General features: G+C 50.3%; 2 protein-coding genes across 6 annotated transcripts; one reads left to right on the top strand and one right to left on the bottom strand.

Moving 5' to 3' along the window:
* Nucleotides 1-14,201: 14,201 nt before the first annotated feature.
* VWA2 (von Willebrand factor A domain containing 2) lies at nucleotides 14,202-39,640 on the top strand (the record flags this gene model as incomplete). The annotated part of the gene is made up of 13 exons (XM_084244548.1): nucleotides 14,202-14,247; nucleotides 15,191-15,265; nucleotides 16,495-16,628; nucleotides 21,116-21,225; nucleotides 27,770-27,961; nucleotides 29,238-29,371; nucleotides 29,973-30,105; nucleotides 33,202-33,257; nucleotides 34,590-34,697; nucleotides 36,408-36,980; nucleotides 37,817-38,368; nucleotides 38,984-39,109; nucleotides 39,537-39,640. The coding sequence occupies 13 exons, from the start codon at nucleotides 14,202-14,204 to the stop codon at nucleotides 39,638-39,640; spliced, it is 2,343 nt and encodes a 780-aa protein (XP_084100674.1).
* A 3,188-nt stretch (nucleotides 39,641-42,828) lies between these two features.
* On the bottom strand, nucleotides 42,829-128,400 carry AFAP1L2 (actin filament associated protein 1 like 2; the record flags this gene model as incomplete). 5 transcript variants are annotated; one of them, XM_084245627.1, is made up of 21 exons in its annotated part: nucleotides 42,829-42,855; nucleotides 43,623-43,739; nucleotides 43,855-44,048; nucleotides 45,468-45,623; nucleotides 45,884-46,055; nucleotides 46,135-46,368; nucleotides 46,869-46,980; nucleotides 47,603-47,748; nucleotides 49,716-49,927; nucleotides 50,697-50,801; nucleotides 51,177-51,261; nucleotides 52,547-52,636; nucleotides 55,382-55,561; nucleotides 56,710-56,915; nucleotides 59,800-59,883; nucleotides 61,880-61,970; nucleotides 67,387-67,481; nucleotides 68,835-68,909; nucleotides 74,979-75,107; nucleotides 122,375-122,428; nucleotides 128,385-128,400. In XM_084245627.1, 21 exons carry the CDS (start codon nucleotides 128,398-128,400, stop codon nucleotides 42,829-42,831), a joined length of 2,580 nt encoding a protein of 859 aa, XP_084101753.1. The 5 variants fall into 5 exon arrangements, with proteins under 5 accessions (XP_084101753.1, XP_084101754.1, XP_084101755.1 ...); XM_084245628.1 differs by lacking the exon at nucleotides 59,800-59,883; XM_084245629.1 differs by lacking the exon at nucleotides 59,800-59,883 and having other exon boundaries at nucleotides 46,144-46,368.
* Nucleotides 128,401-133,438: the final 5,038 nt, after the last annotated feature.

Below are 133,438 nucleotides of genomic sequence, written 5' to 3'. Positions count from 1 at the left end.
ATAGATAAAAATTCATGCTGTTTTGCCCTGTAATAATCTTTCATTTTGCAACCAGATTTCCTTTGTGTTCTTATTGTCAGCAGTTTGTTAACTTCCTTTTCTTTTTTTTTTTTTTAAGATTGATTTATTTTCATACAAGAGCTGGGGTACAGGCCAGAGGCGCAGGAGGGTGAGAGGATTCACCAGAGACAGTGCGGGGAACAGAATAAGCAGATGGACTGAAATACACTGCTGAGGGGAGCAGCAGGTGTGACAGGAGAGGTCTGCCTCGCCATGTGGGATTCTCGCCGGCTGGCAGGATTGAGCCAGCGCTGCAGAGGCTGCAGACAGCTTCACAGGGCTGCGCTCAACCTGCTGCGCTGGCAGGGAGGCCCTTGTTAACTTCCTTTTCTTACAGGAGCACTGGGTGTTTAGTTTCTTCCTACTCTCTTCAACTCCAGCTATAATGAAAATGCAAATGAAAACTAGGGCATTGCAAAATTGACCTCTTTATTAAGGAAAATTAGGGAAACAAATCAAAAAGCAAAAAAAATCTCAGTTCAGAGTTCATCACACTCCAAAGTTTTCTGTGGTGCTAACAACTTGAATAGAGATTTGTTTAAATGGAGTTTAATATTACTCAGGTGATGCAGTTTAAGTGTCTCTGGATTAATTTGACATATTACTACGAACTGGGCCACCAGTTCTTATTTCTGAGGAGATTTAAGAAGATTCCTATTTTAATTAACATTAATTCAACAAATACTTAATTTTTTAAAGATTTATTTATGCATACAAGAACTATGAGCCAGATGTTGGGGTGGGGGAGAGGATTCACCAGAGAGAGTGGGGAGCAGAACAGGAAGACTACTGAAATACACTGCTGAGGGGAGTAGCGGGCAAGCCAGGAGAGGTCTGCTGTGCCATGTGGGTCAGCTCCCTGGCCAGCTGGGAATTGAACTCTTGCAGCAGTGGCTGGAGCTAGCTTGATAGAGCTGTCTTTAACCCCTGCGCCACAAGGGAGGCCCCATATTCGACATACACTTACTGAGTGCCAGCTGTATGCCTGGCATTGTGACAGGGGTTGTGTTGTTCAGTAGGGCCACATGGGATCAATCACACCTGCCAGTCCCTGTCTTCAGGTTCCCTCACGACACCTAGTTGAGTCAGATAAGTACACTAGAGCTGAGCACCTGTATCCGATACACATGGTATTTATTCCTTGGCAAAGGCCGTGTCAATATTGAGACATGTCAGGTCCGTATTGCCAGGGAAGAGATTTCTATCATGGATTATGTACTGAACAGGGGTTGACAGGGAGAAAAAAGGGCATATATGATACGCGTTTTCTTTTGCTGGGTGGCTAGAAATATTAAAAGGCTCAAACTTGTGAATGAGGGCGATTAATCTGAATTTGAGTTCTTGCTATATAATTAACACTCCAGAAAATCATTGAATTAGACTCCTTAGCTGCTAGATTCCGGGAGAGGAATTAAGCCCTTGTGAGCACTGCCAGCCCTGAGCAGGAGACCAGTAGTTCTGCTGGTGGGTGCGTCACCTGCACAGCTACCCCCTGAATTTGGCAAATTGAACTTTCAGGAATTAGCCATGGTGACACCTGGGAACTCACCAGATTCTGTACCAGGCAGTCATTCCTCATTAACGACGGTCTCAAGGGCAGGTTTTTGTTTTCCAGATAAAAGGAATTGCAGTGCAGGCAGGCAGTTAAAAGAGTTGCAGGGCTGGCTGCTTGCTGGGACTAACCTAGCCCCTGGTACGGTAAGACTACTGCTCCCCCACACCAGTGAGGGTGCAAAAGGCTCACCCAGAAAATTTTCTATTGCCCTGAACATTGTACAAGTTAGCACTCGGGCACTGCAGTTTTAACTTTCCTAGGAAGTTTCTCAAATGCTATCTTGTCTCGGCTTTACTTAAAGCTTTAGCTGTCTGGCCTCAGCCATTTTCCTGTGCTTTCCTTGATTTTACCTTAAGACCCTGGGATAATGCCATTTTTTTAAAACCTTGTGATAAATTCAATGAGTCCTGGCCCATGTCTGGGACATGAGCCGGCCAGGAGTAAGAGGAACTGGGAGGCTTGTAACTCAGGCAGGAGCCTGCTCTTCCTTCTCCAAGGGTACATCCAGGTTCCTCTCAGATTGCAGTCAACAAATACTAGGTTATGGCACACGTGTATGCATGTGACAAGGATATTGGATTTGCATGTCTTGACAGTTTGGAGCAGAGTGCGTCCACATTGTCAGTGTCTCCCAAATGACTGACACTACCGAAGCCTTTGCCTTTGCAGACATTGTGTTTACTTGCTTGAGCCAGAAGTCACTTCTGTGAACAAAAATCTAGTAAAATGAGCATAATTCTTTTAAGGAGTTGGGATGTAAATTTAACCCTTAGAACAGCCCATGCCTACCCCAAACCTAAGGGGCTTTAGCTTTGAGTGGGCAGTACTCCTGTTCCTTTGTCCAGGCTAATTCATGATCAACCCAGTTTTAAAAGACCACTTTGCAGAGTTAGCAGGCACTGGGGATGTAAAGATGAACAAGGTGAGGCCTGGGGAGCAAGAGCTTATAATTCCTTTGGGATTTGCTCCTTGATGGTGATTTTGCTTTTTAAATTTCCACAAACCTTCACAAAGGAGGGGTTGTGATGGATGACAAAAGCAGCTGCCTAGCATCTCTGTATAAAAAGCCTCCAGCCTTGCCAGGCTCCCCTTACTACTCTCCAGAGCACAAGCCACTCGCCTTGCGCTGCTCCCCACTTCACGTCTAAAAGACCTGAGAGGGATCTGGAGTGGACTCATTGTGCATCGATGGAAATGTGTTTGAAAGAGTTGGTATCTCTAGCATGTATAGTTTCAGACTGTAGGGTCAGGTAAAAAGTGTCAGGCTTTTCTGCCCTCCCACCATTAGGATGGATGACGGATCCCTGCGGTCCTAAATGCATGCCTGATGGCGGGTACCTGGAGTAGGGTGTGGGCATAGGTAGATGGGATTCACCTGGGCTGAGACTGGGCTTTTTGGGGGGGGTGTCGCAGGGACGCCAGCAAAAGCAGAACGAGAAACAGAAGAGAAGCAGAGAAGCAACGCAGAAGAACCAGAGAAGGCCAGAGAACCCAGACAGAGAAGACTTGCTGGGGGCTGAGAGGCCTGCCAGCCTCCTGGCCTCCCAGCACCCCTGCCTACTATGTACCTGGTAATCCCAGTTAAAGCCTGCAAAAGCCACTGAGGACTCGGACTCCTCCTTTACCCCGGTCTGCTGGATCAGAGAACCTGCTCAGTGCCCATTCCTGCCCTTACACAGACTTAACCATGGAATGAGTATGTGGGGTAGATTAAACTCAGCACACCCCGAATTGAAATTTGCTTCTCGAAGGCGAACCCAATTAGGCAAAGGTGTGCTGGTTTATGTTAACTATATGAACGTGGGGGGAGAGGCCATCAGCTGTGAAATTTCCACCTCTACCAGGACTTGGGGTCAGCCTTCCCCCACCCCTGCTGCTCTCTCTGCAGGGGCACAGGCCACGGGTGGTCACTGAACAGTTAGTATTTGGCTAGTCCAAATTGAGATGTGCTGTAAATGTAAAATACAATTTTTGAAGACAGTATAAAATGTGTTGGCTATGTGTTGAGACTTCAGGATCTACTAGGTAACACTAAGTTCACCTGTCTCCTTTTACCTATTTAATGTGGCTACTATGACATCTGAAGTCACCATTTAACTGGGATAGTGCTGATCTAAAAGTGCAGAACACCCAGGCCCTCAAGCTTCAGGCCTGCAGACACGCTCCCTGCACAGGTGAAGCGCTCATGCCTTGCTGAAGCTGCTCCCCTGGGCTGTTTTGCTATTTGGTTGCCAGGGTTACTGGCAGGCACAAGTGAAGTGAAAACAGAGTCCTCCGCCCCCTCTTCAGTGGGTTCATGTCATGTAGGTTACCACATGCGTTTCCACTGGAAGCTGTCAGATTGACATTTGCAAGAGAAATGGGGTGGTGGGAGGTCATGGAAAAGCAGAGCCAGTTTTCCTGGAGGGCAATTTGATGGCACCCATCAAAACCTTCAATTGCATCTACTTTATAGCCTAGAGATTTACCTTCTTGCAGCTTATTCCAAGGAAGTAATTGGGCAGTATCACAAACACCTAATAGATGGATTAAAATGAAAAGTTAGGGCCTCCCTGGTGGCGCAAGTGGTTGAGCACTACACTGTGGAGCAATCCGCAGCCTCTGCAGCATGAGTTCCATCCTGGGCGAGCCTGGGAGAAATCCACATGGCCCAGCCGACCTCTCCTGACTCGCGCGCTGCTCCCCTCAGCAGTGTATTTCGGTCAGTCTGCCTGTCCTGTTCCCTGCTCTGTCTCTGGTGGAGCCTCTCGCCCCCTAGCATCTCTGGCCTGTGCCCCAGCTCTTGTATCATAAATAAATAAATCCTTGAAAAAATGAAAAGTTAATATCTGTAAGGTCAGGACTGGATACAGTGCAGGTTTTCTGATCCCATGCAGACCGGGTAAAGGAGGAGTCAGAGTCCTCAGTGGTTTTTTGCAGGTCTTTTATTGGGGTTCACCAGGCATATGGCAGGCAGGGGTGCTGGCTGGGAGGCTGGCAGGCCTCCCAGCCCCCAGCAAGTCTTCACTCTATCTGGGCTCTCTGGCATTCGTTCTGCTGCTTCTTGGCTTCTGCTTCGGCTTTTGCTACTGCTGCTGCTGCGGCTGGCGCTGGTGCTGCTGGCCTCCCCGTGACGCCGCCCTTAAAAGCACAGTCTTAGCTCAGCTGAATCCCATCTACCTATGCCCACACCCTATTCCAGGTGCCCGCCATCAGGCATGCATTCAGGACAAGGATCCATCATCTATCCTGATGGCGGAAGGGCAGAAAAGCCTGATATTTTCTTTACCCTACAATATCCAACAACAGCGGGCAGGTTAAGTGCATGGGAACATTAAGTGGTGGCCCCCAAACTTAAAGATGTTCAAAAAGGGAAGAGAAAAGCTGGTTATGATAGTGAATCTGTGGAACAGGTAAAAGGAAGGTAGCTTTTCTCCTGGAACCGCACCAGAATAGCATACACCACGACGGCAACTGATGACCTCATGTGGACTGGGGGTAGAATGAGTGGTTGTAGGGTAAAGAAAATGTCAGGCTTTTCTGCCCTTCCGCCATCAGGATAGATGATGGATCCTTGTCCTGAATGCATGCCTGATGGCGGACACCTGGAGTAGGGTGTGGGCATAGGTAGATGGGATTCACCTGGGCTGAGACTGTGCTTTTTAAGGGCGGCGTCACGGGGACGCCTGTAGCAGCAGTAGCAGCTGCAGCAGAAGCCGAAAGAGAAGCCGAGAAGCAGCAGAACGAACGCTAGAGAGCCCAGATAGAGTGAAGACTTGCTGGGGGCTGGGAGGCCTGCCAGCCTCCCAGCACCCCTGCCTGCCATATGCCTGGTGAACCCCAATAAAAAACCTGCAAAACCACTGAGGACTCTGACTCCTCCTTTACCCGGTCTGCATGGGATCAGAAAACCTGCACTGTGGCCAGTCCTGCCTTTACAGTGGTTTTTCAACTTTCTAGAATGTTTTTTTGCGATGAGCCCCCATTATAGAGTGATGAAGTATGAAACTGTAGGTTATGCAACAGGAGCCAGCGCTTCCTGAGTCCTTACTATGCGCAGGGGAGCATGCAGCAGGCACTGAGCTGTTTCACTTTGTGGCATTTGAGTTTCTAAAACACCAGGCACTTTCTAGTCTTGGGTGAGGATGCTGGCCAGAAGGCCCGCTGATGAACGCCGGCTGCAATAAAGGAGCACGTAAGTAAACAAAAGGCAGTTGCCATGACAAACAGAAACGCCGCCAAAGTCAACATTTTCCCATAGTTCAGAGCAGTAAACCCTGCGGAGCCAACAGCAGGTGATCGCGCTCCCTGCGCACCCCCGGGCCGGGGCCGGCGCAGCCGCTCGCACCTTTGCTCATTTACCCCCTGGGCGTCCGCCCGGCTGGAGACGGCGAGGGGCGCGGCCGCAGGCACCCCCCGGGGCGCGCGCCTCCAGCCTCGCGGGCGGCCTCCCCACGGAGAGAGACGCGGGTGTCCCACGTGGCGCGCCCTCCCGGCGCCCCTCCTGCGAGCCCGCAGCGCCCCCTGGTCCCCCCGAGCCCGCCCCGGCCCGCGGAGCCGCCTGGGCGCCCGGTCGCGCGGGGCGCTCCTCGCCGCCCGGTCCCGGTGAGTTTCGGCGCGGACGGCTGCGCGCGCCCCGGGCCCCCGGCGCCCCGGGACTGGGCTGCGCTTGCTCCTCGCCTTCCCGGGAGGGGGCCTGCTCGGCCCAGGGCGCCCCACTCCGCGCGTGGACGCCTCGGCTGGCGGGCTTTGTTCGCTTTGTCTGCGCCCCACCTGAGCGCAGCGCCGGGGCCGCGCGGAGCTCCGGGGAGTCTGCGCCCCGGGAAGAGCGCGCCGGGGTGCGCCTCCCTGCCCGCTGCCTGCCGGCGGCGCGGCGAGACCGCGGGGTCCTGGTCGGGGTCACGCGGCGTACCCCAGGCTCCCGAGCGCCGAGGGAGAGGCGCCGGCCGCAGGTAAGGGCACGGGCGCGCGGTCTGCGGGTGGAGGAGGGGACCTCGTGGTACCCTCCAGCTGCTTGGCACGGTCGGAGCTACCCTGGCGGACGCAGAAGACGCCTTTGAACACTTTGGGGACAAGCCCGAACACCCTCTCCCCACTTTTACAAACACACAGGTGTGAAGGTGACTCTACTCCCAGCGAAGTCCCTGCAAGCAGATCCCGAAAGGGGTCTTCTGCGGCGGGAGACTCGCCCTTGGGCGCTGGGAAGGGTCTGCCCTGGGCGCCCGTGGGCACTGGGAAGGCCGGGGATCTGCCCTCCATGGTGATTCCACATTTTGGGAGCCACACCTCTGGCCACTTGGCCCAGCCAGCTTCCAGCACTTGCCAGCCAAGGGCGTAGGCCACCTGCTGGGACGCACCTGGCAGGGTCTCTGACTTGGGTCTTGCAAACTTGCCAGGAGTCATCGATTTAAAAAGGTGGTGGGCACCTGGGCAGAGAGGGGAAGTGGGCCCTTCGCTGGCCTTCCACTGTGGCTTTAAGGCTCTCCAATCCAGAGAGGACACTGTGCAGTGGGCTGGTGTCAGACCTGAGTAATTCCAACCTGTACAATTTTCAGAATATGGGCCCTTTAACTCTCAACATTTTGAAAGGACAGGTTCATTTGAGCAAGGAAAGAGGGCGCTTGCACAGACACAAGTGGGCAGGAAAGAAAGCTGCCTTTTTAAAAGAGCAAGCAAACCCCCTAGAACTTCTAAGGTTTGTAAATCCAGATTTAGAAAGTCAAGGACTGTTGGCTCTCAGTGTGACAGTTTATTTAAAAATGTGCACCTGTTGAGGAAAGAGAAGGCACAAATCAGGGGGGGAAGCCAGAGGGTCTCACTGCGGTTGGCAGAGGCCCTGGCGTTGGTTTGTAAAAGCTGGCCCTTCTCGCACTGAAGAGGGTGTGGAGCTCACCAAACCCTTGGTCACGGGGGTGATGGCCCTTCCTCTTCTGCACAAGTCCAGCTCAGAGCCACCTCTGGGTGACACAGGAATTCCCCTGACTAGGCCCCCCTGCAAATCCTGGGGAGAAAGTGGAGTTCATGCCTTCTTCATCCCTGTCTGTCTGAAATGACTTTGCTTTAAATCTGGTTTTGATCTACCATTCAGAACTGAGAGTAACTTTTTCCCTTCCGCTGAATAGACTAGGGTGCCCGGAGTGAACTATAGTCAGAAACCCAGGTTTTTACCCATGAGGAAACAGACGACTGCTGGAGGGTGGGCCGTGGCCGAGCCTATGGGGAGCCTGGACTCCTGGGTTGTCATGACTGCATGGACGGCGCAGTGGTTGCTTGGCAAGTGGTTATGCTGAGGATGAACCTGTGAAAATGGAAAAGCCTCTTGTTAAGAATGCTCCCCACCCCCCACATGTATATCTTAAATCACTTTCATGGCATCCCCAGCACCTGGACAGGTACTGGGCACTGGGCAGATGCTTAATGGTGTTACTGACTACGTGAAATTGCTTACAGTTGTGTCATCAGACAGGTCCACAAAATAGTGGCCCACAAACTTTTATAATTTACAGATTTGTTCAAAAATGGTTTTGATCAGGACTGTAACAGAATTGCTAATTGCTAATTTCCCACATATGGATACTTTTGAAAAATAAAATAGTTTCCTCCCATCATCTACCAGGCAATTGGAGGTGTCTTGTGGATACTACACTGGCATGGGTGTCTCCTGTGCGGTGCCCCTGCTTCAGCCTCTACCCACACCAGCCCCCCTGCAACTGAGGACACTCGCAGGTCCCCTTTTAATGCAGAAGGCGCCTCTTCCTCTTCCATCCATAAAGTCGCCTGCGGGGCTTCTTGCGTGCGGTTGCCCTGCTCCATCTTTCACTTCATGTCCTGGTCTCCAGCCTCTCTCTTAAACTGGACTCCCCCTTATATGCATTTAGGAAACATTGTTCTTGCACAGGGGACTTTTGCACTGAGGTCTCATGTGATCCTGGCAACAGCCTTCTGGGTAAAGAGGATGCCTAATTTCACCCCCACTTTTGAAAGAAGGAAGTCAAGTGATGTGGGGAGATGGACAGGGCCACACTGCCATCTCCTTGCACCCACAGTGGGAGTCTTTCTCAGCCGAGCCACCCATCAAACCTGGCCTCCGCTCCAAGTTGTAGTTTCCTAAGCCCGTGCCCTGCTTCTCCAAGGCCATTTCTTCATGAATAAAAATGGAAATGGTCTCCGGCCATAGCATCCTGAACGCGCCCCATCTTGTCTGATCTCGTAAAAATGGAAATGATCACGTGTAGCTACAGGGTAATGAGTATTGTTAAACTTCTAAATGTAGTACTTTTTAACACTCATCTAGAAAATGTTTTCCCAGTAGGAGGGCCTTTTACACGCGCCTTCACTGAGTAACGCTGTGTTTGTGAAACATCCTCCCTGTGTGGCAGATGGATGAGCTGCAGCAGGGATGGTGGCTGGTGGAAGCAGAGCTGGACTGGGTTCTGTCTCTGGACTTGTGCTCTGGTTGTGTCCTCTCCCCGCTTCCCAGAGTCCCATGGCATGAATTTGGGTCTCGTACAACTTAAAGGATTTTCAAATATCAAAACATCAAAACCTCCTCTGGATTAAAAATATCTTTTAGTGGGAGTGCTGGGTTTGGGGGAACCTTCCCTCTGTGTCTCCCCTGCTCAGCCTTCTCGCCCACCGTCCAGGATGCCCACTGTCTTTCACCCCTTGGTGCCAACTTCTGGTTCAGACTGCTGGGTTCTGGACATTGGTAATTCCTTTAGGGGAGCAGGACTCCCCTGTTGTATCAAACCAGAAACATTTCCTTGAATCTCTGGGCCAAGTCAAAGGGACAAGGAAGATGATTGTTACAACGAAAGTCACCAAGGGCTTCCTGGGAGTTTAAAGTCTTCCTGGTCAGGTGTTGACTGATCTTATAAAGGGCTCAGATTTCTAGCCTGTTGCTTGAGAGTAGGCTGTGGAGAGCTAATATTTGGAGCTGCAGGGGCCTTTTATAAAGAGGTGGAAGTGGTTTCCTTTTTCACCCTGCACTCATTTCGTCCTACAGGAGAAGGCAGGCATTGTCCTGCAAAAATGCCTTTAGCTGTTGCCAGAGAGCCCTTCTTTTCAAAAGCAGCCTTGTTCTGTTTGGTTTCTTCCTCTGGGATGGGAACTTGAATCCTGGGTACTTCAGCCTGTATGTTTTGCAGCATCTGACTGCAAACCTCCCTCACCTGCTGCCCCCAAAGCGGCCAGTGCCCTGCACGGAACCAGGATTTAAAGACAACACTCAGATGAGAAGATTGGGGAGTGGGGGGGCACCTAACTCCACGTGAGAGAGCCCCAGAAGCCAGGAATGAGTGGGGGAGTAGCATGAGTAATGGGACAGAAAGGAACAAATGTGCTGAGTGAGATGTTTTGTAATGGAAACTGCCTGCCAGGTGCACCTGGGAAGGACCATCTTTCTGGGTGGGTTGCAGACCACTCCCGACTGCTTTGCACAGGAATGCAGAAGGTTCTAGAAATCTCTGCTTGGGTGCTGGAGTGTGGGAGTGGCTGCAGGTATTAGCTGGTGGAAAACTGCCAAAGGGCATGATTCTGGGTGGCTTATTTTTAATTATGCTTCTGTTTCTCTTTCCTGATCCTCCCGAATCAGGAAGGTGACAGATTGAACAGGTTGCGGGGAAGCCTGAATGGCGTCTGATCCACTTCTTAGTGGTGTAACCTGGGGCAGCACATTTCCCTTCTGTGTGCCTCAGTTTTCTGATCTGTAAAATGGCGATAATGTGCTTTCACTGGCAGACCCTGAGGATTAGGAGGGAGAAGACACTGCAGTCTGGAGCCTGGCACCAGACACCCAGCAAATGCTCACTTGGTGGTCGTAGTTGGTGACTTTTACTGTGGAATCTGTCCTTTAAAAAGTTTTTCAGTGTAGGATTGTATTTAGAATGTTGAATTAGTATTGCAAGAAAGTTTTGGTGTGTGAGGAGGGGGCGCACACGGAATATTTGAGGTGACTGGATGGGACTAGTAAAGATGCTGTTAATACTTTACCAGGATTAAAATAGCATCTGGTTCATTTAGTTGGTCTAAAAAAGAAAGCAGTGAACACAAAGATTCCTTTGGAAGTAGCCCTCTCACCCATCTGCAGTAGGTAATTGGTGCTTCCTGTATCCAGCAAGCACCTACTGTGTGCCAGGCACACACGGCATCCGCAGAGATAGGGTTCAGGGGAGACTACGACACAGACCCTAGCCCCAGAGGCATTTGCCCCCCCGGCAGACGAGACAAACACACCAGCAAGCAGTTTCTGTGTGGGTTGTGTGATGTCGGGGCACGGGGGAAAATCCCCCACTTCTGTGTTCTTCTCAGGCTGGCTGAGCCATTGAAACAGCATCAGCTAGTTTGGCGGAATGATGAAAAATGATAACTTAATCATTGGAATTCATCCTTCTGGGTGTACGTGGGGATCTCTGTTTTCAGTTGGGGGGAGCAGGGCCTAAATCTCAACTGAGGCGTGGGGTAGGGGCCTGGCTGCCCCACGGAGAGGGGATGTGGCTTCCCAGGATGAGGAGGGGGTGACTTCATGTTTGCAGAGATGGGTTTCTCAGGACATTTCTCCAGATCATTCTACACCTGAATAATGCCCCCCAATCTTCGTTCTGCAGAGTGGGAGCGGCTTTCACTGCCTCTTCTATTAGGGGAAGGGCGAGAGCTTCTTAGCCTCTGGGACTTCAAAGTAATCTGAACGTTGGAGCAGGAAGCCCTGAGTGGACCAGCTCTGAGAATTTGCTGGTGGGCTGAGCTGGGCACCTTCAGTAACAACAGGGACAGGGAAGGGAGGGGCTGTGTGGTCCCAGCAGCAGCACCAACTGATCTGGAGGCTCATGAGGTAGCATTTGATTTCTTGCATCTTAATGAGCAGAAACTTAGAAGCGCGGAAGACATTCACCTGGGCAAGCAGAGGCACATACAGCAACGAGGCAGTTGCTTGGCTTCGTTTCCAGGTGCAGGGAGGGGGCTGTGTTTACTGAGCCCAGATACCTATGCTGCTTCCCACCTGGTTCCCTAGGCAGGCTGCTAGGGTTCTGGTTTTATAAAATGTTAGCAGGCCCGAGCCTTTGAGTTCTGCGCATGCCCAGGTTCTGTGCTGGGGCCTCAGAAACCCCCCTGAGCTAAGAACTGCACAGCATCAAGAAGCCCTTTATCTTTCCCCTGCGTGGTCCCTCATCCCCATGCCTTGTCCTGGCTCCAAGGCAACAGGCGGGGACTTGTCCTCCATCTGTTTTGTGGGGTAAGAGGAAAGAAAGCATTTGCTGGGTTGAGGAATCTCTTTTGCTGGCATGTGCCAGGTGGAAGCTAGCAGGGCAGGAAGCAGCCCCCTACTGCCCAGTTCCTACCTGTCCACCTCTCTCCCTTTGACCCCTCTTGCTTCTGTGACATTGAATCTCACCATTTTCTCTTCGACTCAGTGGAGATGTAAGCCTCATAGTCACTGGGAGCATAAAGATTATGCTGATTATTGGGGCATTTAATTTTTTTTAAGATTTATTTATTTATTTATTTATTTATTTATACAAGCACTGGGTACAGTCGGAAGTGCGGGAGGGTGAGAGAATTCACCAGAGCGGGAGACAACAGGCAGACTGACGAAGTACACTGCTGAGGGGAGCGGTGGGCACAGCAGGAAAGGTCTATGCACCATGTGGGACCCTCGCCAGTGGCCAGGGATCGAACAGGCACTGCAGAGGCTGCGGGCAGCTTCGCAGCCCAGAGCTCAACCGCTGCGCTACCAGGGGAAGCCCTGATTTAATTTCTTTCAAAATGTTTTGAAATTCAGAGAGCTGACTGTACAGTGGCATGAGAGCTGACCCTCCTAGGTGGTGGTGGAGGGCAGTTCAAGGTATTTGCAGCTGGAAGGCGCACTAGCAGTATCTGGCCCAGCCAGTGGCCCCCAGGTGCTGGATGCAGGCTCTCTGCCTCCCAGGGGCAGGCTGGCCCTTACCTGTCAGGTGGTCACTTACAGGTGTGCCATCTCAGTTTGGATGGGGTTCTGAGCAATGATGGGGCGCTTCCCAAAGAGGTTAAAGGCACTTTCTGACTGAGGCACTTTGAGTTGGTGTCAGTTTTCTGGCCTACCCTGTGAAACTCACGCTAAACAAGTGTCTCCTGAACCTGGGATTCCCCCAGAATCCTGCAGTGTTTCCTTTCCCACTTCTCTGCTCGGGATTTTATTTTTGGAATCTGCTGTTAAATGAGTGTCAGTGTCATTTGCTCAGTGAAAGGAAACTTTAGGAAGATCTGCATTTAGCCAGCTTTGCTTTTCCAAGTCTTTTCCTTAGGAGGCAAATTTAAAGTGAGAAATGCATGTTTCATGTAGGGTGGCCCTTGTATGTTTGGGATTCCAAAGGGCAATTATAGAATTTCTAGAATCCATAGTTAAAATAATATTGGATGTTTTCTTGCTAAATTATCCTGGGGGAAGGTCCCCATTTCATCCTGTATGACCCCTTCAGTTTGTATACTGCGTAAGACTGGATTCTGCATCATAAGACTGCATAAGACTAGTATACCTAAGTCATATATACTACATAAGACTGGATTCTGCATCATTTTTTTGTGATTGAAATGATGATGCCTTTGTTGGACCTCACAACTAAAATTAGAAGCGGGCCTTTCTGGTGGCACAAGGGGTTTAGCCTCAGCACTATGAAGCTATTGGGCAGCCACTGCAGCAATGAGTTCAATCCCCAGCATCCTTGGCCAGGGAGCTGACCCACATGGCGCAGCAGACCCCTCCTGTGTTGCCCACTGCTCCCCTCAGCAGTGTATTTCAGTCAGTCCAGCTGTTCTGCTCCCCACTCTGTCTCTGGTGAATCATCTCACCCCACCCGCTGCACCTCTGGCCTGTACCCCAGGTCTTTTATGCTATATACAAATACATAAATGCTATATAATAGCATTTATAATAATGTTATTTAAAATAAATGCTACATATATGCTATGTAATAAATAAATCTTAAAAAAATAAAATTAGAAGCAATCTCAGGTAGGTGCCCTATGGAATCCAAATTATAGCCTATAGTTTCTTATTCTAAACTATCTCTTGCCACCCTTAAAAGATAAGTAATAAGACTCTATGGAACTGAATTTTAGCCAAACTATGAGCATTATTAGGCAAGAAAAAAACAAAATACTCACCTTTCTCCTCAGCCACATTGCTGTTTATAGTTAACTTGGATCCTGTAGTCTTGGTGACCTTGCTAGAAGGTTTCAGATATAGACATTGAAAATAAAATCTTTACCCTGAGAAATGACTTTGTTCAAGGTCACATGGATAGTCAGGGCCCAGGCCCTGACTGGATAGTAGGACCCAGGTCTCCTAACTCTGGACAGAATGCACCTTGCCAGAACCCTTGAAGGATCTGGGGGACCATGGGTGTCTGAAGAAGGTGTCAGACTGTCCTTGAAAATCAAAGTCAGTAGAGTCAAGTCTTCCCAACTTTTGGGGAACTTAGATCTTTTCCAAGTTACTATAGTTATGGTAAGGATGGACCTTTTAGAAAAGGCTGATATTTGTTATTTTCTTTGAGGATGTCACTTGGGGAGCTCACAGAGCTAATTGCTGATGCTTTTTTTTTTCCTTGTCTGACCCTATAGTTTTCTCAACATGCCCGCTTTGCTGTTGCTGCAAGTCGTTTTCCTGTTTTCTGGAGGTAAGATTTTGCTGGTGGGGACAGGAGTAAGGTGTTGAGGCATGTGGTTTACTGCACATCTGTAGATTGTAACTTCTAAAGGGGCCACCTGCCTAGTCTAAGACCTGTCATCTTGTGCTTGGACCAGTGCAGCAGCCTCTTGAGAGGTCTTCCTGGGTCCACCTGCTCCCCTCCACATAGTAGCCATTTCAAAAAGCAAATCTGCTCATGTGTGGACACTCTCTATCCCTCCCCCTGCCTGAAAATTTGAAGTTCTGTCCCAGTGCATCACCTGGCTCAAGGAGGGCTCACCTGAGGCCCGACACCTGCCCTAATAGCTGAGCACAGCATGCAGAGGCACGTTGGCTCCCCTCTCTCCATCAGAGACACTTGGCAGAGTTGCTGTTGGGGCTTTTAAAAGGAGCAGTCTTTTCTGTTCTTTGATGATTCTGGTCTTGACAATGCTTCAAGTCTCTGGCCCTTTGCCAGTGACTCCTGAACACATCCAGGAAACCTTCGTGCCCACCTGCTGTGTGCAGGGGCTGGGCTTGGCTCCTCCGAGGACAGGTGGGAATGTACTGTGGGGAACCTCTGGGCTCCTGGCAGCGGCACTGTGTTAAGGGAAGGACTGCAGCAGGCCCACGAGTTGGCAAGTTCTAGTGATTTCCTTTCCGAGTGCCAGCTCTAGTTATTACATTCAACCAGGGAAGACTCATCAGCCTCTTTCTGTGTGTATTTTCAATTTTTCTCTTCAAAATACCCAAATTTGAATACAAACATGCCGATAAAAGTGGGGTAACTGGAAGTTTCTTTATGTTCTCCATCTGCTGAATTTTGTGAGCAGTGTCATCATACTCATGCCTGCTTTCTCTTCCCACCTGTGTGTTCTGGTCTCACACTGTGGAGGCTGAGCCCTCTTCCTTTGCTGTCTTGTAATGACTGCTTCTGGGGTTTTCTCTCCTAGTGCTCCCAGCCCTCCCTCTGCAGGAAGTCCACGTGAGCAGGGAGACCATTGGGAAGATCTCAACTGCCAGCAAAAGTAAGCTCATGTTTTAGTCACCCCTCCAAATACCCACTTTAGCCTCTTTGAAATGAACTCAAGGGACACCAGCTTCTCTGTACAATTTCGACTCTGCTCCCATCTTGCTGTCACACTGTAGTCAGTTAATTTCCCTAAAGAGGGGCCTGACCAAGTCCCTCTCCTGGGGAAGTCTGTGCTGCTGAATTTCTTGACTTGCATTTGGGGATTTTCTGCTGTGATGATGTCTCCCCAGGTAGCCCTGAATGCCTCTTATATTTCTCTCTGGAAGAATCCCCCTCATTTACTGCCTTCTGGGTGGTGCCATCTTGCTGCTGCTCCCCTGACCTTTGCCATCTTGTATCTTCATGATGAGGTGTGGGGCAGCCTTGGGAGCCAGACAGCCTGGGTCTGATTCCTGCCTCTGTCACTGATACTTTGGTCTTAAGAAAGTTACTGAATTCCAGGCCTCCCCTGGTGGTGCAGCGGTTGAGTGCTGGGCTGTGAGGCTGCCCGCAGCCTCTGCAGCGTGGGTTTGTTCCCCGGCCGCCGGCGAGGGTCCCACAAAAAAAAAAAATAAAGAAAGAAAGTTACTGAATTCCCCTGTGCCTTGCTTTCCTCTTTGCTTTGGTAGAAGTAAAAACCCTAAATCTACTTAGGGCTAGTAGTAGGGATGCGGGTCTAGGGAGCTGATACTAACGTGGATGGTGTTTCTTTTCAAGGGATAGAAAATGCTCTAAAATTGACTGTAGTGACAACAGGCTGTATCTGGGAATATACTAAAACCCACGGAATTGTATGTCATGTGGGTGGATTGTAGTCTATGTGAGTGATATCGCTACAAAACTGTTAAAAAGAAAACCTAGTGATTATGGAATTAAAATGAATGAATAAAACAAGCATTTCAAGCCATACTGGCTTGTACCTGGCATGTGGGACTTGCTGGCTCTTATAACTTGAACCCTTGGGTGATGCAACCCCAGATACTCGGGTGCCTGGCTGTGGCCTGCACTGACAGTGAAGCCCTGGGCTCCTCAGTGTCCTCACTGGCCCAGCAGCAACTCTCTCTAAGGCTCACTGCTGTTGAACTCGAGCCTCCCAATGGGCACAGAATGGCTGCCACCGGCAGCCAGTGGTTACCTCCCCCTTTGTGCTCAGAGAGGCAGCAGTTTGACCCACCTCAAGGTGGAAGTCTTGGGACCGGACTACTGGGGAAGCCGGTTGTCACCCATCCTGCCCCTCTCCCCTAGTGATGCGGTGCTCGGCGGCTCTGGACATCCTGTTTCTGTTGGACGGCTCTCACAGCATTGGGAAAGGCAGCTTTGAAAGATCCAAGCACTTCGCCATCACAATCTGTGATGCCCTGGACATCAGCCCCAGCAGGGTGAGTGCAAGCTTTGTCCTCCCTGCCAGCTGTCTCTGGTGGCAAGAGACAGAAATCCCGCCTTACACAAAAGGGTATTTGTGGGCTTGTGGGATTGGAAGGCAAAGGGGACAGGGTGATGCCAGCCATGGCGGGGTGCAAGGTCACAATCTGGCAGAAACTGTCAAAACTACAAACACTTGGACCCTTTGGCCCAGCCATTTATTCTGCAGACACTCCCACAGGTGCAAAATAATGCACATACACAGTTAACCTTCGCCATGTTGTTTTTACTCAAAAAAGATTTCAGACAACCCAAATGCCCATCCTAAGGCACAGGTAAATCCAGTGCCCTGTGCCTGCATGTACTGAGACCCCCAGCAGGTGAACAAGGACAGTATATGATCTGAAAAGACACCCAAACAAACCAAGTGTAAAAAGTAAGGTGTAAATGGTATTCTGCTTTTTACGAAAAATAGAGGGAGGTGAATAGAGTCAATATTTGTCTTGTGTATGCATGGAGAAACTCCAGAGGGATTTTCAGAGGCTAGGAGGAGCGCTTTCTTGTCGGGGGAGGGGGTGAACAGTGGGTAGAGGAGGAGACACCTTTTTTTATATATACTTCCTGCATTTTGAACCTCATGAACCTATTCAAAAATCAAAAAAAATGTTTAGGGTATTTGGGTCTGGAAAGCCATAATTATTGGAATTAGAGACTATTTGCCTACAGATTAAGGAAGGAAGAGGTTTTCTAAGATGACATTCCTGGTTAATCCTAGAAAAATCTCTAGGATCTAGGAGCAAAAGTGATTTTTCAGAAGGGCTAGGTTTTCTCCAGAATGTCATGTTATTTTGGACAAGTGAGCACATTGCCCTGGACCTCAGGCAGCCTTGCACCGCTATGTGAAGACACCGTGGCATTAATATTCCATCTAATCTTGAACATCCTGAAAATTCTGACCATGATGTCAACCCACTGAATGGGCCAGCACCGGGGAATGCTGATTCCATTCCCTTTGACCCAGGACTTGCTTTTTTTTTTTTTCAATGTTTATTTATAAAAGAACTGGGGTACAGGCCAGATGTGCAGAGGGTGAGAGGACTCACCAGAGACAGAGTGGGGAGCAGAACAGGCAGACTGACTGAAATACACTGCTGAGGGGAGCAGCGGGCAAGACAAGAGAGGTCTGCCGTGCCATGTGGGTAGCTCCGCAGCCAGCCGGGATCGAACCCCCATTGCAGAGGCTGCGGACAGCTTCACAGTGCTGCACTCAACCTCCTGCACCACCAGGGAGGCCCCAGGACTTGCTTTTAATAGGAAGTGAATCTCTATGAAGTTTCACTACTTATTCATGGAGGAGGAGCCATAAAGGTCAACACTGTTGACCTTGGCATTGATGTTGGGTGCCCTGAAATGGGCCTGTATGGCAAGTTGGGAGAGAAGAGCGCTATGGATTATTAGTGAATGTTTCGCAGATGCGAGGACAAGCTCAGAGAGGCTAAGTGATTGCTGAGGGTCACACAGTAGTCTCAGGAGAGAGCTGAGTGGAAGAGCTGGGGCTCTTGCATTTGTCGCTCTCAGTGGCTAGTTCAGAGCTCAGAGGAGGTGATGACACTCAGTTCTCAGAATTCACACCCTGCTATCACATAGCAAGTAGACAACTGGCAAAGTGACAGTGACAGAGTGGGGGCGGAGGGGGGCAGCACTAATGGACTTCAGCATCCTCAAAGACAGAGTTAGAAAATCATGACAAGATACTGCATGGCTGGTGCTTTGAGGACCAGCTGTTGACACCCTCAGGCCCTCAGATTTCAGAGGATTTAATCTCAGTGTCGCTAGACAGTGGGGAGAACATGGCATTGAGTTCTTGAGGCTGTTTTTCAGGTTAGAGGTTGACAAACCAGACAGTTCCCAGCTCAGGGAGTCAGGACTGTGAGAGGCCTAGAAGCTTTCACGGCAGGGAGGCTGGTGATCATTTTCATATAAGAGGATGCAGAGTCGCTATTTTATTGATTGGGCAGATCTTAGTGTTGGGAGCTCCATATTTGGGCTTAGCCTGAGAAAAGCAAGGCATGTTGCATGAAGGAACTGGGTGTCTATTCCAGGAAGCACGGGGGGACCCCCAAAGTTCTCAGACCTAGAGGGAATGCTGTTGAAGGGTTTTTGCTTTGAGGGCTATTTCCAGAGCTTCAGCCATTGGTGGCATCAGGTGTGACAATTTGGCTGCTGCATTTTGGTGTCTTCTTGTCTCCGTGCACAAAGGGGTTTGCCTTGCACCTTATTTTATTTCCTTTTTGAAAAAATTCTACTTTCTATAGCTTTAGTTTCCCGGGAAGAAATGTTCAAGTAGCTATAAATTAAGGCTTTTTATGGATGTGGTTGTTGAGGTAACTTGAAGGTGTTTGAAGTCTCTCAATACTTAAAAGCGGTGAGGTGGGAGTCCTGGCCCCAGCCAGAGCCAGGAGAGAACTGGGGGCTGGCTTCTGAGAATACTGTGAACTGCAGATAAAAGGCAACTGTTTTGCTCCAAAACCACCAATTAGATTAAATGCCTTAACAAGCTGTTTCCATTTTGTTTTGAAGTTGTATCCTTCCTGTTTAGCCCAAGTAAATACACCCAACTGTTGGTCTCAAGGAATTTTTTTTTCCTATTCACTAGGTAATTTGTTTCCATGTTTCAATAAAAAGACAATGAAAAGACCTCACACCCACACCCAGTCCCCCTACTGGCTCTCTTGAGCGTCCTTCCAAAATTGCTTCCCAAAAATACAGGCAGTTTGAATATAATTCTAATTTTCCTCCTCCTTATACAATGCTATACATACTGTTCTATTTATTATCTTTTTTCTCTTCACATTATCTTGTAGGTCTTTCTATACCTGTATATACTATATATTTCTTTTTTAAATAATATATGGTATAATTAAATCTGGTTAATATTCCTGTAAAGGCAGGAACGGGCACAGTGCAGGTTTTCTGATCCCATGCAGACCGGGTAAAGGAGGAGTCAGAGTCCTCAGTAGTTTTGCAGGTTTTTTATTTGGGGTTCACCAGGCATATGGCAGGCAGGGGTGCTGGTTGGGGGGCTGGGAGGCTGGCAGGCCTCCCAGCCCCCAGCAAGTCTTCACTCTATCTGGGCTCTCTGGCGTTCGTTCTGCTGCTTCTCGGCTTCTCTTTCGGCTTCTGCTGCTGCTGGCGTCCCCATGACGCCGCCCTTAAAAAGCACAGTCCAGCTCAGCTGAATCCCATCTACCCATGCCCACACCCTACTCCAGGTGCCCGCCATCAGGCATGCATTCAGGACAAGGATCCATCATCTATCCTGATGGCGGAAGGGCAGAAAAGCCTGATATTTTCTTTACCCTACAATTCCTTCATAAGGATTTACCAAGGTTTAATTAGCCAGCTTCTGTTTAAGCACAAGTGAGGGGCGGGGTGGACTGTGATCAGGGGACTAGGGTGTCCCTGTACCCTGGCTGCATCATGCCTGGTCATACGTCACATTCAAAAAGTGGCAGCCAGACTCCCCTAGGCAGGGACTTGAGTATGATAAGGAAGGTCTGGGTCATAGGGTGTTCTCCTTGGATCTGACTCACTCTGGCTTCAAGTGGGTTTATTTGTAGGGCGTTCTGTGATAGAAAAGGACCTCTATCTGTAGAGAATGCTTCCTTGGTCTTGGGGTCTTTGACTTTTTCATCTGTCTGCTCACTGGTTACAGCGACCGTGGTTAGCTTTGTGACACCCACCCTGACCCTGCTGGGCCAGGAGTCTAATGGCGCCCTGATAAGACGGAAGCACAAGGCCCAGTGGCCGGCTCCCTTTCTTACGAGGCCCGGGCTGCATGTGTATCCTCTCCACATTTTCGTTTCTCCAGCGGCCATGTGGGGATTAGGTGAAATGAGGTGTGAGATTGCTTAAAACTGCCTGCACCTGAGAGGCATTTGGCAAAGACAAGCAAAGACCCCGCCCCAAGGATGCCCAGGCTCAGCTGGGGTGGGGGGTGCTGCCAGAGTGTGGGCCAAGAAGGTAAACTTGGCGGCTGCCCATGAGCAGTACAGGCTGACTGTTTCCTTCCAGCCTCCCCCGGCCTCTGAAATCTTCTTTCAGGGAGACTGGGGAAATCTTCGGTTCTGGTTCACTCCTGTCCTGTCTTTCCTCTTGAGGGTGTTTTTTTTTTTTTTTTAAGATTGTCAGTTGTGGTTTTTTAAAAAGATTTATTTATACAAGAATTGGAGTATAGTCAGGGGCGCGGGAGGGTGAGAAGATTCACTAGAGATAGAGTGGGGAACAGAACAGGCAGATGGATGGAAGACACTGCTGAGGGGAGCAGCCAATGGGGCAGGAGAGGTCTGCCATGCCATGGGGGTTTCTCCCTGGCCAGCCAGGAATCGAACCCATGCTTCAGAGGCTGTGGACCGCTTCACAGAGGTGCGCTCAACCTGCTGCACCACCAGGGAGGCCCTGACTTGACCACACTCAGCCCTGGGCCCGCTCTCTCCTGCTGCAGGTCCGAGTGGGCGCATTCCAGTTCAGTTCCACCCCTCGTCTGGAGTTTGCTCTGGATTCGTCTTCAACCCAGCAGGAAGTGAAGACAAAAATCAAGAGGATGATTTTCAAGTACGTGCAGCAGAAACTGCCATGGTTTGGATTAGCTGGCTGTTCTTAAATTCGTTCCCTTGAAGCAGGTCATTGGCCCCAGTAAGGCTGTGGGCTGCTCTAGGACCCCAGCTGCATCGGTGGGTGATGAGACATCCCTTCTCCAGGCTGCCCCTTGTTAGAACATGATCATGTCTTTGGGGAATGCGAATTCAAGCTTTAAAAAAAGCTAAAGACTTGCTGGGGCCAATGACCTGTCCCAGTTCCCTGGGGCAATAGCTGCTAAAGGTCCAGACAGGTTGAGAACGTGGGGTGGTAGAAAGAACAGGGGGTCCTCCCAGTTCTGTACCTGGTGTCTAGTAGCTGGGACCATTTACCACACTTCTTGAGGCCTCCTTTCTGTCTTCTAAAAAGGTAAGTGCCCCCTTTTTGGAGAATGCTTTCTGTTTTTTGAAAATGCTTTAAAAATGATGATTAGCTTTTTATGTGCTCGTACATACATATACCCTATAAAGCATGTATGTAGTGGGGGTCATAGCATTGCAAATCAGCAGATGTGCGGGTACACATATATATGGGTATAGACATGTATTTTGGTTTAGATATTTTATGTGTATATTATATGTGTATGTCTAGGTTTTAAACACAAAAGATGATTAACTTGCTGCTGTAACCTCTGAACCCCTCTGGTCTTTGCTGCCCCTGCTTCTAGTGTCCACAGCAGTCTCCCTTAATTGATGGGAAAACCCTGAGTTTGGAGGTCCCTTTGCCACTCTCAGGCCTCCATAGGCCCACTACTACTTTAAAGAAGCTCAAGTCTCCCCACAGGGCATAGCAGGAGCTTCAGGGGCCCCAGGGACTTCCACTCAGCTTTTTATCCCAACTCTTTCCTCTGCCTATGGGTGCCCTGGGAAGAAGGAGGGGCAAGTCAAATACACAAAGGTACAAAGGGAACAAGCACATTAATGTTACACACATACTCTCTCTCTCTATATATATATAGATATAGATACATATATGTATAGATACATATATATGGCACACACACACGCATGCACACACCTCTCCTTATTCCCTAGGAGTCTCCCCACCAAGAATGGTTTCCTTTTAGAGAAGTCGCAGCCGTGAGTCCATCTTTGTCTTAGGCTCAGACGCACAGAGCAGCACGCATCAAAATGAGCTCTTTGGCCAGAAGATCTGGCTGGAAGTGCCTGAGAAGTATGCTGAAGAGGCAGGAACCCACGCCCTCCTGGGTATGCTGAATCACTCTGTGGGCAGTGATACTTAGTGTCTGCACTTTAAAAAGTTCTCTCCCCACTGCCTCCCTGCCCTGTGACTATTAGACACACTATTTTATAAAAGCTTTATTGAGAGAAAACTTACATATCATAAAGTTCACACATTTAACATGTACTAGTTAGTGGTTTTGAGTATATTTTCAGAGTTAGTCATTACCATAATCTTTTTTTAGATATTTCATGATCCCCCCCAAATCTTTTAAATAGATATTTCTCCAAAGAAGATAAACAAATTAAAAAAAGATATACAAATGGGGGGCCTCCCTGGTGGCGCTGGTGGTTGAGCGCAGCTCTGTGAAGCTGTCCGCAGCCTCTGCAGTGCCGGTTCGATCCCCACCAGCTTCGGAGCAACCCACATGGCAAGCAGACTTCTCCTGTCTCACCTGCTCCTCCCCTCAGCAGTGTGTTTCTTCAGTCTGCCTGTTCTGTTCCCCACTCTGTCTCTGGTGAATCCTCTCACCCTCCTGCTCATCTGGCCTGTACCCCAGCTCTTGTATAAATAATAAAAAAAAAAGATATACAAATGGCCTATAAGCACTGAAAAGATACTCAATATTATTAGTCATTAAGGAAGTACAGATGAAAATCTCAGCAAGATACCATTTTATACCCATTGAAAAGGTTAAAATAAAAGCTAATGTTGGTAAAAAAATGTTGAGGAATTGGAACCCTCACGTATTTCTGATAGGAATGTATCATGGTGCAGTCACTTTGGAAAGCTCTTTGGCAGTTTTCAATGTCAAACATATGATCCTGCCACTCCACTCCCAAGAGTATTAAAGACACAATTGCCACACAAAAGATTATATGCTAATGTTTATAGCTACACTATTTGTAGTAGCCAGAAAATGTAACAAAACAAAATGGATGAGCTGGTTAACAAATGTGGCCTAGCCTTACAATGGAATATTATTTAACCATAAAAAGGAATAATGTGATTCAGGCTGCAACATGGATGAACCTTGGACATCTTAAGTAAAAGAAGGCAGACACAAAAGGTCACATATTGTATGATTTTATTTATATGAAATATCTGGAATAGGCAAATCTATGGAGACAAAATAGATTATAGACATTGCCTAGGTTTCTGGGCCAAGGGGCTGGGGGTGAACATAATACTTTTTTTTTTTTAAGATTTATTTATTTATTTGTTTGTTTGTTTGTTTATTTATACAAGTACTGGGTACAGTCAGAAGCGCGGGAGGGTGAGAGAATTCACCAGAGCCAGAGCGGGGAGCAGAGCAGGCAGAAGGACCGAAGGACACTGCTGAGGGGAGCAGCGGGCGGCACGAGAGGTCTGCGCGCCATGTGGGACCCTCCTCCGGTGGCCGGGGAGCAGCCGGGGATCGAACCGGCGCTGCCGAGGCTGCAGGCAGCCTCACAACCCAGCGCTCAACCGCTGCACCACCAGGGAGGCCCCATAATGTTTCTTTTTAAAAGAGGGATGAAACTGTTTTGGATGTAGGTAGTGGTGATTATTGCACAACTCTGAATATACTACAGATCACTGGATTGTATCCTTTAAGAGGTGAACTTTATAATTTGTGAATTATATCATCATTGATATACATTACATACCCAAAAATATTTGCAGAAGAAAAAGCCTGCTGGCTGAAGTTTAGGATCAAAAGTCAAAAACCTTTTGGGTGGCTATGACTCAAATCACTCAGGCCTAGTCTCTCATGTGAAAAACTAAGCATTTTGAAGTGAATGCTATGAAAACACATTAGAGATCATCTAGTATCTGTTCCAGCCCATTTTATGGAGGGGGATTGTGGGGTTGAGAAGGAGCCAGTGATTTGGCCAGCACCGCAGGGTCTCAGGGCTAGTCCAGTAACACCCCACCCCCACCCAGCTGTCCTCTCCTGCCTCTACCCACCTCCTTCTCCTTCCCTCCCAGCCCCTAAATAAGTTGTTGACTCTCTTCAGCTGTGTTGAAAATTATAACTGAGGGTTTGAGAGCGTTATTCATGACATGACATCCAGAGATGCATCAAGAATGTGGCAGACGAGGCCAGGCATGGTGGGGGGGTAGGTAGAGAAAGAAGCCTTTTCATGTGTCTAAACAAGATCAGCTCTTCTTTGGGGGCTGTGTGACTAGCAGTTGTGTATCCTAGGACAACTCTAGTTGACAACAAACAAGGCAAGGAGGCAGTGACTGATTTTTGGCCACTGTTGTAGGGTCACCAAGGACACTAACCATTAAAATGCTATTATTAATCAGGGCAGCAGAACATGGGCCAAGTGGGAGTAATGGCCACTCCCAGGCCTTTTCACCCTTCTTTGTAGTGAAGTTTTTAATGCTGGTCTGATTAAGACATCTCTATCCAAAGCCCAGAACATTCGCCTCTCCAAACCAAGGTGATGGCCTAAAAGGGTGCTGTTTAATTGAAGTAACATCACATTATAACATTATGCAAGTTCAGGTGTGCACCACTGAGACTCACTCTGTGGGTCCACTACATTAAGTTCCCCATGGAAAGTCTAATTCCATGTTTCACCATTCAGTGGTCCCCTAACGGGGTGTTTGGTGATGCTGGAACACCACCCTGACAGCTAAATTACTGCTGCCTTGCAATAAGAAGTTTAAAAAATATTAGCAAAACTTCCAATTTTATACCCCATGATAACGTAAAATCAGATGAAGTGTGATAGTATTTGAGTCTCAAATTTTCCAGCCAGCTGGCTCTGCAGACTCGCGCGGTCACTTCATTAATCTCACTGTAACAGTCCTCTTAGATCTCGGCAATTGCATTTTTTGGATCCCATCTATGCTTTATCAGAGTTTTCCTATTTATAGATGTCTATAGCAGTAGCTCTCCCCACTTTACCTTAGCACAAAGCCTTTTATAGACTTTTCTGGTGTCCTTCAAACCACTGTGACATTTAAAAATGACTTTGGAATAGCTATAATTACAATGCATTTTGTTCACTCTTTTTTCCACTTAATATTATTTCGCCTAAGGTTGCATTAAATATTTTTGTGGTGATCCCTCTTAATGGTTTTCTAATAAGCCAGTGAACTGAGGCATCACAATGTATTTAAACATTCCCTTGAAAGGACACATTTAGGTTGACCCCAGGATTTTTGCCTCTTGCTTTAAAAAGAAAAAACCTGTAATCAACATCTGGCTTCCTGCAGTGAATTTTCTTGTTTTTCAAAGTCTGGTCCACCCTCTACCTGCATCAGAACCTCTGGGATCCAGCGGGAGGGAGCCCTGATTTAAAATGCAGCTTTTCAGGCCCAGGCACACCTGCGAGGGGTTTGGACTCTGAGAAGGGGATCAGTTTACATTAAGTCTCCTGGAGGATTTTGTCTGTTTTGGATCCAAACTGTGTTTATTGGGATGGTTTCCCGTTCATCTTGATTCAGGATGCTTTTGCTGCTGCTTCTGTCAGAAGGAGCCTCCTCCTGTGAGCCTCACTGTTCCTCCTGGAGGCTGGCAGAGGATGGTGGAGCTGCCAACACAGTGCCACCATGTTTGCGTAGCTAATGACAGCGACAGCGGTGATTTTATAGCCTCCTGCTCATTTCACACCCATGAAATAGGACCTGGTGCTTTGCTGCTTGTGTTTCCTCCAGTCCTCTTCTGGGGAGGGATGGAGATCTTTTTCCAGAGGCATATTCCTGTGCGGAGGTTGCCACCACCAGAGGTGCTGAGGGGTTTTCACACTCACTGGAATTTGAGACTGATCCAACAGATAGACATCTTGGAATAGTAAATAGTAGTTACGATGGCTGTTCCATGAGCAGGGATGTCCCATCTAGTAATTAATATTAGGTAATATTATTATTATTACTGCAGTTGTAAGGATGGCATTCAGGAACAGAGAGGTAGAGCAAACCAGGAAGAGATGTCTGGGCAGGAAGACCCATGTGAGATTAATAGGGAGACACATTCTTATTGTTTTTTTGTTGTTGTGATTTTTTTTTAGATTTATTTATTTATTTACACAAGCACTGGGTATAGTCAGAAGCGCAGGAGGGTGAGAGAATTCACCAGAGCCAGAGTGGGGAGCAGAACAGGCAGACTGACGAAGTACACTGCTGAGGGGAGCAGCGGGCGGCACGAGAGGTCTGCGCGCCATGTGGGACCCTCGCCTGGAGGCTGGGGATTGAACTGGCGCTGCAGAGGCTGCGGGCAGCTTTGCAACCCAGTGCTCAACCGCTGCACCACCGGGGAGGTCCCACATTCTTATTGTTAAAGTAAAACACACACGCACGTGTGTGCACACACACACACATACACACACACACCACCCCCAGCCTCTTGGTGGATGTGTTCACTCTACAGGCATGACTAGTGTCTTCCAGGAAGGCTGGGTCATAGGTAGACATTGCCTTAATTTGTACTCGGCGCTGGCTGGGTGTGAGTGTGCCCACCCCAGCTCTCGCGTGAGCAGTCAGTGTTTCTGAACCGTGATCTTGCGGGGCTTTCTCTCTGTGGGGTTCACATTGCAGTCATTCCATCGGCCTCACGTTGTAGCTCACATTTGTTTGTGTAACCGGTTGCCCACTGAAAGGTTTGCCTAAAACCCTTGTCATGAGTCATTGTTCCCTGCCTGCTGGCACCCAGCAGCCCTCCTCCCTCTGAGGCGGCCTGTGTAAGCCTCCCGACTCCCGACGGAGTGGAGATAGTGTGCTGGGATTCTGAGCTTGGTCCATGACCCATCTGACCGGGCTATGAGAGAACCGTCCGCCTACCGGTTAGAAGGCCGTTAGCATCCTGTCAAGAGGGGACCCCGTGACCTGCCCTGATCTGAAAGCAGCCCCATAGTTTGGCCTCCCTGCACCCAACCCTGAACTTGGAAGTGGACCAGAAAGGCCTGATCACAGACGTGAGCCTCATCAGGCCCTCACAGAAGAGCCCTGTGCTTCACTCTCCGGGAGCCTCAGTGAGCTCAGTTGTCTGCTTTCCCGCCCCAGGGAGGCGCTGAGTCATAACAAGGAGGGAATGATGTATAGGAAGGGGGTGAGCATTGCGTGATGAGAGTCGTCAGCCAGAGGCATCACTGGGGGGGAGAAAGCAAAACATGTGCGCGCACACGCACATGCACACACACAAAATGACATCATGACATGAGGTGCCTTAAGAGACATGCAGGTGCCTCTTAAGTCCACAGGAAACCCTCATCTCATTGTCTGGGAGCAGAGGTGGGAGGCGTGGCTCACACTGGAGTCGCCAAGGAGCTCTGCAGGGGCAACGTGCCTGTCCCAGCTTCCTCTCTGCATCACTGATGCTCTTTTCCTTTGTGGGTGTGTGCAGAGGAGGACGCACAGAGACAGGCCTGGCTCTGAAGCAGCTGCAGAAAGGGTTCCCCGGGGGCAGAAATGCCTCCGTGCCCCAGATCCTCGTCATCGTCACTGACGGGAGGTCCCAAGGACAGGTGGCACTGCCAGCCAAGCAGCTGAAGGAAAGAGGTGTCACCGTGTTTGCTGTGGGGGTCCGCTTTCCCAGGTAAGAACTCGGGGCAGCCCTCTGCGTCTGCTGGGAGGAGGAGAGGGGAGCTGGGAAACCCGCCTGGTCCTCCTGGGGCCATCATTTCTTCATTTTCTTCTTTATTGCTGGAGCCCAGGAAGATCCAAGTTTTTGGAAGCATGAGAGTTTGCATTATATTTAATTGGTTATAAATGCCAGAAACTCAATTCAAGTTTAGGAATGAAGTTTGTGGGTTCATCTAATTCCACCAGGTGGGTGAGGGGCCCTTCAGGGTGAGTAGAGGTCAGGATCTGCAGGGAGTCCCCTTGCTGGTGTCTTTCTTGCAGCCTGGTTCTTGGCAAGCTGGAGCTGTGACTGCAGCAGCACCCAGGTCACCTCTTCCCAGCTCCAGCTGGAGAGATAAGACTCCTGTCCCTGTTTTGAGCTGAGTTATCCCAGAAATGAGTCTGATTAATCTGAACCATTGACCTTCTCATGAGGGCAGAGGGTGGGGTCTGGCTGGTTCCCCCCCCCCCCAATAGCTACATTTCTTTAAATGCTGGAACATGCCTCCTAAGAAAAAAGGGGTACGCAGGTCCTCAGTGTTCCCAACCCCAAAGCTGGAGGGGACATCTGTGGGCCCCTACTTGTGGACATTAAGTGAAATGACTCTGGTCTGGGCATCGTGCCTAGAAACTTCTTTATAAATCTAGTATATTTATTGTCTCAATAAATACAGGTTGTTTCCCTAAAGCCACACACTATTCTAGGTTCTTGGGAGAGAGAAACAGCCACACATGGAGCTCAAGCCTGCCCTCAGGGAGATTCCATTCTAGGAGAGGAACTAGAAAAATCAACAAGGGAATGAATAAGTAACAGAATCACAGCTGAAAAGACAATGTAGGGTGAGAGGTTACAGAGTGATAGGGAATAGAGAGGATCACTCTTTGAGATAGGGAGGTCTGTCGTGGCTTCTTTGAGGAGCTGATTTTCAAGCAGATGAATAAGTGAGGAACCAACTTTTTGGAAATCAGAGAAAGGAGCAGGTAAGGCAAGCAGATGGCAGGTGCAAAGTCCCTGAGGCTGTAGGATGTTCTAGGAACATCAAGACAGCCAGGGAGTGGTTGCAGTCTGCCTATGGCTCACTTAGACCTTTCCTGCATCCTAGATAAATGAAGTTGCAACCTGGTGGCTTCTGATCATTGGGGTGGTGGAGCCATCCATAGGAGGCCATACCCAAGAGATGGGGGGGGCAGAAGGAGGGTGGCATGAGGCAATGAGCCATTGTAACTTCCCTGCTGGGGCCCCGGGGCAGGTGGGAGGAGCTGCAGATGCTGGCCAGCGAGCCCTGGGAGCAGCATGTGCTCATGGCTGAGCAGGTGGAGGATGCTGCCAATGGCTTCTTCAGTGCTCTTGCCAACTCTGCCCTCTGCACCACCGCCAGCCCAGGTAAGACCTTGGGACTTGGGAGGAGGGACCTTTCCCATGTGGAAGCGGGTGTGGGAATGGACAGTTTCCTGAGGTCAGGACTCAGGAGTCTCCCCAGGGAGGGAGGAGAGAGGATTGGAGGCCAGCAGCCTCCGCCCTGGGTTTGCTCTGCACTGCTCTGCCTCCCTGGGTCAGGCCCTGTGAGTGGCTCAACTGGGAGGGCTGAACTGGTCTGGGGGTGTGGAGGGGCTCAGGACTTGGGACCCAGGTCTAAGGGCCCTGCTCAGGAAGAAGCGCCAAGCCAGCTCCTCCACCTTGGTGTGCCCAGGGAGGCTTCGGCTTGGGGTGAGATCCTCAGTCCTCTTTGTCAGGGGTCCACCCATGAGCCAGGGTGATGTTCAGTGCTAACACATGCACGTGTGCACAGGACAAGGGGGTGGTGGAGGAGGGCAGGGCCTGTGCAGAGGGCCCGTGTGGCTGGCTGCCCTGCAGGGGCCAAAGCAGACACCTCCTGGTGTGGTCAGCCTTGAGCAGGGCAGGAGGGAGCAGGGCCGAGGGCGGCGGCACCGTGGTGGGGGAAAGTGCCTTAACCCCATCTTTGTTGGTCGTGCTGTGGACACAGCCTGCAGGGTCCAGCCTCATCCCTGTGAGCGCAAGACGCTAGAGACCATCAGGGAACATGCTGGCCACGCCCTGTGCTGGAGAGGATCCCGGGGGACCTACGCTGTGCTGACCACACTCTGCCCCTTCTCCAGGTTTGTCTGGAGTCAGAGCCTGGGTGGGGAAGAGGCCCTCAAGGCTGAGTGCTCATAAGCTGCAAAGAACAACTGTTAGAGACCTTAGCCAGGGACCAGGGAGGCCTGGGAGGCCCAGCGATCTGGGAGGGTGAGTCACATCGATATACTGTCCAGCGCTGCAGGGGAGCAGAGGTGGCAGGAAAGAGACCACAGCTGGAAGACGAGGAAGAGAGCCAGGCGCTAGCATTGTGGGGCAGCCACATGCTCGAGACAGTGGTCTGATCGTGAGTTCCTTTCATAACATTGACAATTTCCACATCTACAGGGGCTTTTGAGGCAAGAGGCCTCAAATCCTTCAGTGAATTCCAACTGTAGTGGCTGTGGCAGCCTCAGGCAGTTAAGGTCACCCGCTGCCCAGCTGGCAGCCACTCCCTCGAGACCCTGGGACCATCCCTCGGTGCTCTATCCAAAGCACCTCCTGTCCAGTGCCTCTGCTCAGCAACTGATGCTCCACTCTCGCTCCTTTCTGGATGCCTGGGTGGCATTTCACGAGCTGCGTCTTGGCCCCTTGGCCTGCCCTGACAGTGAGATCAGAGCAGGAGCACAGCAATGACATGGGCTGGCCAAGGAGCCATGAGGGTCGTGCTGGGCTGCCACAGGGTCAGAGGCCAGCTTGGCATCAAGGGTGTGCCCCCGCATAGGTCAGAGGAATGGGGCTTTGTACTATGTCAGAGGCCCCTGGGGGTTCTCTCCAGAACCTGAGCTTTCAAGTATGGAGGTACTTCTCTGTTCCCCAGGGAACAGTCCTAAGTGCCCAGGCAGTTGCTGCCCCCAAGGAGCTGGTGGTCTCGAGATGCCATTGGACAGGAAGCCCAGGTGCCAGGAGGGGCCTGTCCTCCCTGGGGTGTCCTAGAGAAGGGCCTGTTGGAGCAATCATGAGGTTACCTGGGAACCGGGTAGCAGGGGTGGAGAAGGCTTTGAGAGCCGGAAGCCCCAGGAGAGGCCGGTGGGTTCCACTCTGTGGCTTTGCTGAGACTGCAGGCCAGCTGCTGAACGTTGTTGCATCAGTGTCAGGCTGCACAGCTCGCCTGCCCACTGCCTGTTTTTACGGCCACACGGGACTTGAGTGTAGTAGCTGCCTCCACCCTCCCTGGGCTGTCAAGTTAACACACCCTAGTCTCAACTCTGAGAACTAGATCTGTGTCGATTCCCTCATTCTAGAGACACTCACTGAGGGTCGCCTGTGCTCTGGGCACGGACCCAGGTGCTGGGGCATCAGCAGGAACTTGTTAGTGCGGGGCGGGGGCAGCAGTGAGCACAGTGAATGCCTACAGCGAACCACCGGGTGGCGATAGTGCGGTGGAGAAGAAGAATGCAGGGCGGGCAGAACGGGGTGGGTGGCAGTTGGGGTGCGGCTGCAGTGGCAGAAAGGCCTTGCAGGGAATGGGGATCTGAGTCCAGATCTGAAGGAGGTGCTGGACGAGCCCAGTTCAGATCCAGGCCAACCCTTGGCCGGTGTCTGTGCCAGCAGGCAGGCCTGGGTGGGGAAGGGTGGGACCTGAGGAACTTTCTGGGCGAGGATTTGTGGTTTTATGAGGTCACTCAGAGTCAAATGGAGAGGTGGAAGATTTCTCTAATGACCTGGCAGTTTGGCAAACTTTGGATTTTAGCCACTCCTTGAGTTCTTAATTGACTTGGCTTTTATCCCAAGTGGATGTTTTTGCCCCTGACAAGACCCTGCCCTAGAGTGAGCCCCGTTAGCCTGCTCCCGGGATAGGCAGCCCCAGCCCCATAGGGCGGGAAGAAGTGCTCTTTGGAAAACTTGAGAACTTTTTTTGCAAGGCCCCAAGGGGGGAATCCTTAGGTGAGGCCATCCCTGGAGCTGCTGTCCCCTAGGGGAGGGTACTCTGCCCATGAGGAGGGGTGGGAGCTGCCCTTGCTGCAGCAGCACCCCGAGACCCGGAAAGCTCAAGATGAGGCCCAGAAAGGGGGTTGGCATTGGATGGGGGGCATCTGGATCCAGCTTTGCTCCGTTCTAGTAACCATGTGGCTTTGGGCAACACAATTCAGCCCTCTGAGCCATGTCCCTTCTGGAAGAGGGAGATAACTTCAGGGAGCGGTGGATTTGAGGGGATGGTGGAGACACCTGGCACCTGGCGCGCGGAAGCCACCGGGAGCAGAGGCGCCGTGCGCTCCCAGGATGTCAGTGCTCGGCAGGCCTCTGAGGTCATGGAGAGTGATTTGTGCTTCCTCTTGAGCTGCGAAGCCTCTTATGGATGCTTGTGTGTCCAACTGGGGTGAAAAGAAGAGGGGGTAGCATGAGGGGAGGCTTGATGCCCTCGCCACTCAGTCTCCTTTCTCTCCTTCGAGGCTCCAAGTTGTTTAAAATTACAGATGGGGGCCTCCCCGGTGGCGCAGCGGTTGAGCGCTGGGTTGCGAAGCTGCCCGCGGCCTCTGCGGCGCCAGTTCGATCCCCGGCTGCTCCCCGGCCACCGGAGGAGGGTCCCACATGGCGCACAGACCTCTCCTGCCGCCCGCTGCTCCCCTCAGCAGTGTACTTCGGTCCTTCTGCCTGCTCTGCTCCCCGCTCTGGCTCTGGTGAATTCTCTCACCCTCCCGCGCTTCTGACTGTACCCAGTGCTTGTATAAACAAAACAAACAAATAAATAAATAAAGCATGCCTCTATTAAAAAAAAAATAAAAAATAAAATTACAGATGGGCGCTCTTTAGAAAAGAGAACTGAGGGCCAGAGAAGGAACATGACTGCGGGATCACGCTCAGTGCCCAGCAGCACCCCCAAGCACTGCCCACGCCCACTGCATTGCTGCCCTCAGAGACTCACTCGTAATAGAAAGCCGTCCCCACCATGCAGACATGACACATGTCGCTGACTTCTGACAGGACGGCCAACTTACCTTATCTTTTCATTGCCTCTGGGTAGTCTGAAGCAATCCCTAGTGTGTGTGCACATGAAAGCTGGGAGAGAGTCAAGAAAAAACAGCTGGCATTTTCCTGGACCACTTCTGTACTGGAATCTTATTTCAGCTTTTAGTATTTTAAATAAACTTCCTGGTAAACCTTTGATCTCTACCATTTGTTTCCTTGGATTGTAGCTGGAAGAAAGTTTTCTTAACCCACCCTGCCACTTGCTACAGGACCACCTGCCCAGGTACAGTTGGCCTTGTGACCGCCCTGGCTCTTCCTGGGTTGTGGGATTAGGCTGGTTTCTAAAGGGCCTGGCACTCCTGGGGTGGGTACACCTCTAGGGCAGAGGGTGGTCAGGCCGTGCTCCTCTCTCACTTGCCCAGTGGATTGTTTTTACTGAGAATGGAGAGATGGTTTGGATCAGCAGCCTTAGCAGCGCCTCTTGCATTGATGAGAGGATGTGTGCTTGGAGCACCAGCCCTGCAGATGGAAAGCCTCGCATCCAGTGTAGAACTCAGGGCTGGATACCTGAGACTCATTTTCCTTCACAAAGTAGGGTGATGTTTGCCTCAGGTCTGGAACCCCCATTTTCCTGCTCCGTGGGATCGGCAGCATCATATGTGGCATCCTCCTGAAGATTCAGTGGATAATACCCATGGAAGGGCTTCACCAGCTACAAAGTCCCAAGCAAACGTGAAGCATCATTCAGCCCAGTTCCCCAGGGGGCCCTCGGTACCCCTCACCTAGGCCTCTGGTGCATTCCTCTGGCCTGGGAGCATCGAAATCACACTCGAGTGTTGGTGTCAGTCCTGTGGATTTGCTACTACTGGTGGGGTAAAGAGCCCTGAGCAGAGCAGGTGGCTTTATCTATACACAGAGTGGCCCTCCTAGCCAGAGCTGGGGTGGGGGGGCCTCTTGGCAGCCTGTTTTAAAACCCCAACTTTGCTGGCTTCTGCAGCACAGGAGAAACTGAAAGTGGACATGTTTCTGCCCAGGCATTAAGCCTGGGGACTTACAGTTTTGGAAACAGCGTGATCTAGCCTACAGAGTGGTCGACTTAAACCCAGAAACGCATTTCCTCACAGCTCTGGAGGCCACAAGCCAAGACATGACGTCAGCAGGACTGGTTTCCTCCGTAGCCTCTGTCCTGAACTTGCTGGTGGCTGCCTCTCCATGACCTGTCACCACAGCCCTCTCGCCTGTGGCCTCAGCGAAACTTAGAAGGCCCTGTCTCCAAATACAGCCACTTTCTAAGCTATTGGGGGTAGGACTTCTAATGGGAATTTGGGGTGCACACCGTTCAGCCCATCACATGTGTGTTCCCAGTGCCAAGCCAGGAGCCATGTCCCTCTGACGCCTCCGGGTGAGCCTGTGGTTCACACAGGCCTGACCAAGCACTACCACCACCACCAGCCCCTCCTCTGGCGGGTGCTTTCTGCTTGCTTTCTCTCATACAGGTGTGGTACCCAGTTTCCTGGTGGTGAAGGAAGGGACTGGCCCTGTGGGACAGGGTGTCCTGCCAGCCTCACACCTTTGGGCTGATGTACCCGACTGTTGACGGGCCTCTCTCTGCTAGGTCCTTGTGACTCACAGCCTTGCCAGAATGGAGGCACATGTGTTCCAGAAGGACTGGACAGGTACCACTGTCTCTGCCCACCAGCCTTCGGAGGGGAGGCCAACTGCGGTATGTAAGCTGGGAATGCCACCACCGGCTGTTGGGGAGCAGGAGCCGAGGCTCCCCTTCTCACCTCTGCCCTTCTAGCTACAAGGTAGAAACTGGCCCTTGAGTTTTAGAGCTGCCTACTTTGCAAGAACACCCCTAATGTGGCATCTCTCGTGGTCTAGTTGTGAATGTTCCCTGCACATGTGACTAAGGCGGTGAGGCCCTGGCTAGGACAGTGGCCCCTGGCTGTAGAGTGACCACTGCTTAATACTGCACCATGGCAGAGCCCAGCTGCAGGGGGCAGCCAGCTCTGGGTCCTGGTTCAGAACAGAGTCTCTTCTCGCCTCTTCCAGGGAGAGGAGAAAAGAGTCTTAATACTGTTTGCTTTTGAAGATAAGAAATAAAGATTTTTTTTTTTAAGTAGGAGAAAAGACCAAACTGAATGATGCATGTACAGACCATTTATGTTGCTGTAAATTTTAGACTAAATGGGACAGGCTGAGGGTTTCTATCCTGAGCTAAGGAATAGGATAGGGAGGGATCCGGAGGAGAGAAGGGATAACTTGAAATGATGATTCCAATTGGCTTTAGCTCCTGGGGTTATTGGGAGCTTGAAATAAGATTATGTATGTAAAGTACTTAGCTCAGTGCTGAAAAGGTAATAGGGGCTTGTTTAATAACTTTTTAAAAAGTATAGTGCTCTGGGGCCTCCCCGGTGGGGCAGCGGTTGAGCGCTGGGTTGCGAAGCTCCCCGCGGCCTCTGCGGCGCCGGTTCGATCCCCGGCTGCTCCCCGGCCACCGGAGGAGGGTCCTACATGGCGCACAGACCTCTCCTGCTGCCCGCTGCTCCCCTCAGCAGTGTCCTTCAGTCCTTCTGCCTGCTCTGCTCCCCGCTCTGGCTCTGGTGAATTCTCTCACCCTCCCGCGCTTCTGACTGTACCCAGTGCTTGTATAAACAAACAAACAAACAAATAAATAAATAAATAACATGCCTCTATTAAAAAAAAAAAAAAGTATAGTGCTCTGTCCACTGGGGTGTATGTAGAAGAAATCAAGCTTGACTCCCTGCCTCACAAGCTACATGAAAATCTATTCCAGGTGAATGTAAAAGGCAGAGCAGTGAAGCTTCTGGAAGTAAATGGTGTTTTGCCAAACAGGACATGAGAAGCACTAATCATAAGAAAAAAGAAGATAGATTTCATGGGGAGTTTTTTTACATTTATTTATGCATATAAGTACTGGGGTGTAGACCAGAGGTGCAGCGGAGTGAGAGGACTCACCAGAGACAGAGTAGGGAGCAGAACAGGAGGATCTAGTGAAATACACTGCTGAGGGGAGCAGCAGGCAAGACAGGAGAGGTCTGCTGCGCCACGTGGGTCAGCTCCCTGGCCAGGGATTGAACTTGTGCTGCAGTAGCTGGTGATAGCTTGATAGTGCTGAGACTTAATCCCTTGAGCCAATAGGGAGGCCCCAGATTTCATGTTTTTTACTGAGAAGAGGTTGGATGGAGACCCTAAGTGAGAGCAGGGAGGGAGCACGCCATGGCCAGCTCTGTCTGATTGTCCGCTCTGCTCACTAAATCCCTGAAGCCTCAGTTTCCCGGGCCTATCTCCCTTCTGGGGAGGTTTCTTCTGGGGAGGTTTCTCCTGGCCCCCGTCGTGGCTGGGTGTCCCAGGTGGTACCTGCACGCTCCAGGTAGCCACAGGGTGACCACTGCTGTGATTCTGGCAGCCCCGAAGCTGAGCCTGGAATGCAGAATCGACGTCCTTTTCCTGCTGGCCAGCTCGGCAGGCACGACTCTGGAGGGCTTCCTGCGGGCCAAGGCCTTCGTGAAGCGTTTCGTGCAGGCCACGCTGAGCGAGGACTCTCGGGCCCGCGTGGGTGTGGCTCGGTACAGCCGGGAGCTGGTCGTAGCAGTGCCCGTGGGTGAGTACCGGGATGTGCCAGACCTGGTCAGGAGCCTCGATGGCCTTCCCTACAGCGGCGGCCCCACCCTGACGGGCAGCGCCTTACAGCAGGCAGCGGAGCGAGGCTTCGGGAGCGCCACCAGGACAGGCGAGGACCGTCCACGCAGAGTGGTGGTCCTGCTCACCGAGTCACGCTCCCAGGACGAAGTGGCTGGCCCGGCGCATCATGTGAGGGCCCGAGAGCTGCTTCTGCTGGCTGTGGGCAGCGAGGCCGTGCGGGCAGAGCTGGAGGAGGTCACGGGCAGCCCAAAGCACGTGATGGCCTACACTGGCCCACAGGACCTGTTCAACAAAATCCCAGAGCTGCAGAGGAAGCTGTGCAGCCGACTGCGGCCAGGTGAGCTCCCCTGCCTGTACCAGCTGTGGACTAGCCTGCCATGGCCAGGGCAGTGGGCAGGCCTGCAGTGGGCAGGCCCGTCCTCCCCACCCAAGGCCTGCACTAGGGGCTGGAACCACGTGCCACGTAACTTCAGTGTAGTAGTCAATAAAATGAGACTAATTGTAGCACGTCCCCAAGGGCATTTGTGAGGCTTAAAACATGTACACTGTACAGAGTATGTACTCAGAAAATCATGGGTGTTGCTGTTGGTTGCGTTAATAATTCTTGTTAACAAGGAGCTCTGAGGGTACAGCATGCTCTAGAAAAGGTGCTTTCCAGCATCTTTTTGGCAGTCCACAGAAAGATGCATTCCCAGTGCATGCATGCATGTGTGCACACATTCACACGTGTGGAACATTTTATGAAAAACTTTTTTTTGCACCTGGGATGCATTCTGACTGCATTGTGACGTGTGCAACCATAAAATTGATCTCATGACCCACCACTGGAGGGTGCTTGGGAGAACACTGCCCCTGGGATTAGCCATTCCCATGGATGAGCAGGTGCCTGGCCTGTGGCCCGAGATGGCCTGGCATAGCTGAAGGGTCCCCATTTCTTCTCCATGGAGGTGGGTATCATATCTGGTGGAAATTCATGTCCATCCCAGCAGGGAGGCCAGGGGTGTGGTCAGCTGAGCATTTGTATGTCCTGTCAGTATTCTAGGGGCGGGGGAGTACTGGAGCTACAGCGGACAGACAGCAGATGAGCAGCTGTGGGCTCTTCCTAACTCAGAGTAGCCCCCACTTTGCTGTCTGGAGCTGCCCCCCCAAGGCCCACCCTCTTTGCTCCCACAGGCTGCAGGACACAGTCGCTGGACCTGGTCTTCATGTTGGACGCGTCGGCCTCAGTGGGCCCCGAAAACTTTGCACAGATGCAGAGCTTTGTGAGAAGCTGTGCCCTCCAGTTTGACGTGAACCCTGATGTGATGCAGATTGGCCTGGTGGTGTATGGCAGCCTGGTCCAGACGGCCTTTGGGCTGGACGCCCACCTGACCCGTGCAGCGGTGCTGCGGGCCATGAGCCAGGCCCCCTACCTGGGCGGGGCGGGCTCGGTGGGCACGGCCTTGCTGCACATCCACGACAAGGTGATGACTGTCCAGAGGGGTGCCCGGCCTGGGGTCCCAAAGGCCGTGGTGGTGCTCACAGGGGGGACAGGTGTGGAGGATGCAGCTGGCCCTGCCCAGAAGCTGAGGAACAACGGTGTCTCTCTCTTGGTGGTGGGTGTGGGGCCTGTCCTGAGGGGGGAGCTGCGGAGGCTTGCAGGCCCCCGAGATGCCCTGATCCACGTGGCTGCCTACGAGGACCTGCGGTTCCACCAGGACGCGCTCATCGAGTGGCTGTGTGCAGGTGCGTGGGGAATCCACACCCCCAGGGCTGCCTCCAGGGACCAGTGCCCGGGCCTCACATACATCAGGACAAGGACAGCAGCTCCTCCCAGCTGCTGGGGGTGCTTTCTACATGCCGGGTTCTGTGCCGACCCCCGCATGCATGGGAAACGCTGCAGGGCACACACTGTCTCCATTTGACATCCAGGGTGCAGAGAATATCAGGCACACAAATTTAAGAATTATGTGCTTTGTTTGAACAGACGCCACTGTTAGGACACCCATAGATCCCCAAGGGTCTGAGGACCCCAGGTTGGATTTCAGAGCTAGGAGCAGACACAGCCAGGCCAGTCTGACTCCCCGGCTCTTGCTGGTGACCTTTCTGCCTCTTAAAAGCATGTGGCTGTAATAACGTTAAATAGAGTACATCTAAGACTCCTCATACACCTTGGAGACCTGGGTGGAAGTTGGGTCCCCTTAACCTGCCCAAACCGTCTGAAGCAGCAGCCGTGTGCTGACCTACTGCCCGAGGGCCCAAGGAAGCCCTGCTCGTGGCTTCCCATCTGGCTGGGCTTCCTTGGAGGAGGCTCTTGAGGCTGGCTGTGGCGGGGCCTGGTGGACACATTCTCCCTCATAGAAGCCAAGCGGCCGGTGAGCCTCTGCAAGCCCAGCCCGTGCATGAACCAGGGCGCCTGCATCCTGCAGATGGGGAGCTACCGCTGCGAGTGCCGGGCGGGCTGGGAGGGCCCGCACTGTGAGAACCGTAAGTGGGGCTCTCGCTCGACTCGCGTTAGCGGGGGTGGTATTTGGAGCCTATCCAGCCATGGCCCTGGAGTGAAGCAGGTTCTAGGCCTGTGAGTGTTTCTATTTGTTCAGTGAATGGCAATCAGCGAGGGTGAGGAGACGGGGACCTGTCGAGGGGGGGAGGGAGTACACCGAGCCTGTAGCACAGTGCTGGGCACCTGCAGTCCTGTTCACAGTCTTAAAATTGGAACAGCCGGCCACCAGAAAACAGCTCCGACGCAGTTGGGTTTGCCCGCCCCACGGCAGAGGTGGACTTCCAGGGAGCAGGTCTGCAGGCTCTTCAGCGTGAGCTGTGGAGTCAGCGAGCCTGAAGGCCCCGTCCTGCTGGTGGGCTGCCAAGGGCACTTGCCCCCCACCCCAATCCTCAGAGTTCTCTTCTTTCCCAGGGTCCTTGAGAGGAGATGCCCCCAAGGTACATGGCTCCCACCAAGAGCCTGCAGATGGACAGCCACACCCCTCCCGGCATCTGCAGAGGCCACCTGGGCACTGAAGGGCCACTGCCCGCCGCCCGGTGTCTGCTTCCAGCTGGGTCCAGAGCCAGCCCACCCACTTCCCTCACCAGCGCTGCTCGGGGCACAGCAGCAGCTGACCTCACCCAGTAATGATGTTGAAAACGCTTGTAAGTAAATATCTACTCCCATACCTGGCTGTGCGCTACTGACTTGATGTCTCTCCACCTTCCTCCTGGGAGCGGCAAAGGGGCTAGAACCTTGTGTTGGCCACTTTGTGCACGACGTGTGCTGAAGAGTCTCGTTGGGATGGTAACGCTGCCCGAAGGCACTGATTAGAGTGTCATCTGGACCACTGAGCCATGGCATGAGGTGGACAAGTGGGGACTCAGATGTCCCGGATGTATTTGTTCTTAGTGTGAAATGGGCTTGAGCAGTGCCGGGAGCTTCTGGTGATGTGTGTGGGGGAGACTTGGAAAGGGCCCAGGCAGGAATGTTAACCAGCTGGTTTGCATACCCAGCCCCAGTCTCTGGGGACCTGGGAAGCTGGCCTGGGTCCTGGGTAACATTCCTCCTAGAGGGGCTTCCTTTTAAGTTGACTTAGGAGGGCCTACTTGGGAAGGTTTCTCGAGTGCTTTTTTTAATCTCCTCCTCATGTGGCAAGAGGAGTAGAATCTTAAAGTCAACAAATGAAGAATAAAGAACTTAGAGGGCTTTGCTGGTTTTAAGCACAGATGTAGCTGATGCTGTGTAGGGTTTTGCTTTTTACATAAAGCTTTTAAAGAGGTATTTCAAGAAATGTTGGCTATCTGTTTAACAGGAGTGCTTGTGTATGTGTGGCAAAGAGGTTTATTTGGAATCTTTTCTGGCAAACTAGGTCCTTACTCCCCACCTGCAGTTCTTAGGAATCAATTCGCCGCCGCGGTTTGTGCTGTTTCCAATTGGGATTTTCATTAGAACGTTTGTAGAATTTTGACCTAAATCCAGACTTTATCATTGCTTTTAATATAAAGAATGGGTTATATGCAAACCTTTAAATTTATTTTGATTTAAATACCAGTTTTAAGAACTGCAGGACTTCTAGGGGAAGTACTTGAAGAGGTTATCACCATGTGGTGTTCGATATTAAAAATATAAAGTCCATGTAAAAAAAATCACTATCATGTGCAAGGGCTATTTCTGAAATTCCTGTTGTGACACTGGCTGTGGCAGAGGCGACATTACCCCCCCAGCAGGAGGCAATAGGTGATGTGGGAGAACCTATATTAATTCATTATCTCTAATAGCAGTTTAATCATTTTATAATACACGATCTTGGGACATCCATTTCAGCAAATTGAATTGCTGGAACATTAAGGGGAAAAACTGTTTTTACCATGAAACTGTTTTTACCTTTTCTAGTCAAAGTGCTGCCAAATCAGCCATGCCTTTTTTTTTTAAACATAGAAGAATTATCTTCTCCTTTAAAAATTCAAACATCCCAGGTAGGTCATGAATCTTTCATTTTCTGTTTCTGATTCCAGATGACTTGCTGAATACTCTAGATTCTGTTGGCTTTTCTAGAAAGATTTTTCAAATTAAGTTTTATACTGCTTTTTCGGTAACAGCTCTAGACTTGTACTTTTTCATTATTATTTTATGGGGCGTACTCTAAGTTTTGTGGCATAATTTCCCATTTCCTTCAAGGCGTTGCTATGATAAATTATCCATTCGTATACTAGTATGTTTTCAGTTGTTGAACATCCTGGGACAAATGCTATCCAGTCATGATTCCTGAATCTAATTTGCCCATTTTTTGGAAACTGCATTTCTGTAGAGCACTTTGTCATTTAAAAATTCTGTTTTTGCCTAGGCAACCTTTCAAGTATCAGTATGTATTTTTCTTCACTTACAAATAAGAGCAGTTTATATAAATATTTCCTATGTATTTGATACACTGTTAACTATACTATTAATTTAAGAAACCTTAACTCAAGTAGCACAGGCAAGGCTGACATTCTTTTGCTAAAATGTCACCCTGTAGTTCTATCAGTTTTACTGCATGTCAGTGGTAAATAATCAAGATGTTGCTTCCCCCATGTATTTATGAAATACAAGGAAAACTCAAAATACAATTAACATTTTATTAAAAAATTAACTCACCATCAGGGGTTTATGACAAAGGAAATAAATGCCCTGGGATTAGACAATAAGAAAAAAATATCTTTAGTTCTCAGACCCAGTGTGAGGGAATGCTGAGAACCCCCAGAAATGGGGCAGAGATAGTAGATGAAATGTTTCAACCTGTGTTAAAAAACAATGCCATTAGAAGACAGGGGCAGAAGAAACAAAATTTGACCATTTTTGCTTAGAAGGGACCTAGACATTAAGCACAAGTTAAAAAAAAAAACAGAAACAGGGAATAAGAGCATTATATTAAATTGCTCTTTCCTTAAAAATGGTCTGGCCATAGGGCTGGATCTGTAAACATCGTGCTCTCCCCCCCCCCCCACCTCCCCAGGTAAGATACAAAGTCAGTTAAATCTAAAGATACTTTAAACTGTCCTAAATTACATGATTTTAAACACTTTAATATAATGTAACAACATCACTTAAAATTTTATTAAACAGTTGATTCACGCCTGCTTTCGGCTAAAAAAGTCCTTAACTTAGTGCCACTGCTTGGTCCCAAATATTTTCCTATGACCACTTTTCAAAACTTGTCATTGATGGCTTCACACAGGTGCCAGCAATGCTGTTGATGACCATGGAAGAGGAGTTGGTCCTCCGAACCTTGGGGAAAATTAAACTCGAAGGCTGAGTCGTAGACAAGAGATGAGTCAGGATTTTTAGTTCTCCTTGGCCACTAAAGCCTTGTGGCCAGTGGAATAGGGCCCTGCTATTGTTTTTTTTCCTCCAAAGTCTCAGCATCACAAGCTTGATAAAGCAATTGACAAAAACTTCAAAGATGAAAAACAACACCCCTAAGTACGGCAACGTCTTGTTTGCATTCAATAGATTTAGGTCTCCAAAGCAGCCTGCTTTTTTTGTTGTATCATTTCCTTTGGCTCTGAAAAGGACAGAGCCTCCTCTTAGCTGAAGGGCTTTATTCACTGTCCCCCAGTCACTGCTTTTTCCTCCAGATAGACTTACCCTCTCGCAAAGTTGCTGCTTTAACCAAGACGTTAATGAAGCAGGATTGTCACTGACATCCATATCCCCAGGAAAGTCTTTAGGTGAAGCTTGTTTCCTAACTTCCTCCTTTCTTCTCCCATTCCTAGGGTATCATTTCAAATGCCAACACCCCCCCAAAAGAAGAAAGTTAGTTGTCTTCAATGGCAACTGCTATATACTTAGAAAAATGTAAGGAAAAAATATGCATAGAAGCAATTGTTTCAGCCCTGTGTGCTCCAGGGAGGAGCACATTGATCCCATAGCCCAGGTCGTTGCTGGCAGGCTTTCAGCCAGCCAGCGCCAAATCTCTCCAGCAGGTGAGCAGAGTTTGCCAAAAACAAAGGCAGCTCTGGGCACTTAATCATGTACAGTAAAGATTTTCAGGGAAAGCATTTACCAAAAACGCCTGAAAGAATGAAGTGACAAGAGTGGATATCCTTGTTTTGATCCTGATCTCAGGAGGGAAAGCATTTACCAAAGACGCCTGAAAGATTTTTCTCTTTGCATTTAATCCTCGGGGGGTTGGGGGGAGGCTGAGTAACAGCATCATTCTCTCAGAATACTCACCACCAGGCTGGGGGGATTTAGGCTAACCCGTCACCTGTCGGCTTGAATGGCAGAAGGCCTTCAGATCACTGACTTTATTTATAATCTACCCAGTTATGTCAGTCTCTGAACTATAGTTTTCTCCCTGGACTCTACAGATAATCGAGAGGTGGGTAGTTGAAGGATTCTTATGTAGCATCACTAGGAACACCTGAACCAAGCGCAGTTCTGGTTGGTCAGTGCTAGATGGAGCCCCTGTCCCGCAGACATGGACAGCTCTGCTGTCCATGGTGGCACTGGAGGAAGCTGGCAGTGATGACTTACCTTGGCTTTCTGCAGGACGGTGCCTTTGCCGGTGACCATGACTGAAAGAGGCCTGTTCTTAAGGGCTGTTGCGGAGTTGACTGGCGTAGAGTCGGGGGCAGGGGTGGCAGCTTTGGGCTGTTGGTGACAGGAGAGAGCGAGGCCTGAGCAGTTGAAATGTGACCCACTCCCCCAACCCAGATGCAGGAGGTCCTGCAGGCCGCCCCAAGAAACTGTGGCTCCCGGCACTCACGCGGGGGCTTGCGGTCTCCAGGTGGGTGGTGTCCACTGTGGTGCCCAGGGTCACCGGCCCAGCCTCTGCCTTCTTCAGGTTGTCCTTCACCTCCACAATGTTGAGCTCAAGGTCCACACGCTTGCTCTCCTCCACCCGGCACTCCTCATCAATTTCTTTCAGCTTCTGTTCCAGGCCGGCCAGGATGCCCTTGTCTGCAGAAAGAACTAAGCCAGCTTCAGGGCAAGGTTTCAGCCAAGGTCAGGATATTCTGTTGCGTAAGGGCCCTGGCAGAACAGGCCCCAGAGTTGGGATGTCCCTCTGGGCGCAGGGGCAGCTCTGAAGCCCAGTCCTTTGTTAGCATGGTCCACAGGCTGGGGGAAGGCTCGAGTCCCTTCTGGTACATTCTTAGAGGCGCTCAGTTATTTTGCCATCTGCTATTGTAACAGCAACCCTAGAGGTTACAAGAATGACCCGAGAGGATGGAGGGGCTATTTCATCTGCCCTCAAAGTCCTCTCAAGCCTTTGTGCTTTCCGGGGTTCTCAGGTTGGTACTGTGGCACCAAGAATGACTCGTGGGGGCCTGTCCTAGTTGCTCACTGCTAGGGACTTGTCTCGAGTGCAAGTCATCAGCCACCATGATAACTAGCCATAATAATCAGCAGCAGCCCCAGGGGCCACACTCAGAAACAAAGCATGTTTGTGGTGGTTTAGGATTAGCATTTGTGACTTACCAGCCTAGAATACGCAGGGCTTATTTGCCAGGAGAATAAACTACAGTTGAGCCTTGACCAGTATGGGGGAGGGGACTAGAGGTGCAAATCCCTTCCCAGATGAAAACCTGCATAACTTTTGGTTTCCCCACACTCATCAGCAGGCCAGCCCTGAGGTCTGCAGGGTGGGAAGGAGCTTCTGTCTCGTTACCTCTGCACAGCGCCCAGGCCTCCAAGCCAGTGGGACACGTTTATAAAGACAGAAAGCAGGTGAGAGGTCGCCGAGGATAAGAAGGCTGGGGAGGATCTGTTAATGGGTCTGGCCTTGCTTTGGGAGTGATGAATATGCCAGAAGTAAGCGCTGAAAATGGGTCAAAATATCATCTGAATTACAGCGCAACAAAATTGCAATTTTTTAAAGCCCTCAAAGGGTTCTTAGGAGTCAGCTGGGTTTGTCCCCAAATCTGCTTATGCCAGCTGTGCTGTTGGGCAATTGGAATAGTGAATGAGCACGGAGAGGTGCCCTGGAGAAGGCAGTGCTTTGGGGAAGACTTGTAAGAGGCAAGTTGCCAGGGAACAGCCGATGGATGTGTGAGGATGATTTGGAAAAGAACCCAGAACCCAGAATTCTTTGCAAGCATCTTAGGATGCTGCATCACAGGCGTGGCACCTGCAAGAACATGAACAGTGACACAGGCTCAGTCCTGGCCACGAAGGGCCAAGAGGTGGACCGGGGAGTGCCCATTAGTTATTTTGAGTGAAAATTAAATGTCTAAATGTAGAAATTTGAGATTTCCAGCGACCTCTGTTTAGGTTAAGTGTCTCTGCATAGATAGGAGGGAGAGGAGCGTCTACCTCTGAGGCTGAAAGGGGAGTTGAAAGCCAAGTGCACAGGTCGTGTCTTTGCCTGAAAGGACCCACCTGTACATCTTGACAGAGTCTCCTTCAGCTCCCGCTTCTCTTTCCGAAGCTGGGCCAGGTGCCCCCGGATTTCTTCCTTCTGCTTCTCGAGCCGCTCCTTCTCCTCGGTGTACCGCTTTACCTCAGCCTCTGTCCGATTCTTGCCAAGTTTGATCTCTACAGGGAGGAGGGAACCCCAAGGTCAGCTGGGCTGGACTAGGAGAGAGTCTCCCTCCCACTGAGTGGCTTGGACAGAACCCAGGGCTCTGGCAGTGGAGCAGGCCTGGCCAGCCTGGCAGTGACAGCAAACGAGCCCTTCTGTGCTGTGTGATCTTGGGCAAGTCCCTTCACCTGTCTGAACCTCTGTTCCTTCATCTGAAAGCCAGGAATGGGACTAACATCTCTAAATGGTTGCAACTCTTGTCTAGCGCTGGTACCTGCAGAGGTGGTCTTCAACCTGTCTTTTACGGGTGAGCTGGGCCCGACTGGGGTGACAGCTACAGCATCAGGGCAGCTTGGTGAGAAGGAGATTTTCTGCTGTTCAGTCTGGATTTTGACTGCTGTGATTCTCAGGGAAGGCTCCCCAGGCTCGGGACTCAGCCCCTGCATCTGTTTTGGGAGAAAGCAAATATGCCTCAGCACAGCCCCTGGGAAGGCAGGGCTGGCTCACCTGGGGGACGACCTGTACCTGCTGTACCTGTAACTCGGGAGTCTCTGAAGACTTCACAAAAGCCTCATCTAAGCTAGGGCGGAAGAGGACATCAGCTGGGAGTTCCAGGAGAGGCAGCGTAGGGGAGGAGGCTCGGGCCTGGGCACCAACTGGGCTGTGCAGGAAGGACTTGACAGGTGTGAGGTCCAGGTACAATCGGTCGGCCTCGTTCTCAGCACCTGTTACAGGAGCGGCTTCCTCGGGGGGTTCCACCTGCTGAGGAAAGTTGGGTGCTTTCCCCACTGCCTCCCACCCCGGCCCTGCCTCATGCTGGTGGGGCCTTCCTCCTAGGGAAGCTCCTATTGAGCAAGGAGGCTGGGATCAAGGCCTAGATGCGGGACACCCTGTCCTGCATCTTACCGCATCTGTAAAGAAAACTGTAGTATATAAAGCGGTCAGGGTTAAATGAGCGCGTCCACGCCAGCCCTCAGCACAGAGGGTTCAGTGCCAGTGACAAACCTGCTGCCATGGGCGTCACAGCTCCTGACCCCGGCACCGTGGCCCACAAGGCAGGCACCAGCTGTTCTGTCCTTGACAAACCCCCGGCCAGGTGGAGGCACAGCCCAGGTACAGAAGACGAGCTGCCACACCTAAATCTTTGCCCTGTGGGTGACCTGGAACCCATGTGTGTGGTGATCTGACCCTCTCTATGGGGGCCGGGCATGACAGAAGGCGGCCTGGGTGACCCAGGCCACTCCCTGCAGCATCCTTACCACTGCCGTCAGCTCAGCCATCTCCACGTCGTCATACAGCAGCTCCTCGTGGGCCTGGCTGGGCAAGCCATCGATGTACATGTTCTGCTCCGAGAACTTTCTCTGCATCAGCCTGGAGACAGTGTGAGAGAGGGGTCAGCACAGGGCGGGGAGGGCCTCGGGCTGTGCAGACACCAAGCAGTGTGATCCTCACAAAACCAGCCCCATCCTGTTGGTGTGTCTCCTGCTCTGCCGGCGCCTTTCCTCTAGAACTCTCGGTTCCCAACTTCTCTCCCAGGAATACAAATTCCCTTGCCCTCCCTCATGGGATCCTTTTGCCATCTTCTTGCCCTGATTCCTCCCTTTGTGGATCTCCTTCCGATGACAAATGCCTTTCTCACACCATCTTCGCTGGATACTTGGGGTAAGACACCCGCCCTGCTTTGCACATAAACCAGCTCCATCTCGGGCGGGGCCAGCCCCCCCCCCCATCGCCACTTTCCCCTGCATGTTTCAGAATTGCTGGGGTCCCTGTGAAGGATGCAGGCAAAAGGGGGTGGCCAGAAAGGGCGGGGACTCTGGCACAGGATCTGGAGCACATCTGAACAAAGCCACAGAGGCCACGTGGGCTGGCTTCCAGCGGCGGCCCTGGGCCTTCTGCTGAGGAGTAGGCTGGGGCCACAGAGTCTTAGCCAAGTTCTCAGCCTCAGCCTGGGGGCCGGAAGCTGACATGGGAGGGTGTCCATAGTACTCACAGGAGAGAGTTTTTTGCCGCACTGACAATACAGGAAACCCTGTCCGCGTCCACGTAGTCGTAGGTGAAATCTTCCGGGTCTGTCTTGGAGCCCGACTCGGACAGCAGTAGGCCGAGCCAGTGGCCCATCTCTTCGGAAGACTTGGCCTGGAAGGAAGACAGGGAGGCTCTGAGCAGGTCTGGAGGATGCCTTCTCCCCAGTGGCACCCCCTGAGATGCCCACGTGGGCACTGCTTCTGAGAGCACCCCGGCCATGCTCCCTCATTTTACTGGCACCTACCACTCCCCACCCAGGATGCGGATACTTCCTGCCACTGGAAAATAAATTCCCTTCTGGGGCCCCACAGTGATAGTATGGACACCACATACTACAGTGATAGCATGGACACTTGTCCCACGTGATTATATGCAGGTATTTCCAGAAGGCTAAAATGGACCAGTGGAAATTGCTTCAGATCGGCACCTCTAATTTATGAACTATCATATCATTTTATCACCCTGGTCTAGTCCGTACATGGCCGACTGCTTGGATTCTAGCAGAAATAACAGCATTCAAATTTTTCTTGCTTGCTTCAATAAAGCCAAGCTGTCTTAAACACCCACACCAGGGCAGCTAGCTGTGATCATGAACTAATTCCCACTGAACTTGGTGCCTGACATTTTTCCAGGCCAACCAAATGCATTCTAATTGAGTATACTGGCTTTTTCTACTAAAATGCCAACATGATTTCTTCCCTCTATTACGAGAAACACAGAATCCTATATATGCTACAAGTTCACTTTCATCAGGAAAAGCATCACACAGCACAGCTCGACCCCTGGTGCTACGCTCCCCAACCAGGGGGGCTGCTCCGTGCCCAATCTGGCTTCCAGCGGTTTCCTTTGCACCCTTTATTCTCAGCATAGCTTTTCATGAACACCCTCTATTGCCGGCCACCTCATCTCTGCCCTGGGTGACTGTCACAGCCAATCTCGTTTCAGCACCCCACCTCCGGCAGCTGGAGAAACACCTTGAAATTCAATATGACCCCCTTATTTAGGTTTTCTAAATTCCTGCTACAAGTGAGACCATCCGGTATTTTTTTTTTTTTCTTTCTGGCTTATTTCGCTGAGCATGATCCCCAAATAAGGGACCAGGAAAAAGACTGACTACAATAAAGAAAAAATCAAAATCAACAAGCAACTATAAACCAGAGACACTATGGGGGAGGGAGGGAGAATGGGGAGAGGAAGGATTAGGCTCAAAATAAGGGGGGTGCAATTGTATCGGGAATATAACCAAAGTGAAAATGCATACATTGTGCCAATATGAAAAATGATGTAAGAATTATATAAAATATTAAAAAAAATTCAATCTAACCCCTTCAGGGGTGCCATACTCAGGATCACTCCCCCCACCTCTACCTGCACCTGCTCCACCATTATGACACCTATTGGGTAATTAATTGAATAACATCTAACTCTCACACCAGAACATAAGCTCCAAGCGGACAGGGACCTAGGGACAGACAAATACAGGCTTGTCCCTGGGAAGCAAGTGGGCTATGGATTTTCAGCCAGCAGAGGGCAGTCTTGCAGCAGAATTTGGATGTAGCCCCCTGGCTGGAGGGTGGAGAGATGAACAGAGAGGGTGTGCGCCTGGGTATTCATAGAGCTCTGACCGCCCTCCCAGCAGGGACACACATTATGTCACTTCTTGTTTTTGTAAATGTAGCATGACATCAAGCAGGAGAAACATCACTGCATTACAAACGTAATTCTTGAGATAAGCCCTAACGCCCGTTGTTATGTGCCGGACCACATCTGGTGACACACGAAGGAAATCAGCCCCACTCAGAGTCCATGGGTTTCTCCCGCAGCTCAGAGGTTATAAATACTCCTCCAGTCCTAAGACAGGAAGCAGCTCATTGTCCCGCTCCTATAACTCAACCACCCTGAGGTCAGAAAGCGAATGGAATTTTTTTTTTTCAAATGCAAACAATCTCAGGCAAAGAAAGTAAAAATAACATGGGACCAAGCTGAATCACCCCGTAGGATTACAGGTTGCAGGATGGCGGCAAAGCAGCTATGACCTCCACGCCCTGGCTGTGCCCACCTCCCCCTGCCAGCCATACCTCCAGCTTGGCCAGCTCTTCGCCGTGGTGGAGGATGCGGAAGGAGTAGAGGTGGTCGGGGCTCGGGTCTGGGACCACCTCGCAGCCCACCAGGCTGAGGGGCTGCTGGGCCACCTTGCTCCTGTTCCGGTCCTGGTAGAAGTGCAGGTGGCTGTCCCTGACGGAGCACCAGCGCGACTTCCACTGGCTGTTCACCAGCACGTTCAGGTAGCCTGCAGGGGGGGAACAGAGCTGCAGGAGGGGGTGGGCGGAGGTGGGGGCAGCTGCAGGAGGGGACGTGCTGTAGGTGGCCACGGCCGGGAACGGGGTGTCTAGGACTACCACTACTGCTGGTCCTCCTGAGTCCCCCAGAATCTCAGCTCCAACACTTAGCCTGACCTCCTAGAAGCTGTGACTCAGATTTCTTTCCTTCAGGTAAACATGAATCTTTTGAAGGTGGGCCACATGGCTCTGCTAGTTTTGGGGAAAAGGCTGTCCAGACGGAAGTGGTTGCGTCTTCCACTTCGGCCCCGATCCATCCTTCCAGGCACAGGCCCAGGAAGCCATCCCTGACCACAGAATGGGGAGGCTTCCTTCCGCCTCCGCGTCCCAACACCCATTGACGTCGCACAGCTGTGGTCATGGGTATGAGCCGGCATCCCTCCTGTCCTCTGCCCTCTGGGTTCCACTTCCCTAACACTGTCTGCCACGCTCCCCACGTATCGCTCCCCACGTATTGATCAAGTGCATGTATTTTAAAGACCCTGAGGAAGACAACCATCGGTCCACCTTCACTTCCACACAGCAGCCAGCATGGAGCGAGACAGACAGGTGAGGCACTAAGCATCACCTGCAGCAAATGTAAAGGAGACTGGGCTGCCAGCAACCCTGCCCTGGACAGGTTCGAAACCAGCCCTGAACAGCCCGCCTGAGTGGCCTTCCTGGAGACGGGCTCCGGCCTGGGGAGAGCCCTCTGCTCCTGCAGGTGGCCTGGAACCTTACTGGATGTCTCGAGGGACCTTTCCGGAGGCTCCAGCGAGGTGGATTTCTTCCTGCCCAGGTTCATGAGATTGCTCAGTTTGAGGCCAGCAGAAGACTTCTTCTTGACTGTCGAGGAGAAATGAAGAGCCATCAGCATTGCACATAGCTTGCTGCCCCCCTCTCCGCACCATCTGCCCCTTGCACACGCCCTCACAGACCAGCGAGGGGCCACCACGTCTCATAAAGTATGTCAGCCCTTGAGACTCTCTGTGGGCTATGTCAAAATAGGATGAGCAAACAAGAAGAGCTGAAAAGGACCTGCTCCCTCCAGCAATGCATGCAACTTAACTTCAATTTGATTTTATCTTTGTTCCTGGATCTGTCAGCTGCAGCATTTGCAGGGCAAATTAGAATCAGCTGTCAAAGCTGGCTGAGCCGGGTCTCCCACCTGGAATGCCGCCCCCCGCCCCCAACCTGGGCTGAGAGCCACGGGTGCGGTACCATCTTTGGTGTCTGGGACCTCTGGGGGGCCATCCACAGAGCTGCCGTACTCTGAGCCCGACAGGTACTTCTCCGGTATGTCTGCCTGCAGAGAAGAGAAAGTGGTGACCTCGCCTGACCCAGAGACCACAAGTTAAGGGATGTAAACGGAGGCCAGAGGTCACCCTGGAGTCCAGGTCCAGGCTTCCCTCTGGGGCTCTCGGAGGACCTGCCTTGTTAGGCTCTCTGCCCCATCCCAGAGTACCTTCCCCAGATGCAGGGGCCTTGCACGCAGAAAGGCAGCCAGTCCTGGGGTGGCATTAGAGATGGCATCTCCACTGCCGTTGATGGTTAAACTGGAACAATCCACACCCGGAGCGGCCTGAAGGCCCTGGGAGATAAGCCTTGTCTACACAGGGTTGGACCATGGCCCCAGTCATGGCTTGAACACGCTCCAGCCCCTCTGAGCCTTGCCCTGCGTGTGTGGACAGGGATACTAGCCCCGCTGCATCCCCAGGGAGTAGACCGTCACGGGAAGAGTCTGTTGGCTGCTGTGAGCATGAGGAGAACTGAACATGCCCGTCAAGCTGCTTCTAGAGAACTCCCACTCCAGAAACAAGTTGAGGGGCTCCCAGCCAACCGACCAGCCTGAGGCGGAGACCAGGATGGAGATGCCTGGCGGTCCTTAGGTAGAGCTGTTTCCCACCCGCATGGGAAGAGGCCCCAGTTTACGTGTCTTTTGTCTTGTTTGTGAGGAAAGAACAAAGAGACAATGAGAACCCCCTCTTCAGTCCTCCTGGAAGGCTGTGGGTGTTCCTTCATGGGGAATGGCCTATGCCTTTCCAAAAAACAGCCAGCCTCCCCCTGCTGTCCTGTCAGAGGCGGGGACCCCAAGGTGAGGAGCAGTGACCCTCTAGCTCTCGTGAGCTAGCCTAGGCCTCAGGGCACCCACCTGCTGATACTCGGGGATGTGAAATGTAACCGGGGGTGGGGGCCTGCCTCTCAGCCAGCACCCAGCCGCCTCGCTCGGCTTTGACCCTTAGGCAGTGCCCCACGGCCCCGCGCACATGAGCTCTCTAGGGTCGGGGCCAACACTGAGAAGCACTACGGTGAGAATTAGTGGACAGAAGCGACTCGACAAACAAATCTCCCTCTTTAAGTGGAGGACACTCTCTTCTGGCCCACTAAGGCTTCCCCCGAAGCAAGACTATCTTTAGGTCTGTATCGATTTCATCCATGTGCCAGCCAAGCTGCAGTGACTGCCCAGCCACCAGGCGGCATACTGCTTCACAATCTGGGCCAAAATGCAAAAACAAAGCCCCCAAATTTACACTTTTAATTTTTATGGGGAACAAATGGAAAAGTTCATTCTGGGCCAGGTGGAGACGTACCTTCTGGCAGTTCAGGCATGGGACGTCTGGGGTGTACTGGTTCCCCTCGCACGCTCCTTCTGAAGGCAGGCTACTCACCTCCTGGATGACCTGAGGGAAGAGGGAGGCCGTGAGCGGAAGCTCGAGGTCAGGAGGGAGTGGGTGGAGGTCAGAGAGAAGAGGCAGGGGTCCAGGGAATGGAGCCTCCCCCGCCTTCCCCATACATGTTGCCCCAGGACCCAGCTGGCAGGCCACAGTGGGATGGGGGGCTAGCTCCTTATGCCCTCCCTCCTGCCAGCTCCCACATCTCCTGGGGATGGGCCAGGGGATGGGGGGTTGGTAGAAAAGCCCAGAGACAGCCAGAGTAGCCATCCCTCAACTCTGAGAGCCCCTCTTTGCCACCCTGGTTGGGGGTCTCTGCTCTGTGGCTGTGATGGAGAGCTGCACCTGCCCACTGGCTTTCCAGCGGCTATGGGGTTTGTTGTGGAGCCCCCCCACGCTTGGGGAGTAGGCCCACCAGCTGCCGTGGCTCCACATGGCTCTGGATCTGTTCTCCAGACTGGCCCATCACAGGCTGCCCTACCTTCCTCAGCAAGGAACCTGTTTAGCTGGCACCCCAGAGCCTGGGCTGGGGGCACCGGGGTCAGGGGCAGCTCTGGCTATATTAAGCAGCACCCTGCTCTGAGCTAGGGGCCATGTGGGGAGTCCCAGAGGTAACAGCTAGGCCAGCTGTAACATGCTGCCCACCCAGAGGTCCCCTGCAGATACACTCAGGAAGAGACATGGCGACCACCAGTTTATGTAAATGCATTTGAAAATCAAAAAGTCACTGAGCAGTAGCTATGGGGACAGGACCCTTAAAGCCTTTCTTACTTCCTAAACTGCTTCCAGTTTGGGTTCTGGGTCTACATGGTGAACCAAGTATGTCCCAGGGTGCTGTGGTACAGAGCAGGCCCTGGAGCCAGCCATTAGTCACGTGACCATGGGCCTCAGTCCACACATCTGTAATTCGGGACACCAAATTACACCACAGGCAGCTGTGAGGACTCATGCTAAAAGTGCCCAGCTCATCTTTACTGGGGACTGGACCCAGGAACGCCCTGCCCAGGGCAAGTGCACTAACCAGGAGTCTGGGCTTCAGGGTGCCTCGCTTCTCTGGGGAGGTTCTGTCTTGTACCTTCCTTTTCTGGGAGCCTTGCATCCTATTCAGCAACTCCCCTTTCCTGGCATTTACCTGTCTTACCCTGTGGGCACAGGTGAGATAGAGAGTTGGACGCATAGGCCCAGGTAACACAGATTTGACTGAACAGATGCTGCTGCTTCAGAGTTCTTTATAGCCAGCATCAGCAGCCAGCAAGAGTGCACGGCCTCTGAGAGCCAGGACTTCCGGCCCGCACCCCTTCCGTGCTCATCTGAGTGGGTGGAAAGGGTTTGTGTGAAGTCTGAAAGGGGCTGTGCCTTCTGAAAGCATTTTTTGTCTTTGAAACCATCAGCAGGGCTGTGGGGGCCAGGAGTCTTTGGAAGAGGGTGTGAGAACTGGGGAGGAAGGCAGGGGTCTGGGGAAGGACAGGTGGGTTTGAGCAGCCCAGAGAACAGAGTTGGGAACTGGAGCAGGTGCAGCGTGTGTGTGCATGCACGCATGTGCACACATGCAGGTGTATGCATATGGGCAAGTATGTGTGTGTACACATGCACATAGTGGTGGAAGGGCTTGGGAGAGGGCTGAGTGGAGACAGGAAATTTGGGCAAGAGAAGAGAGTTAAACTAGGAGTGCAGAGCCCTGGTCAAAGCTTTAACTCTCTCTGCACCTGTTGCCTGTACTAGCCAAGGAATACTCAGTCTATGCTAGATACTCTGCTAAGTACCACATAGGCATGAACTGGCCCAAGATCACTCAGCTCAACGGGGTGAAGGCAAGACATGAACCCAGAAACCATGCTCTTAAATAGCCTAGCTCAACCTTCTGCAGCAACAGTCTCGCAGGAACCCCCATGGAGATTTGCAAAACTGAGCCACAAACCTCACTGGCCATGGTAACCCTTCAGCTATGTTTAAAGGAGGTGGTTCAGGTCTTTTCTGACAAGTTCACCAAAGTTATGTTCACTGGAGCCACATCCTGGGTGGAAGATGGAGATGATGCACCTGCACTGGAAATACATCCACACGGCGTGGCAGGAGGCAGGGGCAGAGGGCCGGAGGGCAGTGCTTCGCTCTCACTGGCTTCATCAGGCGTCTTGCTAGGTTGGGAGACCCCTTTGAACTATGGGCGCCTGCTTGGCACAGTCCTTCTACCCCCTGGAACTAGGAATCTCGTCTTTAACACTGAGCAGGCAAGTCCCTCCCAGAGGCCTCATCGTCATGGGCAGAACTCACAGGACTGTGGCCAGATGGCCCTGGCTGTGAAATCTAATCTGCCACTCCTTTGCCAGGTGACCTTGACTGCCACCTCCTCCCTCTGAGCCTTAATCCCCATTCCTGTAAATTGGGGATGCTGACATCACCCAGCTTTCCCCAGTGTGGTTGGGAGGGTCACATTTGCTCAACGTGCACAGTCCCAGCCCCTGAGCAAGGACAGCGAGGTCCACTGTTTAGTGGAGAGGCTGGTGATGTCTCACTAGAGGCAAATGGATTTCTCTGAGCCCCAGCCTAGGCCACCAAGCAGTGTTCAGACTTGCAGAGCCTGGGGATCCGCCTCCCTACAACTGCTGGCCCCCACTCAGACAGCCCAGGAACTTGAAGAATCAGATGCCCCTTCCCCTTGGCAAAATGTCCACGCCTCTTGGAAAAAGCTGGGGAGCAGAACTGCAGGAGCCCCTGGGAGCTCTAGAGGGGAGCAAACCTGGTCGCCTCACTCACCCTGAGCCACTGCTCAGCTTGGTCCTTGCTCTGGAGGCCCAGCACGATCACGTCTGCATTCATTGGCGTGATCTTCAACTTGTGTTCCTTCTTCCGCACTTGCTTCTCCTTGTGAACAACACTGCTGCCCAGCAAATTCACGTCCAGCTGCGGGCTGTGGTCCTTGGAGGATTTGTAACACTGCAGGAAGAAAGATGGCATGTTACTTTGCCAGCAGTGCCAGGCCTTGCCAGGTTCTGCAGAGGAAGGGCTGTGGGCTGCAGGGCCCACTCAGCATGGCTGTGCCCAGCAAACCTATCAGCTGCACTCCCTGGTGCAAGCCCATGACCTCGTTTCGTGCTCAGTATCACAGTGACCAGGCAGAAGGTCCCCTGGCCTTCCAGCCCCACCTCACCTGCCCTGGCCAGGAATGCCCCAGGATTATCCCAGCTGCTTCAACCTCAATGCAGGCCAAGGCTAGATCCTAAAACATGTCCTTCCTGGGCCACTCTCAGTAACCAGGGTGGAAAGCGATTTTCCTGTTTCTTGACCTCTCTGCATGTCTTGCTCAGCCTGACAGCAAGAGGTCCGGAAGGAACGCAGACGAAGCTCAGTAGGGAGATGATATGCAAGCAAAGAAAGGAAAGGACTTCTTTCCTCAAAGAGGGTAAAGGGACTTTGCCCCTCAGTTTGACATTTATAAAATGGGGGATCCTTTCAGGGCTGCTTAACACGATTACCTGAAAACATCAGCACAGATGTAGCCAGTGGAGATAGGGTGTTATAACAATTCCACGGGACTTCAAGTCAGGACACAAAATGGAATTTTAATTTATAGTAACAGAGACAGGGCTGTGGTTAGCGGTAGCACTTTCTGGGGCTTGTCTTCAATCAGCAACTCAAAAGATTGCAACCTCTGAGAAGATGCCTGTGATTCTCCTGCTCTACAGATGAGAGCTGTAGCCAGGGCTGGGGCAGAGGGGGGCAGCTGGGGTGGGCCCTGGCTGGACAGCGGGCTCTGCTCCAAACCCCCAGTGGTTGGATGTGAGGAGGGGGACTCAGAACAGGGGACAAAACGATCGGGGTGGGGGAGGTGCAGAATCTAGGCTGGGCCTGGGGGGAGTGGACAGTAATCCCAGCCAGCTGGGAGTCTGGTGGAAACTACTAGGCTTCTGGTTACGAGAAGGCACATTCACCCACGCACACAAGGTCTGCAAATACTCTCGGGTTAGGAAGAGACACGAAATCTGATATAAAACATTCCAACCACCTGGAGTCAAGGATCCTCTCCCCCAGCCCCCACCCTCATGCCAAAGAGAGGAGCCCCGACAGGACGCGAGGAGACTGACCAGGAGCCTGGTGTCCTTGATGACGCAGAGCTGCTTGGCCCACTGTCCCAGCCACTTCTTGCGCCACAGGAAGGCGCAGATGCGGGCATCACGCATCAGCTCGATGCTGGCCTCCGGCGAGGGCCACTGGTGCGGTGCCGACTTGCCCTTGCTGCTCTCCTCCTCGTCGTAGGACTCGTAGGAGCTGCTCACGGCCTCTCCGTCCTCTGCAAGGGAGACCCACTCAATCACAGCCCAACGGGCAGCTCCACAACGTGTGTGTCCAGGGGGTGTGGGGCTGTGGGCCCAGGTAGCCAGCGGCCCCCGGCCTCAGCCCACTGCCTCTGCAAGCCCTGGCGCCACACCCCATCCTCCAACGGAGGCCCCAGCAGACCTTCAGGCCCCCAAGCTGCCCAGTGATGTTTCTTGGATGCTGCCTCTGGCCAGACACAACTTGAACCCAGGATTCTGTCCCTTCTCCTTGCTTCACCTTAGGCTCCCCAGAAACCTCCAACAAGACGGTGCCCACAGACCGTAGCTGGCTCTCAGGAGCCAGGTCCCCTACTCCAGGCCTCCATTCCTCCCCCAGAGGATGAAGCAGTGGGGTGAGGAGCTTCCAGGCTCTTTGGGGCCTGGTGCTCTGTCATTCCAGAAGGAGGAGGAGCCACCTCTGGGCCCAGAGCTACACACAAGGCAGCTTCCATGAGCTGCCTGCACTGGGCCCAGCCTTCCCTGATTCTGTCCCTCAACAAGGGAGGAGGTGTGGCTCCAGAAAAGAAAGGGTGACAGAGCAGGAGACAGTGCCCCACCTTCCCAGCCCTAAACACCCACTCTGCACCCCCTCCCGCCCCAGACATGGGTCTCCTCTTCCCACTAGCACCTCCAGCGCGAACTTGCTTCTACTACCGCTTGCCAGCTCAGACCCCCCACCCTCTCCACCTCTGGCAGAAAGCCCCGCACACCTTTCTGTTTGGTTCTCAGAATCCCAATGCTCTCATGGCACAAACCACACCAGATCTATGCTTACTCCACACACCCCCACCTCTGCCCCTACCCTGCAAGAGCAGCTCTGTTCTCTGGCTTCCCTGCACTCTCCAGCCCCAACAAAAGCTATGTGAAGAAAAAAATCCATCAATAAACCCCCAAAAGCAGGACATGGAGGAGAGAGGGCCTGGGGACACTCCGTCCTAGGCCTGGCTCAGCACAGGCATCCTGTCCTGTCTGCCATAACCTGAGGGCTGCTCCAGCTGCTGCTTCAACTGGCCACGGGTGAGAAGCTCACTACTGCTGGATGGGGGGCTAGTCCTTCCCTTCTTGGGTAGCCCCAAACAGAATGTGGGGCCTCCATATACTTTCCTGTGACTTCCACAGACATGTTCTGTCCCATGTCAGGGAGTGATACCTCTGTCCTCCTGGTGACACTTCAGAAAAGCGACCGCCCAGCGGGAAGGCCCTCCTACCTACACAGCTTGCTCCCCGTGCACTAACAGCGACTCACGTCAGAATCAGAATTCAGGAAAACGTTACGAGACCACAGCACAGTTAATTCTAACCACAATAGCAGTGAAAAATGTGTTTTCATTTTTTAAAATAACACTTGGAATATTTTAATATCACTTTTCTTTAAAAGCAGAGTATTACTCACCTTCGTGGTTTAATTTAAAAAGTTGCAGAGGTCATCACTTTATACCTACTAAATAAGCCAAGGCTGACAATAGCAGGGCCACGCGGCAGGGGATCCTGAACTCTACGGCTCATGGAACGTGAATGAATGCAGGCTTCACAGAAGACAATCTGGCAGCCCGTTGTTTTAAGAGCCATAAAAACACCCAAGCCCTTTGACCCAAAAGTCCTAGCCCTGGGAGTTTATCCTCATAAAGCAGTTTTTTAAAAAAGGGGAGAGGGTTACATGCACTAGGATAGTCATTCAATTGCAACGAACACTCAGCAGGCAGAGGCTGGGAGAGGCGTGATTTCATCTCCCAAGGAGCAAACCATGCAAATATCACCAGCAAGAATGCTGCACTCATCTGCCCGTGATAGGATGCAAGAAAGCACAGTTGAAATTGTTTAGGGAGGCCTCCCCAGTGGTGCAGGGGGTTGAGCACAGTGCTGTGAAGCTGTCTGCAGCCTCTGCAGCACAGGTTCGATTCCCAGCCGGCCAGGGAGATGACCACATAGCGCGACAGACCTCTCCTGCCTTGCCCGCTGCTCCCTTCAGCAGTGTCTTCGGTCCGTCTGCCTGTTCTGCTGCCCGCTCTGTCTTTGGCGAATCCTCTCACCCTCCCGCACCTCTGGCCTATACCCCAGTTCTTGTATAAATAAATCTTAAAAAAATAAAAAATAAATACATTGTTTAGGGAAACAGATCAGCACTCAGACAACTAGAGCTGGCTGATTTGATCAGGGTTATTTTGAAAAAAAAAAAAAAAAAAAAGTCCTCATTTTATAGCATTATCTGTACAAGCGGGAGGAGGAGGTGAACAGGCCATGGGGATGTAACAAAAGTTAACAAGGGAGGCTACAGTGATCTTGTGTGCAGAACTTGGGCGAATCTCTTTGTGCCTCTGGGCTCCCCCTGTGTTTCATGGAGAACTGGAACATCTTGCTGACCTAGGGGGAAGCTAAAGGGGCTGGGGACATTAACTGTGATGCAGCAAATCACAGTACTTCAAGCTACCCTGAGTAGTGTAGAGGGAATTCCAGACAAACGTGTTGATTCACCCTAAGCGTAGCCACCGTACCACCATAAGCATCAAACAGATGCTTGGCCCCCAGAGGCTGCAGGGTGAGAAAGAGTAAGATGCTCAGATACTTCCATCCCCATTTGCCATCCCCAGGTGGGCTGCACCCCACTGCATCCTGCACGTCCTCAGGGACAGCAAGCAGAAACAGCACGCACCGCCCTGGGCCCTTCAGCCATGCATTTTGGATGCTGCAGGCAGGAGTCTGCGGACAGCAGGTTTAGTCTCCTCCTGGAAGCCTGGCACGTGGCATGCCCATGCAGGATGGAAAAAGGGCAGTGGCCGCCCCGGTGCGTGCACCCCATCTCTGACAGCCAGGCAGCAGGCACAGAATCACTGGCATTCCAGCAGTGGGGACGAGCAGTACCCAAGGTGATGGTGGCATAGATGACTCCTTCAGGAAGTTGCGCCCATCTGGGGACCCCGGTGGGGAGAAATGTGCCAGAGTGCCCTGTGTGGTGTCCAGAAGCACAGACAAAGGCAAGGTGGAGAGAGACAAGGTGAAGAGTGGGACAGACCCAAATTCAGGGACACAGAGAGGCCCAGGTGGGGCGACACGCTGCCTGTCCCCCAGAAGTTGGTGCTTTCCTATCAGAGGTGCGGGCAAGCAAGGAGAGACCCCATTTTGCCCAAGCACATCATTTCCCTGCTGCTCTACATCCAAGAAAGGACCACGTGGCTGCTTTCACCTATGGGATGTGGGCAGAAACTAGGGGGCTTACTTCCGGCTGGTGCTTTTAAGAAGCACACGGGGTGCTCTACTCACTCTGCAGAGGATTCGGTGGCTCTAGAGGCTGACCAAGTCCGAACAAAAAAGCAACATGGGTCCCCAAACTACTGCCTGACCTGTCACCCCACACTGAACTGTTCTGTGAGTAGGACATTTGTATGTATGACACCCCCCCATCCTGGCTAAAGTCAAAACAAAGTCGTTGAGAGAAACCAAGAGGCGTGGTCCTTCTCTGCACTTGTTTGTGTTGAGACGAAGTGTCTGCCCACAAACAGCATCCCCCCTCCCCGCCCCCGAGAGCATCTGGGAGGCAGGCCCCAGCTGGCACTGGCTACATCCCAGAGAGATGGGGCGAAGGTGCTCCCCGTGGTGAGTCACTGCTTCACCTTCCAGACGCATCCAGACGGCAGCACCACGCCCTGGGCTGTGGTCTAAAATCACAGCCCAGCCGGTGACTTGGCAACGCCTTACTCACTCAGGGGTTCAAGTTCAGTGACGTCTGCCCACCAAACCACCCTCTTAGAAGAAAATAACCTCAGCCCACACAGTTCCCGGGACTGGAGGCCTGAGGTAAAGTGTGAGGAAAGACGAGAAGAATCCAACGAGGCTCCAAATCTGGTTCCCACCTCATCCTGGCTCTGTTCTTTATGAAACCAACAATGCTCCTCTCGGCCAAGTTCATTCCAGGGACCAAGTTCATACCAGGGACCCTCCCCTTGGTATTTGCCAGTTGCTTTCTGCTTTCAAAGATCTTTCACTCACAGAGGAAGGGAAGAGGACCAGATGCCCAGCTGCCCAGGAGTATAGGGTCACAGTCATCTGTTCTAGATCCTTTCTGTGTGACAGAATTCCTACGCCAAGAGCATCTCTGATCTGACTTCTCAGGCTAAGACCCACTGGCTATGGACAAAAGGTTCCCCTGCTTCCACAGCATAGGAGATCTTTTTAACGCCAAGGTTAGGTCACTTCTAAGTACCCCTCCGAAGGCTGGGCATTTCATTTTGTGAAAAGCCACAGTCCATGTTCTCTTTCTCCCCTGCCCCACCTGATTTCCTTACCATTCCTCAAATGTACCAAGAGCTCTCCTGCCCCAGGGCCTTTGCATATACTTTACTCTATGTCTGGAAAGTTCTTCCTGCAGGTTTCTGTGCCACCTACTTTCCACTTCATTCAGGAATCAGCTCAAGGTCATGCTGTCAGAGAAGCCTTCCCCATCTAAAATACCCCCCCACCTTTGCTGCCCTCCATCCTAACACCTGACTAGTACCTGACACATCCTGTTTATTTGTGGTCTTTCTTCACAGAATCTCTGTGCCGTGACACTGGGCTCCCCTAAGCGCTGCTGAGTTCCCGCTCCTGGAAACTCAGCCCATGTGGAGAACAGTGGCTAGTGGTCCAACCGAAGAAATTGCATTCTGGCTCAGCCAGGCCACAAGAACTGAGTGTCCCTGGGCCAACACACCCTCCTCTGGCACATGTCAGTGCTGAATCCAGCAGGGCAGTGGGCACAGTAAACCCGTTCACTGTGCATCGTGCTGGCAGGCAGCCTAGGTGGGCTCCAGGCCTCCAGTCCCCAGCAGCAGCGAGGGACAGTGCTCTGTCCCTCCACACTGGTCACAGTGGCCCAGGCTGCCCTTCACCTCTAGTACTGGCATCTGTGCAGGACGCGATCGAACCCCCCACTCCCTGTCTCCCCCCGCCAGGCCCCAGGAGGTACCATTGAGGGACATGTCATATGGCTCAGCCTCTTCATAGTAACCCTCTGGAGACTCGATCTTTGGGATGGAGAACTGTTTCCGTTCTGGAATCTGTGGTATGAACAAATAAACATTTTCAGATATGATATACTGGGAACAACTTGGAATTAAGCCTTTGGGTAAAAGGAAGGGGTGGGGACTCAGAAAGAAAAAAAATACCCAACTGAACTTCAAAGCAAGTTAGGAAGAGACATGGAATACTGACCTCCCTTGGCCATACACACCCCTGAAGCATTTAATTTGCACTCAGATGAAGGAATATGGGCACATTGCTGAACCTCACCAAGCCTCAGCTTACACCTCTGCAAAATGAACCTCAACCATCCCTCACAATCGCGGTGTATGTGGCGTGCAACCAGACAAAGGTGCAGATGACGTGGCAGGTGTTAAGGCTCCTAAATAGCATATACTTCCTGAAAAGACAGGGCTGACCTAAGGCACACAGAGGAAGGTTACCAGGTTTTTAAGCACCAAATTTTTGCTGTAATAAGTTTAACTGTTCAGCAAACATAGGTCATCCTTCAGGAGTCAGCCTAAGGAAGAATCACTAGGTGACAAATGTCCTCAAATCAAGTGCATGGTGAATAGTGTAGAACACACCAGGTCAAAGGTCTGTGGGAACAGGACTGCTGGGACCCAGAGGGCAAGATCTTTGAACTGAATCTCAAAGGTGGCCCTGAACTTCTAGGAGGCATAGGGGAAAGTGCACAATTGGAGAATAAAGAACTTAGGCCGCTGTAAAGCATGGAGTCTGAGATCGTTCTGTTCCTCCATGACCCCACCTGTAAAATGGGCACTAAACTATGAGGTAGGCAACAGCAGAGGAGGAAAAAGAGGTCAGCTGCTGGTGAGCATGACTGTGTACCAGTCACCCCATGAGACTATGGTCTCTTTCCGATTCATGGAACCCCAAGGAGGGCCAAGAGAATATGCATAATAACTTGAGAGCAGAAATGGCAAAAACCCAAAAGCCTGCCCCTCCTGATTTTGAGAAGTCCTCATGCTGGGTGGTCCATGTGAGGGGCAGGCCTGGGCCTTTGGGACACTCTCAAATGAAAGCAGATGAGGGCTCTTATGGTAAAGGGGTATGGGATGAGATCTTAGCAAAAGCAGGACCCCAAGAGGACCTAAGCTCAGCGAGACCCCTTGGCCTTTGGAAGTCCCTGTTCTGCTGATGGGAGTGGGGGGGGGGCGGTAATCCAGACACCCTTGCCTTGGAAAATGAGCTTATTTGGGAAACCCATGATAGAGATAGGTTCCTTAATCCTGGCTCAGGAGATGGAGGGGAGAGCAGTGAGCCTGGGCTCAGGTCCTGGGGGACAGTACTATAAAACAGGGAGAGAAGAAATACCTGTTACATGGGTAGGGCCATGGTAAGGATTAAACTGGGCTCAGCACTATTAATAAATACTACTTTTTACTAACCTGAGAAATATAAAGATATCAAAGGGGGGAAAGTTCCAGGTATATGTATATATTCGCTACGGAGTGAACGGGCAGATGGAGGAATACAAAGTAGACTTTGACTTGACCTGGCTTGTACCGAGCTCCATCTTACTCAAGGATGCACAGGGCCTGCCGCCAGGCTGCTGAGCAAAATATCAGACCTGGGTCAAGTTAAAGGTGAAAGCATTTTGCATAACAATTAAGAAGTCAGTAATTACAAAGACGTAGAATCAAGCAGAAAGGACTATTATTTTAATTACCATCCTCACCATCGTGATGGAGATTGGGAACGTGAAGTGACACAGGAGAGATTTGACTTCAAAACCTGAACTAACTTTCTGAGGCTCACAGTAAGGGCCAGGGAGGAAAGCTGCCCGCTCAGCATGATCTGCCAGAAGCCAGAAAGTTTGCTCTGTGAAGGGCAAATAATCCACACCTCAAGGATCTGGGGCCACCCCAGGTCTCTGATCAGCTTCTCAACTCTGCTGTCGTAGTTCAAAAGCATCCAAAATAATACATATTGGGTTTTATCCCAATAAAACATTATTTACAAAAGCAGGTGGCTGTGGATTTAGCCAGATGGCAGCAGTTTGTCGATTCTGATTTAGATTCAACAGAGTAGAAGGTGAGGGGTGGCCCAGCTGACCTGAGGTATCTCTTTTGTACTAAGTGCACCATGGAAGGTTCTGGATGAAGGCAAGTAAATCTGCTGACCCCAGCTCCCTGAACCCCATATGGCAAAGTCTGTGGAGTGAGCTGTCTCCCTCCAGAGCAGCTCACCCAACACTGGCACCAATGAAGGTCAGGCCTCCAGGGGTGTGATGGGACGGCCTGGGCTCGCTGGGAGCATGAACAGGGCTAGCAAGCCTCTGGGAGTGAGTGTGGCTGTGTGGAGAGTGGCCTGGAAGGGTCACGGCTGCCTGAGTCACTGGCTAGTCCCTAAAGTTGCTCTGGACCCCTGGCTGCCCCTTCCACCAGCCCTGCTGGCCAGGGCTGCTGGCCACTGACGTCGCCAGGGTTGGAGGGGAATCCACAGCCCTGGAGGAGGAGCTGTGGCATCCTGAGCTGGAGACGGGCCGCACTCCTGGCCCGGCCACAGGCACTGAGTACCCCAGGCCAAAGCTCACCTTCTGCTGCAGTCACCAACAAACCCCTGGGGAGCTGGGCATTAGGACTGACCAACACCATGCCAACTTGAAGCTTGAGGGAAGGGGGGTTGAGAGTCACGGGTCACTCCAGGCTCTTGCTGCCTTGCTCCCTCCACCTCTCCCTCCCAAACTGCGGCTGTTGCTGAGTCTCCTCTTCCCTCAGAGCCAGAAGAGACAGCTGTTTCCCACTCCGCCCTGACCCACCCCTCTGGGAGCCTTGGACTAAGAGTTGTGGCCACTTCAGCCAAACGTGACCAGACAGGAGCCCGAGGGAGAGCAGTCGTGTGCGTGCGCGTGCAGGGATGGGGGAGTCTGGTTTATGCCCCATCCCTCTTCCTCACACCACAGCTGGAAGCCCCTTGGGGTGGGGATGGTGCTCAGGACTGAATGAGGAGAGACCCAGGTAAGGGACCTGCACTCAGGCCCCTGGTTCTCAGCAGAGAAATTCCATGAGGAGGGAAGACTGTGAAGTCAGCTAGTTTTGCTGAAAATCTCCCCAGAGCCTGGAGTTTGTCCACAGGAACAATTACCACGGTCTGAATGGCCGCCCTGGGATGGTGTTATTCTTGGGTGGTGCTATTTTCTCCCATTCCAGCACCAAGTTCCTCTCCTATGTGGACACAAGCCTCTCCTGGCCCGGAGCGGCCCCAGCTCCGGCTGGCACAGGACGACTGCTCTGGAGGCAGCTGGGAGCCTGCTGCTGGCTCGGAGGCCTGCATCCTCACATCCTGGAGCCTGCACGCCACAGGGGACAGGACCGTGAGCGTAAAGGCCAGCGCCAGAATGCCAGGGGCTGCTGGGACTCATGTGATCTGATGTGTTTACCACTGCATACCCTGGGCCCTCCAGCACATCTTGAAACACAGATTTCCAGAACAAGTCAGCACTCGCTCTCTGTCTGGTGACTGCCCCTCCCCCCAGGTGCTGACCCACTAGCAGCCGCAGAGGCCCGGGCAGCAACACCCCCTACTGTGCCAGAGCCGCACACAGCCCTGGGCTTGGGAGCAGATGCTGAGTTCAGGATGGAAAAATTTCAGTTCTGACTCAGAGTAGCCCCTTTCCTCCCTACAACCCAGCAGCAGGAACCCCCACCCCGTTCTGGATGTGAGTGAGGGGACGGACCCTTGACCACGTGCTGGGGCTGAAAGAGAGAGGAGCTTACCACTGTGATGACAGAATCTGGGCCTTTCTGTTGCTAAAAACCACGAGCTGGAGTCTGGAGGCGCAGAGTGGCCTGGAACCCAAGCACCTGCGTTCAGATCTGGGCCTGCTGCTGCCCAGCGCCGGGACCCTGCCCGGCAGTGGTAACTGAGGAGCCTGCTTTGTCATTGGAAACACAGTGACAAAAATCTGCCCCCAATGGCAGGTGGACCCTGTTCCATCACGTACGAGATGGGGATAGCAGCTACAGTGTGGGGGTCACCAGTGTCATCAGCATAGTGGGGGCAGCCAAGACCCAGATCAGTCCATTGAGTCTCACCTGGCCTGATGGTGAGTCCCTGTCAGGTGTCACCCAGCTTGAGGCACATCGTGGGAGCAGGGGCACTGTCCCAGGTGCTGTAGAACTGCCTGCCGGCAGAGGCCTCAGGAGGAGCCCAGACACCCTCAGCAAGGCATGAGCTTAGTCCCCAGATGCCACAGGAGGTGTCTACTGGCAGTCGCTGACCTTGGAATCATAGCCTCCAGTGGCTGCTGGCCCCCAAATTGCAGCTAGCCATATACATCCTTCCCCCACTGGCTCACACCCTCCAGGAAGCCACCCCCCTGCCCCACTCCCCCAGCCAACCCCTAGGGAGCGAAGAACTTGGATCCAAATTCTGGCTCTGCCACTTCAAGGCTATATAACATTTCAACTCTAAAAGCATGATTCTCGGTTTCCTTGTCCATGAGATATAAACACTGCTATTTAGCTCACCAAATACCCTGGAGGAGTCCACACCCAGCCTTAGCTCACTGAATAAGACAACCTTAGGAGATGGTCACATCCTTTTATTTAAATGCCAGACCTTAACTTACTTGCTCAAGGTCAAACAGCAGAGCTAGGCCCTGGAAACGGCTAGGTTCTGAATCCAAGTCTGTGTTTCTACACTTCCCTCTATGTCTGGGCAGATGCATGTGCTGTGTATGGACAGACACAGGACACCAAACACTGAGAGGCATGGTCTCTGTTTCAGGGAGATTACATCTTGTCTGGGAAGCAAATAATAAGCAAGGCCATATCAATGGAGGCAAGTGCCATGGAGGGGATAATTGGGACAGACAGTAACTGGGGCAGAGTGGTGGTGGGATGCCTTCTATAGGCAAGGCAGAGAAGTCTAAAAATGATTGATGATGAGGTGGCAGTCTTTAACAAGCCAGGACCCAGGAAGACAGGCCTGACCATGTAGTACAATCCAGGCCCAGAGGGAGAACAGGGAAAACAAATGTAATAAGGCTGGGATGTGGTTGGGCCTAGAGCCAAGTTAAGGACCATGGATGTTTTTTCCTACGGTCAGTAAGAGTCATGATGAGTTTCAAGCAGAAAGTATTGTATTGTAAGATTCACATTTGTAAGAGTTCACTGTGACCTGCTGTTAACTACAGGTATACACAGTCCTTCTGGAAAAGCCTCAGACACACAATGGCACTTGACAAAGGCAATCTCCCCCATCGCCCAGTTCCGTCACCCTGAGCATCTTGGGTAACGTAACCCTGAGCCCATGTCCTCTGAAGGCAGGCTTCCTTTTGCTGTCCATCCCAGTGCCTTGTCCCATGCTCTGCACAGAGTAGATGCTCAGAAAATGCACGACATAGGTGGACTGACACCTGGGAAAACAACTGGAAGCTCCTAAGACTCGAGTCAGGGAAAATTGGAGGGCTTGAATTACACTTACGATCTTGGGTGGTGGAAGGTCTGGAAGACTCTTCTGAGGAGGTGAGGAGTGTTGGCCAGGCTCCCCATTGGCCAGTGGCTTCTGCTCCTCAGGTGCTGTGTGAAGCAAGCAGGAGAGGGTGAGGGGAGGCCAGCCTCCCAGCAGGGTTTCATTATCCAGGCTGTCTGGTCACCAGGACCCCCCAGGGTCAGTTTGAGATGTTAATTACCAGGCCAGGCTCAGCCTGGAGCCAGTTTTGTTTTGCCTCCAAGAATAGGGTACAGTGGTGGCCCAGGTTTGGGGCAGATTCCTCAGCAGGAACTGGTTTGGGGTTTCTGGAAGGCTCTATCCTTTCTCCTCCACCTGCTTTGTGTCAAAAATGGCCTGGCCACAGAGCTCCAGCAAGCAGAGTTGCTGCCAGTGGTCACTATATTGAGACACGCATGGCACCGACCCTGTGATTAAGGTTCTTTCCATGGCACAGCTTAGCCGGAAGGCAATGACCCCAGGCAGTGACTGCTTTTACGCAGATGAGTTCTGCTGAGCCTCAGGCTTGGCAGTGGGGCAGGAAGTAGGTTGGGCCACATTTCTTGTGTGTTTTGAAGGAAAAGGCACCAAAGGCCCTCCTGAGTCTGTTGATTTCAAGGGGCAGCCCAGCCAGCCCCGGGACAGACTCAGCTATATTTGACCTCAGGGTTTTGACAGCTGATGTTTGAGGCCAAGCCTTAAACTTTGCTTGGTGCAAGGACTGAGTGTGCTGAGTGTATGGTCCCACCTCTCTGCACCTTTGTATTGCAACTTCAGGCTGGGAGTTGGAAGAGAGGCTTCTAATCTCTCTTCTCTCCAACTAGAGAGCTGGGCAAACCTCCGAGCCTTTCTAGGACCTGCCAGACCCCTCCGGAAGGTTTTCAGAGAAAAGCAGAGAGCAGAATAGAGCAGAAGACACCAAGGAAAATGCACTGTGTCCCTCTAATGGAAGAAAAAATGTTCTGCCCAAGAGGGCACCCTTGAACAAAACCTTTGACTATTAAGGCAGTTGCTGATGTCATTTCCTATCCCCAGGCCCTCAGACCTCACCACCATAAAATCCAGACTTCTATCAAAAGACATAAATCTGGAACCGTGGGATCAACACCATACACAGCTGGCTTCTTAGAACATTTGAATTATGACTTCCTATTTGTGGGATAATGCTGGGAAGTTGCGAGATTTTAGGGACAGATTCCTTATCCATGAAGGGAACGCCAGACCTTTACAAGGCAAGGAGGTGGTCCGATGAAATATCCCAAAATATACCAACCTAAAATACCATCCACCAAAATGGAACTTCCAAAAATAGTCGCACTAGGCCTGTCTGTGTTGCCGGATGGGAGAAGGAGGGGGTGAGACAAATGAGGTTTAACCCTCCCCCGCCCCGCCCCCTTATCCTGGGACACCTGGCCAGGCCATCGGCATGCCCAGCCCCATACCTTTGTCTTGGGACTCAGCATTTGGTTGCTTGTTGACAGTCACTTTGTTCATATAAATATACTCCTCATCAGAACCTGCCAAGGAAGAGTGGAAGACACGACATTCATGTGGTTTCATGAAGGAAAATCAGTCGGGAGAGAAATAGCATCTCCCCAGAGACATTGTCATCTGCTTGGGTTCCAGTAAAAGCACAGAACATTTTTTGAGTTGATTGAAAGAGTCCATTGTAGCATGAGTTGACAAATTTCAAAAAAAAAAAAAAAATAGAAAGAAAGAAATATCTACTTGAATGGTAGCTTTCTAGCAGAAGGGAGATGTGTGGGGTGGAGGCTAGCAGCTTCAGGAATGAAAGCCTTAAGTGGAAAGTGACCCATAACTCAGAGATGCGCATCGCACTCTGCAAAGCAGAGCTTTCTCTGGGTTTATAGCATTCATTTAAATTGTAAAACATTTTCATACAGTCACTCTCATCCTAGTCTGAATTACTTGTAGGGGCTAATCAGAGCAATGCCTACACAAGATAGATTATGTTGAAGGTTTGAAAATTTAGCCCCCAGAACTCTAGTTGGGGTACCACTGTGGAGGCCTAGATAGCCAAAACATGAACTTTGGGTTTGGAGGGGTAAGGATGCTAAAAATTAGAAGGGGCACCACCAGCCTCCTGCTGTTCCACATTGATTATACCCTGCACCTGAACAGAACAGCATCCTTTAATATCATTTCTGTGAGCAAAATCACCTTCTTAGTGCCCGGGCAGAGAGAGGCCAGTCTCCTCACGCTTGGTTTCTAATGTCCCAAAGACTTTTTCTTCAGAAGCCCGCAGAGGAAGTTCATCTTAGTGTTTCTCATCTTGGAAATCCTTCTGCATTTCTTTCTGAGGCCCTTAGTTTGCATTTCCTAGAAACTTGTGGCTGATAAATTCCAGTGGTTGCGGACTGAGTTACTAAGCCAAAGGAGCCAATTCTAACTCCTGGCAAAGGAGGCAGTGCAGCATCCATGCTCCTGACTGCTGGACCCCAGCCAATAGGCCTGGAAAAACAGCCCAGAACCCAGGGGAACAGGAGGCTGACTCATTGGATCTGTCCTCTGCCATCAGCTATGGGACTGCCACCTCAGCTCCCAGCCCTGCCAGGACTGATCGACAATGTCGCCCCTAGACCATGGCCTACTACAACTAATGGAAGGGAAGGATGAGGTCTAAACACAACCACAAATTACAAACTTCTACTGACTGAGACCCAGAGGGATTAGTGCCTTTGCCAGAACATGGTACAGGGGACAGATGGTCAACAGTGGGAGGTAGGATATGGGGGTGTTGGCCAAGCTCTGCCATAAACTGGGTCGTTCTGGGCAAAACACCTAACTTGTGTGCCTTGGCTTTTTTGCTATTAGAGTGTGGGAAACAGTTGTGATGAAATATTGTCTGTTTCCACCTAACCCTCAAGTTTTCAAGAGTACAAGATTCAAGTATTAGGGCATTTGAAAAACTGAAGTAATCATACAGCTATCAAAGATTTAAAATGACAGCCTAAAACACAAGGATTACTCATAGGCTAAATAACGGGAAATTGGTGAAATAAATCAGATGTAACAGCATGTCACCTTTAAAAACGGATCACTGGAGAATGTGTCAACTGGCACAACCATTTTGGAAATAATTTTGGAGGATAATTTAATGTGTTCATTTTCTTTGACCCAGCATGTCTACTGCCAAACATTTATCCAGAAGATCACTTTAGCTTGTAAACAAAATTTTGAGGATATTCACTGCAATGTTGAATGAGGAGTTTTTGTTTTTAAAAAACAAAAAAACAAAAAAACACATAGATGCCTACAGATGGGGCATTGGTTGAACATTCTTGTTCATCCATCAGTGGACAGGACCCAACTGTGAAAAAATGACAATGTAACTCTATGTCTGCCTTTACAGGGATATCTGAGACTGAAAACTAAAGGATCGGGCCTTGGAGTGCACGCGCACGCACACACACACACACACACACACAGAGAGAGAGAGACAATACTTGGAAATGTGCACAAGGAACAGTTCAAAATGTAAAGATAAAAGCAGAATAAGAGGCAAACCACAATTACAGAAGATACCAAGATGACACTGATCAAGATCAAAATGAATAGAGGCTTCCCCGGTGGTGCAAGGAGTTAAGACACAAGTTATGAAGCTGTCTGCAGCCTCTGCAGCATGAGTTCGATCCCCAACCGGCCCGGGAGTAACCCACATGGCATAGCAGACCGCTCCTGACTCGCCCGCTATCTAGTCAGTCAACCCACCTGTTCTGTTCCCCACTCTGTCTCTGGTGAATCCTCTCACCCGCCCCCCCCAACACCTCTGGCCTGTACCCCAGTTCTTGTATGCATAAATAAATAAATCTTAAAAAAAAAAAACAAAAAAAGATCAAAATGAATAGAAGGAAATCATGTTTAACATTCATTTTATGTTCATTTCTTTTTTCATATTGTTGACCAAGCCCACACTCTGATACAAAAAAAACAACAAAACCAAAAAACGAAAAAAAAACAGTAAGATATTGTTATTTTTTTACTGCCGGATGCTAAGCAAGTGCTTCCTCCACAAGATGGCCACTTGTAATTAACACAGAAGACTCCACCAGCCACCTTGCCAGGTGCTCTGCTGGCCATGACTGACCAGGTTTTGATTTCTAGAGGGTTGCTAATCCAGTTCTAGTCTAACGGCGTAAGATGTTCCAGAACCTTCTATAATGATGGAGAAGCCCTATGCACTTGGCCCTGAAAAGGGGAGGCTGCTAAGCAGTCCCATGGCTGGAGGGAGGTGACATTCCTAGGGTAGAGAACCTTCTTTCGTCCTCTCATCTTCAGAAGTGTACTAAACACCAGCACTATGCTGGGTGCTGGGGTGATAGCAGAAAACAGAAAGGCCTTCTTTGTAGAAGGTGTTCCTTCCATGAGAGCTGAGTAAGGGGTCGGGTAGAGGGACATGGTCCCCCTCTTTGGATGACAGAACATTTGAAACTATTGGCGGGGCAGCTCCAGAAACTTCCCCAGTTTCCAAGCAGGGCATTAGGGGCCCCACAGCTCATGGGTGACACAGCTCATAGGTGAAAGCAGGAACAGCAGGCCCTCTAAAACCCATGTCTGGATGTCACCATTTAGACAAAAAGCACAGAGAGTAGAAATTTCCAGTGACAGTATTAAAAGGTGAGAAAACCAAATGGACAATTCCATTTCAAAAAAGGCTCTTTTTCTCTCTTTCCCTTTCCCCCAAATGTATGGGAGTAAACAATAGGTTAGTCAGTGTAGACCATGGACTCTCATGGGATGATCAGCCTAACCTAATTTTCTGGAAGATACTAGAAGATACACAGTGAGGCAGGCCTGGAGAACTGACAGAGGAATTTGGATGCTTTAATTTAGGGGGTAGGGATTGGATTCAGTCCTCACAGCACAACCATCAATATGGGGCAGATCAATCAGGAATGTGGGGTATTCAGGACATTTCATGGTGAGGTTCCCCTGCCCTGCCCAGCCCTTGATCTGCTGCTCATGACCATGAGCCTCAAACAAGTGATTTTTGGTTCCCTGGTTGGTAAGATGGGGATAACAACAACTTCCTCAATGATTTGGGACGAAATTATATGACGTGATCACATCATTCCAGAAAACACAGCCCTGGGGCAGGGTCAACCAAACGGTAGCTGAAGTTACAGGTTTCCCCCACTCTCTGAAAGTAGAACTTCTTATTTGGTATGATTTGGTAGGTTACTTTTGGGGTCTGGAAATGCTATTCCCACTAATTTATATGGAATTTTTTTGCGCATTCCCAGGCCCCCCAAATTACCTACCAAATAGTAACATTCTCTTTTCGGATAGTGGGGGAAACCTGTTTAACTTCTCTGCTTATTGACGTGCCACAAGGAGGATCAGAAGGGAAGTTCTCTAACAGTGGCTATTTGTAAGTGGATATCAGAGCTGGGAATGGAAGTAGCAGCCATGGGTTTCATACAGCTGTACACATTTGTAGGGGTCTGGGTGGTGCTCTGGGGGAGATTCACACAGTTACAACTGGCTGCTGGCCAGTTCCCAACAGCCACCTGCAGGCTGCAAACACCAAGTTGGTACAGGCCTGACTTTATAAAAACAGAATATACCCAGATCCAGGGTGAAACAAAGATCATTCTACAGGAATGCTGCATTAAGCCAAAAAGGGAACACAATTCAGGGGGTTCAGACAGAGAGTTAGAGCTAGGAATCATGATCAGATACCATCACAGAGGGATTCTCCCAAAAGAGATATTTTTTATCACCAAACATTCTCAAGGGGTGCACAGCCAACTGGCATGGGGTGGGGGGTAATGCTTTTTAAAGAGTTCCACTGACAAATCCTTCCGGGAGTGACTCATCCCGCTCCAACTCACCTGCCTTGTAATGTGGATTTCCCACCTGCCATTCCCACGGAGGGCTTTCTTTGATGTGCTGCTGACCACACTCAGTGGCAGGCCAGCCAACGCTCACTACAAAGCCAGGAGGGGCCTGGGAACCACAGGCTGGCTCGGGGAGCTGCAAGGGCGACAGAGGGGCTCCAGAAAGTGTCTCTGATGAAAGGCTGAGAGGAGCCAGGATGATTCCACAGAAGGCAGGCTGCCAGGCATATAGCAACACGCTGCAGCTTTATGATTCTCTGTCACTCAGAGAACAGAAACTTGTTCCACTGGGAACAAAGAACAGGGCCTTCAGATGTAGCCTGGTGGATTCAGGCTGGCAGGAAGGGCAGATTTCCTGACTGAGGACTGGAGCACGGATTTCAGCTGTTCCTGTCTCGAGGATGGGTTAGATATCTACTCTTGGTCCCTCCCTTTCTGTCCTCAGACGTCACTTCTAATTCTCCAACATCCAATAGATAGATAAATTCAACTAAACCGCCTTGATTTCACAAGGTTTCCTTTGAAAAGTTTGTCTGAATATGCTAGAAACAAAACCATCTGTCCCCACGAGAAACCCTGAAAGTATGTTCAGAGCAGGCTTATTGTTCATAATAACCCAAATCTGTGAACAACCAAAGGCACATCCACAAGGAAATGCATAGACAGTCTGAGTCTCTTCACAGGATAAAAAACTACTCAGCAATGAAGGAACTACAGGCACATCCCACAGCATGGGTGGATCTCCTGAGTGAAAAGAACATAGACATAAAATCTATACTGTATGATTCTATTTATGTGAAGCTCCAGGGAAGGCCATGGTAATCTATGGAGAGAGAAATCAGGATGGCTGCCTTGGGGGGGTAAGGTGAGGAAGTGGCAACAAAGAACTTTTCTGGAATGTTCTGGAAGACATAGAAATGTTCTATTTCTTGACTTGGGTGATAGGTACACAGGTATATGCCACTGTCAAAACTCTGTAATTTGAATGCTTGAGATCCATGTACTTGGTTGTATCTAAAATTGATACTAATAAAAATACAGAAGAAATCATGAACTTGGGCTCTACGACACTGGGAAAGTTATTTAAACTCTCTGGGTCTCTGTTTTTTCATCTATAATAACACTGACCTCATAGCGGTGTCGGGAAGATGAAACAAGTTAATACGAGCACAGGTAGGAAGTATTCAATTAAGCCTTAGCTGTTATTATAAGAGCTTATTAGCCTTTCTCTACTCCCAACCAGCAGGGAGAGCGCATTAAAAACACTAACACCTCCCTCATGGGCACTGTGTCAATTGTTAGGGACTTCTGTGGCTCCCCCCTCCAGTTACATCATTCCTGCCCTATTGTTCTGGCCTGGGCAGTGTCCCCTCCAAATTATATGTCAAGTCCTAAGTCTCAAAACCTCAGAATGTGGTTGCATGTGGAGCAGGGTCTTGAAAGAGGTCGTCAACATTAAGAGAGGCCACTGGGTGGCCCTAACCCCAGGTGACTGGTGTCCTTGTAAGAAAAGGAGATTTTGATGCAAACACAGAGAGAGAAGCTGGTGTAAAGACCAGGGAGAAGACAGCCATCCACAACCCTGCCACACCCTGGGTTCAGACTGCTGGCCCCCAGAACTACAGGACTGAATGTTGGCCACGACGCCCAGTGTGTGGGCCGAGTGGACTAATGCAACCATCTTGTTTCTGCGGGATCCTCCCCGAGCCCCGGGACCACACTTACTGCTGCTCTTGGTGTAGAGCCGGAGGAGCTCGGCCAGGCCACACTTCTTCACCAGGGCTGTGCTACTCAGGTTCTCCTGGTCCAGGATCTTGAGAAAGTCCTCCAGCTCTGTCAGCAGCTGCTCCAGGGCTGGGACAGAAAACAGACAAGCCTTATAGCAGCTGCCTTTTCTCCAAAGGCCCAGTGCAGATACACTCCCAGCTCCTGGAGCTACCCACTGACCCTGATTCCCAAAGGAGGAGTTTGGGGGTAGTCTGGCAGCATGTAGGGGTGCCCAGCCAAAATGTGGATTCCCAGTGCAAGGAAAACATGGGTTTTGTGGAGGGACAGTGGAAGGCAGTCCAACTCAGTCTACCCAGTCAGAAAGAGTCTGGAAACTGAATTTTCTCCCTTGAGAAAGGTCACTCATAAACAGCTTGGGGTCTGGATAAAGTGAACCTGCAACCATCAGAAGAGACCTGATGGTTAATCCTTGCCCCAAAGATGGTGAATAGTCACTCCAAGGAGATGAAACAGGGATTATGTTTTCTCTGTAGAAATAGACACGACCCATCCAAAACCATGCTTGGGCAAACAAAAGCCTCCCATGATGGAGTCACTTCAACTGTCACCAAATCCCAAACTTATTAAGGGGTCCAGTGCCATAGATCCAGAGGTCAGATGATGGATAAGAGCCCTGGCTGAGGCATAGCCATCACAACTGCTGTTACTGCGAGTGACCAAGACCTCTACTCGAACATGGCACTGCTTTTGCCAATGGGGCCCTCCTCTGGCCCTCCCCACCTGGCTGGCTCTTCAGAATCTGCCCCTCAGGTAGCAGTTCCTTGGGGGTTGTAAACACCCCTTTCCAATCCTGGTTGCACTGGAATCATCTGGACAGCTTCTAAAACTCCTGATGCCCACACAGATGGTCCTGAATTTCTAGGAGTGAAACCCAGGAACCAGTCATCATTAAACCTTTTCAAGTGGTTCCAGTATGTGGCCAACACTAAGAACCAGTGGAAACCAGTAAGAGGCCACGCTGGAGACTGTGCCCACACAGCAGCCACGAGCTCCTGACAGAGCCTGTGTCACCTGCCATGGGAACCAGGGCAGCGATGCAAGCTCACCGGGCTGTTTCCTTATCTGTCAAGTGGAGAAGACCCAGCCCGTCTCCTGAGGTTGTTGCAAAGAATGAATCTGTGAAGCTCTTCTTGACTGAACTTATGAATCTCAACAGTAGCCAGAGTGTGGTGATCTTCTCATCCTGGTTGTTTAGGGTAGTTCTACTTTGAACCTTGAGACCACTATAGTGCTTTCTAGAGCGTCTGCACCAATTTCCTTTCCCTAGTGGAGTAGAAATAACACTTGTTATTTCTCATCTTTTTGAGGACAGCCATTCTAAAGAGGCGAGAGGGGGTACCTCACTGTCGTGTTGATTTGTATTTCCCTGATGAGTAGTGAGTCTGAGCACCTTTTCAAAGGCTAAGCAGAGCTTGCCAACTTTTAGCAAGGTCATCTAGCTGGATGTCTTCTTTAGAGAGATGTCTATGCAGATCTTTTGCCCATTTTTTAATCAGATTGTATTTCTGCTACAGAATTGCATGAGCCCTTTGTTTTAGATAAAACCCCCTATCAGATATGATTTCCAAATTAGTGTCTCCTATTCTGTAGGGTGCCTTTCACTCAGTGATGGTTTTCTTTGCTGTGTAAGACATCCTGATTTTTCGTCTCACCCTGTGGCATCATCAGTTATTTATTTCTCCACCAGTAGTATCCTCTTTTAGTTCCCCTTTACAGAAAAAAAAAAAAAAAAAAAAAGAAGGGAAAAAGGAGGGTCACGTCCTCAGAGTAGCCTTCCCTTGTCCAAAACACGTTTCTTTTTATTCTCTATCTCAACATTTAATTTCTGCCTTCATAGCCCTAATCACAATTTATTAATAACATTTTATAATAGGGTGGGAATTGTATGGGGAATATAACCAAAATGAAAATGCATACATTATGCAAAAATGAAAAATGATGTAAGAATTATATAATTCATAAAAAGAACATTTTAAAATAAAATCTATAAATGAGCAAATCAACAATGAAGAAAGAAATCGTTTTATTTATCCTGCTCATTTTTAAATTGTATGTTTGTCGCCCCCTTGTCTAGTCTGTTAGCTCAGCGAGTCAGGATTGTACCTAGCTTATATCTTTGGCTCTATGTGTTGGATGAATGTTTGTGGAATAAATGAGGGAATAAACTTGTTCAACATCTACTAGTTCGCAACCATTCTAAGCAGTAAGCATCATCATGCCCATTTTGCTGATGTGGGCCTGGTGGCTCGGCAAAGGCCCATAAGGTCCCCCCATGGCCCATGGCAAGGGGCTGGTTTCCTGTTTGCCTCCAAGGCTGAGCTCTTGGCAACACGCCACCAATACCTCTGCGTAGCCTTCATCCTGCATCCTCTGAAGGCCTGGCTCCCCAGCCCAACAGCCCTAACTCCCTCTTTAGAAGAAGCAGCCCTTGCGCGCTCCTGCTCCAAGAGAGAGAGCCCAGTAGCCTGTTTCTGTTCAAACACGCCTTGGATCTTTGTGGGCCAGTGGCCTCTGAGCTCCATTCCTGCAAACCCAGACTCCTTGGAATGAATGCAGCCATTGACTGGGAGGCCAGTGGAGGAAGAGGGGGGAGGCTAGGGTGTATCTGGGGAGAAAGTGGTAACAGCAGAGGGAGCGTGACTGTCAGATCAAACCCCAGGGACCGCCAGCTGGCTCAGGTGAATGGGCCACTCTCACAGGCTGGCCTGCTCGTGGAAGAATTGACCAAAGCTTAAAAAGCACAGAAACCTCCTCTCTCCGCATTCAGCGTCCTGGTAAAGGCTCAAGAGCCAAGCAGGTTCCACTGAGGTCAGTGCCAAGCGTGCTCTGCCTCTGGGAGCCAAGTGGGGGGTTGGGGGGGAAAAAGGGGGAGTCTAAGCAGTCTCGTGCCTCATCCCTGGGGATCGGGAAGAACACTGCCGGGGTTCCTAAGAGGCTCCGGCTTTCCCCCAATTTATTTAAATCCAGTTAGACTCTTAACGGAGTGGGTTTTGAAAGGGCACCACCAAGATCTCTCAGAACCCAAAAATCAGTTCGGGTGGGGCCTCCCAGTAAGTTTCCCTAAACTTACTGGGTAACTGGAAAGGAGAGTGGGGACTTGTGCCTGAGCTTTGCAAGCTCGCTGAGGGGGCCAGAGCAGCACAGGCGAAGCTGTTTACAGGGCGCAGCACCAAAAGGCCAGGGGGTGCACAGGTGCCCCCACCGCAGAGTGAGGAGGCCAGACAGGAGTCCTTGGCCGGCCCAGAAGGCTTCTGGGAAGAGGCGGCAGTAGGTCAAGGGCCTTAAGAGTTGTTTTTTGTTTTGTTATGAACAGCTGTTGATGAGTTTCCTGCTGGCTGCAGGAACCCAACTGGCTGAAGAGCAGTGAGCTTAAAGTCCAACCAGGAAAACAAAGGACGATCGTGAGAGAAGGACACTGGGCCTTGAACCGAGCTACAGTAAATAAGGAAAAATGAAGGGGCCTTGCCAGGCAATTAGATCCTGGAGCTGCCTTCCTCCTGACCCTCTGCTCTCTGCCAGGCTGTTACTGCTGCCACTTCTGAGCTAACCCAACAAAACAAAAAGAAAAAAAAGAGTAAAAACCGAAAGTGTCTCTTCACTTCCACATCCTCAGCTCTTCCCCAAAGCTCCCTGATTCCTGGAATCAGGCTTTGTGTTGTCACGTGAGCAACTATGTGCTAAGCCAAAGGGTAAAAGGAGGAGACAAAGGTGACCTAGTGGAGTCCCCAGGCTTCCTGGGGCCCACCAACTGGAAAAGGGGACTCGGTGTGTACACAGGGAAGAGAGAATTCAGGACTGTCTCCATGGATTGGGGAGGTACCCAGAAAACAGAGAAACTCGGAATTACCAGGGAAAGGAATTTATAAGCTGGCCCCTGAGGAGTGCACACGAGCTCACCAGGAAGAGGCAGAGGTGTTTTGGGTAAAGGGAGTGGGATGTTCTGAAGACGTAAGAGCTGAAAGCACACAGGGTGCTATCTGAAGACCCCAGTAGCTCTGTGCATCAGGGCACACAGCATGGGGTACAGGGGCGCGTGGCTGTGAAAGGGGAGAAGGTGGGCTCTGGGGCCAGACCTGTGGAATGAGATCATGGGGGGCAGATGATAAGGGCTATTATCTATTTCCCTAAGGAGTTAGCACCTAAGCCTGAAGGCTCCAGGTAATGCCATGGGGAAGGTCTCTAATACTGTTTTCAAGTGGGCTACAGAGTGGGGAGGAGACCAGGAAGGGAGGCCAGTTACTGCAGATGGGAATGACCACCTAATCACAATGGGGGGCACCCAGGAGACTGCAGCACCCCTGACCATTTCCAATTCTCCCCACCACCTGCAATGCAGTATGGAACTGGACTCCCGAGACTGAACTGCAACCCAGTTGGGTCACCCTGCAGCTAGGCGTGGCACTGGGCTCAGACACAGGCATGCCAGGTCCAGGGCACCAGCTGCCCACTGACCACAGTCACTCCCAACTGCCAGGGAGTGTCTCTGGACCACGGCCTTTGCTCTTTGTTCCGTCCAACTCCACAAGGCAGGGGGATGGGCCACGTGTCCCACGACAGGTAGAGGCTGTGGGACTTGTGCTGCGAACGTCAGATGTGCAGCCTTGAAGAGAAGATGCCCCTGGTGGCTGCAGCCTGGGGACGCCACGTGAGCCAGCAGGCCGTGGTCCCTGCCATCAGGGAACCAACGGGCCAGAAGGATGGAGAAAGCAGAGGTGCATCCCTTTCCTCTAAAGGGGCTCTGCTGGCTGAAGCGTAAGCACCAAGGCTGACAAGAGGCAGGGCTGGGAGCCAGATAGTCAAAACGCCCACATGTCACCCGCCTTCCCCAGGGGCCCCACCTCACCCTCCGAGTTCCATGCTGGTCCCTTCCTCACAAAGCTGCCCCCCGTCCAGGGGTTTTGGCAGCATTTGCCTCCCTGGGTGCCTCACTGTCAAAGCCAGTTACCCCAGTGGCCTCTGTGGGTGCCAAGTCCATCTCTGGGGTAGACCCTGGCCCATCTGGCCAAAGGTCAGCCTTCGTAGTTCGGGTCTCCCACACGGCCAAGGCCAGTGACTCCAGCCATCATCATGCCCCGAGTCCAGCTACAGACTTGGAGATAACAATCAACAAACGTCAGGCCCCAGCGCCCGCCAACCTTCCGAGCCCACGAGGCGGCGGTGCTGGGGAGGAATGTGGCCATTTCATTGAGACGCTGGAAGGCACTGGTCCCCCTTCCCTCTCCCCACCGCCCCCACTTCTCATGTTGGTGTCTTCCTCTGGTCCTCTCGTGGAGGGAGGGAAAAATAAGCGTGTTGTTCATTCTGGAAACTGTAAGCCCTTGTGTGGGCTTTCCATCCTGGCTCTGTTAAAAGTTCAGAGTTGTCTGCCCAGGCTCTGACAAATCATCAATAAGATTTTTGTTCCGACCCCAAAGGCCCACGCAGAGCAGGCCTGCTCAGCTGCCGATTCATTGCCCTGGGCGCTGGCGAAGCCGGCTGGGGTGACCGCCTCCCCTGGGGTTTCCTCATCGCCAGGAGCCTTGCTTTTTGGTGACTAGTTTCCCAACCATAAATGCCTTCCCGGCATGCTGGAAAAGCTGCTCTTCAGGCGGCCCCTGCTGTTTTATGCACATTTTTATTTATTCAGCTGTATTTGCTGGAGACCCAGGTTGAGCATGGTTTTCCTTCCGAACATGAAACTCGGCTGACCTAGTCCTTCAGCACGAAGACAGTTCTCCTCTTGCACTCCAACAGTCCCCAAGATCAAGACTTGCATCCACCCAACTGCTGGGACCAAGCAAAGTTACAAACCTGGCGGAAGTTTCTGTGATGAGCAACTGCATTTACTGGTGGCAGTGGAGGGGGGAAATACAGCACCCTCAAGTCCTCCCTTCATCCAAGAAGAGAGCCATCAGCCCCAACCCTCCTCCTTCGGCTGCCCCAAATACAGGCCGAGTGCTTACCAAGCACCTGCTGTGCACCTGGCAGGCAAAGAGCATGTGGGCCTTTTTGTTGTTTCTTATGGGGTTAATGGCATTAAGTGCATCCCCAATGTCAGGCAACTATCACTGCCACTAATTCCAGAACTTTCGAATCATCTGAAACAAACTCACTAGGCAGTAGCTCTCCACTTCTTCCTCTCCCTAATTTGTGGCAACCACCAATTTTGTTGTGTGTCTGCATGAAATTGCCAATTCTGGATATTTCATGCTAAATGGGATCACACAGTATGAGGACCTTTGTGACCAGGTTCTGTCACTATGTGCAAGGCCCCCCGGCTCACCCACGTGGCCACCTGTGTTAGAGCTGTATCCTTCCTGTGGTTGGAAAATGTTTCATGAAGTACACAGCCCCCATTTTGTTTATTTGCATTAATGAGGAAGTGAGTTTTTCTTAAACAAAAAAGGGTATAATTTACATAGTTTGATTTTATTGTCTAGTTTGATGTTTTGACAAATGCACTCAAGTTGTGAGTGGTGAGTGGTGACTAATACTGAGATACAGAAATTTTCATCACCCAGAAATGTTCCTTTGGGCCCCTGTGTGGCTGATCCCATCTCTCCTCCCAGGTTCTGGCAACCTGCACAGGTCTTGGAGTCTGACTTATTTAATGTAAGGCACTGGAGACTCATGCAATGCTGTTGCTTGTTTGAGAAGGTGTTTCTTTCCATGACTGTTATGTCGTGTTGTGTTATTGTAAGAATGCAGGCTGTCCCTACGCACTTCCCCTGCCAGCTGATTCTGCACAGACACAGCAGGGACCTGTGTCACGCACTTCCTGCGGTCTTGAAAGGGCTGGCCATGCCTGCTCTCAGCACTCTGAGCCACGGCCACTCGGGGCATGTTTACAAAAGGCAAAGCAGCAGGGCCTCCCTGGTGGCGCAAGAGGTTAAGCGTAGCACTGTGAAGCTATCCTCAGCGATTACCAGCACAAGTTTGTGTTCGATTTCGGGCCAGGGAGCTGACCCACATGGCGCAGCAGACCTCTCCTGTCTCATCCGCTGCTCCCCTCAGCAGTGTAGCAGTGTATTTCAGTCAGTCTGCCTCTTCTGTTCCCCACTCTGTCTCTGGTGAATCTTCTCACTGCCCACACCTCTGGCCTATACCCTAGTTCTTGTATGCATAAATAAATTAAAAAAAAAAAAAAAACACCACGGCCTCGCTGGTGGCGCAAGGAATTAAAATGCAACCTATGAAGTTGTCTGCAGCCTACTGCAGCACAAGTTAGATCCCAGGCCAGGGAGCAGCCCACATGGCACAGCAGACCTCTCCTGACTCGCACGCTCCCCTCAGCTCCCCTCAGCTCAGTCAGTCTGCCTGTTCTGCTCCCCACTCTCTCTCTGGTAAATCCTCTCACCCCCTACACCTCTGGCCTGTACCCCAGTTCTTGTATGCATAAATAAATAAATCTTTAAAAAAAAAAAAAAGGCAAAGCAGCGAATCTCAGCATTTGGCTGCACATTGGAATCACCTGGGAGATTAAAAAAGAAAAAAAACTCCCAGGACCAGGTCTACCCCTGCTGTAACTTCACTAGGGTGGTCTGGGGATCAGAAGTTTCCAGACCTTCCCAGGCGACACCAACCTTCAGGGAAGGACCACCAACAGAAGTAAAGGAGTGATGATCGCTTTGTAGGAAGCATTTTTTACTTTTTAAAATGACTTATAAGATTCCTTAAAAATCAAACTTCCAAAGTGTATATGACTCCATTCTGATCTTCCTAGATGCATGCCAATTTAGAAAGTCACTTGAAAATACTTTTGTTCCCTTCCTAAGTCCTCTCTCTCTGACAGTAAGGTGTGCACAGCAAGGACGCTGCTGCCTGTATGTTTACACATCACTGAACTCAGTTCCTCATCCTACTGAAATAAGTGGGGGCTCCTATCACTGACCATCAGCATCCAAAAGATTTTGGAGACTCCCTTTCCTGCCAGACTGTAGTTGCTCATGAAGGCTTCAACCCCAGGAGGCAGAGCCAGAAATGTAAATAACTTTCTCCAGTATAAATACTCCAGGAGTTTTTCTTTATCTTCATCTCCAAGAAAAGGCGAGGGGGAGAGGTTTTGCTTCATTTACTAGCACTGTGAATGTGCTGCGCCCAGCAGAGCTTGACCTTCAAGATCAGTTTGTCATATAGATTTCTTTTTGCAAGATCTGCTTTTTCTCACCTATCTTGGAGTCTCATCACTTAAAACACTTTCCCCGAGAAAAGGCCTCCCTCTGCATTCCCCGATGAGCTGTGTGGGCTGCAGAGATGGGACAGATGCTTTGCTGTGGCTTGCACCACTGGAAAAACAAGCGAGATGCTCACTGGTGACCTCTCAAATGGAACAAACCTCCCCAAAAGCAGAATTCCAACCCCAGCTAAGGAGCCAGCTGGAACCAGACCTCCACAGATAGGGCCTTTTGGAAATTCACACAGTCACAGCCGGAGGCCTCAACCCGAGCACAGCCAGGCAGAAAGGGCACAGGCCATCCCTACAAGGCCTGGCCCGATGTGCCACCAGCCAATAGTACATGGGCATTACTTGGCAATTCTCCCGCCTTTATTGTTTTATTTGTCCCATGAATTCAAATCCTCGGTCCCCAGTGAGATTGAAGGCTCCGAGTAGGTAGGGACCACATCTTCCTGTTTGGTTTCCCCTCTGTGACTAACAGGGCATTGCTCAAAGTCAGTGCCTGGACAACATCTGCTGAACACAGGCTTACACACTTACACACACACATGCGCATGCACGCACGCAACCTGATGAAAGTGCCTCCTGAGTTAAGTTGGGGGCTGGGCTGAGTGTCCATCCAGCAGGCCCTAGCAAAGGTCCATCCAGTCCCCACCTGGGTCATGATACTCATCACCAGGAGGCAGGTCCTGGCAGGTGAAGGAGCTGGGAGGGCTGAGACTTCTCACGGGATGGTGCTCTGGTGAAAAGGGCAGGGAAGGGGCTTGTTCCCTTTGGGAGCAGAAAGCCAGGGCAAGAAAGACTTGACCCCCAGGGCACTCCAGAAGTTCAGGGGAGGGGGCACAAGGGCAGGCGAGAGACACCAGGTTCTAGCAGCCACTAGAGTCCAGGCCAGACAAAGAGGCTTTGGGGCCTAGGAGGCCTCTGTTCCCTGCGTTCATTTAGAACATTCCTGAAACGCAATCTGCCAGAAGAGTGGATTCAGTCAGAGTCTGTGGAGGCCAGTTATGCGGGTGGGAGGCGCAAAGTTTCAGCTGGGTGGCTCCCTGGTGGCAAGTCACACAACTGGCACAAACCATTTAAGTTCTGAACAAAAGACTGTCAGAATCACTCAAGTTCACTTGAAAGTTTGGGAAGTTCTGTGTCTGATAAGAGAAGGCTGGAAAGTAAGAGTGGTCATCTTTCAGGGGAGAGGTATTAGGGGGTTTTCACCCCTTCGTCCTTCATCTGGAAGAGCAGTGAGTTATTACATGGAGAAGATATATTGGCTGCAGCCACCATGCTCTGGCTTTGGCTGCCAATTGAGGCCTGTCCTTGTTCACTGCTGTTTATATTAGCGGACAGGACATAAACTAAAGATGATATATGCAAAGAAAAAGAAATCACACCATTCTGATTTCCTGCTTCTTCCCAACATTTGGCCAAAGTAATAGAACACCATTGAGTGGATGTGCTGGCTGGGGCCTTTTCATCCTGGAGTTTTGCTAGGGCTTCTGCCTCCAAAGAGGTCAAAACCCACCCCAGCAGTCCCAAGCCACCACCACCCTGCCCTGCAGCCTGACTCGGTGCCCAACAGTGGCTCCAAGGAAGATGGGGGTTAAACAAAGACCTCTCACCGCCCGTGCTACTGTGGCTGGGCCTGCTGGCTGCTGAAATCTAGTACTTGTGCTCTCTCTACACTCTGGGGTGTCTTGTGATATGGGGCACACCTTTCTCCCTGGATTCCTTGCCCTTCCTACCTGTACAATGCTTCTAGATTCGCACTGCCTAAATCTTAGTTCTAAATCTTGGTTCACTCTTGGATCTACCACATATGAGCTATGTGACCTTGGGGAACTTAATCTCTCTGTGCCTCCATTTCCTCAACTGAAAAATAGGACTGATAATAGCGCCCACTTCACAGGATTAGTGTAAAGTTCACAAAATAATCCCATAAAGTAGGGCCTCCCCGGTGGCGCAGCGGTTGAGCACTGGGTTGCGAAGCTCCCGCGGCCTCTGCGGCCCAGGTTCAATCCCTGGCTGCTCCCCGCCCAACGGAGGAGGGTCCCACATGGCGAGCAGACCTCTCCTGCCGCCTGCTGCTCCCCTCAGCAGTGTGCCTTGGTCCTTCTGCCTGCTCTGCTCCCCGCTCTGGCTCTGGTGAATTCTCTCACCCTCCCGCGCTTCTGACTGTACCCAGTGCATGTATAAACAAACAAACAAATAAATAAAATACGTGCCTCTTTAAAAAAAAATTGTTTAAAAAAAAATAATAATAATCCCATAAAGTAAATGTCAGCTACTAATAATCCCAAATTTCTCCTATATGATATAGATGGATAGAAATTTAAAACACATGTACATTTTAATTTTAGTAGGACAGCTTCAAAACAGTGATCAGAAACTTGCACTTCCATGTTCACAGAAGCACTATTAACAATAGCCAAACTATGGAAACAACCCAAGTGCACAAAAACAGATGGGTGAATCAAGAAGGTATGGTGCAGACACATAACGGAATATTACTCAGTGGTCAAAAAAGATAAACTCATGCCATTTATGGCAACACAGATAAGACTGGAAGGGATTATGCTAAGCAAAATAAGTGAGAGGGAAAAATACTGGAAGGTGTTACTTACATGTGGACTAGAGAGTCCAGACAAAGGATCAGAAAGTGCTAAACTTAAGAACTAGCCCTTGGAAGCTGCCTGTGGAACCCAGGCATTTAGAAGGAGAGGGGGCGGGGAAGAGGGAGGGGCTAGCTCCACTGGGGAGGGAGTACAATGGACTATGGCAGTGGACTGTGGGTGGTGGTGGGAGCATTATGGTAAGTAACAGCACCAGAAAGGGAGTGGAATCCTATACTTCCAAAATGCAAACAATGTAAACCAGTGTTGCCTCAGTTAAAAATTTAAAAAAAAAAATCGATTACAAATATCCTGTTGGATTTTGCAGGACTACCCCACTATGTCTGGGCAGAAGGGCAGCTGAGGTGGAATTCGGGTTAAGCCCCTCTGAGGACTCACCTTCCTGGAAACATGCAGGGCTGAGAATAAGTCAAGCCTTTCAAGGCTTCCTGTAACTTCTAGCCCTGGACTCAACAGGTTCAAGTCAATGCCAGAAGCATAAAGCAGAGCAAGAAAGGGCGTTAGGTGGGATCTAAGAGGTAGCTACCAACTTCTTTAACTTCTTTTCCACCCTCTGCCTGTCTAAGCCCCCTGGTCCTGCAGCACCACCACCCGCCTGCTTTGACAGTCATCCCAGGCCTGTTCCTTGGAGCAGAGAGTTCAACGCTCTTATGTTAAAATCACTGCCTGGAATAATTTTAAGGAATATCCCAAGAATGCCCAAAAGACAGCCTATTTTTTCCCCCTTCCCAAGCATCTGCTTCCCCTTATTTGTATATAATTTTCCTTGGGAAAACCCTAATGTCCATCCTGACTCTGGGGAGGGTGGGAAGTCAGATGCCCTTGGACAGAGCCAATCAGAGCATTTTCTACCCCAGATGCAGTGACTGGCTTGGGGATGGACACATGACCAGACCAAGCCAATGAGCGTAGCTGTGGGACTCTCCCTGGAAATGCAGGAATGGGAGGTCTTCTCCCGCAAGGTCTCTGAGCTACTAGAGCCAGCCCCAGGCCAGCCCCAGGCCACTTGGGCATGTCCAGAAATAGCCTACCTGAGAAGGAAAACAGCCTGGGGATGTGGGGGACATTTTAGGCCCTGGATTCAACCAAAGACTCAAACTAGCACTTCCCCTACGCCACTCAGTTATGAGTGGAATGGCCGAGAAGACCAATTTTTTAAAAAACTAAGCCAGATTGAACTGGAAAAGACGAGGCCCACAGCACATTTGCTGACCCTGGAATCTGACCAGGCAGCCTGCATACACAATTTCAGTTCACCCTGCAAGTTGGCTTTATCATCTCCATTTCACAGAGGGAAGACTTAAGACCAAAGGCCCCAAGTTATCCCAGCGTCAGAGTCAACAGGTCTTTATCCCATTCAACAGAATCTACCTTCAGGTCAAGATAAACTTTTTAAAACAGACTGTCAGAGAATAAAACAACATCTTGTTGAAAGCAAAGCATAAGGGGGCCTCCCTGGTAGCGCAAGCAGTTAAGATGCAACCTATGAAGCTGTCCGCAGCCACTGCAGCACAAATTCGATCCCCGGCCAAGGAGCTACCCACATGGCGCAGCAGACCTCTCCTGACTCTCCCGCTGCTCCCCTCAGCAGGGAATTTCGGTCAGTCTGCCTGTTCTGCTCCCCATTCTGCCTCTGGTCAATCCTCTCACCCCCCACACCCTTCGCCTGTACCCCAGCTCTTGTATGTATAAATAAATAAATCTTTAAAAAAAAGAAAGAAAGCAAAGCATAGGGAAAGATCCAGGAAAAAGCATATTGAAAAGTCTGAGATAAAATATCCCCAAGGCCTGTGTTGAGGAGCAGAGGACAGTGAAGACAAACGTCCCCAGTGTCAGGAGTGGGAACTGAAGGGGAAAGTGCGAAAACTCGGAAAGAAGCAGGGCATGGCCTCTGGGGTGTGGGGGACTTGGAGGCTCTAGCTGAAGGGAGTGAGGCCTCCAGGGCAGCCTGTCTGGAGAAGTGAGGGTGGCAGCTGCAGTTCTGGACTCGGGGTAACAACTGTGAGAATGTCACCCCTGCACTGAGTCCTCAGTGCAGCATGGGCCAGCCCAGCATGGGGGACCACTGATGAAATGGGTGGGGTGTGATTGTTAAGTTATTGGAGGGTGCAGGGAAAACTGTCCTCCATACTAGGAAGAGGAGAAGCAGGAGCACGTGCACAAAGCTGGCCACCGGGCCCTGCTCCTGCTCATCGGCACACGTCCAGTGGACAAGAATGGGTAATCTGGCAGACAGCCATGAGGACCCCTTTATAAGGACCCCAGCAATCTGATTTGTCAAGCAGCCTGGCAGGAACAAGGAATCATCATGAATGGAAATTATCTTCATCTACTTCAAATTTTTGCCTCTTTCGGTAACAGGAAGGTCTATTCATATTCAGATTTGGGGGATCCCATATCAGTCGTAGCAGGTAGGGGTGCAGCCTATATCTGGCGATCCTTTAGAAACTGGTGATGGGTTCAAGCAAGGTCAGCAATTTCCCTAGGATTTGCTTAACCAGCTTTGGGAGAAGTAAAGTTTTTTTGATTGCCAAGCCATGAGAAGGTATACTTGCATCAGATCGCCCCCTTTCTAGTTGATGAAACCAGTGACGAGAGGGGAGCAAAGGTGATAAAAAGACAAAGCCCTACCTACGTTTCTAGAATCCCTCAGCACAGCCATGTCTGAGCTAACACTGCACGTGACAACTACATAAACCCATAAATTCCATGTTTACATATAATCTCATTTTTAGCCACTATGATCAGAAAGTCCTTATTAATTAATATAGAAGTGAAGATTGAATAAATGGTAGCTCCATAAAAACCACCCACTTTATTGGGCTCATTTCAATCCACAGCATGGCCTAAGGGTAACTGCCTGCTTCCTTTGAAAGGTCCAAGCACAAAGCCTACAGGAGCAGGTCGTTTTCTTGAAATACACGAGGCCCAACCTTACAGAGAAATCACTGACAATGGAGATCAGACACTAGGAACATGTGGTGGTCCTTTTAACCCCAAAGGGGAGATGCAGATCTAGGATACTGTCTCTGTTCCCACACACTGGTGCAGTGCCCACGTTCCCCAATACAGGGGCCACCACAGTGATTTTCTTTTTTTTTTTTAGAATTTTGTTTATGCATAAAAGAACTGGGGTATAGGCCAGAGAAGATTGTGGGGGTTGAGAAGATTCACCAGGGACAGAATGGGGAGCAGAACAGGCAGATTGACTGAAATATACTGCTGAGGGGAGCAGCATCTGAGACAGGAGAGGTCTGCTGAGCCCTGTGGGTCAGCAACCTGGCCAGAGATTGAACTCGTGCCACAGTGGCTGCCAATAGCTTCAAAGGACTGAGACTTTAACCCCTGTGCCACCAGGGAGACCCCACCACAGTGCTTTACACACTGTGAGCCTGACCTTTCGTGGGGTGTGCTGTCAACACGAGGAGTTAACACCACAGCTACAAACCTAAGAGAACTATCAGAACTGCATCTAGTAAAAGGACCTCATTTTTCATAAAGCCCATGATTGAGGCTGTGTCCCAGGGCACAACCTAAAATATTCACTGTGGTCACAACCAAAAAGCTTGACAACCACCATCACAGGCCCGTGGTTTCTCGTCTAAAACCCACAATATAAAGGTGTCTGGAAATTCAGTGAAGTTCCAATCTGTAGGGTAAGTAAAGTATCAGGCTTTTCCACCCTCCCGCCACAGGACTGATGATGGATCCCTGCGGTCCTGAATGCATGTCTGATGGCGGGCACCTGGAGTGGGGTGTGGGCATACATTGGGGGGATTCACCTGGGCTGAGAGACTGGGCTTATAAAAGGTGGTGTTAGAAGAAGACCAGAACAGCAGAGCGAAAGAGAAAAAACTCATCCTCCTGGCTCCCTGGCACCCCTGGCTGCCGTGTACCCGGTAAACTCAATAAAAGCCACCGAGGGCTCCGGGACTCCTCCTTAACCCGTCTGCCCAGATCATAGAGATCCTGCTCTGGCCCATCCTGCCGCTACACCATCTGAGGAAGGTAACAGGGCACGCGCTCGTCCAGTGAGATCTGGGAAACACTCAGAGGGAAAACACCGTAATGTTTCTCCAGCAAAGTCCCCGTCAGGCGGCTCCGTCCTGATCGCCTCATGTTGTTTCCCATCAGGTTTTGCCTTCAAACTGGCCTATGCCGACCTTACCAGAAAAACTTCTGGGATTCCGAAGTCGGGGATTTTTGAACCAAGGTGATGACCTTGTGGGCCCAAGGAGTGTCTAGAGCTCTTCCTCCTTCTGCCTCAAAATTGACTTTTGACTTTCAATTTTTTTTTTTTTCAGAGCACAACTTTTTTGACTCACACAAAACTAAACCTGTAACTAGATGTTTCCTTCTCTTGTGAGTTTCATTGGCTTTAAAGACCTCACATGGGATGGCAAACCCTCACTGGGATTCTAATGACTTAATCCAAAGCTGCAAGGAATAGGAATCCCCAAGGCCATGGACGGGGGTCGGGAGGAAGCACATCGCCTTCAGTGGGTACCTTGGAGGCAGGTCTTTTATTTTTTTAATTTTTTTTAATTAATTTTTATTTTTTACATCATTGTTCATTTTTAAACAATATTTGCTTCTCCCCACCCCCTCAGGTGTAGTCCCCGGAGTTCCCTTCCCCAAGGCACCCGTGCACCATCACCTCAGTCCCCTGTGCGCCTCCCTCCCTCCCTCTGATCCCTCTCCCTCCTCCTCCCCTGCAGGATGGCTCTGGTTTATAATTGTCCGTTTTTTGCTTTGTTGTATTTTGCACTGTTATTTTTTTTACACTGATGTCTTATTTGGTTCCCCTATATTCCTGCTATAAGTGAAACCATCCGATATTTTTCTTTTTCCTTCTGGCTTATTTCACTGAGCGTCACTCCTTCTAGTTCCATCCATGATGCTGCAAATGGCACGAGTTTATCTTTTTTGATTGCTGAATAATATCCCATTGTGTATATATGCCACATCTTCTTGATCCAGTCATCTATTTTTGGGCATTTGGGTTGTTTCCAGGTTTTAACCTATTGTAAATAGTGCTGCGATAGACATAGAGGCACAGGTGGCCTTGTGAATCAATGTTTTTGTGTCCTTTGGGTAGATCCCCAGTAGTGGAATTGCCAGATCCATTTTTAGTAGACTGAGGAACCTCCAGACAGCTTCCCACAGTGGTTGAACCAGTTTGCACTCCCACCAGCAATGTAGGGGAATTTCTTTTTCACCACATCCTCACCAACATTTGTTGTTGCTTGTTTTTTTGATATGTGCCATTCTCACTGGTATAAGGTGGTATCTCAATGTGGTTTTGATTTGCATTTCCCTGATAATAAGGGATGTTGAATAAGAGGCAGGTCTTTCAAAGACTCGCCTGAAACAAACTTGCTTCTGAGGGGTTCACTCCAGGATGAAATCCAAAGGAGCATCTGACCACTAACCACGTGCGGTGCTGGAGCAGGGAGGTGGCGCTTGCTGGGAAGCAAGATGGGCGGTGAAAATGAACTTGCAAAGACTTAGGATCCCCGTCAGAAAAAGAATGCAAATATCTCAACGTTCTTTTCATATTGATGACATGCTGAAGTGCTATTTTGGATGTACTGAGTCAAAATGTATTCTTCAAGTGAATTTCACCTACTTTGCAAGGTTAAAAAAATCTGTAAATAGACTTTGACATGACATACGCATTTTGCTTTATATTTTCATTGGACGGCAGTGGTCTGGAATAGCTAATGTAGATGCACAGGAGGAGAAAGATCCGGTCCCTCGTGCACGCTGTGCTGTGTTTACATGAACCAGGGCCAGTTGTTCATGACAGAAACGTTCTACATTAAACCCCTCGCGCCTTGTTCTAGCAACACTGTAAAGGTATCACAGCGTTTGGGGTTGGATCATTGTTTTTATTTAATGTTTCAGCCAAAATGTGTCAAAAGGAACTGCTGATGTACAATTTCTGACTGTAGAAATTTAGGAGATTTCAGTTTAGGGGAATATTTTTGGTTTGTATTTGGCTTTGTATTCAAATCTCCCTAGACTTTCCTGACCAGTCTCAAAGAGACCCCCTAGTTCCTTATCTCCCCAACCAACCCGCCTCCTCTCTCTGCTCCCAAGGCTGCTCTTTGCCCCAACTGTAACACCCAGGAGCTGTCTTTGGCCCCTTTTTCTCTGGCATTCCCAAGTTCTATAGTCAACACCCACGCACAGCACACTCTCCTTGATTCATCATCCCCTGGACCTTTAAACCAGGTGCTCAGAGCAATCCAAGATGTGGTCAGTCTCTCTGCCCAGTGGCGTGCACTACCCTGTCTCTGCCGCCCAGACTGCATCTACGATAATGACATTCAGCAAGTAACTCCCAAGTGTAGACTGCACATCACCTGTCCCTTTAAACACGCAGTGGCCACTCCCTCTCTGCCAGGGCCACTTAAGCAGTGCACTGGGGAAGACAAACAGGCAAATCCCTAGCTCCTCATTTCTAATTTGCATGTCTTCCTTGAAGTCATAAAACAGGAATGCATGCTGCAACTCTGCATGTAATTAGTAGTGTTCCTTCATCCTTCAGAGTTCCGTGTACTCTGCTCACTAAACTCAGGATGCCTCTCATACTCAGTGCCATCCTAAGATCTGTCGTTCCTCCATCAGCAGCTCCTCTTCCAACCACTGTGATTTTCTAGTCTCCCGTGGGTGGTGGGGGAGGGGGTGGGGACAGAGGGGTGGGATTATTTGCAATGTGCTAAGTTTCTTGAACAAAGGTCACTGTACCTTAAATGCTAAAATTAAATTGTGTCTACCTCAGACCTCAAACCTGATTACCACAGCACCATTATTTGGTTTTACGTCTCTTTCAGGACCCCCTCCTGCACTTGGTAGCCATGTGGTTAGGCCCACGGCCCTGAGTGCACCCCACATACCACTAAGGCTGGGCCTTTGTGAGGAATCCCCCCTTTTCCAGTTCACACCTGTGGATCCTGTCCTTTCCGTTCAAAACTGGCTGTTGCGACCCACATTCAGCATCTCCAGAACCATCTTGCTCTGAATCCTAAACTTGGTTCAGGAGTTGCTGACTTAGAAATGTGAATTAAATTTAAAAAATCCCTGAGAATAAAGGAATATTTGTCTGCCTTGTTCAGAATGTAATTTGGCATAAAGTAAAGCAAAAATACAATGAGCTCTAATTTCAGCAACAAAGATGAATAGATTTCATGACGGGGACTTTTCTGCTGAAACGATGAAGCTAGGATTACATTAAGTAAATAACACAAATATGCTACTATTAATAATAAACCAGCACAAGAGAAAGAATGCAACCAAAAGAAGAAAAATCTATGAATAAAGTCAACCTAATGACTGACAAAGTTTATCACACTGATTTCTTATAATAAACACATACAGTAGATAAAAATCACCCCTTACAGGAAGAAATAGACCTAGGGAGGGTAAATAAGTTGCCCAACGTAACACGGCTATAAGTCTGGATCTATTCAAATCACCGTGATCTCTGCCACTAGAGGAGGCCTCCCCTGCAATTTTTTTTCATGTACAGATAGTAATATAAAAAAAGAAAACAAAAATGCAGTCATTTGAAATAGTCTAGCAGAGAAGGCATAGCCACAGGAATATCGTTTGCTCTAGATTTGTACGTAACTATGGAAGAACACTCTTAATCCATTAATAATCACTGCTTATCAATACAAGCTGCCGATGACCACATCCTATCTTAGAAGGACAGTGGCACACAGTAAGAGAACAGAAGGACACTCTGGACACAACTTACAATCTGTGCTGAGACTGGTATTATTAAGTTTCCTGGCGACAACTATTTAGAGAGAGAGACCCTTGGATTCAACCCTCTTCCAGGGTACATCAACATTTAACTTCTCTTCCCACAGTGAGATTAGCTTCCTGCACCTTTGAGATCCACAGCAATACAAAACTCCTGGTATTGTGAACGTCTGTCTTCTTCCAAGATTCCCCATGCATACAAGGGAGCCAGGAACACCACGTTATCCCCTACAGCTATTTTACTGTTGCAGCTGTTAAATTCTTGAATGATGGAGGATGACCCCAGTGTAGTGGAAAGGGGCTGACTGGAATTCAGCAATGTACTAACAAGCTGTGCAAACTGCAGCAAGTTTGTATCTTCTTTGTAGGTGGCTTTCCCACTTGCAAAGTAGGAGGAAATGGAATCTTACCTCACAGGGTCGGTGTGAGGATTGAATGAGTAAACATGTGAAAAACACCAGGTACCAAGCATTGAGTTTATTACGACCCCTGCACTGGGAGAGGAGCAGCCCACCCCCAAGAGATTTGCTCCTGTCTCAATCCCTGCTACCTGTGAACGTGACCTCCTTTGGAAATGCGTCTTTGTAGCTGTAATTAGATTAAGGATCTCCACTGAGAGCCTCTTGGATTTAGGGTGGCTCTAAATGCAATGACAGGTGTCCTTATAAGGGACACAAGGACGGAGGCCATGCTGCCACAGCCAAGAAACACCAGGTGTAACCAGAAGCCGAGAGGATCCTCCCTGGAGTCCTCAGAGGAAGCACAGCCCCACTAACACCTTGATCTTGGACTTCTAGCCGCCAGAATGGTGAGAAAATTAGTTTGTTGTTTGAAACCAAGTTTGTGATCATTTGTTACTGCAACCCTAGGGAACCAATGCCTCCCCTCCCGCCGAAACTCAGGGAACTAGAACATTCCTGAATGGCTTTAGGAAGAAAACAAATCTGTTCCAGTAAGGACAGATTACAAAAAATTAACCTGGTTGGAAAAAGTCTGATTTTCCACTGGGTTAAGTATCTGATTATGTTTAAAGTCAGGACAACTTCTGATTAGAAAACATCCATTCTAGGGAAACAGAGCCTTCCTCTTTCCCCACCAATAACAGCAAACAGCTTTCTCGAGCAGCTCAGCAGGTGCTGGGAGCCGACAGGTGCAGGCGGCCAGCTGCCAGGAGCCCGGAGGAGCAGCCTGGGTGACAGCGGGTCGGAGCCTCGAGCCTCGCACACTCGGGAGCTGTCTTGCAGGTGGAGGTTCTAGACAAGGTGCAGCAAATCAGGAAAACAGGTTTTGGGAGTTGAGCAAGGCAGCTCTGGGATGCACCAGGGCTCAGACATTCCAGCTTGTGTTTTGGAAGCCTCCTGAGCCCTCCGGCTACCCGTCCCTTGTTCACCCACAGCCACGGGCCCACAGTCGGGGCTGGCTCTGGGCCGAGTCCCCGTCCTCTCTGCCAGCAGCAGAGTGGCTCCAGCCCACACTCCAGGGCTATAGGGAGCGGGCAGGGCACTTAAGTAACTTAATTTCATCTCACGTAATCCTCCACCATCTTATCAAAGGGGTTATATTAACCGACCTAAAAGTTGACACTGAGTGAAGTAACCTTCCTAAGGGTACAGAGGTAGCAGAGCTACAACCAAAGCCCAGCTCGCTGGCCTGGCATCCAGTGCCCAGCCCCACGTTGGGGAGAGCTCCCCTGACCGGCGTGAGGGCCTGACCCCCACTCAGCCCGTCTGCTCACACACCTGGTGCCCAGGTGTCCACCCACATATTATTTAATCCTATGACAATCCTATATAAAATATGGAAATACCCTGATTTTATAGGTGGGGAAGTTGAGGTCTCTGCCAGAAAGTGATGCAGAGCATGCTCTCAGCCCAGGTAAGTCCCCTCATCCTGGGCCCCAGCACTGAGCAAGCCCCCCCCCCCACCTCAGCTACTGACCAGGCTGGCTGCAAAGGGGCAGGAAGGGGCACCTCCTGGTCCTCCTGCTCCCTGCTGGACTACTGAGTTTTGGTTCTTTTAATATCCATGTCCCCCAGATCAAATAAATCAGGCTGGGGCTGGGGACAGCACCTGGGAGCTCCCCAGTTGATTCAAATGAGCAGACAGGAGTAATAACCGGTGTCTTGGGCACAAACTTACTAACCCAGAGTTCAAAAGCAGAGGTAAGCCCACAAAACCAAGGCTGCCCTCGTCTGATCTGTGTTTCCAGGGCTTTCCGCATGCTCTCCATCATGACAGGCTTATTTAAGGCCTGTCTCTCCTCCCCTCTTTCTCCAGCTTCCCATTTTATAAGCTTCATGAGAGCGAGTCCTCCAGGTCTGTCCTCATCACCACTCACTCATAATGTCAAGTTTGGTGGCCGACACACAGCAGCTGGTCCATAGTACTTTATCAAATGATTGAGCAAATGAATGAATGGAGACATGAATGGATGTAGATGCTGTGAGGGGCATTTTAAAGAGACAAAGCCAGAAACCCACCCAACTCAGATAAGAGCCTGTTCAGTCTACTGATTGCTACTCTGCAGGGGAGGAGAGTGACAAATGAGTGGGATGATCAACACCCCAACAACGGGGCCTGGGGTGGGCTTCGGAAGTTTGGATAATGGAGATGGGGCAGAGACAACTTTCATGGACAAAGGGAGGTGCAGGCCAGGCTGTAGCATGGCACCCAGATTCTTTAGCTGTATAGACACATTAAGGCTCTGTACCTGCAGACAGAGGCAGAGGTGGGCGCCGGGCCACTGCCGGGAAACGGGCCCTGTCCGCTTCCTAAAGAGCTTCTGAAAATGGAAACAGGAAACCAAAACCCAAGTCAAAAGGAGGGGGGAGAAAGTATACCCCAAACCCAGGCCAAGGTTATAAAGAATAGGGCCAATGAGTGCTGCCTTGCAAAGCAGAGTCAGCTGAGGGGGCAGGCAATATGCTTATCTGACAAAAGGAAACATACCAGTTCTTCAGGCAGGACGAGCCTTTTCCTGATACTGCAGTGTAAGAGGAATTCCGCACAGGTGACATGCAAAGGCTTTTCCAAGGGGCACTTAGCACGAGGGCTTCTGGTGGCCTCAAACGGTGGGGCAACATCGCACCCGTGAACCGAACCTCAAATGTGTGGGAGGTGACAGCCCATTTATCACTTTCTGGGTGAGCCACCAGGAAACCTGAACTCTGGGTGACTTCCCATGTCTTCTGTGTAAAAGGATTCTTGACGAAAGGCAAGGCGACAAATAGCCCGGAAACACCCTGGCTGGTGCCAGGGCAGAACATCGCCAGCCGTTTGCAGATGACCATTCGGGATTTAGACTAGCTTCGGGCCAACCCCGTGTTCTCTGAGAATGGGTTACAGAGAGCAAACTTCAGGGTGCATTCCATCTCTAAAATGCCAGGGAAACATCACCTGGCGATTCACTCCCTCTGTCTGGGGTGGCTGTCGACACTGCCCCCCCAGCACCCACTTCAGCACAGAGCAGGACAATGTGAAAGGGACAGGATGTGGTTGTGAGCAAGAGCTAAATGTGAAAGGGCTGTTTGCAGAGCAGCAAGAACTGACCAATAACGAGCCCAGACCATCCCCCCCCCCCCAAAGCAGCTGATAACAGAAGACCAGAAGCCAGGCTACAATGTGACCCCTAGCAAATCACTGTTAATTGCCAGCAAGAAAGGAATGAAGGCTCCGCTTGAACTTGCAAGTTGATTTCAGGTTATTCCCAAGCTTTCCCCGGCTCCCCCACTGGCTTCCTGGCAAGGAGGCAGAGGCTGTAGGGGGACAGACAGCTCTCCACCCTTCTCTAACTGTGGGGTCATGTTTTGCAATATCAACAGCAGCAGCTGATGGCACACACAGGCACTTAATACAGACAGAAAGTTTCCGTTTTCTTCCACCCTTGCACACCAGGCTGCAGCGTGACATGTAGAATAATTGCATAGATGCATTCATGCACACCATGTGCAGACAGCAAGGTAAGAATGAGTCAGCAGGAGATCCCACAAATGGCTGCTGGGAGTCAGTTGGTGCAACACTGCTGAGTGTGATGGAGATAGGAGTGTGCAAGAGGCAACTGCCCTCAAGGAGTGGACAGCTCAGTAACCAACACCGGTAGAACAGAACCGACCCTATTTTTCATGGAAACTCAGGGTCGGCAGCTCAGCAGGCTTTGGATGCTGGTTTCCTTGAATGAGTATAAAAAATCACTTCAGATCTTTAAAAACTTTGATGCAAAAGTTTAAATGACAAGTTTCAAACATACAAAGAATAGTAAAAGGCACCTTCCAGAAACCCATGACTGAGACTCAGCAGCTCTAAACATCTTGCTATTCTCCTTTCATCTCTGCCCCCTTTTTTGCTGACATATTTAAACAAATCCGTTTAAAATATGTGTAAATAAAACACCATGCATAAATAGCTCAATGTACCTCTATCAGATAAAATCTTTACATTAATTCAAAATCAGTGGTTATGTCTAATCCAAACGTGGCTGTTCTTGGGCCTCCCATGCTCACAGGTGAGGAGTAATACTACCTGCAATTCACCTGAACACTTCTCTGAATAGTGCGGTATCTATGTGCATGTAAGTTCATTTAAATCCACATGCCAGGGTGGGGAGCTAGTATATAAAATACCCAAACCAGCGCACACACGCTGGGGCTGCTGGTTAGCTGAAAGAGGCCAATCTCCAGTCTACACTCTAGAGGCAGCTATAACCAGGTTCCAGATACTTCTATGGATGCCAAAGCCATTGCACTGCTTAGAATGGGGGGAGGGGGTTGCATATCCTGCGGTGGACCCTCCACCCTGAACATGAATGGGGTGTAAAGATGAAGGTAAAAACAGCAGCCTTATATTTAAAGCAGCATCGCAGCCCCAGGACAAAAGGCAGCATACTGTTCACTGTTACTGGAAGATTCTATTGCCTGGAACAGACCAAATCTGTGTTTGTAGGCTTGCTCATACCTTTGGGGTGCAGCTGAATTCTTCAGATTTACTTCCAATTCAACATGTCAAGGGGGAGTGAAATTGTGGGGAGGGCCTGTGGCCCTTCTATCTCATCCTTATCCTTGGAAGTCACCTGTTTCCCAAAAGTTCCCATGGTGTGGCTCTTTCCACTTCTAAACTTCCATTTGCATCTATTTCCATCAGGAATGCCCTCTTTGTAGCCCCTTCTCTACAAATCCCTTCCATCCAGTCTAAGTCCTGCTTCCCCAAAGATCCTTCTGAGCTGTTAGGGGATGGTCTTTACATGTACCATGACCCGGAAGTGTGTCTGGGGACGGGGACACTGGGGGTTACTCACTGTAACAGGTTGGGGGCTGCAGGTACTGGCCACTGGCTGGTTGGGGACAACTGGGGCTCTCTCCCATCTCTCCCCACCCGCTACTGGGCAGAGCAGCGAGGACACCACCAGTGTCCCTCTCTGTCGGCCTGTCCACATGCCCCGTTCCCAAAGGACAAGGCCAGGTGGGTTTGCGCAAAGCAAGAAAAGGGGGAGGGGAAGCCAGCGATTGGGCAAACACCTCGGAAAGAAGAGTCAGCTCTGCTGGGAACAGGCAGTGCAGGGACTAAAAGGGCCTTCAGGTGGGAGTCATTGCAAATGCTTCTGATGAAAGATGACGCAAGAACCCTCATCCGTGGGGGTGGGGAGGTGCCAAGGTCAGAGGCAGGGCCACAGAACTCGCCCTGTGTTCACCTCATTCTTTTGTTTTTCTTTTAAAAGCAAGAAGTAGAGGGAAGATTGTTTTTTGGTGGGAAAAAGAGGTCTCTGTGGCTCATAAACCTAGAGCATTAACTAGGATTCCAGTGTGGGTAAGATGGGTGAGTCCTACTGTATTTTACTGGAAACAAAGATAACATGGAATGCCTCTCCCACGAGCCGCATTAGCTTCCCCCAGCAAGCTGAGTCCTGCAAAGAGCACGGCAGCGAAAGTTTCTTTCCCTTCACTTGGATGAAATAGCAAAATTCTTGACTAATTTGTTCCAAATTGAAGTTTCTAGTTGGACTTGGGAGGGAGGCTGTGAGCCTGGTTTAGTGGAGGATCCCAGGACAGCTGGGGAGTTGAACCCCCAGAATCGCCACAGTCTGGTTCCTGGGCCCTGCGGCCATCTGGGCAGGCCCCCGAGTCCTTCCCCACGCCCAGCAGCCCAGGCGCCATTCTTCACCCCAAAAGTTTCCTCATTTTCCCTCTGTAAACACCAAGGCCAGCCCTGAGCTGACTTGCAATTGTTTGTCCCAGAATTTATGGCTCCGATAAGGGAAGCCGCACGGGCTGGGTGGGGTGGGAGGGACAGGGGTTGCCAGGAGTGAAATAACCAGTATTTTCTTTTGCTTTATCCTTCATATCTCAATGTCCAGAACAGGCTGAGGGGGACCAGCTCCGGAAGCTTTCATGAAGCCAAATACTTTCTCGATGACTTCTTTTGTGTATTTTCTTCTGTTTTTATTAAAATTTTACTGGAAACATGGGATATATGGCCATGATATATATATATAAACATATACATATATATCTCAAACAGCAGGATAAATATAGACGTAAAAAGTCCCCTTCCCATCTCAGAATTCCCAGAAACAGCCCCCTCCCCGGCAACCACCATCAATGAACTGTATCTTTCCAGAAATTTCCTATGCATAATAGTCTATGTATAAAATATACAGAGAAAAATACAGATAACACTCGTGCTATTTGCACTTGCTAGAGTCCCTTGGAGTTCCACTTTGGAATGCACACTTTTGAATAGCCACATGGTATTCCTTTGAATTGGAAGCAATACATGCTTTAAACATACCTTTCGTTCATAAAGTACCATACAGCTGTTATTTTGCAAAACTGGATGCCAGGAATTACACAGGAATAAGGAAGATCTCAGAAACCCCTCCCCTCTTTTTAAAATTTCCTTCGTAGCACTACAAAGTCCTCCTGGCATGTAGTGAGTATGGGATGTTCGCATGGTGGTGGGCAGAGAGGATGAGGACTGACTGGGAAGATCAAGGCCAGGCCCCCTGAGGTCCAGCTCTACCCCCGGGTCTCCCTCTTGAAGCCTCCAGCCCTCTGTCACCATGGTCTCCTGCCAATGTGCCCCCTACCCCCAAAGCTAAGGAACAAGATAATCTCACCCATTCTTTGCTGGCCTGATTGGCAACACCTGAGTCTCCAATGAACAGAAGATACTAACTGGAACCCCAAAAACCACACCTGCCCAGTATTTGTGGTAGGAAAGGAAGGTGGTCCCACTCTCACTGGGTGACAACAAAGTCCCACCCATGAAACTTCTCCCACAAGCTCCGAGTGCCCAATCCACTTGCCTCTCTGTGGCCTCAGCATTCCAGGCTTGAGAGGACTTTGGTCAGCTCTGTAACAGATTTTAACATGCCCGTCCCCTAAATCTCCTAGGCAACGTGACCCTAAACATCCCAGCTGAAGTTATAGATTTAAAATGCCTGCACATTATCATTGGATTTTTCTGAAACTTGGTCATTCAAGCAGAAAGGTGGGGAAGGAGTTTCTGGAAACTCTCTCCATGAGACAAACAGCACTTCTGGCTAAACCTCCGGCACAAGCTCACAACACCAGGGGCAGCAGGGCTGGCAGGAGGTTTCACTTAAGAAGCTGCAGATGTGCATCTGCCCTGAGGGTCTTCACAGATACACAGCAGAGGGAGCGGGAATCCCAGGGGTCTCTGAGACCCTCCTCCAGTCTCCGCTTGCCCAGCCCAGGCCTCAAAATAAAGGCAGGCTTGGAGAAAGCTATTCTCACTGGTTTGGAAGCAGCAGGGTTTGCTCCAAAGTTGTTCCCAGATTTGTCTTCAGCTGCTCAACATTTACACAGGAGCTGCCAGAGTCCTGAACTCACCCCCTCGCTGGATGATTGTAGAAGAAAAAAAACTTGCAGCTGTTTCAGCTTCTCCATCCTTGGAAAGACCTTCCAACTGGGAGCTGGAAGGGGCCCAGGGCTGATGTTGCATCCTGAGCAAACTCTTTCCTAGACAGATGTTAGAGAACTAGGTCTGTGAGAAGGGACAGAGGGTGGGTGGGATTAAATCCCTTTGAGCCACAGAGTGTGGGAGCAGAATATATGCCTTGTGACATCACTAGACCAAACACTACCTGGTCTAGGGTTATTTCAGGACCACTAGAGTGTCTAAGTGCTGCGGCTTTATTAAGGGTAACTGCTTCAGGCCCGAGAACAGGGCTTAGCAAACTGGCCCAGCTGAGCTGTCTGTCCGCTTTCACATACGGCCCTCGAGCTGAGCATGGCTTTTACATATTTAAACACTTGAAGGAAAACCCAAATATGAATATTTTGGTACACATGAAAAGTATATGCCATTCAAATTTCAGCATCCCTAAGTCAAGTTTTTTGGGAACACAGGCGCGCCTGAACACAGGCGCGCCTGTTTGTTTGCAAACTGTCTGTCGCTGCTTACACACTACAAAGGCAGAGTTGAATCATTGCCACACATCCTCAACTACTTACTATCTGTCCTTTACAAAAAAGTCTTCTAGCCCCTACTCTAGAATGGACCCATAAGTGAAACCAAGGATATGATGTACTGCTACTGCTTTACACAAGAAAAAACATACGTCCACATACATTTTTCTATTCACAACATCCAAAAAATAATACTAATCTTTGAATACAACGATTAATAAACAGAGGCGGAGAATGAGGTTAAATGAGAATGAAAACGGTTTGTTTTTACAAGGGGTAACATTTTCGCCTCCTTGGTGAAACATTCCAAGTTAATGTTCTCTAACATCAAGTGAATCACAAACGCTCACCTGTAAAAACCATTAGCTTGAAGTCAGTGGCCTGTGCAAAAAAGCAAGGTGACTTCAATTTTCTGATTTCATATTTCAGACCCATAAGCGTCTAATGGGGAACAAATATCAAAATGTTAAATTTGAATCAGGGCAACAAATCATTATGCTCCTGGCTGCATTGCTCTTCCCTACAACTCCTACCCCCCAGAATCACCTGCTTTAAAGGATCCAAACACATTCCATTTGATGCAAGAGACTGTGAACTTCCAGAGAAGGGATCATGATTATTCACTGCTGCCTAAACAGGGGCCACATCAACAATGACGCCGGTCTGGTGCTCAGATCTGGTGGGGGAGGGGAGGGTGGCAAGTTCAATATAAAAACACTATATACACTATTATCTACACTTGGGGACTTTCAACTTAGAGGACAGTTCAATAACGGAACTAACTTTGATACCCAGGCTGCTGCTAAGGCAGCACGTGACTAGCATAGAAACAGTAAGAGAAATGCAAATTCCTTTTAACCAAGGGTAGAGAGTTTCTTTACTCAAAATGAAGACCTTCTACAGTCATTACTCCTCTTGGAAGGGGATGACAACAATTATCTTACTCAAGAACCACAGGGAGAGATTTTAAAACCATCACACCGGCTGAAATAACACAGCAGTTCAGACTCTGATAATGCAATTGCTGAACTTGTAATATCCAGAACTGTCCACACTCAATTAGAAACACATACAACTTCAACACTATCCAAGGGAGAGAAATACTGAAGACTTAAGAACAGAGAAACATGGGAAAATACAAGACCACCCAGGCAGAATCACCCAGAGACTGAGAAACCATTGGAGATTCGGGCCTCCCTAGAAGCCACCACCCACAGAGCCATGAGCCAGGAGGGATGGGAAGGAGGTGGTTGACAGACCCCCAGGGACTGGGCTTGGCACATCCCTCACCTGCCTCCCCAATGCTGGGAAGGCGAAGTGCACTCAGCTTGGTGTTTTCAAACATCACTAGGGAGCATTTTCCAAGTCAAGGCCACATAAAACATCTCCTTTAGCCCACAGTTTACTAATTCACACTCTCTCCCTCCCTCTTACCCCCAGACTGCTCCCAGGCAACGAACATCCCTGAAAAAGCAAATGTGATGCTGTCCACTTCACAGTAACTCTTGCAGCAAATGAGTTACCACACATGTTCAGCAGAGGGAATATTCTACCAGATTATCTGAAGAGCCTAGCAGAGATATCCCTCTTTGAACACACCTCAGAAAGGCTAGGCCCAAGGCCAGGGTCAATGTGGCACAAAGCTTTGTAGACTAGTAGTTACTAATAACTAGTAAATTGGGTGAAGTCCAGACAGGACCATGGTGTGCTTCTCAGAAAAGAGTCATCACCGTGCTCAACATGGGGTGACAATATACTACTCGCCATGTGTATTTAATCAAGGAACTACAACTTTTATGTCAGTGGTCAATATCAGCTGTGGCTGCAAAGTCTTGACAGAATAACAATTAACGGACTAAAGTGGTTACTGGCTTTCTCCATGGTAGTAACTATCAGTTGCTATTTACTGAGTTCCCATAGTCAGATACAAAAATAATTAAGAGGTATTTCTGCCCTCAAATGCCTTAATTTCCATTTAGGGGGACAGTGATGAATCAAAGCTCAGGGAGAGGAGAGGAGTAAGGAGAGAGGCCCATTTCAAAGGGCCACTGCCCTGAGAGTCCTCTCCACGTCGGAGGGCGTCTGTAGAGCCAACTAGCTCTTCTGGAACATTTCTCAGTGTTGCTTCCCAAGAAACTGAAGTGTGGCTTTTCTGGGTCTTTGCTGGAATCATACCTCCACTGTGCCACATCCCTATTTGCCAAAAAGCCTCTCCAGTCAGGAGGGCTGTCACAGCAAAATCAGAGCCCAAGGCAAGGGAAGAGGTTGTCAGAATGAGGTTGCAAATCATCAGCAAAACCACCTGCAAATGGGCCACTCAAAGATGCATTCTTGTTTACAGTTTTCATGAAACTCCCAAGGCAGCTGTTTACAATTCTGGTTTCAATGCTACATGTTTCTAAAATAAGTGTTAGCAATGGATGGACATAGAAAAGTAACTAGAATTTGCAGTCAGATGCAAAACCACCTCCTACTACTAAACTTTTCACATTATTTAATAAGCCTCACTAGTTGATAATTCTATGGACACCTGGATGGAGCACAGGAGAAGTTGAAACACATGCTAAAGTCAGAACAAGTTGTTAAAAAATAAATAAAAATAAATTTTAGGGCCTCCCCGGTGGCGCAGCGGTTGAGCGCTGGGTTGCAGGGCTGCCCGCAGCCTCTGCGGCGCCGGTTCGATCCCCGGCTGCTCCCCGGCCACCGGAGGAGGGTCCCACATGGCGCGCAGACCTCTCCTGCCACCCGCTGCTCCCCTCAGCAGTGTACTTCGGTCCTTCTGCCTGCTCTGCTCCCTGCTCTGGCTCTGGTGAATTCTCTCACCCTCCCGCGCTTCTGACTGTACCCAGTGTGTGTATAAATAAATAAATAGAATAAAATAAAATAAATAATTTTTTTAAAAAGTGCTGCTAATGTCTTCATTAAAACCCTAGATGTCAGGATGTTCAGAATGTAAATGAATACCTTCTATTACAGTGAACTATAATTTCTAATATGAAAGTCTCTCTCCAAGAAGCTAGGTGGCTTGTTTTTCCTGCAAAGGTACTATATTCTAGATTGTTGGAGACCTCTCTGCTTCTAAAATGGTGCCTGAAATTAAATTATGTCTTAGAGATCAAAGCTAGGACCTGGAGGAGAAGTCAGGATGCCCATTTTCCAACTTCCCAAGATGTCACAACCCCAGATATCCAGAAAGAGGAAACTTGATCTCCAGGCCTGCAGGGATAGTCTGGGCACTGTGGAAAACCAAGAACACAACACTGGTCATTACTAAGGGCTCAGGGACAAAGAGCCCAGACTCACTAACTGTGAGGAAGCCCCTGGCGCTGCTGTGGCCTGCACCAAAACGCACACCAAATGGAAAAGGGACACCTTATCAGTTCCTCGGTAACCATGGTAAAGTCAGTAAAAATAGGCTCTTCAAGGCCAGATCATACTGACTCAACCCAGCATCCTATTTCCCCCATTAAAAAATAAATAAGTCACCTACCACCCAGGGGAATAGTTAAAATTTTAGAAAAATTTCCCCATGTCTTCTGGAGGGATGATAGGGAGAAGTAGGAAGAGACAGTTATTTTCTTCTTTGCTAAACATTCTGAAGTATGAAGGCAATTCAGATCGCAATTTTATTGCCATTTCTAGGCAAAATCCTTCAGATTTCTTCCTCCACGTGGGTTTACCCCACATTCCTAAAGTGAACCCTTCTAGGGCAGTTACATGAGACTCTCTTAATCCCATAACCTCCAACCTCAAGTGCTTGATAAAGTCTGAGGAAGTGAAAGTTAAATAGATCTATTCCTTGAGTAAATCAGTTCCCTTGCCTTATAATTCTCTGGAGAGCAGAAACCAGCCAAGGTCAGGAGAGTTAGCCGGCCTGGACAGAGATGTTGATTTCATTGGTTGGGACTCTATGGGGCTTTATATGTTTTGTGTGGCAAATATTCCTGCTATCCTTTTGCTGGGGGGGGGGGGGGAGACAAAACAAAACTCCATCCTTGCCAAGGATCTTGAGTAACACAAACTGGGGGGAATATGTAGCCTAAGTCCAACCTTACTTCCCCACTGTCTGGTTTCTTAAGGGCAGTTTTGTGGCAGGGATGATAGAATTATGTCAAAGAGGTGTCCATTCCAAAGGGCTCTCCTCAAAATGCTCTCTCCCCCTGACTATTCTGCTATGAAGGAGCAGACAGTGGTTTCACCTGAAGTGGAATTTCCCCCCATGCTGCCCTGGACAGTGTCTCCATTTACAAGGCACCCAAGAGTTCTTGACCCACAACTTTTAACCGCCACCACCCTCCATGTGCCTGTCTTTCAGGGTTGTCTATCTACTTATCCTCATAAAGTTGTAAAGTTATACAAGATAATTCATATGATGCATTGGATAGAGGGCATGGGAATGAGAGCTAATTGTGGCAGGGAGAATGTTGACTTGGCCTTGCACAATATCTAACTCTGCACTATATACAGACAAAGATAAGTGTTTACTAAATTCTTGTGATGAGTAGCTTTTAAGAAATTAAGAGTGGGGGGGTCATGGGCCTCCCCGGTGGCGCAGCGGTTGAGCGCTGGGTTGCAAGGCTGCCCGCAGCCCCTGCAGCGCCGGTTCGATCCCTGGCTGCTCCCTGGCCACCGGAGGAGGGTCCCACATGGTGCGCAGACCTCTCCTGCCGCCCGCTGCTCCCCTCAACAGTGTACTTCATCAGTCTGCTTGTTCTGCTCTCCGCTCTGGCTCTGGTGAATTCTCTCACCCTCCCGCGCTTCTGACTGTACCCAGTGCTTGTATAAATAAATAAATAAATAAATAAATAAATAAATAAATAAATAAATAAATAGTTTTAAAAAAATCTTTAAAAAAAAAGAGTGGGGGATCATGTCACAAATCTACAAAAATTAAGCAATGTGACAATGATATATAAGTGGATAAACAGATGAACAGAAAAGACTGGGGTGTACAAAATAGACTGTAGTAATATACAGTAATTTAGTTTATGATAGAGACATTGAGAAAGATTATTAGAAAACATTCTTGGTGTAATGGGGTAGCCATCTTAGAAAATAGACATTAGACAACCCTGTCATACCTTATGAAGAATTTCAGGCTGTTCAAACTTAAAATATAAAAAATGAGTTCACAGAAGTACTAGAAGAAAACATTGCTGGTGGGAATGTGAAACAGTGCAGTGACTTTAGAAAAACAGTCTGGCAGATCCTCAAATGGTTATAAAAAGTTATTACGCAACCCAGAAATTTGATTCCTAGATAGACACCTATGAGAAACAAAACGTATGTTCACACAAAAACTTGTATACAAATGTTTATAACAGCATCACTTATAATAACCCCAGAACAGAAAAAAACAGACATATGTCATCAAATGAATGGATAAACAACATAGTTGTATCTATGCTATACAATCACGTATTGTTTGACTATAGGGATACATTCTAAGATATGAGTCATTAGATGATTTTGTTCTTGTGTGAACATCACAGGATGTAATTACAAAAATCTCAGGGCATAGCCAACTAAACACCTCGGCTAAATGGCAGGCCTATTGAGACTACCATCATATCATGTTATTAAGTGTTGTAAAACTATATACAAAGGAATATTACTTCATTATAAAAAGAAATGAAATACTGCCAAATGATACAATTTGGATTAAACTGTGTAAACTTTATGCCAAATTAAATATGCCAGTCATAAGTACCTACACATTATGAGTTCATTCATATGAAAATCCAGAATAGGGAATCAACAGAGACAGAAAATAATGGCTGCTTAGGGCTGGAGAGTAGGGGAGAGAGACAATGGAGTAGGATGCAGTGATTGCTAAAGCATACTATTTCCTTTGTGAGGTGTTACAAATATTCTAAAAGTTACTGTGGTGATGGCTGCACATATCTGTGAATGTAAATGGTACACAGTGTGACAACTTCACAAGAGAGCAATTTGGCACCATTTAATCAAATGGTTAAACGGGCATATCCTTTGACCCAGCAATTCTACTTCAGAGATTGAATGCTATGGATACCCCTCATGGGTCTGAAACAACCTACACGCCAGGAAATTCATGGAGGCATTGTTCATTATAGCAAAGGCCTGGGGAAAATTTACATGCTCAACGATTTTATAAACAATGCACTCTCCACATAAAGGAAATGCTAAGCAGCATTACAATGAAGGCAGCAGATCTATCAGAAATGAGCTTCAAGAACCATCTTAAATAAGAAGGTGAACAGTAAGGGTGCTCCATTTGGGGGAACAGGGGAAAAATTATGGATGCATGGATGCTTATACATAGACTACTTTTGATGGATGCCTAATAAACAGCAAAAGAAAGAGCATAAGGAGGCTGGAGGGGGTGTCCTATTTACTACACCCATTTGCTTCATAATACTTTATGTCATGGGGCTTGGAGAAAATGGGAGGCAAATGGGAGGGCACAGGTAGGGAGAGGAGAGGCAGAGGAGGAAGGGAAAGAGGGAAAGGCAGCAAATGGGGGGAAATGATCAAACTGCAGAGAGGAAGAAAGACACTTGGATGGATACATCCTTGATATTATCATTGAGGGTGGAATTCTAGGGATTTTCACATTCCATGTTATAAATTTCTCCTCCATATGCATATTTCATAATGAGGGTGTATGACTTGCTATAAAAAAAGATGTGAAATTGCTACATTGAACTCCTTACAGAGTGAAATAGCAATTTGAAATGTGTAGTTGTTGTTTATGCTATTTTAAATTATTTAAAATAACTCCATCTGGAAAATGAAAAAGGAACAAAAACAGTTTACCCAGATGGGCTCTACCAGCTTGGAAATGTGACCTTATGTTTTTGCCCTAGAAAGTCCATGAAGGCAAACCAGAGGGAGAACAGAAGCAGACCTTGGGGGGAGTGGACCAGCAGGCACACACACACTCCCAGCTACAGTGCTCGGAGCCACAGTGCTCCCAGCTTCAGCCTTGTTCTGAGGTCAGAAGCCCTCTGTGCCTCTACCTAACTCCTCAGCTCACCTTTTTTCTCAATCATCTCCTCCCACCTGGTTATAGGGAGACTGAGGCAGACAGATTCAGCCAGGGCCAGGGGCCCCGTTCTGGTGCCCTCGTTCATTCAAAACAGTGGGTGCAGCAACATGCACTCCCTAGGAGGACTAGAGCATCTCAATCCTAGGGTCCTACCTCACCTGCAGAGGGTCTTACAAAGACATCAAGAGGGAGAACATAGTTCTGTGAGTCAGCGTCTAGAAGCCAGTCTTTGAGAGGTGGAACCTCCACTCTGACCACTCAGGGTCTTTCTCGGCAGCCCGTGAATCCCACCCTGTTCTCTGCTTCTTGCTGCCCTCAGCCGCTCTGTCTCCATGGCTATTTGGGGCCTTCCCTGCAGAATCAATGGCACCTTGTCTGTGGCCTTGACCCAGCGCCAAGTGATGAACCAACTTCATTGGGAGCGTCTGCTCTCTGCTCTCTGAGAAGGGCCATTGTTCACCCCACACTTGTCCAAAGCCTCCCTTTAGGGACGGCTGTGAGCGTGGATGGAGGACATTCATCACCAGGAACATTTGCCAGCAAATGAGAGACAGCTGTTGGGCTCGAATGGCGTGTGGCTGAATGTTGCCTGCGATGTGATTTATTTTCCAAGTGAGGAGATCCTCACTTCTCTTTTCTTCCAAAGTGTAAGAAATGGGGAAAATGCTCACCTCCCTGCTGTCCACAAGGCCCACAGTCATCCCACGGACCACAGAGCAGGCAAGGCATCCCAGGGGATGTCAGCAGGTGAGGCTCCTGCACGCTTGGCCAAACACCTACCTCTTGGCCCACACGGGGACATGCCAGGTGGAGAGACCCACCCCCGCGGGGCCAGGGGCCATGTCTTATCTCTCTTGATGGTCCAAGTGCCCACAGCTGTGCTGGTCCATATGCTCAGCAGGAAAGGTTCGAGGTCTGGTTGCAAGAGGCAGTCAGGGAGACTGGCTGGAACCGCCTGGGAATTCCAGGAACAAAGCAGTGGCCTTCCTGTGTGTCAAACGCTGTGCTGTGCATCCTCAAGGCTATAAAATCATCGGTGAGGGCAGGACGGGGACAAGAGGAACAGAGAGTAACACATGGCAGGTCTGGGAACTGCTGACCGGCTCCCACATGGGGTACAAGCAGCTGGGGCCAGGGGTGGCCAGTGAAAGCTGGCTGGTGGGGCAGTGGATGGAGGTGGGTGTGATGGGGAGGCAGAGTGCTGGAAACATGCTCCTGGTCTTAAAGAGCAGAGGCCTGGCTGGGTCAGCCGGGACATGACACTGACAGGACATCTAGACCTCGGGCACACAGAGAAGCCCCTTTTAGGAAAGGTGATGTCATCAGACCAGGCTCTCCTCAGAGACCATCGAGCCTCAGGTGTGAGCAACACTGGGGAATCTTCCTCCCATCCCAAAGAGATGCTTGAGACGACTGGATGGCTGCTCGAAGTTCCAAGACACCCCTCCATATCTGAGACAAACATGGGTGCAGGTCACTTAGTAGCCATTTGAGGATGGAGCTCATGTCTAGCAGGGTCAGGCTAGATCAAGCGGCAGAATGTTCTAGAGTCTGATGGAGCTGGATTGGATCCTGCCAATTGGCTCTGAGCTTTTGCTTGCGCTGCGTCTGGCCTCAATACTTGGCCTCAATTTCCTCCCTCCACAGAATAAGGGTTATAATATTTAACTGCTGGATTCCTGTCTCCCTGCCCCCACGCCCTGTCTTGATTCTCCAGGCTTGGAATAAGATGAAAGTGTCTGATAGAAAAGCTCGGGAAGCATTTATTAACATTCTTAGCCCAGCAGGGCTCAGGGAACAAGTCTCTGCATTCCAGGGGACTTCTCCATGAGCAAAGCAATGCCAAGAATGTCACTGAGATTCCGAAGTACTTTTCCTATCAGAAGTCCCTGAGGTATTCAGAACCCTAGGGAGGCCATAGGTACATGGGCGGGCGGATAGCAGCAGACACTGCAATTCAGGTTCTCACTGCCACGCTAATCCCTTGAGTCTTTAGGGATTAAATACGATGAGAACAACACACCAGGGGAGGGACCCGAAGAAGGGCCACAGTCTTGATCAGACACCCTGGGCAGCAAGGCTTACGCCCAGCTGAGAGTCTGAAATCCACCTTCAGGTAGAAACAGCTTCCTAGTCAGCCAGCAGCTGCCTGGTGGATACACTCAAAGGCACAGGCCCTTGGCAACAAGACTGGACACATCTCACCAGGACTTTTGTGAAAGTGAAATCGAAACATATATTGAAATTAAGAGGTGCCAGTAGTAGTATCTTCAAAACTGCTTTTGACTCTTGCCGGCCCACTTGATACCAAGAAGGGGTCAGCAATGGCAGAGCAGGGTGGATGAAAGTCTGTCTTGACAGGTGGGGATTCTCCCCAAACAGAGGCAGTGCTGGCAGGCAGGAGACGCAAGAGGGGAATGTCTCTAATAGCCCAGGCCTCCCAAGGCAGCAGCTGTCAAGTACCCAGGGCTGCTTGGGCCTGGTCTGACCACAAGGCTGAGCAGCAGCCACCCAAGGTGAAAGAGCAAAGCTCACCCAGCAGCCGCATGTCCCCAAGCAGATGTCCTCCTGCAGCGGCACTGGTGTCCAGGTCGGGTGGGCACTGCCCTGTGGCTGCTGAGGGCTCACCGTCATCGGCTAAACATGATTCCACCAGCCCAGGGGCCCATGACCCAGATGAGCCCACCTTCTGGTCATAAACACCCCAGGGGTGAGAATTAGTAAGCAGCAAACTCTCAATGACCATGGCAGCACCAGGGAGGTCCCACCGCGTGACTCCTGATCCAGATAATCACCTTTTCTACATGTTTACAGCTTTTCAGTTTTCAAAGTCCTTTTGTGCATAGTTTCCCATGGATTTCCCAACAAGCTAAGGGCCTGAGTGGAGCAGCGATTATCACTGATGGGGAAAATGGGCTGGGGTGACACAGGGACCCACAGTGTCTCATAGTGACTGTTCTCATAATGGCAGGCTCAGAAAGAGGGAACACTCTGCTCCATGAAATCAATTTCCCCTTCCCATAGCAGCTTCACTGCAGGATTACTGAAGACAAAGCAAAAATAAACATGGCAGATCCGTGGCAAATAGCACCTAGCGTCTAGTGCGACCACCTTCCCCTAACTCAAAGCTAACATTTTAGAGCTCTGATCGTGTGATCCTACTGGGAAGTACAAGAAGAGGTCATTCGGCCTTTACACTCCTCCAAAGAAGAGGACAATCAGATGAAGAAACTGAAACTCAGAAAGGGCAAGTAATTGCCCGAGGTCATAAGTGTCCAAGCCGGATACGAACCAGCTCCACGTAAACGCTGCCACTTTCTACCATGCCCCTGTCCCCAACAACCTGAACAGTGGGCTAACACAGCCCCACCCAGGGGCTCCTGTAAGGAGAAGCATTTCAGAGATGGCAGGGGGTTCAGAGGTTAAGTTGCTGCTTTCCTGGGGAGAAGGCCGGGGGTCTGCCACTCAGGAACCTCCACCAATGACCCTGTAGCCACCGCCAGTGAGCTACGTGCACATGGGCTCAGCCCACACCCACGGCCCACTTCAGAAGCCCTTCCTGAAGTCCGCTGCACCTCAGTCTCTTCAAAGACAATGAAAAATATTCTTATAGGATGTGCTTTAGGTAAAAGAATCCAAGGCAGTCAATCTGGGGGTGACCACCCATCTGTAGGAGGCAATGGACACATTGTTGGGGGCCGGGAAGCTGAATTTCACTGCTTACAAAATGATTTGACAAGACCCAAGCTCCCTGCATGGCCCAGCCCTCCCGGCTCGCTAGCCTCTGTCCCCACCCCTTACGCCTACACTACTCAACCTCACAATGACCTCTGCGACTCTGCACCTGCTGTTCCTCCTACCCGGAACCCTCAAGCCTGGCTCTCTAACTGGCAGTGCCTTCCTCTTCATGTCAGTCTCAAATCAAGTATCATCCCCTCGGAGACACTCTCATGGCTGCCACTGGGGAGCCACACCTCAGCTACTCCCAGAGCACCCTGTTTTCATTTTTTGTGTTACTATCTGAAATGACCCTTTTGTAGGGCTGTGCTTGTCACAATCTGCTCTCCTCCTTGGGAACATGGGCTTTGCCAGGGCAGAAATCTCTCTACTGTCGAGCCTAGTTTTATCTGAGCACCTGGCCAACACCTGGCACAGAGGGATGCTCAGAAAGCATTACGGACTCTTATTACCTGAAGTCCTGGACAGCTCGTGCAAAGGAGCTCCTGAGGACACCAGTGGGTCCATTACAAAGTCCCATAGTCTTCTCACTGGAAAGAGCCCTGGGACTGACAGTCAAATTCAAGAAAACAGAAATGAAGACCTTTATAGTCTCATCTCTTGAGGTGTCAACATGCTATGGGGCCAGGAATTGGGGTGCAGATCCAGATATGAGGCAGGTACTGAGCACTCAGTCCATCAAGTCAGATGAGGCCCAGCTGGAAGAAAGTTGTCAGTGGAAGGCTCGCGGTGCATAACAGTTAAACCAGGAGAAACAAACAGGGGTCTTTCCACTTTCTGCAAACCTTAACCTTTGGTCCATGGCTTTCCACACATTGGACTTGCCATCCACCCACTGTGCCGCACCCGAAGGCGTGAACTCTTCTGCCCACGAGCACAGACCCATGTAGCTCCAGGTCCTGCCCCCTGTACCCAGGAAGCCTTGCACAGCACACCCCAGGGGGGCAAAACTGGGCGCTGGTCTCCCTGGTCCAGATGGCTCTTTACCACAATAACCTTTGAATCTCAAAAACAAATTTAAAAAAAGGAAAACAACTATTATTTCAAGTAGAAACAGAGATGAAACAAAAGAGTGCTCGGGGCCAAGTCAGTCCAGATCAAACAGGCCCTGGAAGGAAGCAGCAGAAGAGGCAGTCCAGTCGAGCGAGTTTGGATGCACCGATTTTGAGTGAATAATCCATCTCTGGGGTGGAAAGGGGTAACAATGCTACATGGACTCTGGGACTTCATGTCCGATCAGTCAGCTACTAGAAAAATCCAACTCCAAAATCAAGCATTCTACTCTCGTCTGACAAACATTTGGACGCCAGCTACCAGATTTGGCTTGGCCAGTACTGAGCAAAGTGGACCCCAAGATGCACGAGGTCCGCAGAGTGGCGGGAGCTGACTGAAAAGGCACCACTGCAGAAGTCAGAGCCACCCTCCCAGGCTTATCAGAGGGTGGGGTCCGAGCACCTCTCCCCCATGACGCTAGCAGACCACCACTGCACTTCAGACAAAGCACAAGCTTTGGAGTCACATGTAAGTGCGGTTTGTTATTCAAACACAGGCTAGGGGTCTCAGATAGTGCAGCCATTACTAAGAAGGAGCTTGGCCTCCCACTGGCTCCTCCCCAAGGGGCGGGGAACGAGGAGTCTCCCTTGCCATCCACCCCCATCTCTCCAGAACACACTGCTGGAGCTTCCAGGGTCACCCTCACTTGAATTTGGCAAAATTCTGCTTCAAGCCAGATTTGTAGGCTTCTGGTGTCAACAACAGACGATGGGAAACTCTGGCAAATTCCCTTTCATCCCCATAGCCCGTTCCCCTCCCCACCCAGCGAGATGACCTTCCTATCTGTGCCTCGGGGTAGTGTTTCTGTTCATGTGTCTGTGTTATGAATGATTAACGGTCTGTAAACACTATTGTCAAATGTCCCATACCGCGTCTTAATTCCTGGCAGCACTGTGTGTGAAAGACCCATCTCTAGGGCTGGGCAAACATCAAGTCCCCTGGTTCTGCCGCGGTGCAATCTGGGACCAGCCTCTTCCAGCAGGCTTCACCTGTTCTCTCTCCCAAGTGACATGGTGCCCACGTCTGCCCTCCAGACCCATAGGTAATGCCACAAAGATCATTCTCAAATCTATTCCCTGCAGACCTTTCTGCAGGTGCTGAGCACATGGTATCCTGCAGCCTTCTTGGTTCTGCCAGCCTCCTGGGTGGTGGCTTGTCTCTGAGCCCAAGCATTTCTTCAGATGCGTGTTGGTTATGAGGTGCCTTCACCTGTCAACTCCCATCTCTGCCCTCTGTTCCTCTTCGATGGAGATTTCTGCCTATTTCTGGGTGATTTGCATGAGGTCCTTGTATATTCTAACTGTTAATCTCTCGAAGGCTTTAGACACTGTCAATCCAGCTCTTCTTTCTGCTAGCTGCCTATTAACTGTCACTAGCGAGCTCAAGTCTCGACTGCTGATGTAATCCAGCTGTAAGACAGTTGAGGGCATTGGCCATTCCTCAGCCCTAATACCTGACTCAGGTATCACATCCATGGGTGAGTCACTGTAGACTCAAGAAAGGAATGATGGCTTTTGGCGCTGCCAGAGCTCACAGGCTCTGGGGAAGATGGACCGTCCATCAGCTGTAACACGGATGCAATGACCATGGTCATGGAGGGTTGTGCAAGATATAGTGAGGGGTTAAAGGCTTCAGGGGGCAAGGAGTCTCGCTGATAGACCTTGGCAGATAAAACTTTCCAGCAGCCCTGAAGGGAGGGTATTCCAGGCCAATGGAACAGCACCTGTGAAAGCCCGATTTGGGGAACCACAGGAATCCAGCTTGGCCACAGGCTGGACAAGGAGGAAGGGGCCATGTCCAGAGGAGCTCAGGTTTTCTCTGGTGCAGGACAAGGAACAGCACGTGTCCCTGTTCTCCCCCCAGCCACTGGGGAGTCGCCCTCCACACCACCTGCGCTCAAGGAAGACCTCTGGCCTCACCTCAGCTATAAAAGCAGTGTATGCAAGTTTCCAAGAAACCCACACAAATATTCTAGAAAGAAAGGGATTCAGGAGCATCCAAGTTCATCAAGATAGAAAAGAGGCAGCTCTCGGACAGGTCTTCATTGTCCTGAGATGACGACGTCCCTCCCTGGCCTCTGGTGGGAGCGGCTCTCACTGCTGCTTTTGCCTTGGAAATTCTCAGCAACAATGTGCTGGTGCCAGAAACATGCCGAATAACATCACTAGTGACAACGCAGAATATTCCCCAAGACCCTACCGTGATCTCTGCCAGTCAGCTGTTTGCTGACTCTAAGCCATTTGCATGCTCAATAATGGCAATTTTCAAGGGGGAAGAAAAAGTCATTGGCGGGACCATTTTGCTCTGAGCTATGTGATTGCCTTATTTTTTCCAGCCAGAGAAGAAATCTATACGGCAGACACATGGCAGCCAAGAGGGTAGGCCCAGGAGGGGGCTGTGCAAATCGCAGTGAGGGTTAAGGGCTTCAAAGGGGTCAAGGTGTGAAGGCCGAGTGAGCCTCCAAAGATAAGCCTGGAACCTGGGTGGGACTCCAGCCCAACAGAACAAACTAGCCCAACAGAACAATCTCTGGCCAACCTCTGGTCTCTCTAAGGCCTCAGTCTCTCCAAGCAGAAAAAGAAATGCTGTCTTAGGACAGTCACCTTATCAGGTCAGAGCATTAGGAAATGTCAAGAAAGTGTGGGGGGGATTGTCACCTGACACCTAATTACTCCTGTGAATTGGAGGGCCTGTATAGTTTCTTCCTTCTCGGCTCCACCAGCTCAGTTGAGGGTTACAAGTATGCAAAGAGGAGTTAGATGGCCTGAGGTTGGTGCTCCCCACATTTCTCCAACTTCAAAAGGTGCTCCCCACCCAAATCCCTGTGACCACTTGCTCTGATGACATGTGATTCTTGTAAGGGGAGGCCACTGAGCTCCCAAAGCCATCTGCACACCCTTCCACCTGCCAGCTGCCATGCCCAGGCCAGGAGTTCAGCTGCACCCGAGAAAGAGGCTAAAACTAACCAGAGCCCACTGTCTCACCCTGATTAGGGAGCCCCATGGCCTCACACAGACAATGTGGGCTGTGGGTTTATGCTTAATGTCAACATCACCATTTTAGGGACTCCCTGCACCCTTGACAGCTCTTGAAGTCAGAGAAGCAAAACCTGCATGCAAGAGATCGACCAATAGAGTCCCCAAAGTCTCTTTCAGCCTTGGGCCTTTACACCCCATGGGAGGTGGCGGTGCCAGAACATTTGCTCTCCAAAGATGAAATTCGCTCTCTGGAAACAAAGTAGGCTTGCCCACTCTTGAGGGAACCGGCCATGGAAAGCCGGGAGCAACACCTGGATCCCATAACTCTCGGAGATTTGCTCCCAGCCCAAGCTGTTTACAGTTACATACAGCAAACCAACATCAGCTGGGCGGAGATGGACGCCTGCCCGCTGAGAAGCCGGGAGGTCAATGGGAAAAAATTATTTTAGTCAATGTGGAGCCTTCATGTTTGGAACTTTTATCCAAACTGTGGCAATGTTCTCATGCTCCCCCTGTGCGGACACATGCCCTCCTCCAAGGCTCACTCCCAGGGAGCTAGGGGCTGAGGGGGAGGAACCCTAGTGCGTCACAGGGCTGATGAAGGGCCCTCAAAGAGAGGAGGCCCCTGTCCTGAGAGCACCCTGATGCTGATGTGCACAGGCCAGCAGGATGGTTGACAAGGTCAGCAAGCAGCCGGGCTGTGAGGGCAGGGACGGCGGCCTCCTATCCAGCAGCCGTGGGGCACGACACCTCCAAGGCCTCACGAGGCAGTAGGGGCTACACTGAACAGATTTTCAGTCACAGCTCCTCTTCCAGGAGGGAAGGAGATGCTGCCCCTCTGGCTGAGAGCAAGCCTCATTTCCCCCGACTCTGAGGTGATCAGCTCCTCCTGGGAGGCCTGGCTCCAGGAAATGGGAGCCTGAGGTGCGCAGAGCCCAGGCCCCAGGGGACCCTCTCTTCTCTACCCAGAGAACCTGGCTGGCCTCAGGTTCTCAGTGGAAATCACTTTCCGACACTTCAGAGCAGGAGACCTGAAGGGAAATGCAGGGTGAAAAGAATGAGAAAGTGTTAAGAAAAGTGCAGGAAGGGGCGGGGGAGGAGAGAGAAAAACACTGTCTGTGTAGGAGTTGGTGTGACCCCGTGTTCACCCAAGACACTGACACTTGTGCGTGATGTTTTTGTTGAGAACCCAACCTGCTTTTGCCACAGACTAACTTCCGGAGCATCTGGGTTGTTACTGACTTGAATTAGCATCTCCATAGGACACAAGCCTCACCCAGCCCAAGTGCCTTCCATGGTTGTCTCTAGAGACCGCCAAGGGCTACAGACACTGAGCTTTGTCAGTGCAACAGGGCTGTGGTCATCCTATAACCATGCTTGACCTCCTACACCACAATCTTTGGCCACAATTCTGGTCACATCAAAGAAGGGGGCCCCCATCTCTAAAATAAGCTAAAAGGCATGAAGTCCAACCCTGCTGTTCTCTCTTGGGCTAGCCTCACTGCCTTGAGCCTTTGTGCCGTTGGTGTGAGGTTTTGTGTACTTGCTGCTTCCGTGCAAGATCACCACCCTTGATTTCCTTCCAGTTGTGCAGGGAACTGCCAAGCACAAGTGACAGGAGGCCTCTGTTAACCATCCACCATAGCGGTGATACCCATCTTCCTTCAAAGAATGCGCTGGAGGGGGAATGCCACAAAGGCCCGAAGATACAAAGGACAGCAGGGTGGTGACCCTCTCTCTCAGCCTCACCAGGAGTCTGGGACCATAGCTGAGAATATTTGCCCTAGGAGACCATGAAGAGGGAGACAAGATACCCCAAATATACTTGTCACCCAATAAGTCCCAGCCCCGATGTCAGGAATACCGAGCATGCTAGAGAATTCCCTCCAAAAGGACCACATTTGAATTTTAGTAAATCAGCTCAATATGGTCTAGGATTGTGGGTATTCAATAAAAGAAGTCAGTGAAATCACCAGACAATAAGCTCTTTCAACACAATCTTTTTTTCTCCCCCCATCTGGGGACTTGAATACAGTTCATATGAATAAATCCTGTTGTGTAAAAACTGGGGGAGAAGAAAAGAGAGGGTGGAGGATGGAAGGAAATGGCAAGATTCCCACTTGCTGGTCTAACTGGAAGGCTAAGACAGTCTCCAGAACCCAAAAGAGCACCAGCGAGCCAGGGGGGCCCTTAGATGGTGGCAACAACCTGCACTCAGGTGAGGAAGCTCCTGGAATTTCCCCACTCACTCACACCCAGCTTCTCCTCTCGAGCCTCCCATCCTCGCCTCAAACCAGAAGTGAGCTCTTGGGCTGCCTCAGCCTGGCCCTTCCTAGGTGGTCCAGCCACAGCAGGCTTGCCCTGCAACAAGGCAGCTTCCCTTCAAACATGCACAAAAAAAAAAAAAAAAAAAAAAAAAAACCACACCATTTCCCGCCTCTCCCTCCCCTATCCCTAACCCCCCAACTAAGTCAAGATGATGAAAACCAAAGAATGCACCAGCTATTCTGTAATTCTTCCTGACAACCCCCAAGAACAGGTGCAACACACCTGCCATATTGGGTAACAATACACCTGTGAGCAGGAAGAATTGACCCATGAGTTGCAACCCAGGGTCATTCATGGTTGAACGTGATCTGGGCCCATCTGGTCCTCGTGGACAGCTCTACAGTCTTCCCAGAGCCTGTACTGGAGGTGGAAAGGCACAGCTCCAGCTCCCAGAATCAGAGTCAAAGTTCATCTGAAGAACAAGCCAACCTGACATGGGTTGATTGTTTGAAAATGGAATCACCAGAATCTTCGGGGTGCACTGGACCACCACATAGATCCCCCTTCATTCCTGTAAAATTCCACATCCTGTCTCCCAGACTGGTTCAGCCAGGGCTGGTGCGTCTGCCCTTGCATCACCAGACTTCTCCCAGGCTGGAAACAAGACACGCCATTCCTTACATCATGTGGGACAGGTACACCGTTTTTGCTAACTCATGGGTTCTCCCGCCTGATAGCAATCCCAGCTAGCACAGACAAGCAGGAGCGCCAAAAACAAAAAGTCAGCCAGGAAGAATTACGGTGCCGACTCGGGCGCTCAGTTCCAGCTCAATAACTTTATTGGTGGAACAAAAAGACTTGCAAGAAGGCTGCCCAGTGTCAATACATTAGATCCATGTGTGCGTGGCTGCAGCGTTCCCAGGCTGGGGCCAGAGCTGAGGCTTCTATGTCCCATCACCCGCCTGTGCTCATCCGCCGCTGGGGCTTCAGGGAAACTGCCTTTCCTCGCTCTAAAAAGAGGGAGGGTTTTCACCAACGCATTGTATGCACCTAGTCAAGAAGAGCCTTGCATGGAGGATGCTGTGTGGCATATGAGGCCTCCATCTTTTATTTTGTACCTAAATTCTTTTTTTTTTTTAAGATTTATTTATTTATACAAGAACTGGGGTACAGGCCAGAGGTGCAGGAAGGTGAGAGGATTCACCAGAGACAGAGCAGGAAGCAGAACAGGCAGATGAACTGAAAACACTGCTGAGGCGAGCAGCAGGCGAGACAGGAGAGATCTGCCGTGCCATGTGGGTATCTCCCTGGCCGGCTGGGAATCGAACCGATGCTGCAGAGGCTGCAGACAGCTCCACAGCACTGCACTCAACCTGCTGCACCACTGCCACCGGGGAGGCCCTGTATCGTACCAAAATTCTTCAACCTCTTCGTCTGTACGTCAATACCTGCAGGTCACAGCAGACATGACCACAGCGAGACCTCGGATTCTATTTACAAGCAGTGACGGCCTAACAACCCACTCGAGGGATTCGACATCAAATACCACAGCACCACCAGCTCTCGGGTTTATCTTAAACTCGGTTCTCGGGATGGTAATTTACCACAGGGGAGGCAAGCTGCCCTCTTAACAACACAGTTCTAAGTTTTCACAAATACCTGGAACTGGATCACCTCCGCCACAGAGGGAGATGCGATAAAGATTTCAGTCATTCCAGAAATTTCCCTCATCCCTTTTGGGGGTCACTCTGTCCCCAGCCTCAAAACTAAAGACCTGCTTTCTTTCTCTCCAGTTATGCCAGAAAGTCACAGAAGTGACTACACAGTGTGCAGGCTTTTGAGTCTGGCTTCTTTCACTAGCACGCTGGTAAGTGTCCCTCCTGATTAGTAGACCTTGGACTTTCCTTGTCCAAAAGATAAAAGGACTGGTTGGAATTCATCTTTGCTTGAAGATGAATTTGGAGAAACCGAATTCTTGACTTAGGGTCTTTTAATAAAGCTGAAGCCTGAGAATAGGGTGAGCCACGATCTCTGTCCACCCAGGATGAGGGTGTCCTGGGCCATGGGACTTTCAGTGGTGAAACCAGGAAAGTCCCAGGCAAACAGGGAGGTTGGTCACTCAGCAGGGATAGCTCCCCTCCCCCACCCGGCAGAGTTCCAGGTTCCCCAGGCTCACATTCCTTCTAGCCTAGGCAGGTTGCCACCTGGGAGCTAACAGCCAATTTGCAAAGTGGGGCCTGAGCCCCTATGCAGGGCCCATCTTGCTCCACCAGACCAGCGGCTGCCTTTGAAGTCACAGGAAGGGGCCCGGGGCAGAAGAGAAGTCAGGAGTGTTTAGAAAACAGCAAGCAGGGCCACTGTGGGGTGGGTGGGTGTCCTCCCCACTCTGCCCGCATGTTTAGACCCACAGAGAGACCAGGCGGGCATGAACATACCCAGGGAATTATCCTGCCTTCGCCTGGTCCGGAGCAGCATGACCAGGTGAGGCTGGCTCTTGGGGTGGGCTCTGTACTCTCTCCGCTCCTTCTCTCAATGGGGTTTTGGTTGGTTTGTGCCCAGATGAGCGAGGGAAAAGGTAGGGACCAGGGAACAGAAAACTAGGCAGGAGCTCCCAGTTCTCATTGCAAACTAGGGATCTCTCCTACAGAAATTTTCTGGAGCATCAGAGAAAAGTGAGGCAGGGCCAGGATGTGGTCTCCAGGAGACTTGAGGAGTCTTGTCCGTCTCCATTCCAGGCGACATAGAGGGGGATCCTGGGGGCTGTCTCTGAGAAGCAAGGGAACCCACAAGTGGACTGAGTAACCCCAACTTAGTGCTCCCAGCAGCCTAGAAAGCATGCCATGGGTCTAATGGGTGCCCAAGTAAACTGTGAGGACCCTGCCTGCTTCCACAAGAAGGCAGGAAGCAGTGGCGTCAGAAACACATCAGAGGTTTTAGTTCTCTGTTCCCTGGAATCAGTTTACCATCACCCCTTCTCAAAGCTATTTACCAGTAGCTCTTCCATGTTATTTCACCAAGCGGCCTGTGAGGCAGGTTAGTAACATTATCCTCACTTGCACAGATGAGGAAACAAGGCCCAGAGTGATTAATTGACTTGCCCAAGGTCGCACAGCAAGTTAGTGGTGAAGGCCAGATTAGAACCCCGAGCCCCTGAGTGCCCAGGCCATGCCCTGCTCCATGAGATCCCTCAGTCTTGGTTCTAGAGCATAGGCAGAGGCAGATCTGTGCCCTCAGAAGCCCTGGCGGTCAGGGGAGGTGCTGCAGGGGCACAGGCAGGCTCATACTCACAAGCAGAAACCTGCAGGATCCTTCTCTGTACCACCAGGCAGCAACACCCCTGTGCTGGAACAGACAGAAACACGGCTCGAGTCGGGAAAGCCCAGGGTGGCCTCCATGCACCGGCCTCTCCATTTCTGGAATTTAGCCTTGAGATGGTGCTTCATTTTCCTTGGTGGACCAGGTCTGTTCTCGAGGCCAGAGCATGGGAAACCATGTGCTCCTGTAGCCTGGAATTCATTCATTCACTCATTCCTCAGCCATGTTCCCGGCAGCTACTTTATGCTTGGCAGCTCACCAGGGCTGGAGACAGGGACACTTAGAAGACAGACAAGACCACTATCTGGAAGGACTTCAGTCTAACAGTAAAAGACATATATACATCTAGTAATTATGAGACAACATGACATTAACTCAACAAACATGTGTCGAGCACCAATGATGGGCCAAGCACGGGTGAGGCTCGACTTCGAGCAGTAAGGGAGCAGAGGGAATCTAGGGAGACTTCATGGAAGAGGAGGCACATCGGCTAGGTCCAAAAGACTCAAGTGTTTCATTAAGTAGCTAGTCCCTTCCTGGCTGAAGGGACACCCATAAGAAGGCATCTGAAGTTGCTTTGAGGACTTCTTTCTAAATACACTGTTATTAGAACAGGAAACTCAATTCTTTGGGATTTTGCATCCTGTTCCTGACTGGGGTAAGTGCTTCATCTCTTTAGGTCTCTGTTGACCTGTCTCTCAAGTGGGGGTGAGGGTGAGTCATCCAGTGTTACAGAGGGTGACTCTGGGCTTCCCTAACAATCTGTGGAGACAGGCTCACACAAAAGTCCTTGAGAAACTACCCCACCCCCACCCCATGGGGGGCAATGGCATTCCCTTTCCCACTAAGTCTGCTGCTTTCCAGCTCTCAACAGGAAATTGGTGTATTTATAAGACTCACAATCCCAAACTGACCTCCCTGGGCTCCCCACTCTCCCGCCTTCATCTTCCTCTCAAGACACATCCTCCCTCCAAAGATTCCTCAGTGACCACAAAGCAACCGTCACAGATGTGCGTGCAGAGTCAGATGCAGACACACTCCCCCAGGCTAATTCCTCAATGGGGAAACTGAGGCCTGGGGCGCTCGGTGACTCTGAGCCCAAGGAAACAGAGCAGCACGGGTCTCCGGTTCCCAAGCCTGGGCTTGGACAGACACACCACCCGGCCTGGCTGGGGGAGAGGCCCCCTTCTCTGAATGACAGCAGTCTTTAGAGAAACATTTCCCATCAGTAAAGGGATTTGGAAGAAACTGGCAGCGCTTCCTAAGCTTTGAAGAGCCTTGGCCCTCCTGGTCCTTTAATTGTGCTGGGAATCAGCCTGGTTCCCAGAATCTCTGCCCCTTCAGAAGAGAGGAAGGGTCCCGAGCAGAATTTCCCTCCCGCGCTGGCCTTTCAGCACCAAAGGTGACCCCTCACTATTTCTGTTAGAGACCATTTCATTGCCAAAGTATCAAGGGCTCCCACACAAAGAACTTCAAAGTCAAGAGGACTCAGGGTCAAGTACAATACAGAGCAAACCCAGAGCTTAGGATTCTGAAGCATCATGTTGACGACTGTTCCCACAGCCTCACATGGCTTAGGGTGAATGACATTAGATTTCTGCAAATTTCACAAGATTTGGTTCAAGGGCATCACGTGACTGGGAGGCGGTGTCAGTTTCGCTCTACACTGGCTTTGGATGTTTCAGGTGATGAAGGCGTGGATATAATGACTTCTCTTTTTTCAATGGTTCTCAACTCATCGGCACATTAAAATTACCTGGAGACTTTTATAAAGACTACAAGGCCTGAACAAAGCCCCAACTAACCAGATCTCAATGTCCTGAGTGGGGCCTATACCCCTTTATTTTTTAAACCTCCCCTATGGTTCCCAGATGTGGCGAAGGTTAAGCACCACTGCCTGAGGCAGAACTTAAGCAGGGAAAAACCTGAGCTCCCAGGCAAGGAAAATCAAAGAATACAGGTGATTCTTCTGAAGGTGAAATGAACATCAATCTCTTTTAATTTGTTTTTCTTTTTCAGACCTTCCCTGATCACAGATCTCAGGATTCCCATAGAAGCTTTCAAGTATTTTTACTGGCGTGGTTCTTCTTAGCTCATCTCCACCTTCCAGTTCCCTAGAACTAAGTTCTCCCTCCTGGAATCTGGATCAGACGCAGAGACAAAAGCACATGGGGAAAGGATACTTCATACTCTCAACCAATTATTGTCATCCAAATTAAAGTGAAGATCTCAGCTGTGCCTGTTTGGCTCCAAGCATGACGCAATTTAGGAAGCTTCCAAATGGACATTCCAAGTGTGATCCACAGATAGTAGGTCAGTCACATTTGGCCCTGGACACACTCACCAGCTGGCAGAGCAGTAGGAACGAGAATCCTGGACCACATGGTGTGAGTTCAGCCAATGGGCTCATGCACAGGGATCCAAGAATGCCTTTATGAGTCATAAGTGCGTAAACACCCAAGGATGGGAACCTTTTCAAGGCACCCTCAGATGTTAGCACTGCTTAGACAACACCAAAGAGATTCACATACAAGATACAACAACTGTACCATCACTTTTTATGACAACTCTCATAAAAGCTCCATTTCTCTACCGCCTCACTCCCATAAGGATGACCCATATTAAAAAGACCAAAAACAACAAATGTTCACTAGGGTGTGTAGTAAAAGGAACCCTCATGCACTGCTGGTGGGAATGTAGATGTTCCAGTCCCTATGGAAAACAATATGGAGATTCCTCAAAATATTAAAAATAGATCTACCACATGATCTAGCAATTTCATTCCATATTTGTCCACAGAATGCACAAACACTAAATCAAGGGGACATATGCAAGCCTATGATCACTGCAGCACTATTTACAGTGGCCGAATTATGGAAACGACCTAAGTGCCAATGATAGGTGAGTAAAGAAGTTATGGTATATCCACATGATGGAATAGTACTCAACCATAAAAAGTGATGAAATGAAACCATCTGCAACAATTTTGCATGGAACCAGAGAGGTATTATGCTAAACAAAAAGCCAGAAGGGGATTGATAAATATTGGATAATTTCTCTCATATGCAGAATAAACAAAAGAACAGGAAAGAACTAAACCAAGCAAGCCCTAGAAATATGACTGCAGAACTGTGGCTACTGGAGTTGGGTGGTGGGGGCAGGAAACACAAAAGGGGGGTTGTCCAGATGACTATGGTGGAGGACTATGGTTGTTCTAATGGTGGGTGTGGTATGGTAACATACATCTGAAGAGGTGTGACCCTACTCTCCTAAATCATATACAGAATTGTTACTAACATTACCTCAATTTAAAAACTTCCATCTCTCTGGAAAGGCACCCACATAATCCTTCCCCTTAATTCCCACCTCATTTTTGCTTAAGAGTCACAGTTGCTTAGTGAATGGCGTGGAAGGGGTGGGTAGAACATCTGAAAATGTTTCTGCTTAGCCATCAGGTGATATTAAATCCTTTGGTTGCAGACATCTCTTTACATCCTACAAAACAGTGGAAAATCAGCCTAGAACCTAAAAATAAGTCTGGTCTGGAGGGTGTAAAATACGTAATAAGCAGGTTGAGTATGGAAAACAAGTTCTACAGTCATTGTTTTACACGATTTATAAATTAGAGAAAATAGTTTGAAAATCTGGAGACCCTGATGAGCCAATTTATCTATCTGGCAGAAGAAAAGCTCAAAACAGGACATTTAGAAACACAGGTTCAGGTGCTTAAATCACAATTCTGAAACGCATCCCAAATAATAAGACGACTTCTTTACATACCTTGAGAACCCAAGTAAATCTTGCTTTTCTGTTCAACTTTGTCATTAAAACCACTGTACAGAGTCACTCCACAATTTTTAATCTTACCTTAAAAATCAACCCCTCTCCAAAAAAAAAAAGCCCTGATCTCTAATGAGCAAGAGATTACAGATTCTAGTTAGTGCCCCTGGTTCATCAGATTGAGGCCGGCAGGCTTCACATGGCACAGACCAATTGTTCTTGTTTGAAGCACAAGTCACCCACTGCTCAAAAGAAAGGGGAAGTTGACATATGGGCTCCCCAAATTCCTCAACTGAAAGGTATAGTAAAAGTGTAAGCAGGACTCACTAGTGAGACTTGAAATGGAACTTTGGATCCAAAAACTCAAAGACGAGATGGGTTAGCTGCTGCTATCCAGATAATCCTCAAACTTATCACTTTCTGTCTGTAATTTACATGATACATGTGTTACCAAAAACGTAAGCACTCTGAACTGGAAGCTCTTTCAGTTGGCAAAAAGCCCCTAAGTGATCTTCAAGGAGAGCAAGGATTTTAAACTCCCAAGAGAAAAGGATCTCTAAGAAGACTTTCTCAAGTCTAGGGCCAAGACAACCTATTAATTCTAAAACCTTCTGACAACTGGACATTTGGGGAAAAAAAGAGCCCCAAATGTTATCATTTACCCTAACATAGATTTATATGCTGATTTAAGAAAGTAGCTTGGGACCTAGCCCTGCCACCAGGAGCTGACTCCCCCTTCCCTGCAGCAATGGCTGACGTGAGCTGGAAGGCAAGCCAGAGGCCAACACTTCTGGCCAGAAGGCAACTATGGATTCCCTGTGAGGGTGCCTCCCGGAGGGCAGAGGGGCCAGAGTGCAGGAGGGAGGCCCAAACTTCCATTTTACAAGGGGACAGTGGCTTCCTTAAGTGTTCTGAGACCACATAAGGGGGCATTCAGTCATTCAGGCAGAAAACTGACGTGATCCCAACAGAATCTGAGACCAAAATACCCACCCAGGGTTAGAAACATGAGGGAGGCTGCAGGGAGGGCTCAGAAAGACACTAAAGGTTACCAACCAATTTAACTCTGTCCCGGCAGCTGCTACGTTCCTGGCAAAGTCCTTTCCTTTACACATGAAGCCAGTCTAGGATTTAGGCCTTTCTCCCTCACCTTTAACCAGGTGAAACCAAATGAAAGGTGAAACCTCACCTTTACCCAAATGAGGAGGAAAAAAAAAAAAAAAAGGCAAGAGGGAACTTTCAAAAGGCAGGACGCATTTAGGAAATCAAAACCGGTCCCAAAAGGTCCCTTTGGGTTCATTTCAGAAATGAGAAACCACTGGGAGGGAGATTCCTTGGGAATCTGAGCAGGCTCTAGCACTCTCTCCCAGGGGAAAACAAATTTAGAAACAGTATTTCCTCTCGCAGGTTTGGCAGAGAGGAATCCGGGACAAGAAAGAGCAAGAGACTTTCCCAAACTCCTTTTGCAAAGATCTACAACGCGAGGCCCGCAGCCCGCTCCCGGGGCTCCCCGCACCCGGGCTCCCCAACCCCAGCCTTCTCGCCCCCGCCCACCCCCAAACCAGCCCAGCTGCGCTCGGGGCTAAGCTCTCGCGCCCGGACGCCTCCACGCGCTCCACCTGCTGGGCACCTCTCCCGGCCCCAATCTCGGCACCCTCTGCCTTCCCCTGGAGGAGCCCAGAGCCCGGGACCCAGCCGGGAGCCGAGCTGCGCGCCCACCCCAGCGCCCAAGCGCGCAGCGCGCGGAGGCGCCACCCGGGGTCTGCGGGAAGCCGTCCACTCCGGGGGCGCCCTGGGGCGGGGACCCAGCAACACGCCCCTCGCCCCAAGCGGTGCTCACGATTTCCACCCGACCTAATCGACCCCGGCCACTTTCCCGGGCGGCAGGGCTGGCGGCGGGGGTGGGGTGCTGTCACCAAGCGCGCCCCTTTCTCCAACAGGTGAGAAGCCTCGCGCGCCCACCCCGCTCTCGACGCCAGGGAGGGTGAAGGGCCGGGACCGCGGTCGCCCCGCGGGAGTCGCTGGCCGGCGGCGCGGCGATCCCGGGTCTGTGCGCCAGGTCCGGTCTGGACAAGGGCAGCCGGCTCTTCTCACCTGAGCCCCAGACCGACGCCCGACGCCCCCGCCGGCCCCAACCCGCCTCCCGGGCGCGGCCCTGGGCGGGAGGAGCGTGGGTGAGCCCCGGGGGGACGCGCGCACTCACCTTTGTACCGCTCCATGGGGGCGACGGCGCGCGCTCCTCGCCCGGCGACTCCGCGGCGGCGCTGCGCTCTGGGGCTCGGCTCTGCGCACGGGGCGGCCGCCTCGCCCCTCCCCGTGAAGTCACGGGCGCTGCTGGACCTCCCGGCGCGGCCGCGGCGCCCCGAGCCCCGGCCTCCGCCCCCGCGGGGAACTCCGGGAGGACCCGGGCAGACAGTCGGCGCTGCGCTCCGAGCGCGCCCCGCGCCCCGCTCCGCCCCGGCCGCCCGGCAGCTCCACGCGCCCGCGCCCCTGGGCGGCGAGAGCCGGAGAGACCCGGGCGAGGCCAAACCTGGGGGCGGCCGCGCCGAGGGGCGGGCCCGGGCGGGGCTACGGGCGCGCTCTCCCAACCCCGGCCGCAGACCCACTGCCCGGAGGAGGAGACTGAGGAGCCCCGAGCCGCAGACCGGCTTAGAGCGCCGCCCGCCTCACCGCGGGCGCTGTTTCCCTGGCCCTCCCCGAGGGGCGAGGAGGAGGTGAGGGTGGGAGGCACCCAGCCTTCACCTCGCGCTGGTCCCCGGATCCTCGGGACTTGCTCCCACCTTTTTGCAACACTTCTGGGCAGCAGCTGCCGACTGCGCACAGGAGGGCGCGTGGAAACCTCTGCTTGTGGCCTTCCACCCGAGCCCAGGTCTCCCTGCGCCCTCGCTCCAGGCGCTCTGAGAAGGACTGGGGTTTCTAGAGGCACCTGCACAAATCTGGGAGCCCCAGGTGTTTGGACCCGCACGGCTGGGGGCGGGGGGTGGCATCTACTCATAGGGCAGTCAGCTGTGGCTCCGACTCTGCCCTGAGGCGTCAGCACCGAGCACCACGTTGTGTCTTTTACCTTTGGCCATCTGGCCCTCCAGCGTCACAACACACCCAACACTCCCTGGCCGTCCCCTGAGGAAATCGGTTTTCCCTGAAACCTTCGATTTTCACTGAAATCTCAGCCACTGTTCGTGTCCAAGTCTCCCCCAAGTTTCTTGAGGGAACACTCTAGAAGATTTGTTATTATTGCTTCTGCTTTCGACAAGACTTATTTCTTCCTTGAACAGCAGATTCAGCCTGGCGTTTGGAGACCTTCTGCTCCAGTTATCTTAGAAATCGTTTTCTCAGTCTCTTGGCACCCAGCACGGTGGAGCCCCCCTCACCAGCCAGGAGCGGTGAGAAGGGCTGTCTGGGCACTGCCTTCCATTTGCTTCCAATAACCCTGTGAAGTGAGCTTTATTATTGCCACCACATAGTTGAAGAAACTGAGGCTTACAGAGGTTAAACAGCTTGCCCAAAGTCACACAACTGAAAAAGGAAATTAAAAAAAAAAAAAAATAGGCACGAACCCCTAGTCTGTCTGCTTCCAGAGGGTTTGCTCACAAGACTGCGCTAGTCCTCATAGGCAGCCCCTTGCCCTCTGCAGACAGGTGAACCCCACAGCCAGGTAGGCACTTTGATAAGACGAAGCTCAAGGGATTCTAGGAACCATTGCAGGGCCTGAAACCAGCCTGGAGAAGCCTTGGAAGTCTTCCAGGAGAGGCGATGCACCGTTGTGTCTTCGAAGACCACTTAGAGCTTGGCAGGGACAGGCAGGGAGCTGAGCCACTGCAGGACGCTGGATGTCTCAGAAGCCAAAAGGGAGAAGCGGGGAGTGAAGGAGGTGATTAAAAGGTGGGCACAGGCCCAGAGGTGGGTGAGGACCCAGAATATTGCTCAGCACTGCAAACCAAGGGTGCCTGGGGGTTCCTTCGGATGCTGAGTTGAAGGGTGGAGTGCAGGAAGCAGTGGCACCAGGCAGGCAAAACATCATGGGGTCGGGGGGAGGGAGTGGAACTCTGGATGGGGCGGAGGGGACCAAGAGCAGAAATCTGCAGGAAGTTAATGCCAGGACTCCATGCCCAAGCACGGGGTGTGCAAGAGAAGGAAATGTTGAGGTTGTCCCTGAGGTTCCCAGCAACTTGTGTGACCAGGTGGTGAGTCACCATGCACGTACTCAGTCAGCCCCCAAACACTCGAGGCTCTGCTAGGTGGAGGGGTTACCGGGCACTGCAGAGAGCAAGAGCAAAGTGGACAAGGGACTTTCCAGGGACAACAAGCAGAGATGTGCTCCCCATGATGGACACAGAAATGGCAGCAAGTTGGGGTGTTGGGAGAAGACAGAGAAGGGCTCGAAGTGCCTCCATCGGAACAGAACTTGAGCCAAACCCATCCAGGTGCATGTTTCATTTAATTCTCTCAGCCGCCCCTCAAAGGGGTTGCTGCGGGCAGGTTCATGAAGGTCGAAGATAAAGAAAAGTGGAGGTTGCAGCACTGGGAACAGATCATGATGGAGGGTGACCTTGTCTTTCTGGATCTTTCTCTCTTTCTTCCTCTTGCAGAGACCCCAGAGTTGTGCCCATGTCCCACTCAGAGTGTTCAGTCTCCAGCGGCGGGTCTCAGGTTTCCTTTCCATTGTGATTGTGCAGCTTGTCATTGAAACCAGCCTCCAGTCTCATGGCCGGTCACTCTGGGCCAGGTTCCAGCTGTGGCTGGCATCAGCAGGGCCAGGTCTCAAGGTCCAGCCCTGACTCAGCAGAGGTTTTGTTCCAGCAGACACTCCCAGACGGTAAGGACAGGCTGGCCCTCACCGAAGTCACAAAGCTCGCACAGCAGGGATTAAATTCTCTCCATCCGACAAATGAAGACACAAAGGGCCTCACCCCGGTCATAAAGTGAAGTGACCTCTCTTTCAGAACAAGATTCAATAATCAGGTTTCCTGATTGCACACCCAGGGCTTTCCCAGGGCGGGGCAGTTCTGTATCTCCTGCCTACTCCCCCCTCCCCTCCCCACCCCCCACCCCTCCCCTAACTGGGTCCAGCCCTTTAATTGCCTCTCCCCTAAATCCTCTTTAGTTTATCGATGGAGGCCTGGCACATCTGAGTCTCTTAGACAAAAATCAATCAGAAATATATGCAGAGTGAATTTATTTTTTTTTTTTTTTTTTTTTTTTTTTTTTTATAGAGGCATGCTTTATTTATTTGTTTGCTGGTTTGTTTGTTTGTTTTGTTTATACATGCACTGGGTACAGTCAGAAGAGCGGGAGGGTGAGAGAATTCACCAGAGCCAGAGCGGGGAGCAGAGCAGGCAGAAGGACCGAAGTACACTGCTGAGGGGAGCAGCGGGAGGCAGGAGAGGTTGCAGAGTGAATTTAAAATGGGAATTCATCAGCCTTTCCAAGAACAAAACCAACAGATACTTAAGCTCATCAATAGGAATCTCAGACCTCCAGAAAGCTCAGCAGTGCTGCTCCCTGTTTCTAAAACCTGGGTGCAGTTTAACTCCTTGCCCGTAGCCACTTGGCAATGTCCACAAAAGGGCCTCTTTTGTTCAAGTTCCAACTCATTGAGCACCTGCTCTCTGAGGTCAAGTGATGTGCTTTCCAGACCATTCTTAGCCCTCCTGGTACTACAATTCACCCCACCCCAGACCCACAGGGTCCAAAATGGACATTCCTGAAACCACATTGAAACCCCCAAACTGGCGTCCAGGTCCAGGTAGCAGGTGTTCCCACAGAGCTCAGCTAGGTTGGGGTGCATCAGGTCCATTATTCTACTTTCTGTCTTTACTAAACCTGACTATTCTAGTTTCCTGATATAAATGGGACCATCACTATTATCCTTATTTCACTCAGCACCATGCCTTCAAGGATCATCCCTGATATAGCATGTATCAGGATTTCATTCCCTTTTTAGGGCCAAATAATATTCCACCATGTGTATGTACCACCTTTTGTTTATCCATTCGCCTGTCAATGAACATTTGGTTTCTACCTTTGGCTATTTGGGGATGATGCTGTTGTGAACAGTAGTGTACACCTATCTGTTCAAGTCCCTGCTTTCAGTTCTTTGGGGTATTTACCTAGGAGTGGCACTGCTGGACCGTAGGGTAAAACTCTGAGGAACCACTAAACTGTTTTCCATAGTGCCACCTCCTCCTTCCCTCAAGCCCCCTACAGTTAAGAAAGTTCTCAGCTGCTGAGATTAACTTAGGAATTACCTGAGAACAAGGCCTGAGACCTCTCCCTGACACCTTCACCCCACACACCCAGAGGACCTGATGCACCCCAACCTAGCTGAGCTTGGTGGGAACACCCACTACCTAGACTCTAGGTTTGGGGTTTCAATTTGGTTTCAGGATTGTGGGTGCAGAGCTCTTCCATTTTATATTCTCACTAGCAGTACATGAGGATTCCAATTTTTCTACATCGTCAGCAGAATTGTTATTTCCATTTTTTTCAATTATACCCATGCCAGTGGGAGTCTTTCCTTTTTTAAGACTCTGAAATCAGTGTAGCATAGAGTTAGCAGTTCTTAAATCTCAGTGGTTGCCGCATGAGCGTTTTAATCTTACCCAGAGAGGACCAGGGGCTGGCGTCCAATCTTCAGGTTTTACATCTGAGGAAACTGAGGCCTAAAGTCTGCAGGTCAGAGTATCCATTAAGTACCCAGGTGACCTGAGTCTTCTAGGCAGTAGGTTTGAAATACCCCAGAATTTTAAAAAGCAATAAATATTTGGCAGAAAACAAGCAAGCTGATGTGGTGGAGCAGATGGGGGAGAGCAGGGAGGCTGGAGGAGGGGAACTATGGGAACCCCGAATTGGGCTCCATCCTTTCTTCAGCAGGAACGCTTGGTGCCTTCACCTGCACGTCTGCCCGAGCACCGCTGGCACGCCGGAGACTTACTGGTCTACAAACTGGGATGAGCAGGGTCGCTTCTGACACTACCTCTAGGAAATTTTCAGTTTAGAAAAACACCCCTAGCCTATGCAGGTAATATTCCTATAATGCTTTAGCATATATAAGGGCCATTTGTTTTTTTTTATAAATGTCCTTGAAATGGTCCTTTGAGGTTAAAGACAAACAGAAATGGCAGGTAATGCTCTAAAACCCCATCACTGAAGGTCAAGGTCTCCTTCACACACAGGAAGAAGGCTCGCTGTGGGCCCCCCACGCCCAGCACAAGCCTCCTTGGTCCTCCTGTTCTGGTCCCTCTTGGTCCTGACAAT

This window comes from Talpa europaea (assembly GCF_964194135.1).
Source record: "Talpa europaea genome assembly, chromosome: 10".
NCBI classification, from domain to species: Eukaryota; Metazoa; Chordata; class Mammalia; order Eulipotyphla; family Talpidae; genus Talpa; species Talpa europaea.
Note: the sequence above shows the minus strand (reverse complement) of the source record. Positions and strands in the feature narration are given on the sequence as shown.